At 35.8% G+C, this 144179-nt stretch overlaps 1 protein-coding gene, 1 non-coding gene and 2 pseudogenes across 2 annotated transcripts; 3 read left to right on the forward strand and 1 right to left on the reverse strand.

Moving 5' to 3' along the window:
- The first annotated feature begins 16837 nt into the window (after positions 1 to 16837).
- LOC144253055 (DNA polymerase alpha catalytic subunit-like) lies at positions 16838 to 82230 on the forward strand. The gene is given in 28 exon segments (XM_077794998.1): positions 16838 to 16853; positions 24617 to 24898; positions 30156 to 30271; positions 34397 to 34493; positions 35523 to 35603; positions 41606 to 41721; positions 42189 to 42251; positions 43079 to 43171; positions 43603 to 43690; positions 43947 to 44148; positions 44686 to 44861; positions 51008 to 51120; positions 51869 to 51989; positions 53595 to 53670; positions 54554 to 54684; positions 55554 to 55708; positions 58600 to 58684; positions 59604 to 59665; positions 60982 to 61071; positions 64098 to 64214; positions 65462 to 65637; positions 68446 to 68575; positions 69060 to 69179; positions 71249 to 71348; positions 73168 to 73292; positions 75623 to 75772; positions 76199 to 76321; positions 82189 to 82230. Coding segments are annotated over 28 exon segments (3246 nt in total).
- Positions 72296 to 72425, forward strand: LOC144253067 (small Cajal body-specific RNA 24). The gene has a single exon (XR_013343108.1).
- Positions 82231 to 121289: 39059 nt separating the features above from the next.
- On the forward strand, positions 121290 to 121792 carry LOC144253061 (profilin-1 pseudogene; annotated as a pseudogene).
- Positions 121793 to 133447: 11655 nt separating this feature from the next.
- Positions 133448 to 134942, reverse strand: LOC144253062 (BUB3-interacting and GLEBS motif-containing protein ZNF207-like; annotated as a pseudogene).
- Positions 134943 to 144179: the final 9237 nt, after the last annotated feature.

Below are 144179 nucleotides of genomic sequence, written 5' to 3' on the forward strand. Positions count from 1 at the left end.
ATCAGAGATCATTTTTCCTTTTTTTAAAATGAGTAGTCTAGTAGTTCAATACCTTATTTATGAGATACAGTAAAGAGTTAAATATCTGCTAAGTTGATCCAAAATAATATCCTGCAGTTATATATCCTTCTTTGTTAATTCTCTACAACTTGAGCAGAATTTAGAATTTATCACAAATCATATGATGTTTTGCAATAAAAACTCCAAAATGGTTGTATTACATATACACCTAAAACTAACTCAAAACCAAGGAAATAGATAAAAGTGGGATGTTATATATTACAACAAATCTTTGTACAAAGGAAATACATCCCAAATAAGAAAGACATATAAGGTCAAGACATTGCAAAACGGCAGTGGAGTATCAGAGTGTTCTTTATTTTTGTTTAGCTTTCATAACTAGCAAGTAACTCATTCTTTTTTTAACTCTGACAGTAACACTTATGCATAAAGGTCATTTTCATTAACCTTAAGTTTGTAATTTCCAGGCTCCTTGCCCAAAGGCATTGCTGTTATTTACAATTTTTCTTAGTCCTGTGCAAAACCAAACAACCATCAGTGTAAGGCTAATATATGTTAAGTGCCTCAGGCACATTTCAATTAAGTATTAACATAGATTGGAAAATTTCCAAAACATTTAGTGAATATTACTTTCAATCATTTTCATTAAAATTAATAGCAAGTGTTAAAAAGTAATATATCAGGGAACTGGGGGAATTGAATTCTTAACTTCTAAAGGACTACTTGTGCTAACGTAGAAAGAATTTTAGTACAATTCAGCCAGATATTACCTACTCCCATTAAATTCTGTATTTAATGTTGGTAAAGGATGGGAGTTATATGCAACCTAATTTTGTTTTAATACTTTTATATACTGACTTCAAATTATAGTATTTTCTTGATACCAAAAATAAAGAACTGGTATATAAGCAAACTTAAAACTTCAAATTATTTGCATCTATAATTCACCACAAATTCCAGAAATATTTAGACATTCTTTGAGAAACCAGTTTATAGATGTAAGAAAAACTGTTGTTGAAAGTAAAGATTATTATACCAAACATAGAAATAATAAGATTGCTTACAAGAAGAACTAATGACATAATTGTTTGATTTTTTTGCATATGTTGGTAAAATATCAAAATAATTAAGAAATCATAATGACAAAATCTACCTCTCAGAATAGTTTTATATGTAATATTATCTTTAAGATAAAGCAAAAACTTTCACTTAACATTTTTTTTGGGGGGTACCAGAGATTGAATCAAGGGGCACTAAACCTCTGAGTGACATCCCCAGCTTTTTTCTTACATTTTATTTGAAGACAGAATTTCACTAAGTTGCTTAGGGCCCCACTAAGTTGCTAAGTCTGACTTTGAAATTTTGATCCTCCTTCCTCAGCCTCATGTAATCCCTGCTGGGATTACAGGCATGTGCCACTGTAGTTTTCTGGACACTTAACAATTTTAGTTTCTTAATTAAAAAAAGGTTTTCAATAGAGTAGAAGAAGGGGATCAAGAAGGAGGGAGAAGAGAAGGACATAGTAAACTATGGGGGAACAAAATCTACCAAATTATTCTATGTCCTTGGAGAAATATACCACAATAAATCCTGGTTTTATATGTATATATACAAATATATAAAATCATAGTGTACTAATTAAAATAATAATAATGATAGAAGACTGTGGAGTCAGTGATAGTTTAAGAGTGAGATCATGGCTATGAAGAGCAACCTTGAGAAATCAGTAGAGATCAGTAGAGTAAAACAAGCAGATCAGAGAAGAAGGGAGGAAAAAAAGGAAGACTGGGGAATGAAATTTATCCAGTTATATGCATGTATAAACATAGCATAATGAATCCCAAAATTGTAATTATAATGCAGCAGTAAAAAAAAAAATGAACATCTGCATCACAGTTTACAGTATTATAGATATTTGTACATTTTAAGAAGGTGATATATCAGCTTCAGTGTGTTCTATGTATACATATGTGTGTATGCATATTGTACAATATATGTAATTTTCAATTTTAAGTAATGATTTTTCAAACTTTTAAAGATCTTATATATGAACACTTATTTCTCTGCATTTTAAGTCAGTGCCATCTATATAAGCTCTTCACAGTGGAACATGAACAAATTAAGTATTTTGTAGGGTTTTGCTTCTTGGACAGCAAGGACACTTAGGATGTTAACATTTTTAGAAAGGTTTGATTACTTTGTTCTGTGTTCCCTTCAAATGTAGGAGAAAGAAAAGGATGTTATACAAAGGACATAATAAAAGAGCATAAAGATAAAACTCTTTTCTTAGCAATGGAGATGGCCTTCTCATTGTGTTTTTAGATGCTCAACCTTTGCAAAAAAGAAGCCACTGAATATAATTAAACTGCCATTCCAAGAAGGCAGACTATTATGACCAGAATAATAAGCTCTGAAGAAAATGGAACAGATGACTGTAACCTGACTATTGAGTGAGGGGTGATGGGCAGAGTGAGGCACCATTAGCTGAGTCCCAAATGGCGAACATCACACCTGCTCTGTGAAATCAGAATGGTTAGCGAGACTAGATACTTGCTTCATAACCTGTGGATTCAGTGACAGTGTAAGAGTGAGATCATGGCTATGAAGAGCAACCTTGAGAAATCACTGAAAAATATGGCCTAAGAAGAGTATCCCGACTGATGTTTTCCACTGGTGAATATTGCAGGCCAGGTGGTGCACATAGGATGGATCAGACTGAATATGTCATTTCTCATGTCTGAAATAATTTCTTTCTGAACTCCCTTGTTTACTCTGGAAACTTTTTACATGCTTCAAATCTGGAGACACATGTTTTGCCTCTACTTTTCATTCCCCAAATTCTCATTTCCACTCATTTATCCCTTTAGTTTTATTAAGAACATGTGTGTGCACACACATCTCTGTCTCTCTCTCTCCTCTCCATTCCACAAATTAAGCATTCAACTTGTATCTTTGGCCCCTAGGACACTTACTAACATGTAACAGGTGCTCAAATATATTTAATGCATACATTAATAATGTAAGCCTGCAGACACAGTAAGATTAAAGGGTAACAAATTCAGAAGACTATCAAGAGTTTTTAAGGAAAAATGCCTTCCATATTTGAAAGTGATTCTAAGTAAACTCCAACAGAATTTGAAAAGCTTCTGGATTTACTATGCTTCAAGGTTTACTGCTACAAACAGAAAAAAGATGACTGATTCATATGCAGCTAAGTGGGGAACACCTACAATTGATACTTTCCCATACTTACCACTCTTTTACTAATCCTTAATAAGGAAGGGTTGGCAAAATTATTAGTATTATATTTACACTAAAAATGCATTTAGCAAGAAAGGCATGTAAGTTATAAGTTGGTAGATCATTTTAGTTGTCAATTATTCCCATAGTGCTAATTGAAAAAATCATATTATCAGAAAAAATTGTGTTTGATATCTTGATAAATTATATGGTAAATGAATCTTCTAGCATGACCCACATCCTCATAGATGACTGAATAGAGACAGTTTCAATTGGATTGTTTCCAAAGAATCACATCTTAGCTATATCATATTTTAAAAAATTATTTGAAGTCAATAAATAATTTAGCTTTGAAATATAAGATAGTTATTAATAAATTAAATTGTATGTATCATAAAAGTTAAAATATATTCTGCTATGATTGAGATATGTTTTGTTCTCCAAAAATTAATATGCTGGAGGCTTGGTCCTTAAGTACAATGGAATTGAGAGGTGGTAGAAATTTTAAGATCTGATGCGACCTATTGGGAGGTTATTAGGTCCTTTGGAGCTCCAACATTAGAAGGGATTGGTGCCTGGCTAGTGGAACTGGATTGGTTAACCGGAGTGCATATTATTTTAAAGTGAGTTTGACTTGCTCTCTTGCTTCTTATTTTCCATATGTGTCACTTGCCACTCTACATGGGCTCTAACCATGTGATACAATCTGCAATGTTATGATGCAGCAAGAGGCCTTGGCCTGATGTTGCCACTTGATCATAAAATTGCTGGCTTTCAGAACTGTGAGGTAAATAAACCTCTTTTCATCATAGTGTACCTAGCTTCAGGTATCTTGTTATAGCAGTTATAGCAACACCAGACTAAGATATCTTCCATCTAAGGTTGCATATTGAAGATACATTAAGTAAAATTAACTTTATATACAAATTTAGAGAAAGCTTGAATAGTTTTGTTGTTGATTGTTTCTCCTTTCATCTCTAATTTGATCTCTAGAGAGACTTTGGTCACTATTTCAATAAAAGCTTTTCCTGTGTTATGTTAGATATTATTTTTTTTCTGAAAATATAGTGACCGAACCCTCCCTTTCTTCTTTCCAGTAACCTTCAAAGTGCAATGTTATTACAAAATTACTAGTTTATGTTGAGGTTGAGCTTGTAAATTTTAGACAAAAAGTTTTATATAGGCAATCTGTTCTCATGATGCCTATATTTTATTAGGTGTTTACCTCTTGGGTCATCAGTGAACAGACATAGGGAATTTGCATGAACATAGTTTTAGAGTGTTAAGTCTTTAGGATGAAAAATGATAAGCAATTCAATTATTTTAAGACTGATGATGCCACAAGAAAATATGCCATATATAGTTTCTGGTAATTTTACTAAATAGTTATGATCTATGGCCCATGCAGTTAACTCTTATTCATATCACATTTTAATTTTAACTTTCATTCTTAGTAAGTTATATTAACTAGGTAAATATCCATGGTCCCTATGGAAAAGAATGAGCACTTAGAAATATATTTCTTTTAATCTTGACTTAAAGATTTCAAAATATTAAATGAATAGTATGATATTTACAATTAGGTTCCTTATGCCTTAATAAGTGAAACCTAGTTACTATATGCATATATGACTATTGAGGTATGTAGAACCTTCCTGTGATACTACATCTCTTACCCAGTTCATAACTGTTAACTGGTGGTTGTCCTAGGAAAACCTGAAAAGAACTTATGTAGGTTTAATAAGGTTTAATATGGATGAGATCTATCCTTCCATGAAAACTGACAACTTTTTTCTGAGTCAAAAACACTGGATCATTGAGCCTCTTAATTCCACTTTTATGTAGATGAGCAAGGAAAAACTCTTTCTTTCCCAAATTCTGTCATTGATACCGGGATGACTTGGCTAATTAACTCCATTTAAACAAAGGTTTATACCAAACATGACAGAAAGTCCTATCTAAACAAATTGTTCTCTCTCTCTCTCATTTCTAGGTGTAAAACATGCAAGAGCTCATTACAGTACTCTTGGTCAATATCTTCAGGAAAGATAACTTAAGAATGGATACTATTAATAATATAGTAATCACATTACTTGTCTAAACAGCCCATTTCTTTTTTTCATTTAGAAATCATATTTCTTTCTTTGGAAAAAAAGTAATTTTTCTTTCAATAATGTAATGGAAACCTCCCATTTTAGCATCCAATTCTCTTAATAAAAATCTGACCCACTGGGAATAGTGGTGCATACCTATGATCCCAGCAATTAGTGAGGCTGAGGCAGGAGAATCACAAGTTTAAAGCCAGACTCAGGAATCTATCAAGGCCCTAAGAAACTTATTGGGACCCTGTCTTAAAATAAAAAATAAAAAGGGCTGGGGATGTGACTCAGTGTTTAAGTGCTCCTGGAGTCAACCTCTGGTACCAAAGTAAAACACTACCCCCCCACCCCCCACCCACCCCCCCCCCAAAAAAAAAAAACAAATTACCACCATCCCTTGGCAAACAAACAAAAAATCCTACAAGTAAATAAAATAACAACAACAACAAAACTCAGTATAGCCATTCACAGATGTTTTCTAGAAGTTTTAAAAACTAGAAATAAGAAAATAATTTCAAAATTTGTAATCAGGAAAAAAAAAGTTTTCTTCTAACTCCAACCCCAATATCTGGAAAATAAAAGTTTAGAAAAAAAAATGGAGTTGAGAAATATTATACATATGGGAGAAAGAGTATTTGACTCCAGTTCTAGTGTTCATGTGTCTTATTAGGAATTTTTAAATAAAAATATTTCTGATAGTTTAAACTAGTTTTGGTTGGGTTTCAATTACTTCTTGCCAGTACAGTCCTAAAAATGTAAAGATGGTTAGTTGCTTACAGAAATATTTCTGTTAGGGACTTGGACTTTCTTTGAAATTAAATGGATCAGTGGGTAAGTTTCTGTCCTAGAAATCTTTATTTTATTTGAAGCAGAAATGTACTGTCCCAAATTGTTAATGACAAACCTATAAGGCTAACTTTAGCACCATTAGTGAACATAGAAATGCAGATTAGCAATCAAAAGATAAAGAAAATGATATATTACAATGTTCCACATTTGAAAAAGTATAGGGAATGAACATATCTTCATAATCTCCTTTACAATTATATATTTTTACATATTTTTGTGAATGTATGTTGATAGCCTATGTCAAAACACTTAAAAATGTATGTACCTTTTGACTCAATAATTCTATTCTCATGTATTTATCCTACACAGGAGAAGATGGATATATAAAGGGATCTTTTTTAAAGCCTGCCTGGCCTCCCAGGACCTCTCAAATTGGTTCATATCATTGCTTATAATAATGATGATATATAAAGAAAGTAAAAGTCAATATTAGGACAAGTGATGTACATTGTGGTATAACTATAAATGGAATAAGATACACTATTAATGTTCTAGAATTAAGGCTTATTTTAGGAGCAGGAAGTTCTCTGAATTGGGTTTTAAGCTCAAGTCAATTCATGAACTTTAGGACATTCATTAGAAATCTTATAGTAGTGTATTGATACAAGCCAACAAAAAATAATATAACTTCTCACTCTCAATTTGTATCTATTAATATTATTCATTTCCATTAGTTCTCACTCTCCATTTGTATCTACTCATACTATTCATCTCCGTTAGGAATTCTCCAGGGAACAGTGAATGTGGTTTTTGGAAGAATTAATTACTTTTAGGTTTCCTGGCAAAATTCATAAATAAAATCATCAACCTTACTTACCATAAAATTAGGAAGCTTAAGTCCCCCAATTGAAAAGAATAATAAAAATCAATTTTAATTCCCTTCCTCCCTAACCTCGCTACTGAAATGGCATTTATTGAGTAACAGGTACCTTGAATATGTCTAGACTTTAGTAAGCATTGCATAAATATTTGTGGAATAGTTTAAAAAATGAAAAAAAAATCCATAAATAACAGGCCATTAGTGACCATTACTGAAATTTTATTATGGAAGTAGAAAAGCTGGATTGCCATAGGAAAATGATTGTGTATGCAAAATGACGAATAAAAGGTTTTTCTGTATATTTTATGTTCCCATAATCTTTGACTATTTCTTATTCCTATACAAAATTGTTTTAGCAGTTTCTCCCTTAATCTGCTGTCTTACTACTCTGTTAAATTATAGAACCTCAGCAATACTTTCCAAGCATGCCCATCTCAGGTTCTCCAAAAAAGGAGGATATATCTATTCTGGAAATACCTACCAGGTTTTCATACTGTTTTATTTCCTTCTCCAGTCTTCATTCCTCTCTCCAACCTGAAGGATAATGGCTTCCTATTATAGTATTCAGCTCCTTTGAAGGAGGGTATTGCATGAGAAGTTTTAGTGACATGAGTAACATAGGTCTTTAGATTGTATCACATATTTCTCTTCTTCCCAGGGCATCTATCTAGGTTCCTGGGGACAGTGTGAAAGTGTTCTCAAGAATAGCTTCATACTTCATGTAGATCCAACTCCTCTTTAGAAACTAAGACTGAGCTGCTGAGATTGGCCCACTGCCTTAGACCATTTTGTGTTGCTCTAACAAAATACCTGAGACTGGGTAATTTATAAGGAAAGATGTCTATTTAGCTCAAAGATTTGGAGGCTACAATTCAAAATTGGGTCACCTCATCCAGTAAGGGTCTCAAGTGGTGATATAACATAGTGGATGGCATCACAATGGCAGGAGTGGTGGAAGTGAGAGGAGCACAACATGTGGAAGAGGCCTTGTGGAAGACAGAGACACAGGAAGTACCAGGATGGCTTTATAACACCCTGCTATTGGTAACAAACCCAGTTGGAACTTACTTCCTCAAGAAAAGGATAAATCCTGCTTAGAGGTCCCACTGTCTCTCACTACTATTACATTGGGGAACAAGCTTTCAGCTCATGAAACTTTAGGGGATAAATCAGATCCAAACCTACTCCAGGGAAGTCTCCATCTTCCTTGGAGACACAGAGCTCTTTCCTATGATCAGGCTTCTTCTAAGAGAAAATATATCAAATATGTATGTATCTAATCCTGTTTGTAATGCACCGTTTTTTCCCGCAGCATTCTTGGACATTAAATCAAGTAATTTTTTTCTGGTTAGGCATCCTTGATCATTCTGCAATCTCTCTACCTGGTGCACAGAGTCACTGCAACTGTCACATAACTTTCTTCAATCAATCATATGTGTCAGTTTTGATCCATACAAGACTCCTTTTGGGCTTTAAATATCAATATGTTTGCTTATAATTTGCCTCTTGTGCAAATAATTTAAGCTATCTTATAGTAAAAGGCATATTTAATAAGTTAATAAAATATATACTTCAAAATCGAAGAGATTTCAAAATAGGTCAACACAGGTAATATGATTCATATTTATAAGTATACAAGAAAAGCCAGAATCAAAAGGGAAACATACATAATTCAAGGTATTATAAAGTAGAATGAATAGCTACACTTAAGGAAAAAATATACATGAAAATTATAAATTCAATAGAAATAGTTTGTATTGAGTGACAGAAAATATCCCAAATAAAATGTTAACACAGTAATTAATTAAAATGCCTCAGAAGCATGTTGATTGTGTCAAAGTCTTTATCCCCCTAGAAACATTTAGCATTATGGTGAACTCACAATATACCATATTGCCAAAATTAACTAACCTACAAAGATTTTACTTCTCAATAACATGATGTGATGAATTGGCTTATTTACATGCAGCAAATATTTCTGGCATGTTTATTATTAGTTCAGTGCCCCATTATATGCCACGAAGCAAAGCAAAGGCTAAGTCAGGGATTCATCATATATGGAGCTTTCAATTTTACTTAATATTACATTCTTAGTAATAGAATGGAAGATTTATGTATTCTTTTGACTATAGATTAGTGGTATAGGGGATAAAAATGGTCAAGACTTCACTTTTTGTGTTTCAAAGGATTTGATCACTGCAGGATTGGAGGGAGAGGACCATGAGAAAAAGAATATAATCAAGTATGGTGCCTAAGATTTTGGCCTGACTCCCAAGATGAACAGCAGTGCCATCTACTGAGACTGTGAAAATGGCTGGAAAAATCCTGAAGTTCTCTTTTGATCATGTTAAATGAAAGATGCCTGTTAAACATCCCTATTTACTTTAACATAGTGTCTGGCATTCAATAACTTCAAAGCTTGGCTTTATTTGACTGCTTCTCCTTGCTCTTTAGTTCTTGTTTCTTAGCATTTTGGTCTCCCCACCGCTTAAATGCTGCCTTTCTCTGATTTTATTGTTATCCCAACCACATATGACTTTAACAATGCTAATGACTCACAAATCTACCTTTTCATCATAAATCTTCCTCCTGAACTCTAGAGACTTACTGAGCAACTGAACCTCATAGCATATGTGTCCAAACTCTACTCACAGATTTATCTCAAATTCCTGCTACACTTCTCCATTTATTGAAAGGTAACTTTGTATCAGTCATTCTGCAGAGCACTTTATATGTCTTTAATTACTGCTCACATCTTACTTAGGAAGATGTTACCCCACATTACTATGCACAAATTCAAGCACTTAGGTGAGTGGTAGATGTGGGATTCAGATTCAGGCTTTCTGCCCTCAGAACCTGTGACATATAACACATGTGCTCTTACCTTCTATTCAATTAAGTCAGAAATCCCTTTGTTCTGTCCTCACTGTTAATGTCTATCTTTGAATCTTCATTATTTCTAACCAAAACGGTTTCTATAGCCTCAAAATGGTTATTCCTTTTTCAATAACTTATAGCCTTCATGGTACTGTAAATAAGTGTTTTGTTTTTAAGTAAAAGGGAAATTTGATGATTTTTTTTTTTTTACTTAAACCTATGAGTGGCCTCCATTAGTAGGCTCCCTAAGCATAGTGGTTAAAGACTTGGGATGACTAATATTGGACTGAACCGTATTACTTACTCTTAGGTTATTTAACTTCTCTACCCTTTCTTAACATATTTTTAAAATGTGGATAAGGGCATACCGATGTCATTTAAAAGAATGCCTAGTGATAATTTTTAAATATATTATTATAATTATTATTATTATATTGAAGATAAAATTAAAATTCAGTCTGGCATACACAAATCCCCAAACCAATAATCCATCTCTATCTCAGTAGTTTTATCTCATGCTACTTAACTCCTACCAAACTATTACTGAACTATTTCAGGTTATATCTGTGCTTTTGTTCACCTGGCCTTTCCGGTGGGGATGCTATCTCCTGGCTTACGGACCTGGCAAAATGTTGCAAAGATTTTCAGACTTAATTTGAGAAGCACTTTTTACAAATTTTGTCCTGCTTCCTCCTCTCACTCTACTCAGGGTTGATCATTTCCTCTCTGGTATCCCTCCTGTATATCACAAACTTCTCTCCATAACTATGGAATATCTACTGTGCATGGTATTTGAATGTAATACTCATTTATATGATCTATTTACCTCTTTTGTGTCTAAACTCATCAAGGTCAAAGAACACTATTGATCTTTGGATTCCGGACAAGGAGCTCAATGCATGGAGTAGAGTATCACTAACATGTGAGAAACATATATAGAGTCATACTCTTGCAGGCAAGGCCATCCTGGACCACCATGCAGATTTTCAGCTCATAAGACACAGGAGCAAGCCCACTCTGCAACATCAACACTGTCAGGTTGGACTGAAGACTTAGGAGAAATAAGAGATGTCCACCTGTTGTTTTACATAGTAAATTTGGGAGGTTTGTTTCAAGACAATACCTAATTCATGCAACTGTATAAACAAGACACCAAGAAAAGAAAATTATGAATTTCAATTATTGATTTTCCATGAGTATAATGCAAAAGGAGACCCTGAAAGAAAAACTTTGTTTTTATATGTAGGGGAATAAAAATGTTTCATGACTGAAGAAAAAACCCATAAGATTAAGGGCCGTTTCATTCCAATTACAGAAGTTCTAGCTCCATATCATCACTCCCTCCTCCTCCGTTTTCTTAGCAGGCTATTGATGAGAGTCATCAGAGACTCCTAGGCATCCAGTTATTTTGTAATAGTAGAGAGCAACTGTGTGTGATGAGTGTCTCGGGCACAATGGAAGGCAGCAGAGCTACATGTACAATGTCAGGATTTTTCACAACGCTTCCCAATTAACTTCCAGAGAGCCTGACTACAATATCACCAGCTGCTCACTCAATCAATTTCTACACATTTTCCTGAGTTAAATGGGGCTTGCATGACTGGATTTGCATAGGAGTTTTCTCCAGTTGCAGTGTTATAACTAGCGGGTGAAGTATTTGGAAATGACTTTTTTCTGCTTTGTGGGACATTCTCTTTGATTTTATATCTTCTCTGTGTCATTCTCCAACATTGCTTTACATCTGTAAGATTTGAAAGTTTGAAATGAAAGTCAAAAGGTGATTCTGAGAGTAATAAGATAGAACACACTTTTTGCCATAATTAATTTATTATTAATTCATTTTTTTTTCTTCACCAGATACTGATCGGTTGCCTATTATCTATAAGGTAGTATGCTATATGCTGAGCATACAATGAAAGAAAAAAATCTTGAAACTATCAAATTAATATTTTAGGGAAGAATTTGGAAATACACAGGGAAATTACAGATAATGAAATGGAGTTTAATTTAAAGAGGGTAGTCAGAAGAATACTTTGTACGTAGGTACCATATAAGTTCAAAGTAAGACAATGATCCAAATAAATCTTCACTATTTCCAAGGAGATTATAAGACTTGAAGAATAAGTGAATAAATGGATGCTCAACAGAGATCATGGAACAATGCTGTGACTTTATCCAGCTTGATCTTCTTGACAAGTAATTTCAAAGTCTGAACAAACTACCAACTATCCACAAAAAAAGGCAACATAACGTTTGTGATACTTCATAAGTCAGAGGAGGTAGATTGACAGGAAAAACCTGGAGGATCACTCAAAGGACAGAAAAAAAGATCTATCTGGAAAATACATAGAATAAACTAATGGATTAAACTAATAGAATGGATTCATTCATTCATTCCTCACAGAGACTTTGCTGAGTAAATATGTTAAGTTTATTTTACAGGTAACAAAACTGATTTTAAGAGAATTTTTAAATGCTTCTAAAGGGCCACATGGTTATTAATTTGTGAATGAAGACATAATAAAGCCTCCTTCTTTCTATTCTAAAATTATTCTTTTTCTTAGGAATTTTATGTGAAATTCTAATATCCAAATGGTAGTGAACTCTTCCTTCCTTTTGTTTATAGAAATAATACATGAAGCAATAACCAAATGGGAAACAGCAATTTCCTTTGCTATCTGTATCCCCAACCCATCATCACTCAATGCATTTTTTTTCTGGTAAAAACATACACAGAACTTGGTTTCAAGCACAAAATCTAAGTGTGTAAGCCTTTCACACCCTCTCCTCTGGTTTCATACTGTCAAGAATTGCAGAGGAGTTTTAATCTAATTTATTTTTAGTGCAAGTAATGGAAAACTTGGAAGACAAATAGAAATAAATACATGGATCTACATCAATGATATAAAATATGGCCAGTGGATGGCATAGGCCAAGAACAATTTAATATGTATTTATGTATGTATGTACACACACACACACACACACACAAACACAATTGCTAGATATAAGTGTATGTGTCTAATAGTTTATTAATGTTATGCTTTAGATGTGAGGTGTCCCCCAAAAGCTCAGATGTGAAAAACTGCAAGAAAGTTTAGACATGAAATGATTATGTTGTAAGAGGTTTAAACTAATCAGTGTATTAATTCACTTGAATGGGTTAACTGGTTAGTAGCTCTAAGCAGGTAGGGTGTGGCTGGAGATGATAGATCACTGCTGGTGTGTCTTTGCCTTGGGTGAGCAGAGCTCTATCTCTGCTTCCTGGTGGTCATGTTCTGAGCTGCTTTCCTTCTCTACACCCTTCTGCTATGATGTCTTGCCTTACCATGGGCCCAAAGCAATGGAATAGGCCATCTATAGACTGAAACCTCTGAAACCCTGAGTGCCAAATAAACTTTTCCTACTGTAACATTGTTGTCTTCAGGTATTTTGGTCACAGTTAGAGAAAAACTAGAACAATAAATATAATATATACATATATATAATCGTTAGTGTGTCTCATATATATTTTAAAGAGGAATTTATGAACATACATAGAAATATTAAAATCTATGAAGCTTGTATAGCCTGGTTACCTATAAGTTTAATTATGCTTTTAGAATATTTTGCAATGGAGTCATGGCTTGGTCTCATGACAGTAATTTCAGCAGTAGCTTGAAATCTATAAAGAAGGAATTTCTAATGGAAAATTTCAGACAAATCCTTTATAGGTAACTTTATCCCCACTGCAACTATAGCTTCCACAGCCAACAGTGTGGAATAACTCTTTTCAAGACAATTACAAGATTTTCTATTTTCACTAGTTCTTTTTAATTTCAATATTCCTCAAAAAAAGAAGCTGAAGCTGCAAATGTACCTGCATATTTTTTTTAAGAAACAAGGAGGAAGAAAGGGGACGCTTCATCAACAGCTGCTAGCCCTGGTACTGCAGCTATCCCAAAGCCAGAGCAAGCATCTGATTAATAAAATTGAATCACTTTTAAATCAGTGGTGAAGTGTCAGGTCCTTGAATAGGTTGGAGGATTTATTCTAAAGAAAGAATGGTAATAAAGAGACATTTACAACTGAAATGGGGATGGAAGTAATTAAGAGCTCCTTTAAAAACAGAAGGATAAATGAAGAAGTTGGATAAGGCTAGAGTGTTAATAGGAGGGGAAAAAAACAGCTGCAGACCATTCATCTTCTTGATTGGCTAACTTTATGGATTTTTTTAAGAGAGTATTCTGTTGAAAACACTATGATAAACATAAGCATATCTCCAAATGGCATGATAATGATTTCTGGAATCAGACATCAAATATGAGAGTAAAGCCACATTTAAAAGTCAATGGTAAACAAAAATTATTTTTCATAGAACCAGATTTAATATAATCTTTGAAATTCTTTAATGCTAGTGTATAGAAACAAAGGATGTCAAGTTGTTTAGAATGAGAGAGCAAAGCTACAAAAATTGAAATTTTTGAGACAGACTTAAATTTATTTTGGCTCACATTTAAGTATTTATTTATTTTAGTTTAAATTTCATTACCCTTTCAGACCCAAATCAAATCCTTGCCTTAAGCACCATTGGCTCTATTGTCACAATTGGTTATTTGGGGATATAAATTGGATTGTGTACCTAGTTCACTTTTTATTTGTGTCTAGTTCCTATTCCAAAATGAATGTAAACTTCTTATGAGAAGGATACATGTTGAACTCTTCAGAGTTTTTTAAACATGGGAGATTATTGGTCAGAAATCTTCAAGTAACTCCCCAGAAAGACCTAACTTGCCTAAGCAGAAAAATTAAGGAAAAGTATAAAGAAGAAAAATGAGAAAAGAAATGTATTTGCTTCCATAAATCACTCAAAGGTATATTTTTTCATATAATATTGGATTTGGGACTTAAGATAATTATATGAAAACCCATTTTTTCCTCTCCATTTTGAACAGTTTATCTGGCCACGTTTAACCTTCTTCAGTGTTGTGCTGGAGTTGGCTTTCAACTCATTTTCAGGATAAGATTTCTTTTTCAGACCAGAAAGGAGAGCTAGAATATTTCCCATAAACACAATAGGACACATTTTCACTGCTTCTCATTGGTTTTTACTGTGATCTCTTTCCCAACTTTAAACTAATTATTTTGGTCATGGGTATATAATAAAATAATTACATAGACTTAGTTCATAGGTACTAATAATAATGAACTAATATTGCCTCCTGCAATCAAATATCCAATATAAGCATGCATGGGGATAATCCAACCTGAAACAAGTGCTGAGATTGGAGAGATGGGGTGGAATTACAGAGGAAGATGTTAGGCTTTTATGGCCAGAGAAAGAGTATATAGTTTTTATATGAAAAATAGATTCATTTTCTTTAATAAATATAACCTTTTTGTGTCTTGTTGTTTTAAAAAACTGTGACTTGTAAGAGTTGCCAATTATGCTTGACAATGTGCTCCATCGGGCAAATGAAAATTGAGATTATAGGATTGGGTCAGATTAGAGACTGTCTTGAATGTAGCCTGAAGTTCTTGGACTAATGCTCTTGCCAGTGGACAATTACAAGAATTTTGAGCATAAGAGTATTAGGCATGTGAGGTAATTTTCTTAATTCCTATGGAATTATATAGCAAAAAATGAGGATTAAATCTGTTGCCACAACTCTGTGCCTGGGGTATATGTTGTCTGTGATTCCCCTGACTCCACCCTTTATAACCTTGTGGATAAGTTAGAACTGTCACTCTAAAGGAAACTGAATCATAAGGAAATGACATAGTTTACTTAGTTTGAGTGAGTAGTGAGTGTAGCCACTCCTTACTTTGTGCTACAAAGCACTGTGAAGGGATTCCCAGTTGAGTGGCCATTGATTTTAAATCACACAAATTAGAATATATGTAAGGCATGAGGGACTGAGATTAATTGGAATATGTTTCATAGAGAAACAGAAATGTTTCTCTTGGAAATCTAAGAACATTCTAATCTTAGCATTAAGACAAAGTATTTCATACATACCTGGAGCCTTTGATAAGCCTAATTTCCAAAATAGGTCTTAGAGATAGCAGAAGCTCTTCACCTGAGCTGATCAGTCCCCTCATTATTGTACAGGATGCAGTCCCTAAGCATCCCAAGGCTAACTTACAAACGGTTTCTAGGCTTCCATGTACTTCATCATCCTTCTTATTGCTGTTGACTCAGTTTCTTCATTTTATAATCAATGATCCTATTGTGTCAGGGCATATTTTATTTTACTTATTTTAAATATCAGGTATTATGCTCTCTTTCTTACCTGATTATAATTTTTAGTGGTCAGTAAATATGTATTGCATGAATGTTCGATGGTTGGCTTTCAACTCATTTTCAGGATAAACTTAGGTTTTTAAGTACAGAAAAAAGTTGAGGTTGAAAGTATGCTAATCAAATGAGAGTATTAACATACATATGTTGAATAGGATTTAAGCCTTAGTTTCCAGAAATCTAAAATAAGGATAACAACACTCCTTTTGTCACAGGTTCGCACTGAACTTTAAGATAATGTATTTATACCACATAACATAAATTTGGCATAAGGTAGACACTCCCCAGATGGTACATATCAGTTTTATAGTACTCAAAGCAAAACAAACAAATGTTAAAGGATCATGGAAAGTATTTTAAAGGAGATTCCATTTCTATGTTTTATGTTTCCAAAGTAGTAGTAAAACACGGTTAGTATTTTTTATTTTTTTTATTTTTGCAAGGGAAATCAATTCTAACATGGGAATTACCAGTTTTGAATAAAGTACAAAGACCTCACATATTCCTTTAAAATGTTAATCTGCATTCTAATGTTTCCATGTAAAAGAAAAGGCAGTTTCTATTATAGTGGGCCTTACATCTAGGTGGGTGGCAACTATTAAATAAGAATACAAATAAATGAACAATGTGCTTCCAAATACTTATACGAAAATGGAAAAGAATACAGGTATATGCTTATTTGTAAAAAAAACAACAAAAACAAAAATCCCCTTGAGAACAGCAGAGCCAGCCATGGGAAAGTGTGTGTGTGTGTGTGTGTGTGTGTGTGTGTGTGTGTGTGTGTGTGTTTACTGGAGACGGTCCTGAATTTTACCAAACATACAGAGGTTCTAAGGGAGGTGAACCTGTAGTATGACAGGGAATAGAAAATAAAGTCAGAGGGGTGAGGTTCTACAGACATGGTTCAGAGTTTAACTTTTATTCTAAGTATCATCGGAAGGCATAGGAGAGATTTTAAGCAGAAGACTGCATGATGTGATTCATAAGATGTATCTGAAAGTTTTGAAGAAAAAGAAAAGTACAGAAGTGAGAGCAGATGCTTGGTGGACATTTAGGATACTCTTGCAGGGATCCAGAGGAAGAAGGTGCCACAGGCGGGGGTGGAGAAAGAGTGGCATGGACATATTTGGTCTGTTTGAGCAGAGCTGAGAGGACTGGTTGGTGGAATGAATATGAGGGATGAGGGAAAGAACAGAATCAAGCACAGTGATTCAAGAATTTGACTTTAGTAACCAGATGGACAGTTGTGTCATTTTCTGAGAGGAAGTAACTTAATAATATATACCTCATGTTTATATCAGTGGGTGAAATCAACAAATAAAAAATAGCTCACTTTTGATAAGCTTAAAGAAAGGAATTGGACACTATTTTTCTTTATTTCATGCCATAACAATTTATTAATTTCCTGTTCTGTATTTTTGAAATCACCAAAGACCACCTACCATGCATTATTTGCCCAGAGTCATTCATTTTTCACTAAAAATATTTAACTATTTTATTCTATTTCATTAGATTTGTATTTAAAAATCCCTTCTCAGTTAATTTATCTTTTGCATTTTACTATTTGTTCATTTGAATATTTATTGAGGACCTATTCTGTGACACACATTACATATCCTGAGGAAGTAAGCGTATGAGCAAAAATTATTACATACTGGGAGTTTCATTCTAATTTGTAGAGAGAAGAAAATCATAAAATTAATTCAATAGAAAAGTATACTATTGTTTGTTATATTAGAAAGTGATAACTAAAATGCAATGACATAGAGGAAGATAAGGCAAATGGACTGTGCTGTTTCAAGACTGCATGGCACAGGACCAGTCTATTCTTTTCTGGATTTGTACCCTTAGAATGCCATGGGGTGTATGAAGTATTGTTTCCTCTGTCCTCAGTGGGTACTCCTATTACTATAGCTTGCACTCTGACATGTGAACTCTGGGCCTCCTGTCAACAGGTCCAACTCTCCTCTGTTCTTGATAATGGTGTTGGCTTACACTAAAATGTTCTGGGAAAGGCAGAGAAAAATGTTCCACTGTCTGACTTTGCTGATGGCCAGACTTGGTCTTTAAGAAGGAGTTTCAAGACTCAGCTGTAGCATGTCCCTAGAACTATATCACGGTGAGGGCTGGTAAAACCATCTAGAATTCATCTAGCCATTTCTTTTATATCAATACTTTTCTATGTGATTTATAAATTCATTTAATTAAATATAAGATTATTGTACTTAGTGGCACAATTTAACAGAGGTGGAAAGTGAGATAAACTGAAATTTAGTAAGAAGCCCAGGATAATACACTTGACAAAAAGGTCCAGTAAGAATTGGACCTCAGGAATTCTAACCTGAAAATCCACTAAGGATAAAATAAGTTATTTCTTAGAACTTCCTAAAAGTATAGATTGCCTAAGCAAGGCAACCACAGCTCATCTCCACTCTCACAACATTTGGTCTACCTCAAACTGGGTGAGAGACAATCTTTCATGTATAGTATTTCTTTATACAAAATGGTCTTCAATCCTTAGGGACATTCCCCAAAGTTGTTTTACTTTTATGTGACTAAAGAGGACTTGGGGTAGCTTAGTCTGCAGTATTAGTGTTCAGAAATGGCCTTCCCAGTACATCTACAAGATCAGGCAATAGTGGTTTGCCTCTGTAGTTATTTCCTAAAATAATGGGATTCCCTGAGTCTCAGTAATAATAATAATTTTCCAAAAATAAGGCCTAAAAAGCAAACAAAAATAAAATATTTTCCTTACTGGTCAACTACCTACTCTCTCTCTCTCTCTCTCTCTCTCTCTCTCTCTCTCTCTCTCACACACACACACACACACACACACACACACACACTTGTAAGAAAATTAAAACTGTTTTCAACCTAGGTGAAATACTGTGTTTGTATCACACATTAGTATATTTTAAAATATAAAAACATCAACAGAACATATTTTTAGAAGTTAAAATGAAGCAAATAATGGGTTAGAATAATAAAAAATAAATTAGGCTACATTACAAATAAGGTGCAATGAAATAAATGGACTTAAAAGTAAATAAAGTAAAAGCTAAGAAAAAATCATTACACTGGTTGAAATATAATAAAATAGAGAAAACCCTAATCTAAAAGATTATAATGATAAAAGGTAAAGTGTTACATATGTTGACTTAAAACTTTAATATAAACCTAGTAAACATTGTTACACAAGAAAGCAATTTAAAAATTATTTCAAAAGAAATGTGGGTAACATATTAAAGTAAACTACTAAGAAACAAAAAGCATATTTTCAGAAGAAATTGGTTTTAAAGAAAGTTCAAAATATAGATAACAGTTATTCGAGGTCAAGCTCACATTCTTCATAGAGATGCAAGTTCCAGAAGACCCCAGCATTTTTTTTTTTTACATAAGACTTAGAGTTCCTTGTTCTCCCACTAGTGAACACATGTACTGAATGTCAAGATTCAATGACACAGAACAGGGTTCTTGTCCTCACCTCTTATTGTAACCCAGCTCCTCTGGCCTGTCTTGTTTTCATGGAGCACCTTGCATATGTCCTTGGAATGTCTACTCAGCTCACAGAAGACAAGGCCCTTTGGAAGTCTGCTTCCCTGCACCTTTTTATTCTCTCTTTGCCATCAAATGTGCTACCCCTGAGTTTCCACCCATTGTTGCATCTGTTTTTTTTTTTTTTCAAGATAAAATGTAACTTCCACAGCAATAGTGGTATTTTTGAAAACTAAAAGAAATGTAAAAGCCAGTTCTAAAATAACTTAATCTGACTTTGGGTAGAACATATAAAACATTGATGAAAGCACCACTTTTTCTGGTGAGAGACTAATATAGAGAAGCCAAATGTCTTGCCTAGTGGCCTTCTGTTTAAGAAGTAAAACCAGTATTAGCCCATTGTTTTCTAATTCAGTGTTTACTATTCCAACACAACTCTTAGAATAAGGCAACTCAGTTTTGAGATTTTTTTTTTCTGAAAACCATTTTTAATAGAAACTAACAAGTCTCCAATATGATGTAAAATTACACATTAAGATCAATTTTAGGGGCTGGGTTTGTGGCTCAGTGGTAGAGTGGGAGGCCCTGGGTTCAATCATCAGCACCACATAAAAATAAATAAATGAAATAAGGATATTGTGTTCAGTCACAACCAAAAAATAAATATTTTTTAAAAAGATAAATTTAAAGAACAAAAAACACCTTTGTCCTTTCATATCTATATATCTGAAGCAGAATCAAACAAATTTCTTTGGTGTCATCATGAAATTTTACTTTGAGAATTTTTGCCAAATGAAGCATCACTACATATTTAAATCCATGCCAAATAATTTCCCATTTTCAAGTTTTATTTTTTTAAGTGCATTGTTTTAAAATAAGTGTTTTCAAACAGAAGGGCTCTGGCACTGTTGACCTGGGCAAGCATTTTCTGTTGCTGGTAGAGTTTGTTGGCCATCCACCAGGGGAGTTTAGAAGTGGTGGGAGTACTTCACTCCACTCCTTGCAATTAACAATGGCACTGCAGAACTTTGTGGTGTTCACTCAGAAACCCTTCCCCAGCCACAAACCAATGCCAGGCCCTGAGGGAGAAGGGTAATGAAAGGTATAGAGAGTATCTTCACAGAGGAAGGGAAGGATAGAAACCAAGTTGTCAGTCATAATTGCCTATCTGAGCTTTAGTAAAAGAACTTGGTAAGACACAGGCAAGGCCCCAAGGTACAAAGGCAAGGCCCAGAAGAGCAAAGCCAAAAGCTGCTCTATCTGCCTGAGTCCCAGAGAAACCATTTGTTTCATTCCAATGGGATATTTAACTTGATATCTTCCTTTTGTGTTAAATAAGAAACCCCTGTAGATGATGTTTCCTATCTAAGTTTCGAAATGCAAACACTTCACATACTCAGTTAATACAATAAAACCTTAATACATCAATGACCTGCTTTGGGTTCCTTGACCTGATCTCAAAATCAATCTCAAAGTGCCAGGGTAAGTGCCTATTAAGATAAATTATACTCATGTTATTGATTTCTTATATGTCCTGTGTGTAGGGTGTCAATCAATACAGACCAGAATTAATAAAAAAAATTTCCCTGAGTTAAAAAATGACCTATATGTTTCTACGGAAATGTATATATAAAGAAAACATTATTGGTTTTCTTGGATTGACATCATCAATAAGTTATAATACATGATACATTTATCTTAAAATATTTTAGAAAATGACATGAATCTCAAACATTGACAAAATGTGAATTTCCAATGATTTTGAGTAGGACATCAGTTTAGTAATTCTGAAGGACTCACGGAAAATTTATAATTAACTATCATGGTCTGGGAAGTCCAATTTTCTCCTTAAACTTTAAAAATATAAGCTCTCTAGTACACATTTCCCACACTAGGGTCAATCTGCAAAAACAGTTAATGGACAGGCATTTTGCATTGTGCCAAAGTAACAACAGGTGAAATAATCAGAAAAAGGGAAAATAATCAGAAAAATTCAGGTAGTGAAAGTGAAAGGAAGTGTGAAGTGAACTATCAACACTATAACTGCTGTCACTCTTGACATTTCTAATTCTTAGACTCAAGGGGGCACCAATTAATACCTGAAAATAAAATCTAAAACCCACTTAAAGGATATTATATAGTAATGGAAAGACTTGTTACAGAGCCCAGAGAACCAGTAGCCTCATGACCCAAAACAAGATGACTGCCATTATACTGATATTACACCTCATGCAATTAGTGCAAGTGCCAATTAGTCTCTAGAAATGGCAGAGCAGGTATACTTTCAGCTGTTAAATAGCGAAAAGAATTGGAAAAGACAGAGAAAGAAGTGACACATTGCTGCACAGAGCTGCGTAAAGCAGATTTAGACATAAAACAGATTCTTATTATAATTTCATAAAAAGAGAAACAGCTTGAAAAGAACTGTTTTAACAAGTTTTTTCCCTTTTAAGTCTCTGGTAACTTATTCTATGATTTTACATTTCTATGACTTCCTTTTCCATGTAAATTTTGGCCTCATTTTACAAAATGGCATTTAATTTCTGCTAGGTGAGTCTAGCTTCAGTTTGTAAGTTCTAATACCGCACTCTATGGTGGAATAATTATATTCTGAGGTTTAAAGAATGCCAAGGCATAGTAAGATGCTAGCACACCAAAATGTAATCTGATTAGACTATAATTTTGTGACAGCATATACATTAAAGTAGGTCAAATACTCTAAAACAATCACTAATTTTAGTGGCTTATTAAAATAGGTGTTTATTGCTCTCACATCATAGTACAATGTAGGGAGATATCAGGAAAGAATTTAAACATAATTATAGGGACTGGATGATTCATTCACATAGAAGGTAAAGGAATAAATGACAGCTACAAATTTTGTATTAGCAACTTGGGTGTATGGTGGTATCAACTAGTAAAATGAGGAGAATTGATAAAGGGAAAGGAAAGGATTTCAGTCAGTTCACCTTGGGATCAGGATGATATCATTACAGAATTAACAATGGACTTCATCAGGAGGCATCAGATGGCTAGAATTATTCATATGCTTAATGATAGAGAAGTTTGTGGGGGAATTTTTCTTTCATTATGGGCTTAGTTTGGCAGTCAAAACAAAGAATGACTTATTAAAGAATGACTTAATAGAAAAATTACATGATCCTTCGTAGAGTAGGAAGTAAACTATATCTCTGCTAGAGGGAAATTCTACTTTATAGTGTAAGCTTGTAATCTCTTCATTTTATGGAGCATTCTGACTTAGCATGGGAGACTTATGTGTTATTAACAAACTCTGCACACAATGACAAAATTGAAGGTCATAAAGTAGAAGGAAATTGGAAGCTTATTACAAAAATGCCTTTTGACTTGAGCATTTAGTTGAAGTTCATTTGGTAGGAACAAAGTAGGCAATATTAATTAGTACTCTGATAAAACTTTTCTGCAAATAAGAATTACAGAAAATTGTCTCTAGCACCTCCTCCCCTTTATTGTGAATTAGCCATGCTTATTGTACTCACATTGCAATGTTATGTTCCAAAAGATTGTACCAATTTACACTGCCACCTTTAACACAGGAGCAGTGCACACTTCATGTTACCAGCAGTGGATAGTGTTTATATAAAGAGCTATAGAGAGTTAAAAAGGCAAAATTATATTGTTATGCATGTATGGATATGTAACAAAAAATCCCATTCCTATGTACAACTCTAATGCACAATAAAAAAAAGTAGAAAAATATCAAGACCAGGCACATAAGAATTTTGAATGGCATTCAAAAATATTTTGTAGGTTATGTTATGGACTGAATATGTGTCAGGAAGAGAAACAGGGAGTAAACATAGGTTTATTGGGTATTAAGTAATGTTACTAATCATTATTTAAACAAAATGGTCATCACACGAAGAAGGGGTCAACAAGCATGTGGGCAAAAGTGTAGAGAAAATATTACCAATGTACAGTAAGCATTATTCAATAAAATATACCTATTTGGAAAAAGAAAAAAAATGAGATGCTTACATTGCATGCATTGTACCATACACAAGAATCTAATGCCCTTTTGTCTTTCAAAACATTAACATTTTGGAGGAGTCCAGGCAAGATGCTTTGTAAGTCATCCTGCACTGTGCATCTATAAGTGGTCCTATACTTTGAAAAAGTCTGATTGTTTCTTCATGTTTAGATTCAGGCTAGTGTGTGTTGTATTTGCAAGAAGAGCATGTAGGCGATGTTGTTCTTTTCTCAAGTGCATCACATCAGGTCAAATGTGATGAGGTTAGACTGCTACTTATTAGTGATGCTTCTTTTGGTCATTTGGTTAAGATGATGATGCATATACTTTTTTTTTCTTTTGTACCAGGGATTGAACCCAAGGGTGCTTAACCACAGAGCCACATCAAAGCCCTTTCCATGTTTTTTTTTTTTTTAATTTATTATTAATTTTGAGATAGAGTCTCGCTAAGTTGTTCGGGGCCTTGCTAAGTTGCTGAGGGTCGCTTTGAACTCATGATTCTCCAGCCTCAGTTTCCCAAGTTGCTGGGATTACAGGCGTGAGCCACCGCTCTAAGCGGTGCATATACCTTTAAGTTAGGACACACACACACACACACACACACAGTGTTCACATTCCTTGAGGCAAAGGATCAGACAAAACTCAGAGTGTGCACCAGGAGGCAGTCGTTTTCTGGGTTTGGGGGAGGGGGACAAGGGGGCCAGCCCTACCACGCCCACCTTCCTGCCCGCCCGGGCCTCTTTGCTTAGAAAATCATTTCTCAGAACCAGAGAGCCCCTACTCCCACGCGCCCAAATATTTTCCCAGTAGCTTGCGTGCGCCTGCGCAGATCCTCTGCCAAGCTCCTTTACAGAGCCCGACCGCTTCTTTCTCCAGCTCTCTTCCGGTCTCTTCTCAGCTCGTTTTTCCCTGAGGGGTCATCACAGGGCGCCAAAAGCGCGCCCCGGGAAGGCCCGGGGCGGGGCGCAGCACGGTGCGGCACGTCAGTGGCCTTCCTGGCGGAAGTCCTTCACCTCCCAAGCCTCTGTTTGGCTTTCAGGCTGGCGCCTATCTCGGCCCCCCCGCCAGTTTCGGGCTGGTTGGCGCGGAATCGGGAGACTGCGGGACTATAGCGCCTGTGCACGACTGCAAACTGGGGGCAAGCGGTGAGGGACGACTCCGCACTCAGAGCACTGGTTGGGAGTGTGGGGACAGCAGCGTGATTGCGGGTGGTGGTGGTGGTGGTGGTGGTGGTGGTGGTGGTGGGGTCTTTGCTTTATTTCTTCCGAAGGAGGCCTGCGCCGGGTTCGCTGTGCGGGTCTGATTTGGCTCAGACCTTGTGGTTCAGGGCGGGGGCCTTTCTGGTGTCAGAACCAGCATTCTAGTAGGGCGGCTTGCAAATCCGAGCCACCCGTTGCAGGGTTTTCTGTTTGGGAGACTGTCACATCTCTGTCAGCAAGTGACCCCTTTTAAAAATTCCTTTGGTAAGTCATACCCACGTGTGGGAACAACTTCAGCGAGACTAGGGTCGGTGGGGCACTGGCCTGATTGAGGGTATTTCACTTCTCCCACCCGCTTGAGGACTACAACAGAAGATATTTGCCCCTCCCTTGCTAGAAACTCCCAGAAAATTGTTACACTTTCTAACTAGGCAGGAGAGAAAGCTGCAAGTGCTGACACCATATACAAATGCGTTTTGTCTTTTTAGTAATGGATTTCTATTTTATGCATTAACACTTTTTCTTTCAAATTATTCTATGGAAAGTTCTTCAAGTGCTGCTATTTTTTAGCGTTCAAATCTAATCATTTTGGCGAAGTTCCTAAAAAATACATCAATTCAGCATTTCGGGTACATTGTATATCACTCAGTTTGTCAGTGGTAATCTTTTACTTCCAAAAATAGAATACAGAAATGCAAATAGATTCGTCTGATTTCTGATTTTTGAACAGTGTTCAACTAAAATGTGACTTAACTTCCGGTGAACTTCTAACATAAAATCAGATGCTTCACTTTTTTAGCCCAAGCATCTCCTGTCACTCAAATACATCACCATTAATGAGAACTTGCTTCCTAATCAGCTTCCTTTGCATTCAGCTAGTTGTAAATCACAGATTTCAATTTGTTCTTTAGCCTTTCGTTTTTTAAGACAATTTATTTTGGAGAGTCGACTAGCCTGGATTACAAATGGGATATGGGATGTGAGTATCTGAACAGTCTTTGCAGCCTTCTATCAGTGATTTGCCACTAAGCCCTTTCTTCACCCTAAAAACTGTATGCCATCCATGAACATCAAGAAATCACTCTCTGGAGGATACTGTGCAATCTTGTGACCCCTCTTAAGTCATGATGTTGATTAAGTACTTGCTGAGAACTTGTGACTGGAATTTTTCCTTTAGAGCAGACTGAAAGATTGTTACCTGAAAGACTTCTTTTGCAAGCTAGTGTCTTGGCCTGCTTTTGGGGAGGATGCAGGTACTCCAGATAGTAATTTTAAAACAAATATTTAAGTCTTTGTAAATGGATTTTTTTCATGCTTATTCCTTTATTTACTAGTTACTTACATGAAGCATTAGAGACATGTTCCAAAAAGGGAAATCTGGATTTTGTTTCTTTTAAATGTTAGCAGGTGGAGCACCTTGACAATAGCAGTGGAAAGTTGAAATATCTATAACTATTTTTGTGGATGAAAAGAGATCAAGGGGAGTTTAGTGATCAAAAAAGTGGGTATAATGGTTCATTTGTAAATATTTATTATGTACATACCAGGCATAGGTATTCTGCCAGGCTCTGATGATGGGTAGACTAGGCATGGTTTTTGTCCTCATGAGTTGAGATGAATTTTCAGTTATATGCAGTGCTGTGTTGAATCTTCCCTGAGGAAACTGCTTTGCTTTATTTTTGCTCTCTGAAACTAGACTATGTATGTGGGAGTATATGTATGTGTATTTGACTGCCCTGCATCTACACAAAGAGAAACAAATATAAACATTAAATTAGTTTATGTTGCTAAGTACAAATGAAGATAGCCATCCTCATGTAATCCTTGCAGCTTTATGAAGTAGACAGATGTGGTTTATTTCCATTTCACAGGACCCTCAGGTTCTGCATTAGTCAGAGTGCTTTGGTATAAGCTGAAGGAACCAACTCTAGCTAATTTAAACTGAAAAGGAATTTATTAGAATTCCATAGCATTTGCACAAATCCTGAAGGACTGGAAATCTGGTCTGCAGGTTGCTTAGCCAGAAACAGTGATTAAAATTGTGCCACAAAACTGGGCCACTGAGGAGGTCATTACCAACCATGACTAAATACTTGGTGCTAGATCTTGTACCTTGGGACATTGCTGACACTGTTGCTTCACATTCTCAATCTTCCTGCAACTCTTGCTACTTCTAGAATCTTCCTTAAGTCCATATATCTCTTATTGGGACATTAGCCATTGGGCAGGTTTTTCTAATCATTAGAGCCTATTTTAATGCCCTAGCTCCAGCTGCAAGAGTGTTTGGGAAAGGGAATTTTCAGCTTGTATAGGCATAGGCTCTGTGAACCCATGGGACTTAAAGTGTGTGTGTTTGTGTGTGTGTGTGTGTGTGTGTGTGTGTGTGTGTGTGTGTGTGGCGTGGGGGGGGTTCCACAGATTGTTTCAGATGCTGGGCAGCTTCAAATAAAACAGCTGTCCACTGCTGAACTGGTTAACTTGTAGTCTCATATTACCTACTAAATGGCAGAGCTGGGATGTGCTACATCTTAATTTCTCAGTTGTACTGCTCACTTTACACTCATGTAAAACTTACCTTCTGCACTGATTTTCTCTTGATTCCTGAGTACACCTTGGATTTGAATTCCTTTGTAGCTTGTCTCACACCTCTTCCTCTGTTTGTTCCACTTTTTACCCTGTTCTGTGCTGGTGAAATTCTTTCTAGGCTTGTATTGGAGACCTCCCCTATGAAAACTGACCTGATTTCTCATGGAAAATTAATGGTTCTCTTCTCTACATTTCCTGTCTGCTGTTCTTACCTCTTCTATGGCACTATATTTATATTATGATGGTAGTCTCAGGGTCTTTTGCTTTACTTGACTGTGAACCTCTTGAGGCTACAGGCAGCTCTGTCTTATTTGTAATTGTACCACAAACCCTGTGTAGTGGAGCAGTGTTTCCTGTGGAGTAAGTCCATTTGAAGACCTTTAGATTTTGTCAGATGTCAAGGGAGTCTTAAAGGGAATATACTGCGGCTAGCTTTTCACTCTTATTGATTGTGTTTAATAATCTCTGAAACCTTTTCATGTAAGCCTACTCAAAAATTTTAAATCATTTGAATTATACCCAAGATTTTGTGACTGTCATCATTAAGTACCCACATTACTTAATTTTTACTTAATGCCTTTCCAAAAATGGATTTAAAAGTCAAATGTGAAAGTCAAACAATAGGCTAAGATGTTATAGAGATTCCATTTACAGGAAGCTAAAAAATAAGATTCTCTAATTATACTTGACCTTTAAGATATAATTTTCAACAGTTTATTGCCAGTATTTGGTACATGTTCTTTAGATTGTTTCTTATACTTCAAACAGTCAAACAACTTAGTGTTGTTATGAATATGCCATTGGGGTTGGAGCTTTTAAGATGCCTCTTTATCAATACATCTCCCTTTTTGTGCCTACTCATTTTAATAAATTAGCATGGAATATAGTAGATGGCTGCTGAGCCTAAACTTATGGCTGGCAGGCAGCACTGTCATCTTGATTTGATTATTCATCAGCTGTTATCTGTGGATGAATTCATTTCAGTATGTGTGTGGGGTGGTCAGTTTGTAATGACCAAAAGCATGAAGAGTTAAAAAGTTGAATGAGTGAATGCTGAGGCCCTCTGGTATTTCAATCAGTTTTGACAAAATATATTTTAACCTTGGTAATGTGTTATTATTAACCTATAATATCATGGTCCACTGAGGTCTTGAAGTCAGTGATAGAATTAATAAGATGGTTCCTTAGAACCATCTTTGTTTTTGTTGTTGTTTTGTTGTCCTCTAATCCTGTCATGATCTTTCAATACCACTATGAACTTTTTTTTAAAATATTTTTTTTTAGTTGTCAATGGCTCTTTATTTATATGTGGAGCTGAGAATCAACCCTGTACCTGACACATGCTAGGCAAGTGCTTTACCACTGAGCCATGACCTCAGCTCACCACTATGAACTTTAAAAAAAAAAAAATAATTCCACTTTTTTTTTTTTTGGTTTTAGATGGACACTTTATTTATTTTTTATGTGGTGCTGAGGATCAAACCCAGTGCTTCACACGTGCTAGGCAAGTGCTCTACCACTGAGCTACAGCCCCAGCCCAAGAATAATTCCACTTTTAATGTTTTTACTTTTGCATCTTTATATAGTATCATCTTGTATTAGAATTATGGTACCATCTTTGTTAAATACCCCCAGTCTCTAATGTATTTCTCTTTGAAATTCCAGGTACTTTATCTGAACTTCTATTAGGGCATGTGTTCTACATATTCTTTAAGATCCAATTGCTACTTATCTCCTACATTAGATTGTAGGTAGGGTAAACACAAAGACCATATTTTTTGATCTTTTAGTCTATCATAGCACCTAGTATTTTGCAAAGAACAGATCCTTCTTAAAGACTTTCAAATGTTGATTAATAGGAAGCAAAATGAATTGTTCTTTTATGACCTACTGGATTATTTGTGGCCTGTCATTTCCAATGGAAAGGCTGTAGACTAGCTAACAGCTAATATTTCTGTAGGGTATCAGTTGGCTTTGAGACTTTCCTTTTTCTGGAAAAAAATAACATTGGCTTCAGTTGTAACAGGATCTTAGAGAAGATTTTTGAAGAACTACAAGATCTGCATATTTGGCCATGAGCTTTGTGAATTGTTTTACATTATAATATTTAATTTAATATTACATATAATAAAATTGCATATTATTGTTGACTAGAAGTGTTCTTCATTTTTTTGGGGGGGTACTGGGGATTGAACTCAGGGGCACTTTACCACTGAGCTACATCCCCAAGCCCTTTTTATTTTGAGACAGAGTCTCATGAAGTTGCTTAGAGCCTTACTAAGTTGTAACAGGATCTTAGAGAAGATTTTTGAAGAACTACAAGATCTGCATATTTGGCCATGAGCTTTGTGAATTGTTTTACATTATAATATTTAATTTAATATTACATATAATAAAATTGCATATTATTGTTGACTAGAAGTGTTCTTCATTTTTTTGGGGGGGGTACTGGGGATTGAACTCAGGGGCACTTTACCACTGAGCTACATCCCCAAGCCCTTTTTATTTTGAGACAGAGTCTCATGAAGTTGCTTAGAGCTCTTACTAAGAGGCTGGCCTTGAGCTTGCATTTCTTCTGTCTCAGCCTCTCTAGTCACTGGGATTACAGGCATGCACCACCATGCCTGGCTGTGATTTTGTAACATCTCCTATACCTTTCTGTTTTTATCACCTGTGTCAGATTCAGGAAGTTTTGTAACTTCTCAGGCTTGTCGAGAAAAAAAGTCAAAGAAAGGTTGCCAAGAAGCTCTAGAAAGACTGAAAAAGGCTAAAGCCGGTGAGAAGTATAAATAAGAAGTAAGTAACCATTTTTCTTCCTGTACTTTATCTAATTTATAGCCTGCTGGTAGTGTGTGTCACCTCTGTAACTGTATTAGTCATCTTTTTGTCCCAGTGACCAAAAGACCTGACAGGAACAACATAGTGGAGGAAACGTTTGCTTTGGCTCACTGTTTCAGAGATTGAATTCATAGTTGGCCAATTCCATAGCTCTTGGGCTATGGAGAGAGGCAGAACATCGTGGCATAAAGGCATGGCAGAGAAAAAGCAGCTCAGAATATGGCAATGGGAGGAAGGAGGGAGAGAGAGAGAGAGAGAGAGAGAGAGAGAGAGAGAGAGAGAGAGATATTGATTGATTGATTTCTGCTCACCAAGGACAAAATATAAACCCCAAAGGCACACCCCAGTGACCTACCTCCTATAGCCACACCTTATCTGCCTATAGTTAATGCCCAGTCAATCGATCCACCGATCAGGTTAAGGCTTTTATAACCTAATCATTTCACCTCTGAACATTCTTGCATTGTCTCACACATGAGCTTTTGGGGCATACCGTATACCTAAACTGTAACCTGCTTGAAATAATACTTTCCCAGAATAGCTTCAGTTGAGGACTGAATACAAGTCATTAGTAACAAAGCAAAACTACAAAACACCCTTTGACTTTTATAAAGTTGTTTTAGGGTTTACAAAGTGATTTTACACACATTTGAGCACCAAAGAAGAAATCACATGGATTTAGAAATATTCGTGTATTTCTAAATACTAATTTAATTTAATAGTAATTATGAGGTAGATTTATAGATTATGGAGAGTACTCATTCCTTAAAAGTTCCTGTAAGGCACTTTACAGATGAGTTTAAAATTCCAAAATTAAAGTAGCTATATCTATACTTTCCTTATTTGGTGTGCTGTGTCTCTGCTAGGTCCCTTGGCTTCGCTGGGGGAACTGAGCGGTGCTTTAACTTTAAAGTCTTTAGCAGCCTAGTTAAGTACCTTCTCCTTGGACATTATTGTTTTAATTTGCAAGGGAATGGAGACTTGGACCTTACTTCTGCAATGTCCTGCTTGTAAGATTGAATGTAATACACTTTTGGTGGTTTTCCTCTGCTCATTATTTTTGCCCTGTAGGCGAAAAGTAAAATGATTACCATCTATATATCATTGTTTAGCTTTACCTTCAGCACTCTTTCTGAGTATCTTAACTGCCAAGGCTAGAAAGTGATTAATGCAAGAAAATAATAATACCTAACTTTATTTTTCAGCTGACACTATTATAAGTGATTTTACTAATATGTTTATTCATTTAATCCATCTAGTAACCATATATAAATTAGATACTATGACTAACAACAGTTTGAGGTGAGGGCACAGAAATTCAGTGAGATCACATGGCAGATCCTTTATTTAGACCCAGGCAGTCTGGTTTTGGAATATGCACATTTCACTATGGCATTTACTGTACTGGGCAATTAAACAAATAGAAGAGGATTTTTGCCATATGGCTGGCACCATTTGTTCAAGTTAAGGGAGGCAATCAGATAATAAAACGTTGCTAAAAGAATTAGAGTGAAGCAAAAGTAAAGCATTTTTAATGTAGGTCTTGTGGGGCATTTCTGATGTTGGCACAATTTGGCTGATTTCCCTTTAAACACTGTGATATTAATTGTATGGCTCTAAGAATTCATGCTGAACAGTAGCAATACTGTTTTTAAAGATAGAGTCGGCTGCGCTTGGAATGTTGCTCAGTGGTAGAGTGCTTTTATATATATAAAGAGTCAGGGCCTGGGATTGTGGCTCAGTGGTAGAGCGCTTGCTTAGTGCGTGTGGGGCCCTGGGTTTGACCCTTAGCACCACATATAAAATAAATAAATAATAAATAAAACAAATGTATTGTGTCCACTGCAACTAAAAAATATTGAAAAAATAAAGAGTCAAAAGAACTTTTTATTCAAAATGATTTTTTTAAATATTTATTTTTTAGTTGTAGGTGGACACAATATCTTTATTTTATTTTTATGTGGTGCTGAGGATCAAACCCAGTGCTCCACACATGCCAGGAGAGTGCTATACCTCTGAGCCACACCCCAGCCCCCAAAATGATTTTTAAAAATAGTTTTCTTAGCCAGGTGCAGTGGTGCATGCCTATAATCCCAGCAATTTGGGAGGTTGAGGCAGGAGGATCACAAGGTTGAGGCCAGCCTAAGCAACTTAGTGAGACACTATCTCAAAAAATAAAAAGGCTGGGGCTGGGGCTCAGTGGCAGAGCACTTGCCTAGCATGTGTGAGGCACTAGATTTGATCCTTAGCACTGCATACAAAAATAAAATAAAGTCATGCTGTCCATCTACAACTACAAAGAAGAACAAAAAGGACTGGGGATTTAGCTCAATGGTAAAGCACCCGTGAATTCAATCCTCAGTATCAAAAAGAGAAAGTTTTCTAGGATCTTCTTAATGTTATATAAATCAACTGGGCACAGTGGCACCTGCCTATGGTCTCAATGACTCAGGAGGCTGAGGTAGGAGGATCACAAATTCAAGGCCAACCTCAGAAACTTAGCAAGACTCTATCTCAATATAAAAAGTAAAAGGGTTTGGGGATGTAGCTCAGTGGTAAAGTGCCCCTGGGTTCAATCCCCAGTACCATCCCCTCAAAAATAGTATATAAATCAGTTGGACGTGATGGCACATGCCTATAATCCCAGTGGCTTGGGAGGCTGAGGCAGTAGGATCACGAGTTCAAAGCCAGCCTCAACAATGGCAAGGTGCAAATCAATCCAGTGAGACCCTGTCTCTAAATAAAATATAAAAAAGGGTTGGGGATATGGCTCAGTGGTCAAGTGCCCCTGAGTTCAATCCCCGGTACCCCCCCAAAATAGCATATAAATCAATTATTTAAATAAAAAACAACAGTATGCCTTCAACCAACAATAATAATTATGCCAGCCTCCCCTCCTGAAAAATAAAATTGGTTAATATGATAATATTAATTGGACTAGTTTACATTTGGCTTGTTAATAAGTTTGGTAGAGTAGGTCGTTTTTTATCAAATGGTAAAAGGCCAAATCAGTACCTGCCAGTGATCCCTAGAGAGTAAGTTAAAAAAGAGGTGAAACAAAGCCTAGTCCTGTAATCATTATATGCTTTATAGGTGTGGCAGAAATCAGTCAGCTCTGTTCATCAAGCTCTCAAATCTCTGTGTCCCAGGTTTTTCCTAGAGTCTTAGCTCTTCAGGTAGAGTTAGTCATCTCCCCTGATATCCTATTTGAAAAATGCAGAACTCTTGAGAGAAGGTGGATATTTTTCATGAGATATCTATGAAATCTTCCTAACCAGCTCACCAGATTCTCATTTGGGGTGTATGTGGCCCATTACCATGGGCAGTGGCAGCAATGGTGCACTTCTGTTATTTTGTGCAGAGGTATTCTGCTTTAGTTGTACCAGTAGCTCATGGTACTATGACCCTTTGACAGGCAGCTAGTGTGGCTACTTTCTCTGGAATTGCCTTTCAAACAGCTCAGCATATAAATCCCTGTGCAGTTTCAAAACCTGAGAGTGGTGGAGGATCAGTGGTGAAGCAAAGAACGAACACTCAAAAGCCTTTTCTTGTTGGCTTATAGAAGAATATGCTTGTTTTGCCAAATTTTTGTAGGGGGCTGGATGAGGGAGATTTTCCTTTTGTATTTTATTTAGTCAAACAGGCATTAAAATTGTTGTCTATTTGTAGAACATCCATCAGTAGTGGAGAAAGAGGTGGTATGCCTTACAGGTTTGCTAAGTATAGGAGCAACCAGTCTAGAAATTACAAGTGAATAATCCCCAAAGCAGCTAATGAAGAATTGGCTATAATTCAGTTTTTTTTTTATGAAGTAGATGAGTAATTGATGGTGTGACAAGTATATTATGCTAATGGAATCATTTAATATCTTATGTTAACACCCACCTAAAAGGAATACTAAGTTAATTGATGTCTATTTAAGGAAAACCCTGTAGTGATATTGAATGTCAGAACTCATGATTTGGTTGCAGCTTCTCCATCAGGCTGCCATTCCAGTTTCAATTTGACAATTTTTTTTTTCATAAGAATTGTTTAACACTTTCACTCCATTTGAAGCTTTTTCTCAAACTTGTATAATGGCAGATCGAGGACTTCACAAGTGTTTATGAAGAAGTTGATGAAGATCAGTATTCGAAGCTGGTTCAGGCACGGAAGGATGATGACTGGATTGTGGATGATGGTATGTAGGAGGAAATTACCTGCCAGGCACTGTGTTAGTTGCTTTTTGTAGGTTTTCATGTGGAGTTTCTACTTTGCCTGGGTGGAGGGAAGGCATTGTTAGAATCATACCTTTGGTTTGGATCATTTTTAGTTATTTGAGGATGAGGAAGCAGAACAATAAGAAGTTGATTTGGCAACATTTTGGAGAATCAAGGCACATACCTCAAGATATAGTAAAAATCATCCAGGAAACGACTCTGTGGGAATTGTGAAGATGCATGAGACCCTGCATTCAACCCCCAACACCAAAGTGGGAAAGGGTGAATTGGGAGGAGGGTGAATTGGAGTGAATTGTTTCTGTGGGGCCAAAACACAGCATCTGAATTAAGGGACAGAGGTTGAGGTTCTCTTTTCTCCTTTGCAACTGTGTGACTGTGGCCAAGTTACTTAATGCCATTGAGCCACAAGTTTTTATTCTATAAATGGAGATAAGAAAACTATCTCCCTGATTGCTGCAAGGAGCACATGAAGTTTTAGGTATGAGAGGTAATATGAGCAATGGAAAGTACTGTAAAAGCTGGTTCTTTTCTACTGTTCTTCTATCCCTTGTATAAAGCTTCCTGCTTATGTGATTGCTGACCACAGGAAGGAGATATAGACTGTGTCTGTGATTATGTTTCTATTTCTGTAATAGAGCTCAGCTATGTTCTAATTTTCCCATGTAGACTAGGGTTTTTAAAAAATTCTTCTGGTAGAGTAAAATACCTGTGAAGCAAGCTTTTGTAGCTAAGTTTTTGATCCTGTGGGACCAGATCATTTCCCTGTTTCACCTAGCTAGGTATAGTATATATTTGGTTTTGATGCCACATCTGCTGTGTGGATGACCTGCATTGTCTGAGACCTGTTTGAATAGGATTCTGCTGCACTTATAAATGGAACAGACTAGGAGAACATCTGAGTGGGTACAAAAGTATTCTTTTTGCCAAGGCTAAAATATTGTTGGTGACTTGTGAAAATTTGATCCCAATATTAAATTTTGTTCCTGCAGATGGTATTGGTTATGTGGAAGATGGCCGAGAGATTTTTGATGATGATCTTGAAGATAATGCTCTTGATACCAGTGAGAAAGGTACCTACAAGAGAATGTCATTTTGAGATTTGAAGAATTGTCTAAACTTTTAAGATGACTTGGTATTCTGAAACAGTCTCCTTTTGAGGGAGAAGAACCTACACAATTATTTTTAGATAGAGTATATGTTCTGACAGTGAGAGAATCACAGTTGTGTAGAAAATTAAATGTAAGAAACAAAAACAGTACCAGAAAGCATGAAATTTTTAGTCCTATGGTCAATTTAGAGTTGTTGATATTGAGGACTGCCATAGTAAGTGATGTGTTTTAATTCCTACTGAAATGATGAACTCATAATTTTAGCTCTTCAGTAATTGTACAGTACAATAATAAAGTTTAGAACTAGTGTAATCAGCTTGCTTTGTTTAATTGAAATTTAAAATGATATGAATGAATGTGTTAAATTTTCTTAACTGTACAATCTTGGCATTTTTTTTCAGGTAAACAAGCCAGATTTAGTTCTGTAAAATGAGAATGGGAAATACTCCTTGGTTTTTTTTTTTTTTGGTTTAGTTTGTTAATTGGTCTTCTACCACCAAGTGATAGATAAGGGGTCAGCAAACTATGGCTTAATTTTTTTGGGAAAAAAAACCACTTCATTGAGATATAACTCACATGCTGTGTAATTCACTCATTTAAAGTATAAAATTCATCACAGAATTGTGCAACTATCACCATAGGTTATTTTAGAACATTCTCCATTAACAGCCCCCCCCCATATCATCAAATCATATCGGTTTTTATACAGCCATTGAGCTAAGGAAAGGTTTTTATGTTTCCAAAGTGCGTGTGTGTGTTTGGTGCTGGAGATTGAACCCAGGGCCTTGTGCATGGGAGGCAAACACTCTACTAACTGAACTATATCCCCAGCTCCCAAAGTGTGTTTTTTGAAAAAACGATAAATATAAAGAATACATAATCATGTTACAGAATCCTATTTGGCCACAAAGCCTTACGTCTCTGCTATCATGCTCTTACAGAGGGAGTGGACTCTCATTTGCACATTAATGTTTTGCAACATTTGTTTCCTCTCCCTTTTCCAACCACTGACACAGACTAATTGTTGGTGTAATTTTTGAACTTCAGAAGTCCCTTTCTAAGAATAAAGGCTCTCATCTGCTTAACCACAGTAACATTATCATTTATCATTGTCTATAGTAATATGTGTCCAGTTTGCTGAGTAAGGTCTTTGCAGCTTTTTTTTTTTTTTTTTTTTTTTTTTTTTTTTGCAGTATTGGAAATTGACCCTGGGCTTGCTTCGCATACACAAGGCCCTGAATTCATGCCCTCTGTAAAGAGCATACCATTCCCTTAGTGTTGATAATAAATTTGATCTCCTGGTTAAGATGATATGTCAGATTCCTTCTAAAGCTACCTTTCCCCCTTTATGATTAATGCAAATAAGTGGTGATAATTTGAGACCATGTGTATATCCCATTTTCCCATGAATTTTCACCCAGTGCTTTCAGCATCTGTTGATGATTCTCTCCTTTTAAATTTTTTCTATTATTTTTGAGATAGAGTCTTGCTACGTTGCCCAGGCTGGCCTTGAACTTCTAGGGTCAGGTGATCTTCGTGCTTAAGCCTCCTTAGTGGCTGGGTCTACAGGTGCATGCCACTGCACTCAGCTTCTTTCCTTTTTAAAATTATCAATTCAAACTCATGGGTTTCTAGAAAATTTACTGTTATAATTCAGTGCTACCATTTCTCCTTTCGGTGTTCAAATTATCCCAGATTTAGCTGGTAGGAGTGAAACCCCTTTTAGTTGGTGCCTGCATCCTTTTGATGTGATCCAATCAGTCTGAGCATTTCCTAGCTATCAGGGCTGAGAAGATGTTCAAAGTTTACCTTGTACTCCTCCTGTACCAGACTTGGAATCAACTGTTTCTAGCCACTATCTGGTTCCTTTCATGGGGAGTATTATTCAGATCTGGGAGAAGGATGTGTTTATTGCTCTTGGGGTATGATGGTTTCTAGCTTCTAGGCCCTTTTGGTGAACAGAACTAGGAAATTATGTATGTTTTGAATTCATACTGATAAATTTTATCCCAGTCCAATACTACTGAATTCATCTTCTCAATTCATATTTTTACACTTTCAATGAAAATCCTTGTTTTCTGAAATATACACAGTTGATTTAGAATTACTAAACCAACAACCTTTCTGTTTATTTTAAGGTACATTTTTTTTAGTTATAGATGGACACAATATATTTTATTTTGAGGATCGAACCCAGTGCCTTATGCATGCTAGGCAAGCACTCTACCTCTGAGCCACAACCCCAGCCCTCTATTAACAACCTTTCTAAGTAAAGTTTATGATTTCTTTGCAATTTTACTTGTTCTTGGCATATATCCCTCTAAAGATTTATTGTGAGAGTTTATAGGTTCATTTGTTTTTGTATTCAAATTTTTAAAAGTCTTTAACTTTTTACAATATTATAAAATAACTATATAATGTCAAAATCAAAATGATATCAAGAGATATATGCAGAAAAGTCTTGCTCTTATTCCTATGCCTTCTGACTTATTTCTACCCATCTCTATAAATAACCATTTTAATTAATTTCTTGTTTATCTTTCCTTTATTCACAGTTATTAAAAAAAAAAAAAACATATGTTTGGTTTTCCCTCAGAGGGGATGTTATTTATTCATTCATCCATCCATTAGAGTATGAATGGACTAATTTCTGCCAAACTGTAGTGTAGAAACTCTATACACTGGGACCCTTTTGTAGAATTGTTGCGAATTGTGTATTTGTAGTTTATATGCATCCTGGAAGATAGAATGAACCCATTTACTGTATTATGTCCCAGAATCAAGGAGACCTGTGTTATGGCTATATTGTTAATTATATCAACTTGACATAGTCCCGAACACCTATGTAGATTTTAGTTTTGGTCAGCTGCAAATTAGGATGTTGGACTGGTTAAGGAGCTTCTCAAAGAAAGGACCCATGTCCCACTCACTCCAGGGCTGATCACAGCAGCAGACATGAAAGAAGTATGCAGTATTTGTTGAATAAATGAGCCACCACTGTTTCTTTTCATATTGTTATCTGTTTTGGCAATACATTAGTAAAAAGAATGAGTTGATATTCTGGAAGACAGCTAGTCTTAGAAATTTTTATTTCATGCTTTGCCACTGCCATTCACCCACAAATCCCCATTGTTTCAGTGAACCTCACTAAGAGCCCACGTAAGGTCACAAGATATTATGAAGGCAAACAGAATTCTGAAATCCATTTTAAAAATTTACAAGAAATTGTAGTTTTGAGTATAAAGTCAGCTCCTTATGGTGTGAATCCAGTCCCTGGCATGCTGTTTTCAAATAGAGAAAAATATTGGTCAAGTCCAAATGAAGAAAAATAACTGGAAAAGTACAATAAAACAAACACTAATTGTGGATTTCTGCATACTAAACTGTGTGTGTGGGGGCGGTTGCTGGGGATTGAACCCAGGGCCTTGTGCATGCAAGGCAAGCACTCTACCAACTGACCTATATCCCCATATCCCCAGCCCCCTTGCATACTAAACATTTTAACCATTAAGTATATTCTGTCTTCAAACTGCTCCAGTTGGTCTCAATAAAGATACAAGTTCCTTAATGCAATTCTCTGGTCTCACATATTTTACAAATGTCCTGTAAACCTTTTCATAGCCTTGCCATGTGAAAAATGCCTGTTTTTATTATGGTAGAATACATATCACAGAATTTACCATGACATTTAGTACATTTGCAGTGTTTGCAGCCATCACCATTATCTAATTTCAGAATATTTTCATTGCCCCAGATGGAAACCCCATACTCATTAAGCAGTCACTCTCTAGTCTTCCTTTCCTCAGCACCTGGCAACCATTAATCTGCTTTCTGTTTCTATGGTTTTGCCTGTTGTGGATGTTTTATATAACTGGGATCATACAATATGTAACCTTTTTTGTCTGGCATCTTTCACTTAGCATAATGTTTTAAAGTTCCTTCCATGCTATAGCATGTATTAGTGCTTTATTCTTTTTTGTGGCTGAATAATATTATCTGGATATGTGTTGCCCATTTTGTTTACCCATTCATCAGTTGATGGGCACTGAGTTATCTACCTTTTTTAATGCTGCTATGAACATGTATGTTGAAGCTTTTGTTTGAATACCTGTTTTCATTTCTTTTGGATATATACCTAGGAATGGAATTGTGTGTACGTATTTCTATTTTCTTTCTTAGACAAAAGATATCATCTATAGATAGTTTTGTAGTTTGCTTTTTTCATTTAAGATATTCTGAAAATCACTTCATATTAGTACTTAACAGATTTTTCTTATTTATGTCTTTATGGCTGCATAGTACTCCATTATATTGATATGCTATCATTTATTAAAATAATTATTTTGGGTAGACATTTATTTTCAATAATTTATTATTACAAATAGTGCCACACATCCAGTAACTCTTGTGCATATTATGTTTTCCTTGGAAAATTCCTAGAAGTGGAATTGTTGGCTCAGAGAGTAAATGCTCACAAAATTTTTATTAGGCGTTGACAAGATATTGCCAAGTTCTCAAGTTCTTCTAGGAGTTTTTCTTTTGTACCCTCCTATGAACAGTGTCTGAGTGTGTATTTCCCCAAAGCCCTGCTGATAGTATGTTGTTAAGCTGAATTTTTGTGAGTCTGATATGCGAGAAATGGCATCTCAGTGTGGTGTTCATTTGCATTTCTTTTATACATAAAGTTGTGGATCTTCTCATAAAACTTTGTATTTATTGCTCACATTCCTTTTGAGTTTCAATTGGTTGTTTTAGGTCTTTATATCAGGGAAATGTTTGTCAGGGTAATGGATACTTTATCTGTGATACATATTGTAAATATTTTCTCCAGGTTTTTCTTTAAATTCCTTTTCTGGTGTAATTGAATTTATCAATCTGTTTTTTCCTTGAAAGTGGATTTTGAATTAGTGTTAGATTTTTACTATACCCAGGTTACAAAGGAATTTGCTTTTCTAAAGTACTTGCATAGTTTTATTTTTAAAATTTCCTTTTGATGTTTATATGGATCTTACAAATGGCTAGCCGACACTATTTATTTATAAATCTATTTTTCCCCAAGTGATGTAAGTTGTCACCTTTATTATATGCTAAATTTCCATATGTGATGGGGTCTTTTTTCTAGATTGTATTTTTTACTCATCTGGTCTCTCTATGTATATGCCACTACCACACTATTTTAATTATTCATTTAGTTTTTTTGAGATTGAGACTATTTGGGGATGAATCAGAAAGTGAGATTAAAATCAACAGTATTAGGAAAGTTGATTTACACATGGTCAGAAGAGATTAAATGGCAAAAGTTTTCTTTTAATGAGCAAATGCCTCTGTGCTGTTTAGTGTTAATGTGACATAGTTGCATGTGTCTAGTTGCTGTTCTCATAAAAATGGAATTCAGGATGCTACAGTATCATAACTGGTAATTCCATTTCTTTACAGTTAAGTTGTTCTGTCAAATTACATATAAAATCAAAGATATGATCTCATGAAGGTTACTAGGATAATATCTTGATTCCAGCTTGGCTTTATCTTTCCTATATCACTTTTTTTTTACACAATACTTTTATTTATTTTTATGTGATGCTGAGAATTGAACCCAGTGCCTCACACGTGCCAGGCAAGTGCTCTACCATTGAGCTACAACCCCAGCCCTCCTGTCTCACTTAAAAAAAAGACTTTTTATTAACACTAACATTAGCAATTAAATAGTCACACTTAACTCATCCTGATATTTAACTTGTGTTTTATCAGTTTTTGTAATAACGTTTAGCCTGAGTTTTTGAATTTAGCTTATTTTAAAGTTTCTTCTTTATGTACCTTGTGTAAAATCTTATATATTTGTATTTTGAAGTTTTAATATTTTCTTCCCAAATTCCCATATATGGAGAACAAGTGACTACTAGGCTTTTTGTTTTCCAATTTGAACTGGGACCTTTTGTGTTTCTAAATAATATATGTTCCAATAGGAAAGGATGCTAAAGCACGCAACAGAGACAAGAAGAATGTAAAGAAACTTGCAGTGACAAAACCGAACAATATCAAGTCAATGTTCATTGCCAGTGCTGGAAAGAAAACCACAGATGTGAGTTTCATGGTTTCTGTATATTTTGTCTTTTCCTTTGTGAAATGAATTTAGAATATGATTATACAGATATTAGAAACTTAATACATATTTAAATAACATTTTCCTAGCTTCACTCACTAAGTTGACTTTAGTTTTCAAATGATTTAAGCACCTCAATGATTAGAATTTGGGACATAGAAAAGAAAGATTGAACAGGAAAACTGAATTGAAAGTGTGTTTAATTTCAGTGACTAGAAGGAATATCATGTAATGAGAATTAAAATAGAGGATGGGAGCTATAAATTTAGAATTTACGTATACACAGGTGGTAGTTAAAATCTGAATAGATTTGAGCACTTAGAGTGAATGAAATGAAGATGTAAGGACTGATTGGTTAGGTTCTTCCTTTCATAGTGATGTGTGTGGTCTGGGTGAAAATTTAATGTGCAGGGCTTTCTCATTTTGCCTTCCTTTATAATCTCTAGAAAGCTGTAGATTTGCCTAAGGATGAACTGCTAGGTGACATTCTACAAGATCTGAACACTGAGGTAAGTGATTCTTTGGGAGTTATAAAATGTGCAGGGAACATTGGTTCTAGAAATAATTCAGAAGTTGTATGGAATAGACTTTTGCTAGAATTTAAAAAATGCAAGGACAGTACCACCAAAAGAAATATCCCACAGAAATAAAAAGAAAAATAAAATCTTCCAGTTAGTTTCTTCTCACCATTTTAGGTGAGTAGTTTCTAGCTGTTACAGCTATGCGATTATGTAGATGGGGCTGTGTGGGTGTATGTTGGAAGTAGTAAGAATACACCCAGGAATCAGTTCTGTGAATGCTCACTGCTTGTGTTCAGTTTCTATAGCATATGTTCCCTAAATAGATTGAAGCCTGTCAGTCTTTAATTCTGAGTGGGAGTGAAGAAAGAGTTAGTGTCCTATTCCTGATAGAACTCAAATAGGCTCACCTACATTGTGAATTTGAAATTTGGGCATTTCTCATAAATTCTAAGTGCTTATTTAGAAGTGTATTTCTTTCTAAATGGCCATAGATCAAAATAATCTAGCATCAACACTATGCAGTCATATGTATCTTGATTGTTTTTAAATGTAATATTCTGGAAGGATAAGTGAAAGACTGTGTTAAATTTTAAAAAGAAAAGAATTGGTGAGGGGTGGATTCAGTATCTATTCAGGTTTTCTAGTGATTTCTGTAGTATTGTTGCTATAGTAACCACAGTGTATGAACATAGATCCTGCGGGGGGGGGGCAGGGAAGGAAAAATGCTTATTGGGTTTCAGTGAGCGAAATGCACTTTATCTGTTATGTGGTAAACCAAGCATGGCAGTGAATATCTGTCTTACCCTTCCTTTTAGAAACCTCAAATAACTCTTCCACCTATAATAATACCTAAGAAGAAAAGATCTACTGGAGCTTCTCTGAATCCTTTTGCTGTGTACACCCCCAAGGTAAAGTGTATAGAGATACCCTGTCTGGATTTATGATATTGTTTTAAATTTATGTATTTTTGCTTTTCTATGTGAAGGAAATGCCTTTGAATTTATTTTTGATTTTTTTTTAAATTAGGACTGCCATTCAATATATAGTTTTGTGTATTTCAAAAATAGCATGTGCCTGCTTTTTTCATAGTAAATTTTGTAGTAACTAATATGTGTTTATTATAGGTATCACAACTGTGCTAAATGCAATAATTTTCCTCCTGGAAACAAGTATTTTTTTCTGTAAATCTAGGTAACAGTAAAATAATTGAAGCTATTACATTAATAATACATAAAATCTTTTTATAAATGGGAACTGTCATTATCTTTGGTCAGGGTAGGACAGTTACATATTTTTAGTATGCAAGTCTAAGTGACTAAACATTTAAAAATGTTTACAGGCAATTCCTTCAGGAAAAACTGCTTCCCCTGTCGCCAGGAAGGAGCTTTCATTAACTCCTGCTCCTCTTAAACGAGCTGAATTTGCTGGTAAGTCTGATGTCAGGCAGAAGTGCAAGGGTGTTGAGCAGTTGTTTTTACAGCAGTAGAAGAAGTGGAGGTATTGTGATGGCAAGTCTAAGTGTGAAAGATTTGGATTTGTAGCACTAAAAGTTAAAAACATCCAATTTGGAGACTAAAGAGAAATACAAGTGTAGGAAAAGGGATGTGCTGATGTTTCAGTGTTGGGTAAACCATTGTGCCCCAGGTACTAGCATGTGACAGGAATATATGCTGATGTCTATAGGAGAGCTGGTGCAGCCAGAGTGTCCGGATGATGAGTATGAGTCAGGGGAAATGGAGTTTGAAGATGGTGACTTTGATGAGCCCATGGAAGCTGAGGAGGTGGATATGAAGCCTGTGGCTGCCAAGACTTGGGACCAAGAGAGTGAGCCAGCAGAGAGGATGAAACATAAGGCGGATCCTAGGAAAGAGACCACGTCTTGCTTGTAAGAGCATTTTCTGGTATTTTTTTTCCTGGCAGATAGCACTCTAATCAATCTGTTAGATTTTTTTTGAATTTTTTTAATATTTATTTTTTAGTTTTTGGTGGACATAACATCTTTGTATGTGGTGCTGAGGATCGAACCCAGGCCGCACGCATGCCAGGCGAGCACGCTACCGCTTAAGCCACATCCCCAGCCCCTCTGTTAGATTTAAAAAAATTTTTTTTTCATTGTAGATGGACACAATACCTTTATTTTATTTATTTATTTTTATGTGGTGCTGAGGATTGAACCCAGTGCCTCACATGTGCTAGGCAAGTGCTCTACCACTGAGCTACAGTCCCAGCCAAGATTTAAAAAAAAAAAAAAAAGTTTTCATAGTTATAGATGGACAGCATGCCTTTATTTGTTTAGGTCTTTATGCAGTGTTAAGGATTGAACCCAGTGCCTCACACGTTAGGCAAGTGCTCTGCCACTGAGCAGTAGCACCAGCCCTACTCTGTTAGATTTTGAAAAGGTTGGAAAATTTGATTTCTGCAGGGGAAGTTTTCTCCCAGATGACTCTTGTTGGGGCATTGATCAGGAAGATGATAGTTTCTCAGCACGAGAAATTCAAGTGGATTCCAGTCAACTCCCATTGGTAAAAGGGACAGATGAAGAACAAGTGTTCCAGTTTTATTGGTTGGATGCTTATGAAGATCAGTATAACCAACCAGGTAATCAAAGATAAAGTAACCATATGTCTTGATGGAGTAGCAAGTTTTCCCTTGAATATTTAGTGATGAACATTGGCACAGGCTCTGCCCTCATGTAAGTGTGTTATAGGAGAGCAGGACTTGTTCATTGTAAAGTGCGTGAGCCACTGTGTGGTGTGAATAGTCCTTAAAATGCTTATTCCAAAAATCAGTTATTTGTGATTTTTGAATGTGCTTGTACTTTGCCATCGATGTATCTGAAGTTGCAGGATTATTCTGCAAATGGAATCAGTCATTAATTTGTCTCTTTATTTAGCAAATTGGACACATGTTATGTTTAAGGCACTGAGAGGGGGTGAACAAACTGCACAAATTCCCTATGCTATAATGTTGCTTATATTTTAATGGGGTGGGAGTGGGTGGGGAGAAATTGGATATAAATAAAAGAAACTGATGTAAAAGGGAGTTAGTTGTAGGATGCTCAGTGAAGGCCTGTCTTAAGAGATGATCCCTGGGCTAAGATGTGAGGCACATACAGAGTCGAGGAAAGGACATTTCAGCTTAAGAATCCAGTAAGTGGGAAGGACTGACACGAAGAAGGTGGCCTGTGTGATAGTAGCATAGTTATCAAGTGATAAGATTGGTATGCAGTGAAGTTGGAGATAAAGGTAAAAGGCCATATAATGATGGATGGTCCCATAATTGACTTTGCCTTTAAACAGGAATTCTCTTGTCTGTGAAGAGAATAACAGACATGTTATTCTGTGTGTGCATGCTTGTATATATAGCTGTAGAAGGGTGAGCTAGAGTGGGGTGGTAGGAAATTATAGAAGCCCTGGAGATCAGTCATTCCAGGGCAGAGGTACTAGTTACTTGGACCCTGGAGGCTGGGAAGGAGAGAAATGAAGGCATTTAACAAGTATTTTGATACAAACTTGTTGATGGATTGAATCTGAGCATTGATGGAAAGGAGAAATCAAGACTGATTCCCAGGTCATCCTAATGAACTAGTATTGTGAATTCTTGATTCACAAAATGCTAGGGATAAATTGAAGAAGAGGGCCACACAACAAATGAAACAAAAAGTTTATTCTCTTTTAGAATTCATAGGCCTGACCTTCTGATGAGGGGGAGCCTTACTAACTCCCTCTTTGTAGAGGAAAAAAAAATCATCTTACAGGAGCCAAGAATGCCCTTAAGATGACAGAGGAGGGTCATTCCATTTTTAACAACAGTAACTGTTAGGAAAGACCCTCCTCAAATTGAACAAATATGTTTCTGGTGGTGCTTCTGGGCCTGTTTCTCTTTAACCAAATTGAATATGTATTATTTCAGTTCTTCAGGATAACTTTTTTTAAAATTTAAAAATCACCTCCAAATGAATGTTTTTTCATTAAACAGAAATAGTGGAGATTCTCTGTTTTTAATCTTTACCCTTTGCCTAAAAGATAGGAGGCAAAATAATTTTGACATATCTCATTTGTTTCTCATCTCTGAATTTGAGTAGCTGCCTGTTAATTCTGGGATTTTTTTTAAGTCCTGTTTTTTTGTTTTTTAACCTTCTTCCTGTTTTCTAAGACCTCTGAGAGAACTTCTCAACTTCATGGAACTGAGAGGTGTAATAGGTAGCATAATGACCCCTCTCCCTAAAGATGTCTATGTACTAACATTTGGAGCTTGTGATGTTTCCTTGCATGGTAAAAGGGACCTTATAGATTTGATTAATTATTAACCCATTGGTTAATGGTTCCATCAAAACCAGAAACCTGGAAGCCATCCTTGATTCCCTCCTTTTCCTCACTTGTTAGTTTACTTCTTCTAAAGTAGATAATCTATCTCCTCATAACTGGTGCCCTGAACCCTTCTTGCCTACTGAATTCATTGTACCAGCCTCCTAATTGATCTCTAAACTGTTGTCTTCCACATTACTGCCAGAGTGATTGATCAGAAGAGAAACATTGACTATATCATTTCCTCATTTAAAAAAAATCCTCAGTAGCTATTGCTTATAACACAGAGTCCAAGCTCCTTAGCAAGGTTTCTGATGCCTGCTGTCTATGAATTTTTGCCCTAGAAATTGCTGCAGTGTGTCCCTTTACTCATAGTATTTGTCTGACTGGGATGCCCTTATCTGACACATTCTTCAAGATTCAGCTCAGTTGTCATTTCCTGAAAGTTTTCCTAAACCTCTAGATGGACCTTAGAGTCCTATGACCCCATCATACCCTTTCTCATTGTAGTTTTGTCATCTGATTTTGAAATGATCTGAATCAGTTTTTTTCTCTATCTCAAAGCCTTTAAGCTGCTAGAAATCTTTCATTTCCAGTATTAAGTATAATGCCAGGTCCATAGTAGGCATTCAGTAAATGGTCTCTGAAATAAACTACACAGTGATTGACAGTCTGGTGGATGCACATGGAGAGTTACAGAGCACCAGAGTTGAATTTGCTGCCATTATTTAGTTTGCTTCCTAAATTCTTGTAGCAGTGTGAAATAAGAATGAGTAAAACAAAAGTGGATGGTGACCCCCTCCCAAGTAAGTGCCTATAAAGCATCATTGCCAGCATTGGTTGCCAAGGATCAGAACCTTAAACAACAGTTCTGGGTTGGGGTTTTAGCTCAGTGGAAAAGTGTTGGCCTATTATGTATGGGGCACCGAGTTTGATCCTCAGCACCACATAAAAATAAGATATTGTGTCCATCCACAACTAAACTCTTTGTGAAAGAGAGTTTGTTATTTTTATCGTTTGTTTTTTGGTTTATACTCTTATTAGTAAATACCATTGTTTCACAGGGCAGGGATCTACTAAGGTACCATAATGTCCAATATAATGGCCATTTGTAGTTCTTTTAATTTATACTGTTTAAAAGGAAGTAAAATTTAAAATTCAGTTTCTCAACCAGTAGCCACCTTTTAAGTGCTTAATGGCCACATGTGAAAAGTAGCTACTATACTGGATGGGTCAGATACCAAACAAATATATATCATCACAGACATTTTTCTTAATTAGTGATGGTTTGTAGTAAGGGATATTGGAGACTAAGATTGAAACATGGAGGCACAACTAAATTTTCAAAGTAATTAATTTCTAATATCAGGCCAGTGTCATAGATAGGTTTTTTTTTTGTACTGGGGATTGAACTGGGGGGCACTTGACCACTGAGCCACATCCCCACCCCTGTTTGATATTTTATTATAGACAGGGTCTCACTGAGTTTCTTGCACCCTGCTTTTTTGCTGAGGCTGGCTTTGAACTCGTGATCCTCTTGCCTTAGCCTCCCAAACCTCTGGGATTATAGGCATGCACCACCACGCCCGGCCATGGATAGGCTTTTAAAATCAATAGTGGGGAAAAATTTTTTGGTGGTGCTAAGAATTGAACCAGGGCATGTACTCTACCACTGAGTTGTACCTCTGGCCCAGGGAAACATTTCACAATTATCTTTCTTTGATGGGGGAATCTCACTATGTTGCCCCTGTTGGACTCAGACTTACGGGCTCAAGTGATGCTCCAGTTGGACTCAAGCAGTTTTCCTGTCTCAGCTGCCTGAGTAGCTGGGGCTACAGGCACATGTCATGATGGCCAGCTCAGTTAATATTTTTTTTGTCATACAAGTGCTGAAAAAAGCTTCAGAGATTATCTAGTCTAGTTATTCACTTAGCAGGAAACAAGCTTTGGGGAAAAAAAGTAGTTGACTCTTCAGTGGCAGAAGTCGGGCCTTCTCATTGTCAGTCCACTTTGCCATTCTGTGGTACTTTGCAAGTTGTGTTCTCTGAGGTGGCACATCTTTCTCTGTTTTTGATGCCAATGGGTTAAATAAAATAGCTTTTTTAAAAAGTCCTTTAATTTCAGAGGGTTGAACAGTTTCATCGTGATAGTAGGTAATGATCACTGAGCTTTGTGAAATCAATGATGCTAATAAAAACGAAGTACTCCCAAAGACCCTGTTATTGTTTCTCACTTTCTTACAGATTCTAAGTCAGTCAGTTGTTGCTGAATGCACCATAATTATGAAAAGAATCTTACTCTTTGCATATGGGAAGATATCCTGTCTTCATTATGACTTTTTCAAGGTTGAATAATCCTGACTGCACCTGGTTTCAGCTAGTAACTTTGGGGGGAATGTAATCTTTGTTTACCATGATCTTTTTGTGGCAAACGAGGCATAAACAGTGTCAAATGTGTTGCATGAAGTGTGATATTAGTTTGACTGTAAAATGAGCTATTTGAATCTTTGAATCCAATATTAGAGTCTTTATTTTTCTTTGCATGGAATTTTGTTTTCCCATCTTTAACTGTCGTGAGGATGACTTCTAAATTTCTGTGCTACTGTGATTTTTTCCTTTAAATCATCCCACGGTCCGCCCTTTCCTCTCCCTTATCTTCCCCACTTCCCCCACCCCAGCTGAAAATCACACAACTCTTGTAAGAATTTTAATCATCTGCAGAAATGAAAATCCTTAGATAGTCTTATTTCTACTAGAATAAATGACAAAAGGAAATACTGATGATGAGCTGTCTTGTGAAACTGGGGTAATTGGCTTTGTGATGTACCACAATTTTCTTAGTGTCTCAGATAAGTGGCTATGTTGATTACTGCTGTCTAGTTCATGGAGCCTGGGATTTTTTTTACAGTGACCATCTCTTGGGTTGACTATCAGATCTTAGGAGTCCTTTCTTTCTTTGTTTTTAAAAATATTTTTTAGTTGTAATTGGACAGAATACCTTTATTTTATTAATTTTTATGTGATGCTGAGGATTGAATCCAGGGCTTTGAACGTGCTAGGCAAGTGCTCTACTGCTGAGCCACAACTCCAGCCCAGCAGTCCTTTCTTAATGGCTAGTTTTCTGTTGAAGAGACGGGAGAACAATAACTTGATGTTTAGAAAGGCATGTTTTTACTTTGTTGTGTATATTTCTGAGGGTCACAAAAGAAGGATATCTACTGATTTTATTAGTAAACCATTTGTTAAATAGAAGCAGAAGAGAAAGGAACAGTATAAATACTACCTAGCTAGATATGTTAAGTAACTTGTGATATAGAAAGGGTGAAATAGATTATAATAGAACCCTGTTATGAGATATATATGTTTATATAGAATAAGAGATGTGTTAGGCAGCTTTTTATCACTATGATCAAATACCTGACAAGAACAACTTAGAGGAGGAAAAGTTCATTTGGGGCTTATGGTTTCAGAGGTTCAGTCCATGAACGACTGTCTGACTACTGCTCTGGGCCCAAGGTGTGGCAGAACATGGCAGAAGGGTACAGTGAGGAAAGCTGCTTAGCATATGGTGGGCAGGAAGCAGAGAGAGGAGTTGAGGTGCAAGGGACAAAATACAAACCTCAAAGGCATGCTCCTAGTGACCCAATTCCTCCAACCATGCTACACCTCCCTATAGTTACCATTTAGTTAGTCCATTCAAGCTAGAATGGACTGTTAGGTTAAGGTTACAGCTCTTATAATCAAATCATTTTACTCCTGAATATTTTGGCATCAACAGGAGCTTTTGAGGGGTACCTCATTTCCAAACCATAAGATACAAGATGAATTGTTTTTCCCAAATACAACTTTACATACAGAAAAATACTGATGTATGTATCCCAATACATGAAGATTGTTTTTTATCAGTAAGTGTAAATAAAAAATAAATTTAGAATGATATTCTCATATTTGCATGTTTTCATGAGAGGTTGTAATAGCAGACTTGTTGGACAATAGTTGTTTTGTTTTTCTTAATCTGGATAATACTGGTTATAGGGAAACTGTTTATACTAAATTGGAGAATTATTCTATCCCCTTTCTCCCAGGGGTTGTACCACTGTGATAGTGTACTATGGCATAAGTACTGAGTTAAGAACTGGTTTTGGGGCTGGAGTTGTGGCTCAGCAGTAGAGTGCTTGCCTTACACGTGTGCAGCCCTGGGTTGGATCCTCAGCACATAAAAGTAAATAAATAAAATGAAGGTATTGTGTACAACTACAACTAAAAATAAATATTTTAAAAACAAAGAACTGGTTTTATATATGTTTGCTGTCAGAATGTTATCACAAAGGTATAAATGTATGGACATGTTCAGTAAACATTTACGTTGTTCCCATGATTTGGTGTAATTGAAATGTTTTCTTTTCAATTTCAATTAAGTTTTCCCTTATTCTTTCAGGTGTGGTATTTCTGTTTGGAAAAGTTTTTATTGAATCAGCCAAGACCCATGTGAGCTGTTGTGTCATGGTGAAAAACATTGAGCGAATGCTGTACTTCCTTCCCCGTGAAATGGTAAGCATTTGTGATTAGCTTTGAGATTTCAGTAATTATATATGGCACCCATTCTCTATTCCAAGGTCAACCCTGTCCTTCAGTAGGGCAGCAGTTCTTCACAACCCCAATTCTTTCTTACTCCTTGCTTCATGACCACTGATTGTCAGCAATTCCAATAGAGGATGGGAAAATTAGAGAAATGAAGTTGAACTCAGTTTTTCAACTTGTTAGAGTAAAAGTGTCTGAGTTTTAATACAGAATGTTATATTTCCCTTACTCCTCATTTCCATAATAATTGGGCTTGGGACTCTAAGGCTCTAAAACGTGACATGGCATTTGGCCCAGTTTTCCTGCTCTTGTTGCATAGGCAGCTGTAATATTTCCCCCGTGGCCATTTAACAAGATCAGTTCCATTTGCTTCTTCTTTATTAGGACTTTTAATATCTCCAGCTCCCTCCCAGTATCAGCCCCTCCCCATTTCTGTTGAATTGTGGAGCATCTTGGTTAGGATTTATAATATTTGTTTTCCCATTGTTTCTTAGCATTGATCATCTTTGCCTTGCTTTATGGTGCTTTGGGAGGAATTGGCCATTGGGTTTAGTATTTTTTAGGGATTGTTTTGCCTTTGAACTCATTGTTGAGACTGTGCTATTAAGTGTTTAAATGGGGGAGGATGAAAACTGTTTTAAACTTGGGTTTCTGGTGGTTAAGAAGATCTTATGTACAGATACTTTTTCTCCCTTTTCTCCTTCCCACGGGAGAACAGAAAATTGATCTAAATACAGGGAAGGAAACAGAAATTCCAGTTACAATGAAGGATGTTTACAATGAATTTGATGAAAGAATAGCAGCAAAATATAAAATTATGAAGTTCAAGTCCAAGGTTTGTATTTGGTTGTAAATTTTTGACCAGCTTTCTTAATTTGTTTTTTGTTAATGTCTTGATTTTGTAAATAGGTATTGCATATCTACTTCATACAAAGTGCCTTCTGCATATCTCTAATTCATAGAATGGCAATCTCATAGGCATGAATATAAAAACTGTGTTAGATTTTTTAAAATAGTTTGCTTTCTTTTTAAACTGCTTGTAAAATAATGGTCATGAATTTGAATATATAGATAACTCAAAGCCAATTACTTTAAATGCTTACATTTCATGTTTTTATTCTGAAATGGCAAAGAAAACATTTTGATTTTATAATTAGTTATTGCCAATGCATTTTGATTAGAAGGTTAAGTAAGTTTTAGTTTTAAAAATCAGGGACTATGATGTTATTTCTGATAGAATGAAAGTCTTATATTCGTGATATGTATGACAAATTGTCCAAACTGGTGTTGGTGGCACATGCCTCTGATTCCAGTGACTTGGGAGGCTGAAGCAGAAGGGTTACAAGTTTGAGACCAACCATAGTAACTTAGTGAGACCCTGTCTCAAAAAATAAAAATAGCTGGGGATATAGCTCAGTGGAGAATGCCCCTAAAAAAAGAAACAATATTTTGATTTTAGTGAGATATTGATGCCTTTGGCCATAATTGTGGGGTCTGTAGCCCACTAAAAATATGGGAAGTTAGTAGTGATGGAAAGAAAGGGAGGATTGAGTTGCAAAAGATACAGCAAACAGTCTTAACTACTTAAGTTTTGGATTGTGGCTGAGTCACTTTTTTAAATCTCCACAAGTAATAATCACAAGGCCTTGGGTTTGATTCCTAGCACTGCAAACAAAAACTAAAAACATAAAATTCCAGAGACAATGTGTTGTAATGGTGAAGCATATGAATGTTAGAGTCAGGTTGCTTGTGATTTAAGTCTTAGCCCTGCTGCTTACTAGTATCTGATTGTGAACAAGTGCCAAGTGACTTCCCTGTGCCTGTTTCTTTATTTGACAAATGAGGCCCTATTGCAAGCATTGTCAAAAGGGTTAAATCTCTTGATTCATATTGAATGATTAGAATAGTACTTGACACATAGCCAATGCTTACTACATATGAACTATAATTATAATGTTGATTATTCTAGCAAGATGGAGTTGCTTAATGTCAATTAGTAACAAATAATTTTTATTTTTTGAGACAATGTTTTGCTATGTTTTATCAGTGAGGCATGTATAGCTCTGGACTTAAACTCACAATTCTCCTACCCAGATTTCTGAGAGTAGCTGGGATTATAGGCATGTGCCACAACCTGTCTCTTGACAAATGATTTAATGCATTAACATTGTAAAAATAAATCTCTTCTTGCTCCTATTTGAATGCAAATATTTTGATTTCTGTAGTGTCTAAGAGAAGTCTTTTTAACATTGTCACTATGAGTCTTAGTCCTAGTTGAAAGGTGAAAGGATACCTTTTTGGCTTTAATTACTCTTGTGTCCCACAAGGATGCTAGATTCCTGATGATTTAATATAGGAAAATGTATTATTTATGTAATGCTGGATAATTTGAGTTTTGAAAACTTTTTTGTCTTAATGATTTTTTAAAACATCTACTTATCCAGACAGTGGAAAAAGAATTATGCTTTTGAGATACCTGATGTTCCCGAAAAATCTCAGTACTTGGAAGTTAGATACTTGGTAAGTTAAACAAAGAAAATTACCTGGTTTTGGTGAATGGCATTTTTTTCTACTTTTGAACTTTCAACTAGCTTTCAATTAGTAGTACTGACAGAACTCCTCAAGCCCACAGTTCATTGAGGTGGACATATAGTAATGAATAACTGAAATGGATAAAATTAATTTTAAGTACATAGTCTACAGGTTATACTGTCTTTCTCTGCTTTCAAGTATGCATCTTTAAACAAATAACTTGAAACAGCACAATTGTTTGTCAAGTGGAATGAATGCCACATGATGGAGTTGGACATCATTAGTCTGTTAAGTGTCTCTTGTAAGCAGTGGAAAGGTGAGAGAGGAGTGTCAGTAGCATCATTATAGTGTTGCTCTTGCTCTTGCTCCTGTGACAGGCAAGGTCGTTGCTGTAGGGTGTTAATTAACTAGACCTTAACCTCTTTTTACCTTTGTTGTAGTGTTTTGATCCCACAATGTTGGAAAAGGGAAACTTTTAAAAAATGTTTTTGGCAGTGGTGATGAAAAGTACCATGGAAGCTTTTTCAATGAGTCCCACTCTGTTGCTTTCATTCTTCTAATGGAGTGGTACTTACTTGGCTATTCTTTATCAGTGAGGCATGTACAGCTTTGGACACAAATTCTCTCTTGGGGGAGCTTCTTGGCCTATTTTCTTCTAATGGGTGTCATGAAGATGCATTATTTTGTCATTGTGAATTGTTTTTGTTTCCTACTGTGAATTGTTTTGGATTTCATTTGTAGCAAATTACATTTCACATGTATCAAAGGGGTTTCTTCTGCTGCTTCATAGAGAGGCTTTTGTTTATTTCAAATATAGACTTGGAAAATGTGAAGTAATAGTTTTAAACAAAAAAGATTTTTTTCCTTTTAGGCAGAAGCTTCCTCAGTATTTAAAAGGAGAAACGTTTTCTCATGTATTTGGAACCAACACATCCAGCTTGGAACTGTTCTTGATGAACAGAAAGATCAAAGTACCTTGTTGGCTTGAAGTAAAAAATCCACGTAAGGAAAAATTTAGTCATAATGCTAAGTAGGTTGCTGATAAATGTGCTTTTTTTCCCCTAAAGAGAAGTTAAGGAATTGGTTTATATATTTTAGTGTGTTTATTTCCTTTTGTGTTTTTTCATCAAGATTTTCCTTGGATGATTGTAGGTATATTTGGAATCACTTTATCTCTGTAATGCCTTGCAGTTTAGTTTAGAAGGAGGCCTTAGCACAGGCAGCCGTTCAGGGTGTGTCCCATTATGCTGTTGTTTACATGTACTTTCCACCTGGCAGATAATGCCCAGCTGTTCTTCATAGTAAACTGCTGACCTTTGGAGGGGAGAAGAATCACATCCTAATGTGGATAGTACTTGTTTTGCCTGTTACTTGATATTTTCTAGCACTTGTATCTGAGATACTCTTTTATCTTCATGAATCTCTTAAAAATGTTTTATGATTCCTCCATGGTAGTGCTTTGGGTTTTTTAAACCTATCTTGGGTTCTGGATTCTTTAGATCATTTTACAAAAAGCTTTGTTTGGATTTAAAAAAAAAATTGTAACTGTAGATGGACAGCATACCTTTATTTTATTTGCTTATTTTTTGTATGTGGTGCTAAGGATCAAATGCTGTGCCTCACACATGCTAGGCAAGTGCTCTGCCACTGAGCCATAGCCTCAGCCACTGTTTGGACTTTTTTTTCTCAAGAAAGTGAACATAGGTACACACACATCCAGTAATGTGGCTTATTTTTAGTTAGATATTATGTCATTTTTAATAGAAGATAGGACTGAAGAATATCTCAGTTAATCACAGTTGTCATAATTATGGTACTTTTTCTTTTTAAGTTAACAAAAGCGATTGATGTGTTATTTCTATTTTTTGCAGAGCTCTTGAACCAGCCAATCAGTTGGTGTAAATTTGAGGCCATGGCTTTGAAACCTGACCTGGTGAATGTAATTAAGGATATTGGTCCTCCTCCACTTGTGGTGATGTCTTTCAGCATGAAAACATTGCAGAATGCAAAGAACCATCAACATGAGGTAAAAAAAAAGGACATATTTTGTATTTGTTCCTTAGGTGTAATACTTGGCCTGAACTTGTATAGCTTTACTGCAACAAAGTTGTTCTTGGAGGGGAAAGCATACTAATTTAGTACAAAACTTCATTTTGGAGAAGGAATTGAATTTGTTTCTTTGTCTGGTGTCGTGGATTTTTTCAAGGAGTTAAATTGCTGAAAATATTTTTTTAATGTACACAGAGAATAATACAATGAACTCTCTATATCAATCACATATTCAGCAGTTAGCAAATTTTGTGACACCTGTTTTTCTCCCTTCTCTTTTTTCTCTTGAAGTATTTTAAAGTCAGTTTCAAACAGCATGTCATTTTAACCCTGTGTGCCTTTGTATACATCTCTTAAAATATGCACATTTTCTTATATACCATCATTAGCAAGCCCAATAACAGTAACAGTGATTCCTTGATTTAGTCTGAAATCCCCAGCACATACTTAAATGACTTTGTTTCTCACAATGTCTTTTAACAGATGGTTTGAATCAGGATTTACACAAGATTCACAGATGGTGTTTAATTTTTGTGCCACTTTCATCTCTTTTTAAATGGTATAACTCCCACCCATTCCCCCCACTTTCTTTTCAATGACATTGAATGATTACAAGAATCACTGATAGTTGTCTCATATAATGTCCCATTTTCTGTCTGTATTTGTTTGCTCTGTTGTGGTATCATTGGACTTCTTCCTCTCTACCAGTGGTTGGCAAACAGTGGTCTGTGAGCCAAATTCATCCCACTACCTGTTTTTGTAAATAAAGTTTCCTTGAAACACAGCATATCTTCAACTGTTTTTGCTCTACAACAGCAGAGTCAGTTAGTCATGACAGAGACCATGAGGCCTGCAAAGACTAAAATACTTATTTTTTGGTCCTTTATAGAAACAGAGTGCCTACTCTTCCTCCATCCTTCATACATCCATATGCTATAAGTTATCTCTAAAGGATGAATTAGATTCAAGTTCAACTTTCTTAGCCAAAATACTTTATAGGTAGTAGAGTGTACTTCATATTGGAAGACACATAATGTCAGGTTAAGCTGCTATTATTGAAGCTAAGATTGGTCAGTGGGCTCAAATGGTGATAACCACTGTATATTTCTGCATCAGCTTTTCATCTAACCTTGCCACTACATGTGTTTTGGGCTGTTGTGGAGTGCTGTTGTGGTCTATTGCATTGTGAGATGTTGAGCAGTGTCCGTGGCCTCTACCTGCTAGATGTGTGTACCCCCTCTCCCTGCTAGGTGTAACAGTCTAAAAATGCCTCCAGCAATTGCCAAATATTCCTTAGAGGAAAATGTGAGGGTACAGTTATCCCCAGTTGAGAACTACTGTTCTAATGCCTCCATGAATTAGTCATTTTACCTCAATTAGTTATTTCATTAAGAGTTTTAAAATGGTGGTTTTTACACACACACACACACACACACACACACACACATATGTGTATTCCCTATCTGTTGAATTCATTATTATTTTATTTTTGACATTATTATTTTGAAATGGGGTCTCACTATGTTGCCCAGGCTGGCCTTGAACTTCTGGGCTCAAGTGAGCCCCCTGCCTCAGTCTCTCAAGTAGCTGGAACCATAGGCGAGCACCAGTGTGGTCAGCTTGTTACATTTGATCCTTATGGTTTTCTTACTCTGATCAATGGGAGTTTCTTTATGTTTGCTTCATTTTGACATAAATGGGGGTATTTTTAAAAGAGGATTTTGGACAATATTTGCATTCTTTTAGTATGTGATTTCATCTTTATTTTTGGTAGTGCTGGAGACTGAATGAATGCAAGCGCTTGTGCATGCTGAGTGCATGCTCTACCACTGAGCTACAACCCAAGCCCTGATCTTTAAATAATCATTTCTGTAGATGATTGGAGTTAATAGTTAAGTGTTTGGGAAAGGTTCAATAAGTCCTTAGTTAAAATTAAAAAAGAAGTGCCCGTTCTCTTGTGCCCAGAGTTAGGTTTTCACAGACTGTTTCCTAAAAAAGTAAATAGGGCTCTGTGGAGAAATGGCTTAATGAAGGCAGGGAATGTTTAAGATAAATCTGGAACATCGTGTTATATCAGAAAGTAAGGATGATATTAAAATCTACTGAAGATATGTCAGAAGGACCTAGGAAACAACTTGCAGAGTATCCTACTGACCAAAGGTGGGACAATGTGAGCACGATAAGAATAATTGCAATAGATGGAAACACTCAGTTCATGATGATACTAACAACAATACCACTGCCACATTGCTCATTTATGAAGGATACTCGGGAACTAACTCATTCTTAAAACTGATAAATGAGGGAATCAAATCAAGCATTATCCTGACTTTTCTGGAAAACATACTGTACCTCAGGCAACCAAATAATTGATGAAGTGAAGTTTCTGTTCTTAGAAGGTTTTCAGCTAATAAATAATGAAGGAAAAATGGAATAATACCACTTTCTAATCTCCAGTGAAATAATGGCTCTAGGCAATAATTGACAGTGGCTGCTAATTTCACTGAAATATAGAAAAACAGACATTATGTGTCTGTGCTTTCTGATAGAAGTAATCAGTAGCACCTCTAAAGTATTTTTGCCAAATAGTTGAACCTGGTTTTGATAAAGTCATTTGATCTAACTGTGAACTTATAGGCAGTACAGAAACAGAATGTGTTAAATGAAAGTGACCCTATTAGGATATAAGCAACAGAATCCATACTACAGAACATTCTATAGGATAAACAACTCAGTTTCTTCAACTAATGTAAATTGCAGGGAGATGATAAGTGGGGTAGGGTTGTACCTGTAGTTTTACATATCAGTAAGAATGCAGAATATATATTAGGTGTCTGATAAGTGATTTCCTCCTTCCTTTCTTTGCAGGTTATTGCTATAGCAGCTTTGGTTCATCACAATTTTGCATTAGATAAAGCACCCCCACAACCTCCCTTTCAGTCACACTTCTGTGGTATGTATTTTTTAAAGATACTTTGTTAAAGACTTGATTTGAGTTTTTTCTTAGACTTTCAAAAATTATTTTCAAGAATAAATAGTGCATACTGTTAAGGTTGTTTTTAGCTATGGAAACTAAGTTTTATTGTCCAGAGTTTTCTGTGCAATGAGGCAGGTGCCAAGGAATAAATTAATGTTCGCCTATTCGGGAGAGGTTATAGTAATATCAAATTGAAATTGAGTTGTACTACAATTCAATGTGTGAAACATCCACAGAATTCTGTGTGTTTAATGAGTCAGTCTCCAAGGAGGATACTCATATAGTCCATGTTGAAAGCCAGTTAAATAAATTTTGTTTTAGCAAATTTATTTTGTTTTAGCAACACATTAGTTTTGCTAAACATAAAACAAAATTTATGATTACTGTGAAGTTTATTACTTAAGTAGGGGGAATACATAGAAGAAAACCCTGGTAATAGCTTGGTGAAAATGTGGATGAAACTAGTCATTAGCTCATTTCAACAAGCCTTTGTTCACCTCCTCTCTATGTTACTGTGAGAACAGCTATTTTTATGTTGTAGAGGAGAAACTCTTTTCCAAGTTTGAGAAGTTTGAACTGAGTTACTTCATTGTAAACTGGTTGAGGCTTTGGTGGTGGTGGGATTTCCTCTGGGAGAGAATGTTATAATCATTCATTTTGACTTTGATGGATAGCAAAATTTGATCAAAGTTTTAACAATTGTAGGGATAGAGTTCTGTGCTTGGTGATTCATTTGAATCCCAACATGATCAATGAAAATACTTGAACCTTTTAACATTTTAGGGATGGGGGAATATTTATATCTAATTTCCAAATTTCTATTTGGAAACATGCATTGATGTCTACCTGAAATTAAAATAAAATGGGTTTTGGAATTTTTTCCCCCTTCTTATAGTTGTGTCTAAACCGAAGGACTGTATTTTTCCATGTGCTTTCCTTGAAGTCATTAAGGAAAAGGTAAATAGCTAATTATTCCTTTTAAATATGAAGTATGTATTTGGAAAGAAAATAGGAGGATAGTATGCTCCATGAATTTTTTTCTGGGCCCTTAATAAAATGGCAGGGGAATAATAAAATGTAGTGAGCTTTTCACAAAGCTAAATGTATTCAATATAAATAATTTTTTTGGAGTGTACATTTTTTATTTTTTTTCTTTCATCTCCTTTTTTAAAATTTGTTCTAATTAGTTATACATGACAGAATGTGTTTTTTAAAGAATTTTTTTTAGTTGTCAATGGACCTTTATTTATTGATACGTGGTGCTGAGAATCAAACCCAGTGCCTCATACATGCTAGGCAAGTGTTCTGCCACTGAGCCACAACCTCAGCCTGACAGAATGCATTTTGACACATCATACATAAATGGAGTATAACTTCTCATTCTTCTGGTTGTACATGATGTAGAATCACACTAGTTGTGTAATCATATATACACATAGGGTAATAATGTTTGATTAAAAGTTCACTTGTTAATGTCTTCACGTGACAAAATCAAATGCTGCAACCTTGTCAGGTTTCATGTATATTATTTTAAATTGACTTGAGAAGTCCAAAAATTTGGGGGTACTTTTAGGTTAGGCTATCATTTGTGACATGCCCTGAATTACCTATCCAAGTACAGTGACCTAGGAATTCTTGTAGAGTCAAACTGACATTTTTGTGACGTAGTTGTGGAATACATATAGTTTTCAATTTCTATTTTAAGAGATTTTTAATAAGAGCAGATTGAATACTTGATTTATATTCAGCAATCCAAGTGGAAGGCTTTTGTGTAAAGATAGATTTTATTTATATTTAAAATACTCACAATTTTTATATTTGTTTTTAGTCTAGTTTCTTATTTATCTGTTCTTATACCATTATTTGAGAATAGTTTATACAACCCTTGGAATTTCTTTTCCTGATAAATACATCAACAGTGAAGTCTACCAGGGATTATATAGGAAATTAAGTAATGCTTTTGAAAGGTACTCTGATTTATATGCTTTCAAATGTGTCCAATGTACAAACATGTCTCTATGGAAGGACATTTCTGCTCTTGCTGTTGCTTAGCACTTAAAATTTTGCTTTATTCTCATGCATATTACTAGAATGAGCTCCTCAGAGACTTTGTGCAATTATTATTGCAAAACCTAGAATCTAAAATTTCATTTCTGCATTTAGTTTTGAAATGGGGAGTTTCTTTTAACCCTAAGAAATCTTAATCCTGGTTAAACAAGAAGCCAAGGTATAATACTTTAAAGAGTTGGTGACTGGTATGTTTTTATTAACAGAATGTGAAGGTTGAGGTTGCTACAACAGAAAGAACACTGCTAGGTTTTTTCCTTGCAAAAGTTCACAAAATTGATCCTGATATCATTGTGGTAAGTAGCTTTTTGATCATGTTGCGGGGAAACTCTTCATTTCTTAGTTCTTTTCAGTGTGACTTTATTGGTTATTTTTATTGTTTATTTACTTTTGAGCTCCAAAGAATCTTTTCAGAGTGAAATGAATTGCTATACTAATTACAAATAGAAAGGGGAAAAACCCTAGCCTACTATAAGATAGGCTGTGTGTGTGTGTGTGTGTGTGTGTGTGTGTGTGTGTGTGGTGTGTGTGTTGCTTGGGATTGAATCCAGGGCTTTGTGCATGCAAGGCAAGCACTTTACCAACTGAGCTATATCCCCAGCCCCCTAGGCTTTTTTTTCTAATATTAAAGCAACCCTTGAATTATTATTGAAGTTTAAAATACTCTAGTTATTTACAGTTGACGAGACCAGCATATCAGTTAATAAATGTATATAAGTTATTAGTATCTTTAAAATTTTTGCTTAGTGACCCAGATGTATAGTGTCAACAGGAGTTAATTAATTCCCTTGATTGGGTGCAAATCAGAAAACTAAGTATTTTAGTTTTATGAGCCTAGTGGATCTCTATGACATTCCTTTGAGAGCTCATACTAGCAATTTTTTTTTCTCTTGACAACTTCCCATGTTCCGACTAGATAGTGAGAGCTAATAATTCATTGTTTTGCCCCAGTTCGTAGAAGTTATAAAGCAAGATATTTACTTTTGTGTGTTTTTTGGCCTTCCTTTATATGCTTCTTGATAGGAATTTTTCCTTTTGTCTTTTTTTCTGGGTCAATTGATCAGTCAAACTCTATTGTTTTATTTTGACAGAAATTATAATAAACGCCTATATTTTAAATATGATATTAGTAATATGGTTATAATATATATTAGTGGTAGATGGACACAATACCTTTATTTTGTTTATTTATATGTGGTGCTGAGGATCAAACCCAGTGCCTCACACATGCCAGGCAAGTGCTCTACCAATGAGCCACACCCCCGCCCCTATATATATATATTTTTTAGTGTTAGAAAAATTAATAAAAAACTGTTCTTATATTACAGCTTCTTTTTAAAAGATCTTTTAAAAATGTGTTCTTTTTAGATATACATGAGTAGGGTATTTTTGTTTGTTTGTTTTTTAAGATAGGGTCTTGCTAAGTTGCTTAGGGCCTCACAAAGTTGTTGAGGCTGGCTTTGAACTCACAATCCTCCTGCCTCAGCCTTTTGAGCTGCTGAGATTACAGGCATATGCCACTGCATCTGGCAGTAGAGTGTATTTTGACATATTATACGTACATGTAGTATAACTTACTCTAATTGGGATCCCATTCTTGTGGTTGTACGTGATGTGGAGTTTCACTGGTGATGTATTCATATATGAACATAAGAAAGTTATGTCCTATTTGTTCTACGATCTATTCCTAGTCTTCTCCCTTCCCTTCATCCCCTTTGTCTAATACACTTAATTTCTATTCTTTCCTCCCCTTGTTGTGTGTTAGTATCCACATATCAGAAAGAACATTCAACATGTTTTTTTGGGATTGGCTTATTTAACTTAGTATGATAGTCTCTAGATCCATCTATTTACTGCCAAAAGTCATAAAGTAATCTGGTTATATTGAAGCCTTGCAAAAATGTTTGCCATATCCTTCAGGTTCATTTTTATTCTCAGATATCTTATCTTGTAGTGGCATAGCTACTGTCCTGAAAGCCTGCGGATTGTTAAAAATGTCTCTGCACCCACATCCCTTTGTTATTTCAGGACCCATATTTAAAGTGTGAAAAAAATCTGTCCATAGTCCTCTGATGCTCTGGCTTAGCACTGGGCCCTCACCTAGTCTCGACTAACAGTAATTTGGTCCCCAGAGTGATGTCTTGGAGCACTATGATACCTGGCCTGACTTAGGATGTTAGAGCCAAGTCTGAGTGAGAAATTTGAATGTAAGATAGAGTCCTGACATGAGTTTGGGTCCCTGATCCCAGGCATGATAATTTGAAAATGATACATTCTTATAATCCTTTGGGACTTTAATTTAATAGACAAAACTGCCATAAATATATAATGGGGTATATTGTTTTTATGTGGTGGTAAAGTACACATAACATAAAATTAACCATTTTGACTGCTTTTAAGTGTACAATTCAGGGATATTAGCTACATACATAATGTGCAGCCATTAACACCATCCATCTCTGTAATTCTTCATCTTCTGAAACTGAAATGGTACTAATTACCTCCTCGTTCCCCTAGCCCCTGGCAACCATCATTCTGCCTTCTGTCTCAATGATTTTGTATACTCCAAGTGGTAGTATATGTTTTTAATTAAAATTAGTATCAAGTAAATCTATTTATTGATAACAATTATTTTGAACCTCGTCTAATTTTTAATTAAGTGAGTAATGTTATTCACGTGACAGAAATTGGGAATTATAGAAATGAAAAAATCTAGTTGCATTTTGAGTTATTTTCTATTCTATACAATTTTGTTTACTTCTTTTTAAGTTTTTTACTTGAACTATTCATTGGTATTATATATTTATTTTGTTGCATATTTATTAAGTATCTAAATCAGTAGGGGTTGAACTCAGGTTTTAAAGAAGCCAAATGCAGTTCCTGAATTTTCTAAGAAGTTTTTTGCAAACTCCTACAACACAAGCAGGTTTCCTGTTTTTAAGGAAGCAAAATTGAATTGTTTGAATAAGCTTTTAGTGATCATGTAAAAGTATGGGATGTTAAAATTTACATTTGCTTTTGAGATTGTGAGGCATGCGCTGCAAATTAAAAGAGATCATATGAACCTTGCATCAATTAGTATGAAATAAAGTTTAATTCAAACAATCTGCTTAGCAGCCTTGTTAATGTCAAGGCTAATGAATGCTGCTGATGAATAAATTCCTGAAGAAGAAAGGACCCCCAATCGGAGGTAAGCTCACGATGTGATGTCTTCAATTAGAGACCAGAAAAAGAAAGGGCAAAGAAATTCTGTGTGTTTGAAGGTAAATCATCTAATTTGCATTTGTTATAATGTTATTGGCTGCCTCCTTTTTCTGCCTAGGGTCATAATATTTATGGGTTTGAACTGGAAGTGCTACTGCAGCGAATTAATGTGTGCAAAGTTCCTCACTGGTCCAAGATAGGTCGTCTGAAGCGATCCACCATGCCGAAGCTTGGGGTAATGGTAGTTTTGAAAATCTTATTTCTTTTATTTGCCATTTTTTTATTGGGTACTTACCAAGAAAGCACTATACTTTTTTGAATAGGAATTGATTGTCTTATAGGAACTTCAGTACATTTTAACTTTGATACCAAATGTCTTTTCCTTGGAATCCAGCATTTTACTTGAAAAAGCCACTGGTCATTTTTTAAATCAATGATTGGAATCTAGAAATAGTAAAGAAAGACAGCACATACATATTACTTTTACTTCAGCATTCCTAAAGTGATAAGCCTTAGGGTAGGGTTGCAGGGTTCAGAATTCATTGAGTATTATCATTCAGGAAGATGGGAAGAATGAATGGAAGGGAGCTAATGTGAAATATAAGAAAGCAGTGAGCTATGTGCTTTCTCATGTAGTTAGCCTCTCATAGCAACTTCAATTTCATTTTGTAGACATTCACACAGGTCTAGTAGGGGAAGAACTGAGATTTGAACCCAGATCAGTCTGAATCTTTTAAAGCCTATGTACTTTTTATTCTGCTTGCTTGCTTCAAATGTGGAGAGGTTTTGGTCGTCTTTGTATGAAGCACCTTCTTCCTAACCCTGATACTGTTCAGAGATTGAAGTCTTATTTTACCTAAAGCTTACAAATAAAATCAGCATGCTATCTCATCAGAGAACTTAGGAATCTGTCCCTTTTTTAATGATCTCTTGAGGATTCTGCTGCTGCTCTCTGCTATCAGAGTTGGGACTCTTACTCTTCTTTTTCTGTTCATATCTTTAAGGTGAAGAGGTTATTATTACTTATTGTAAACATTTGCTTATCTCACCCCTTTTTCCCTTCATACTCCCTTCAGACTTTCCTGAATATGGAATCTTCTCAGTGAGGTATACCCCAACCAGTCTATACCTGTAGGTATAGTCCCCCCAAATTCCTTGTCCCTCCTACCCAACTCTACTTTTCCCCTTTGCCAGAAACTTATTAACTCCTAAAACTATATACTTTCTTATTTATGTTATTCATTTAATATATACAATAAAAATAAAGTCAGGATTCTTAGTTTTTTGTTTTTTTTTTTTTTTTTTACTTTGTTCACTGCCATATCCTTAGAATAGTGTCAATCAGATACATGGTAAATGTTCAAAAATTTTCATTGATAAATGGAAGAATGAGAATTTTATTTTTGTAAATTTTGAGGTCAACCTCAAAGTAGGATAGCATGGAATATTCATGGGACTTGCTTTTTGTCCTCATCTTTGTAGGGCCGGAGTGGATTTGCTGAAAGAAATGCTACCTGTGGCCGAATGATCTGTGATGTGGAAATTTCAGCAAAGGAATTGATTCATTTCAAAAGCTACCATTTGTCTGAACTTGTTCAACAGATTCTGAAAATGGAAAGGGTTGCAATTCCAATGGAAAATGTACAAAATACGTACAGGTATGATCCCAGATTCTTTAGAATCTGTCTATCTTGAAATTAGCAATAGAAGGATGCCACTACTATCCTTAAGCTATAGGGACCTGTGCCATGGTACCATGGAGCAGAACATTGTCTTTATGTCAGCACCACCATGTCCATTACTTCATAATTTGAACTAGTTTACTTCTTGAATTATTCTAATTTAATCTGTTTATGTCCATCTCCTTCACATTTTTTAACACTACCTTGATGTTTCCTATTGGTAATTTGGAAATTGATATGAATTTAGAGTTTGACACTTCTTTCACTTAATTTTTAAATATTTTTTAGTTGCTGATGTACCTTTATTATTTATTTATTTATTTACATGTGGTGCTGAGGATCGAACCCAGTGCCTCACACATGCTAGGCAAGTGCTCTGCCACTGAGCCACAACCCCAGCCCCATTCTTTCACATAATTAATGAGATATTTTGGAAATACAAAAAACTGAGCAATCACTAAGCCATTTAGAGATATTACTTGCTTGTTTTTAAAGTAAGGTTTCTGCTACTTCTCTAGCTATTTTTTCATGTTTTCCTACCTGTTTCTCAAGAGTTCTTGGACTACTGCTCTCTTTTGACTTTGTATCCTCTCCAAGTAATCTCATTGTCTTGAAAATTTAAATACCATATGGGGGCTGATGCTCCTCACTGTGTTTATTCAGTTTTGACTTTTCCCCTACATTTCAGATTCATGTATTCACTTGATGTTTAACATGAACCTTTAGTTTGTTCAGAACTGAGCTCTGATCTTCTCCCATTGTCTTTCTGTAGTCTTCCCTTACTAAATTAATGATACCTCTATTTTTTCATTACCATTGTAAGCCTTCAGTCATCTTCTCCCCTAAACCTCTGAGGCTTCCTTGGTTCCTCTCTCTGATATCCTACAGTAGATCCATTAGGTAATTCTATCAGCTCTTCTAAATATATCTAGATCTGACAACATCTTTTCACCTCCATTGACCCTACCCTGGTTTAGGCCACCATCCCCTTCCCCCTGAATTGAAGCTGTCTTAGTCTGTTTTCTGTTGTTTATAATGCAGTACCACAGACTGGGAAAATTATAAAGAAAGGAGATTTATTTTGACTTATGGTTCTGAAGGTCTAAGCTTGAGGAGCTGCATCTAATGATGATCCTCTTATTGTCAGAGTCCTGAGGTGGTACAGTGTATCACCTGGTGAGAGGCAGAGAGTGAATGTGTGTATCCTTAGCTTTCTTTTTTCTCTTCTTATAAAGCTACCTGCATTCAATCATGGGGGCTCAAAGCCCCCACTTTAAATACTTTAGTATTTAAGTTTCTACCCTCATAATATTTCACAGTGGGGATTAAATTCCAACATGAGTTTCAGAGCGATAAACCATATTCAAACTGTAGCACTGGGTTTATATTGCCAGTCTCCTTGGTTTTGCTCTTGCTCCTTCGTGGTTTATTTTTAATCCAGGACCAAGGTTATCCTGCTGAAATTAAAGTCAGCTCAAAATCTCCCATTGACTGTTCATTTGGAGTAAAACTGGATTTTATTTTGGCTTATGAGGTCCTATGCACTGTATCTCTATGCTGTTGACTGTCTTCTGCTCTCGCTATCATTCTCTCTCATTCAGCCATATTTATGTACTTCCAGGTCCTGAAACTACCATATATGAAGTAAGCATATATTGCATGTTTACTGTGCACTAGGCACTGTCTATAACCAGCTCAGAGCATTGGAATGCTCTTCTGACTACCTGGATTGCTCTTCCCTCAGATACCTTTCCATAAGGCTTGCTCCTGTGTTAGTCAGCTTTCTATGCTGTAACAAAATTTCCTGAGAAGAGCAACTCAAGGGAAGATTTATTTTGGCTCACAATTTTAGAGGTTTCATCTGTAGTTGGTTGACTCTGTTGTTGCATTTAGGCTTGTGCGTTTAAGCACTGTTGGATTCAGTGCTTGCTTGGGGTAGTTGTTATATGATAATGAGTCTAAATGCAGAACATGGTGGGGAACACATGGGGAGGAGAGAGTGAAAGAGAAAGAGAAGTATACCCTCAAGGGCATCCCCCCACTAGGACCACTTCTTAAAATGTTTCTGCCACCTCCCAAACCCATCATGGATGAATCATGCTATAATCGTTATAATCCAGCTACCTCCCAAAGGCCCCACCTCTGAACAGTACTGTACTGGGGACTAAGCTTTCAACACATGAGCTTTTGGGGGTCATTTCAGGTCTAAATCATAACACTTGTTCACCACTTCCAGGTCTTTATTTTCAATGAAGTTTTCTCTGGTTCTCTAACTAAAAGTTCCATCTCTGTTCTTGATATTTTATACTGTCTTTGGGGCTTAACTTTTTCTCTTTAACACTTTGCATTATATAATATACTACATATTTAATTTATTTTTATTTTTTAAACTCTTGTCTTCCCCATGAGGATTTAAACTCCACGAGGATAGGACTTCCTGTCCATTTTGGGTATAGCCAGTGCCTAGTGCATAGTAAACATGCAATATATGCTTGTTTCATAGAATGAATGAAAGGATTCAGTGATTTTCAGGTATGCAGTTATTAACACATATGAATTTTTTTGTGGAATTTTTTTGTGCTTAGAGAAGGGCACTGGGATCAGTGGTATAAATGAATTCCTAATTACATACCGACCTTCTTTTAAATTGTTTCCAAAGGCAAGGTGCTGTTGCTCTGAAGTTACTTACACCAAAAATTCCTTGGAAGATTTTATGAAGTTCTGATTATAGTTATTGTTTCTTTTAATTACTTGATTCTGTTTCATTCTTACTTTTCTGTACAGTGAATCTTCTCATCTGTTGTACCTGTTGGAACACACCTGGAAAGATGCCAGGTTCATTTTGCAGATCATGTGTGAGCTAAATGTTCTTCCATTAGCATTGCAGATCACTAACATCGCTGGAAACATTATGGTAAACCTAACTTAGAAAGGGGGAAAAAGCATTTCCTGTTGGATTCAGTGCTTGCTTGGGGTAGTTGTTATATGATAATGAGTCTAAATGCATGCTTATAAAATGAGTAACTTGGATTCTGAAAGCTGGGCATCTTTTGTAAAAGGAAAAACTGGTTGGGAGAAGGGGAGGAATGCCAGGTGCAGTGTGCTGAAATTTGTGTGAACATAAGGATCATCTCTCTAACATCTGGATGTGTCTGGTGGAGTGGTCCTTTTGGGAGTAAGGAAATAGCCAAGTTGTTAATAATTTAAGCTGTCTCTTTTATAATACTTAAAGAAAATGTTAGAAAAAATTTACTACTTTCCCCCCAAAAAAAGCAGCCTTTATTTTAGTAGTAGTTTTGAAGGAGGTATCTTGATAAAATTAAAATTAACTAACTCAAAGTTGTTTTTGTTTGTTGTGATTTGGAGCTCAAATTGTAAAAAGAATTTCTATTTAATAGTCCAGGACACTGATGGGTGGACGATCTGAGCGTAATGAGTTCTTGTTGCTTCATGCATTTTACGAAAACAACTATATCGTGCCTGACAAGCATATTTTCAGAAAGCCTCAGCAAAAAATGGTGGGTCCAAAATTACGTAGTATTTTGCTTTTCTTATTCCTCCTTTTTAATTACCTAGATAGCTTTTTTTAAAAAATTGCTGCAATAACATCTGCCTCTAGAATAATCCCCTGTGTGCTAGAAATCATGTCAAGTTTGTTCCAGTGGGTTTGTGTGGTTTCCTTCTCTACTTTTTTCTGTACAGACAAAATTATTTGTGAAATATGAAATTCTTAAAGGTGGAATTAGACCTTTTTGGTAGATAGCTACACATGGAAAATGTTTTGTCACTTAACCACTATCCAAAGCTTAATGTCAATTAAACCTTTAATTTCCTTAAACCAGTGAGCTTTTATTTTTATGTTGCATTTTTTCTGTACAGGTTTAATATCCGTAATCTAAAATGTTTGAAACTGGAAGCGTTTCAGATTTTGATTTTTTTCCAGATTTTGGAATATTTGCATTTTTGTAATGAGGTATCTTGGGGATGTGATTGAAGTCTAAACACAAAATTGTTTTATGCCTTATATAACATCCTGTAGTAATTTTATACCATATTTTTAGTGTACCTGTGTTTTGACTGTACCCTGTTACATGAAGTGGGGATTTTGTACTTGAATAAGGCATCATGTTGGTACTCAAAATGCTTCATATTTTTTTAAATATATTTTTTAGTTATACATTGACACAATATCTTTATTTTGTTTATTTTTATATGGTGCTGATGATCGAACCCAGGATCTCTCACGTGCGAGGCAAGTGCTCCACCACTGAGCCACAACCCCAGCCCCTGTTTCATATTTTTGAGCACTTCAGATTTTAGATTTTCAGATTGGGGATACTCGGTTTGAACTAGTATGATTATGAACACTACAATCAGGTTTCTGAAGTGGCCTCCATCATATTGGGGCTAAAACTTTAGCTACTGTTCTATCTATTGATGGTAAATGATACAGAATGGAAATTTAATGTTGAAAGTGTGATTAAGGTGGATGGGGATGTGGCTCAAGTGATAGCATGCTTGCCTGGCATGCATGCAGCCCGGGTTCGATCCTCAGTACCACATACAAACAGAAATGTTGTGTCCGCCGAAAACTAAAAAATAAATATTAAAATCCTCTCTCACTCTCACTCTCTCTTTAAAAAAAGTGTGATTAAAGTTCTTGTATTTGCTTGTTTTATGAACCTTACCAAAATTAATAGTGAATATTAATTTAGAACTATTTAATTTATCCAGAAGCATTAAATGTGAGCCATTAGTAAACTACACAGGAATGGATTTTCATTATGTGGACATAGTTATTTTAAAGTGTCCATATTAACAATGAGAGTGAGCCAGGCATCGTGGCATGTGCCTATAGTCCCTGTGCTACTTGGGAGGACACAGGAGAATTCACTTGAACTTAGGCATTTGAAGTCACCCTAGGCAGCGTAGCAAAATCCCATCTAAAAAAAAAGCTGGGGTGTATTGGTGCATGCCTATAATCCCAGTGGCTCAGGAGGCTGAGACAGGAGAATCATGAATTCAAAGACAGCCTTTGACAGCATTGGCAAGGCACTAAGCAACTCAGTGAGACCCTGTCTCTAAATAAAATACAAAATAGGGCTGGGGGTGTGGCTCAGTGGTTGAGTGCTCCTGAGTTCAATCCCTGGTACCACCTACCCCCCAAAAAAAGAGAGAGAGAGAACAATAATACCTATGTGAAATACTGTAGTTTTTTTTACATCATGAATATTAGAGTGATGAATTTAATAGGACCCGTTTACAATTACAAATTCTGTATACTATGAAAAGTTGTATTTTTAATAATCATGAATTAAAAATATGAACTTTCTATGAGTTCAGAAATATTTAAAATAGAACTTGCATAGTTTCTGAGATATAGCATTGCTTAGGAAACTACCATGCTTGTCATTCATTTTGATTCATGAACATATTACAATAATTGTATTTTCCCATAGGTAGGACCACTAACTAAAAATAATGTTGGTTAAAACTAAGTACTGTTATTGAAAAAGAGAGAATGGTAAGACTTCCTAATTAATTAATTAATTGCTGGCTGATTAAGTTATCTTTCATTTGACATTAGAGAGATGAAGATGAAGAAATTGATGGAGATACCAATAAATACAAGAAAGGGCGGAAGAAAGCAGCTTATGCTGGAGGCTTGGTTTTGGACCCCAAAGTTGGTAAGATGAGACCTTGGATTGGTTTACTCTGGGCGTTAAGGGTTTTTTTTCAGGTATAGCTAGACCTGTATTGGATCTTGGAAGTCAGCAAGTAGATAAAAATAAGATCATAATGATCTTATTTTTATCTTGTATGTTGTGCAAATCTTGTTTGCCAGTCAGCTAATATGGAATTAATGTGGATTTTTCTGCTATTCTAATATAATTTTTATTTATATAATTTTTACATATCTTGAAATACTGTTTTTTTTTTTTTTTTTTACTTTTTCTAACCACTTAAAAATGTTTCTTAGCTTATGAATGATACAGAAATAGGCAGTTAGCTGTGTTTGGTTTGTGCATGCTTTGCCAACCCCTGGTCCGGTGTAGAAGCTATGTGTCCTGCAATGGGAGTACCTCTCCCTTCTTCCCTCCATTCTGTGAGGGTAGGTTCTGCCTCTGCCAGTATGCTAGGACCAATTCATTTGGCCAACAGAGTTAAATACAGATAATAGCCACAAAATCGAATTTTAACAAGAGAATAACTTTTCCTTGTCAAGAGTGGCAAAGATAGTGTTTTGTGGTAGAGCTAGAAAGGATCTTATTTTTAAGCCGTTTTGGCCATTTTTAAGTGTACAGTTCAATAGCAGTGTTACACATATTCACATTGTTGGACATAATGTGAATTTTATCAAGTAATTCACTCTTGAGTAGGAGACATTTTTGACAAAAGTGGATGTATTATTGGTTGGAGTCACATGGAACAGTAATACTTTGGTGTTACATTTGGACTTGAATGCTGACTATGTGATCTTGTGTTGCCTGTTGAACATCTATAAGACTCATTTTCTTCTTCTGTAAAATGGATATAAGAATAATCTACTATAGAGGGATTTAAGGAATAAATAGAATTGTTTGACACAGGGTAAGCTGTCAATAATATATGTTTATGGTTATTGTCTTAATACTGGACATTTATTTTTATTCAGTTTCTTCTCAAAGTGAAGGAAACTCTTTGTAAATGTCCTAGAGAAATATAGTAGCTTTCTGTTCACCTTTTGTAAGCAAAAAGGGTGGATCGTTCCACTACTGACATTCATATAAATATTTCTTATCTGGTTTTCAGCACAGTTCATGTACAGGTAAATGGGCTACCCATTTTATTGTTTGAAGGTGTGTTTGTAAATATATATATATATATATATATATATATATATATATATATATATATATATATATAATGATGGTGAAGCTGGGAGTGGATATCCACACACTTACTGGTGTTTTTTTTTTTTTTTTTAAGAGAGAGAATTTTTTAATATTTATTTTTTAGTTTTCGGTGGACACAACATCTTTTATTTTATTTTTATGTGGTGCTGAGGATCCAACCCAGCACCCCGTGCATGCCAGGCGAGCGCACTACCGCTTGAGCCACATCTCCAGCCCCTGGTGTTTTATTTGGTGTTGGGTGGGAAGGAATGCTTGCTTGAGGGAGAATTTAGCAACATTCTTTTGGAAGTAGATATGATCTCTCTCCAAAATAATTGGCCCTGAGTGGTGTTTTCCCATAATAATGGTATATTTGGGGACTGTTGGGGAAGGACTGGTTCAAGCTTGTTTCATGGGGAGACAGAATGTTTTCATCAATCTTTTGTGATCTGGGCTTTCACTCTAATCCAATCATTTTATGGTGTGATAGTCCACTTCTGTCTCTTTTGTCTGCTTTATAGTGCTGGAGAGTAAATGGTTTCTATTACACTTTTTAATAGAGTACTTCTAATATGTTTTGACAGTGTTTTTCTTTAGACTTTTTTGACATTATGTGACCTTTTTATTTCAGGTTTTTATGATAAGTTTATTTTGCTGCTGGACTTCAACAGTTTATACCCTTCCATCATTCAGGAATTTAACATTTGTTTTACAACAGTGCAAAGAGTTGCTTCAGAGACACAGAAAGTTACAGAGGTTTGTATTTAACTGGGGTCTCTTGAAATTAGTATTAAAAGTATTGCTTAAAGGAGGAGGAGAACCAAAGGAGTTAGTGTTGTAGTTTTTCTTTTTCTTCTTTATGCCTTTATTTTTATGTGGTGCCAGGGATCAAACCCAGTGCCTCACGCATGCTAGGCAAGCACTCTACCACTGAGCCACAACCCCAGTCCCTGTAGTATTTCTTCTTAAAGGATATATTAATTATGTCCTTAGTTATCAAAAAGAGAGGTTGTCCAGAAAGAGATAAACTGGTTCAGTATCTTTTTAAAAGTAGTGTTATTGAGGTATAATTCACACACATTACAATCCACATAGCAGTCCTGGCGTTTAGATTATTCAGTTTGTAATCATTACTATGTTCATCTTTAGGACATTTTTATTATTTCCCAAGGAAACATTTTACTATCATATCCCTCCCCCCATTCCTCCCAGCTCTAGGGAATCACTAATCTTCTTGCCTATATAGATTTGTGTATTCTGGACATTTCATATAAATGGAATCATACAACATGTGGTCTTTTGTATCTTACTTTGCACATTATTTTCAAGGTCCATCTGTGTTGTAACATGTATTGATACTTCTATTTTTTCTTTTATACCTCCTGTTTGCTTTCCTTCCTTCTTTCCTTTGTCCTCCTTTCCTTCCTTCCTTCTCTTTTTTCATAGCAGAAGATGCCTATTTGCCCTCTAGCTTCTTAATTTACATGTTTTTTAGTTCCAGCCACCTGCCCAGGAGCTGTTTTTCATTTCCAATTCCATATTCCCAAAAAAGAGAATCTAATAGGCTTGCCTAGGTCAGTGAGCACCTCTGGTCCTATCACTTGTGACCGCAGGAGTGGGTTCACAGAGTACAAATCTGGCTGTTAAAGATGAATCTTTCTATGGAACTAGAGGATAATCTTACAGAGGTGGTATTGGGTAGACAACCTCCCAAATAGTGACTGACTTTGATTAATGTTCTTTGGGCTTTGTCCTACTACTGTACCAGCACGTGGTAATTATCATTATCCAGCCCTTTTCCCCAACTGCTGACCAGCAGTGTTTTGTTTATTTGAGCTTTTCAATTTGGATTTTGGATATATAACAGAATCCTTTCAGAGTAGAAGGATTTTAGAAGTCACCTAAGAAGTATACATGTAGCTATTAATGGATTCTGTATCATTTTCATGTACTATATTTTATCTTCAGATCAGTTAGTGTCACATAGGTAGTGATGGTGAAGCTGGGAGTGGATTGCAAATTTTTTGACTCCAGATTGTTTCAAGTTTACTTTTCATTTGACTTTCATAGTTGCTGTAAATAAATTGGAATGTGTAGCAAGATCTTTTTAATAGGTCTGCTATCATCATGTGCTATATTGGAAAACAATAGGTCCCTGTTACTTTTCTAAGAGTGTTCATTTACAGATATTGATCTTTATAAAGTTAGATACTTTGTAATGGCTGGATTATCAAATGGCATTGACTTGACATACTTTAAGCTAAGAGGTTTATTTTTAATTTTGTACCTTTGAAAGGGCAAATGCATCTGGCTTTTCTTTGTAGCCTGTTAATAGAATTAATGGAGACTTGAGAAAAATGGTCTAATTCTTTCCCTGCTTTTTCCTGCTGTAAATTTTAATATAAGAAGACTGCTGGTTGCTTTTTGAAAATGTTGCTATTCTTCTGCCAATTGTAAAGCAATTTATAGGTAAAAAGTATAACATCAGTGCTATTAATTGTATTAATTTTTAGAAATGTCATGGCCTATTTAAATGTGCTTCAAATTCTTAAAAGAAATTTGCTAGTTTAGTATTTAGCTTTTTATTTTTAGTCTAAAACATTTACAATAATTGCTATGATTCTCCATAGTTTTAAATTTCTATAGCATTTTGTTTGTTCGTACAAATGCTTTAAAATGGTAGTTTAGCTGCTGGTTATTTTTTTTAAATCCTAGAAGTCTGTCTGAGCGTTTGTATTTTAAAAGCAATTTCCCCAAACATGTTGCTCCTCAATCTTGTTGAAGAGGATGGTAGCATGTGTAAAAACCCATCCCTTTAAATGAAATCAAAATTTGTGAGTAACTACAGGGGTGGGAGATATTGGGAATGACAGGCTGATAGAACACGGGTGGGAGGAAGGTGGTAGTGGGAAGGGCCATGGTCTGCAATCTGTTCAACTCTTTCTTAGGGAACGTTAATCTTTACTCATATAAGAAAGAAGCTTTTAAAGATGTGATCATGGGGTAAAGTGCCTACCAAATATTATTTTGGAATTTTATTTTACTGAAGTTTTACTCTCTGAAAATTTCTGTTGTGTGTTTATCAGGATGGAGAACAAGAACAGATCCCTGAGTTGCCAGATCCAAGCTTAGAAATGGGCATTTTGCCCAGAGAAATCCGGAAACTGGTAGAACGGAGAAAACAAGTCAAACAGCTAATGAAACAGCAAGATTTAAACCCAGATCTTGTTCTTCAGGTATATTTTTTCACTAAGAGACGTCTGAATGAAAATTTCAGCTTTTACAATTTGATTATTTAGGAATAGTATATAATAGTACAAACACTCAAGATGCTATGGGCAAGCACATGTGCTTATTTTATTTGTTGGTAAGTTGCCATTCAAAAACACTAGACTGCCTCAGAATAGGAGGTTCTTCTATCTGCAATGGATGTATCTGTGCAAGATCTTTCTGAATTCTGGAAACTTTGGAGTCTATATATGCTTGCTTCCAGGAGGTTAGGGCATCATAGACCTTGGAAGACAGAGTATTTTAAGGGCTCTTTTTATTTCAGGGATATTGAGGGGTTCTTTTTCTCATTGGTGATCTAGAAAGATACCTAATGTAATTCTTAAGCATCTGCAAATATTGTTGTTTGTCTTTCGTCCTTGTGTGGCCTGCAGTATGACATTCAACAGAAGGCTTTGAAGCTCACAGCGAACAGTATGTACGGTTGCCTGGCATTTTCCTACAGCAGATTTTACGCCAAACCACTGGCTGCCTTGGTGACATACAAAGGAAGAGAGGTAAATCATGTAATCATATTCACATCTCTAAATATTAGAGTATTTTTAACTATATATTTTGTAGTGTGGGAGAGACAAGTTTGCTCCCTAGTTATCTAGATTTAAATACCCACTTTTTAGAAAAAGTTTAAGACATAGGCATTTAAATAAAAATTTATTCATTCATGGGTGGGGGGTAATTATTGAACATCTATGTGCCAAACTTTGTTCTAGTCACTGGGGATAGAGAATTAAGCAAGAATATAGGTCTCTGTTATTGCAAAGCTTGTATTCTTCCTAGGATGATGGGGGCAGGGAGACATGTTTTTGAGGCCTGGGCTATTATGAAGAAGATACTTTGGTTAAACAAACAGTAATTAAATGAATACACAAAAATTAAAAAACTAAGATATTAGGACAGAAGCAAATGCTCTGCAGATAACTAAAACAGGGCAGTGGCCTAGAGAATGTTTATATGACTAGTTTAGATTGGTCAGGTTAGGCCTTTTTAGAAGAGGAAACATAAGGGAGCTAGTTTTTGGTACCGAGTTTAACTATCGGTATTTGTGAGGGAAAGGTGGGAGTCAGGAGGAAAGCCAATGTAGCCTTTTACTAAAGGATTAAGAGTTCCATCTTGTATGTGTTGCCTTTGAGATGAGTAATAGATCTCCAGGCATATTAAGTAGGCAGTTAATTGGGTGTGTAAATTCAGAATTCCAGGAGTATGTCAGGCTGGCTTTATGTGGATGGAGAGTATCTGCTTTACAATGATAGACCAGATACCAAACACATTTTAGGTACTATGACTTTATGAACACTATAAACTTCATCTGTTTAGTACTATGTACATGATTATTTTTGATTTGTAAAAGAATAGTTATGGTAAATATTAAATTCATTTGACTCCATTAAACTGCTATTTCCTGTCAGTGAATGTAAGACTACTCATTCTTTTTTTTTTTAAAGAGAGAGTGAGAGAGGAGAGAGAGAGAGAGAGAGAGAGAGAGAGAGAGAGAGAGAGAATTTTTAATATTTATTTTTTTTATTTTTTTAGTTCTCGGCAGACACAACATCTTTGTTGGTATGTGGTGCTGAGGATCGAACCCGGGCCGCACGCATGCCAGACGAGCGCGCTACCGCTTGAGCCACGTCCCCAGCCAAGACCACTCATTCTTAAAGGTGGTAGATAGTGTTCTGGGTAGAATGCTTGTATTGGGGTCTGGGCATGGAATACTCTAGAGCAGGGTTTGGCAAACTATGCCCTGCTGGGCCAAATCTAGCCTGCCGTCTATTTTTGTAAATGAGATTTTATTGAAACAGAGCCAAGATCATTCATTTATGTATCATCTGTGACTGCTTTTATGTGGTAATAGCAGAGTTGAGTAGTTAAGATAGAATCTTGAGGCTTAGCATAGACAGCTTTTACAATGTTGAGGTAAGTTCCTGTTATCCCTAGTTTTTCTAATGTTTTGAACATAAAGAGATGCTGTACTTTGTCAAATGCTTTTTCTGCATACACCATGGAGTATTACGCAGCACTAAAAAATGACAAAATCATGGAATTTGCAGGGAAATGGATGGCACTAGAGCAGATTATGCTATGTGAAGCTAGCCAATCCCTAAAAAACAAATGCCAAATGTCTTCTTTGATATAATGAGAGCAACTAAGAACAGAGTAGGGAGGAAGAGCAGGAGGAAAAGATTAACATTAAACAGAGACATGAGGTGGGAGGGAAAGAGAGAGAAAAGGGATATTGCATGGAAATGGAAGGAGACCCTCATTGTTATACAAAATTACATATAAGAGGTTGTGAGGGGAATGGAAAAATAAACAAGGAGAGAAATGAATTACAGTAGATGGCGTAGAGAGAGAAGATGGGAGGGGAGGGGAGGGGGGGTAGTTGAGGATAGGAAAGGTAGCAGAATACAACAGTCACTAATATGGCATTATGTAAAAATGTGGATGTGTAACCGATGTGATTCTGCAATCTGTATTTGGGGTAAAAATGGGAGTTCATAACCCACTTGAATCTAATGTATGAAATATGATACATCAAGAGCTTTGTAATGTTTTGAACAACCAATAAAAAAAAAGATAGAATCTTGCATGGTCAGCAAAGCCTAAATAATTTGCTGTTTGGCACTTTCAGAAAAAAAAAAAAAGTTTTCTGACCCCTGCTTTAGAGTCTATATCAGCTCTATCCAGTAGGATTTGAAGGTAATGAAATGTTGTCTATCTGTACTATCCAATACAATTGTCTCTAGCCATGAAACCTGTAGCACTAACTGACTGAAGAACTGGAATTTTTAGATTTATTTAATTATAATTAAAATGAACTTAAATAGCTGCATGTGACTAGTGCTACTTTATTGGATAGTGCATATCTAATTATTATGAAACAAACATCAGGATGTTTAGAGTCATTCTTTTGTTGGCAGCACTGTCTTGGCTTAGGGCACAGCAAGGAAGGGCAAAGCTTTTATTGAATGCCAGTGATATGTTAGAACCTATTTGCATTGTTTTATAAAAACCACTAAGAGTCTTTTGACATGGGTATTAATGTCCCCTTTTGCAGAGGAAGCTAAAACCCCAAAGAGGTAAAGGATAACAAGTAGCTATTTTGAATTTGAATCATGTCTTTCTGATTATCTTTTATGGAATTAGGTCTATCTCCTCCATATCAGAACATCTTTCATGACTGTGGTTCTGCTTTATATTCTGCCTCTTAGTTCTAGAAGGTCATCGTTTTTGATATTCATCATAAGACATAGACCTTTTTTTACATTAGAAAGATATAGATGTTTTAGGGACTAGTTGAAGTGAGAGAAGGATGTTTTCAGTTTCTTAGGCTAAGTTTACTTCAAAATTATTTAAATTTTATTTCTGTATATGTATCCAGTGGCTTCTGATAGAATACCATCTTATTTTTGTATTTGGAAATGCACTCACTATGCCCCAACTGGGTGATAATACATGGGTTGACTATTGAGATTGGATCAAGGTTACTCTTAAGTTTCTCATGAGAGGCAATAGTTGACAATTTACTCCCTTGGAGAGTGCCTCTTGCTGTTGGGAAATCCCTGTTGTTACATTTTCTGCATTGGCTCAGAAATCCACAAGCTTAAAAGGGCACTGTTGATAATGATAAGCCCCAAATTTGTCCAATAATCTCCCCCACTCCCCTAATCCATTGTATTTTAAGGGCAATATTTTGGTTTAGCTAGATTTTTAATAGGGAGCTTAAGCTCAATTTTTGTTTTTCTGTTATACAAAAATATAACAACAAATTTTTTTTAAAATTTTATTTATTTTTTAGTTTTTTTCGGCGGACACAACATCTTTGTTTGTATGTGGTGCTGAGGATCGAACCCGGGCCGCACGCATGCCTGGCGAGCGCGCTACCGCTTGAGCCATATCTCCAGCCCCAACAACAAATTTTTACTAAATAAATCATTTAAAAACCCCTACTCGACTCACTAAAAAACAAAGAATTTCAGACAAATGTATAAATAATCATGTGATTTGAATTCTTTGTTTCTGTCCCTTCCCCCCTTATTCCTTTCAGTAAATCATGATGAATATTGCACCTATGGGAAGTAGGTCTTTAATATGAGGTTAATGAGAAATAATAATTATACAACTCCTCCCTGGAAATATTCTAGAAGATTCAAAGTCCTCTACACAAATTATTTGCTAAGATAAAAATGATTGTTAAAGTATTGGTGGTAATTATTAGCAATAGCAGATGGAAATAGTCTATGTGATAATCTCTCTTTGTGTTTGCTAGAATTTTTCATATGTACTGTTAAGGCTGTGATTTTCAAGAATCTCTTAGTTATTAAAGGGATAACAATAGGTAGGATAAAGTGTAAAATGAGAGTCCTTTTAAGGAGATTTTGGAATACTTTCATAACTTATTAAATGTTTTTTTTGGTGATAAGATGAAATGGACAAAAAATAATAACTTGAAGAACTTATTAGTAGTTTGCTTTTAAATTCCTTATATTAAGGTTAGAGCAGAAATTAATTAGAAGGAAACCTGATGGCATACCTTTGCAAAAATAAAAATTTGCATTTGGAGATGGATTAATGCATAGTCTGGGAGTCCTTGAAGTTCCCCCTTCCTTTAATTTTTTAAGCCTATTTTTTGTGTGTTCAGTTTTGTTGGAATCATGCATGTTTGGCTCTGGTGAACTAATAATTTCTGTAATCAAATATATTATGGCTACTTGAGTACTCAGTAATTGCAAATTGTACTTTAAAAATAGGTTTATAATAAAAGTGCTAATAGTTGTGTCAAATGGGCATCAATATTGTCTTTTCACAGGTGTGATCTTTCATCCTGAAACTCTCCCATGATTTTTAATTGCTCAGCGGTAGAGGATTAATGATTAAGAAATTGTATGGGAGACCTTACAGTGTGAAAACTTATTTAAGAATAACGGAAGTTAGTGTTTCCAGAGAATATGGAAACATTGTTTATAGACACTCAAAAGTGAATCACTACAAATACCATCTGTATCTGTATTTGTTCTCAGTGTATTGAGTAGAACATAAAAAAGAAATTGGGTCAGCCTACAGCACTAAGTGGGCATGTATATTTAAACTATAATGAAAACTTATCAGTTGTCAAGTGTCTGGTGTGGTAATTGAAGTGATTGTTCACTAGATGGCTATAGACACCCTAAGATCATTAATCAATTAAGTATTTTATTCTGTGAACAATAGCGAAGGCCATTTAGTGACTTAAATCTGTCCACATTTTAGACTTTTATTATTCATGAAACTATTAATAAAAGGTTAAAATTGTCCAAAAGATTATAATCGTCTAGTCTATTTAGTGTTTAAAATAATGATGATATTTGAATTGCAAGTTTTATTCATGAGACTAATTATTTAACTTATTATAGTAAGCTAATGCTTCTACCAAGTAACTAATATGTCTCTGACCATGGAGGCACAATATACTATTCCCTCAGTCACAGTACTAGAAGCTGATCTAGAGAAAATAAGAAATGATTTTGATATATAATTTTGCTTCTTTGAATTTGTTTTTTTTTTATTAAGGGATTTAAAACTTACTATATATTTATAAGCATACTCATTGCATAATCCTTAGCATAATGGTTGTATTTGTCTTTATGGAATAATTAGTACTTACTGACATTGGTATTGTTTTATTTCTGCATTCTGTTATTTCTGCACTCTTGAGAAAATTATTTTTGATTTGGATTTCTCATTGCATTTTCAAGTGAGTGTGTGCTCTAATATTTGGGTGTAGAGTCCATGCATTTTCATTTTCCCACCCAGTAGGCTGAAATGAGTCCTTGCCAGCCTGTTTGCCAACTGACTATAGCTTACAGTTGTGCTCAGAAATGAAATTTGTTCATCTAGAAAATGTGTCCAAATCCTTACATGCAAACATTACAATCTTGACTAAGGCTTTCTGGGATCCTCTTGGTGATATGGGAGCACTTATCAGGAGCCTTGGGAATGGAACTGGGACAGAAGGCTCTAGCCTTTGTTGATGTCAGTGGTAAAATAGAATCTTATAATTGTTAAGGGAGTCCTCCATTTTAACCTAGAATGTAGGTGGAGATTTTACTTTTCCAATCTTTTTTTCTTAAAATTAACCTTTTTCCTTTAAAATTAAAAGTAGTAAAATATTATAGAGACAACTAAAGACCATTTTCTCCGTACCTTCTATCATTTATTTTTTTGTCTTCCTCTAAGGAACAAATTCTCAGGGTTGATTTTGTTGTTCTTCCCTATGTTTTTCTTTTCTTATTTTTTTCCTTTTTGTAAGGTAGGAGTATGTGTGCAGTTTAGTTGCCACAGAGATTGAGTGACCTGAAAGGCCTGAAACACATATTGTATACCCTTTCAGAAAAAGTTTGCTGGTCCTGGTCTAAAAGATAATCATGTGTAACAGAAGAATAACTCTGGTTTTGAATATTGCCAGGCATAGTTGGTGAAATTGAGGAAATTAAAGGTAGGAAGAAGGAATGAAAACATCTTTTGGACATAAAAAATACAAATTTTGAAATTTACTCATTCTTTGATTGTTGTATGTGAACATCTTATCAATCAAGTACAGCACTAAGGGGAGATCTGTGAATACTGAAAATTTTATGTAACATTTTGTATGTCGTGCCTATGTGTGCATTTTTGGGGAAGAAAGTGCAAAGCATTTAAGAGATTCTCACATACTTGATGTGAAACTGGTAAAGAACTGTTGCTTTATATATATATAAGCCTTAAAAATGTATGCTTTTGTCACCTAAAATAAAGAATTCACAGACCAGACCCATGGAAACCACATGAGTGGTAGGAAAGCAAGTTCTCATTCTGTTTCTAGAATTGTAATAGTCACCATTAAGACCATTTTTTTTATTTCAACTGGCCTATTAACATTTTGATTTTTTAAATACAAGATTAATGTGAGATTTTTTTTAAAGAATAAAATGAGGGCTTAATATATTTTAGCAGACATATTTTATAAAAGAAAAAGTAATATCCTTTTTCAGTGGTCATAGATTACTTATCATTTTTTTTTTAATTTACCACTTTTGAAGTTGTTTATAGTATAAAATTCAAGACCAAGGAAACTTCTATTCCCTTTAATTTTTTTTTTTACTTGTCAATGGACCTTTATTTATTTATATGCGGTGCTGAGAACTGAACCTAGTGCCCCACACATGCTAGGCAAATGCTCTACCACTAAGCTACAACCCCAGCTCTATTCCCTTTTTATTGTCATATTTCAGGAACATTTAGATTCTCAATTCTTTGCATTTCTTCAGATCTGATAATGCAGTAGTATTCAGTTTTATTAATTTGTATTCTAATAGCTCAGAATTTGTGGTGATTCAGATGGAATAAGTTGAAGTACTTAGTACAAATTAATAGTTATTTTAGAGGCTTGGTTCTTGTCATATGTCATTAAATTCTATAGAAACAACTTCTGCAGTCAAGTAAGTGGCATTTTAACTGCAGATCATTTATATTGATGAACTTGTACTAAGGAACATCTCCATTTTCTTGTCCATTTGTCTCTATCCTCTCTAAAAATTGATGAGAGTGATGTTGCTAAATATCAAGATGAGAAGAAGAAGCTCCACTTGGGAAACACCCCATGGAAGTCCAGTCCAGGTTATGATAACTTAGACTATAAATAATTTGAGAGAAATGCAGTGACCAAAAATTAAATAATGATGCATACATATTTATTTTTATATATACTTATTGTCATAATGCATAATCATATAATATATATATATATATATATATATAATAGTCTATTATATAAACATATAGTCTTTTATTATAACACTGTATTACATTTATAGAAGTAAATGAATTACACTTAGACCTGATTTGAAGTACTCTTTATACTTGAAACTATTTCTTTCAAAATAGCCAAAACTTTAGACTTGAGACAAATTTAGCATGACCTTATCCTCGTGTCTTAATAGTTGGAAACTAGCACCTCCAAGATATCTGTAACATTGACCTCTGTGTGTCCTTTAGGGTTTTGGACTTTGAAAGGTCTAAGTTTAGGTGGACATAAAACAGTTGATGTTAGAGACAGCTGGGAAGAGAAAGATAGGCTCAATTCTTATCTTAGATCTCTGTGAAATGGGCTGGGATCTGTGTGCATAAGAGAAGAAAGCTTCATCAAAGACCATTTAGACTTATTTCCCTTGTATTTACTGAAGTTTTTGAATATATTTATCTCATCTGAGCTTGGGGAAATTCAGGCATGGGCCCATTTGCAATGGTGATACATGTCTCTGTCAGAAAAGGAGTAACCCTCCCTCCCACATTATACCACTAGATGTCAGAGGTAGTAGGAGATGGTCCTGGGGTTATGGGTTGTCTTCTCCAATCTTTCAGAATCTTTTGTCAGTACTAACCTTCAAAGTTCTAGGGCCTCCTTTCATTAAGGAAGATGGGATTTCCTCACTCTCAATCTAAATTCTCTCGTGCTCTTCCTCATAGTCACACCACCCTCCCTTCACAGTCACATCTGAGACTTGCTTCCTCTTGCATGGTTAAGGAAAGCAGATGAAGGGGAAGGTCAGAAGTTCTTTTTATAGGCTACTCTCCCTTTGGGTTAGATTACAGTCAGGACTGGAATGGACTCTACAGATGCTAATTTTCCTTTAGGTTGAACAAGGGAGAGAGTGAGTGCCTGTCTGCTTCAGACGTTCTGCTTAATATTGCTGCATCTCTTTGTCCAGAGGACCCTAGTGAAATGTACCATATTAGTATTTTATGTAATTACAGATGTGCCTCAGTCTTTTGTATTTATTAAGTATTGGACTAAAATGACCTCCCCCCAAAAAAAATTCTACATAGAGGCTCATAGTTAAAACTGTATTAAATTACATGCTGACCTACATCTTGAACAGATATATCACTGATTTTCTAGTATTACAGGACACAGTAAAGTAGATTTGGCATAATTGGGTGCTTTATACGTGTTTAGTACTTAATGTGTAAAGTCATCTTATAAGTTGCTCAGTTCAGAAACCTTACCATTTTTCTTTGACTTTTCTATTTGTCTCAAATTCATAGCCATCTGCCTCTCTAGATGAATGTGTCTGTATATCAGAATCTAACTTCACCTGGACAGCTCTACTACTGTCTCTCTAGTTCAAGGTACCATCAACTCTTGCCTCAATTATGTCAGTAAAATCCTTAGTGACCTTTGTTTTTGCTCTTTTCCCTTCAGTCTACTCTCAATTCGCTGTTTAGAGTGATCTCATTAAAATGAAAAGTCCCATCTCCTTCTGCAAAATGTCTTTACTACCAAGACCTTATAAGATTTGGCTTCCTGTTACTTGTCTGACTTTGTCTCTTTCTTGTCTTCTCCATCTTCACTCTGGTCTTTCTGGGCATGCTTCCACCTGGGCCTTTGTGATATCCACTACTTATTTTCACTTCCATATATCTCATACCTCACTTCCTCACCTATTTTCTTGTTTTATTCAGATGTCATCTTTTCAAATGAGGCCTAGCCTGAACACTAGTCTTAAAATTGTAAGTTCTTAACATCTCCTAATTTCCTCACTCTCCTTATTTTCCTTAAATACTTATCTTCTTCTACCACACTATATTTTTCTTTCTAATATTGCGTATTTTCTCCACCATATTCCCTCTGGAGGTATACTTCCTATGCTCAGGGATTTTTGTCTTTCTCTCTAATGCCTAGAAAAACACCTGGTCGTAATACATGGCTTAATAAATACTAAATATTAACTGAATCATAATATGTGCTTATTAAATATTTACTGAGATTAAGTGTTTACTGAAATATTTATTAAATATTTACTGAATGAATAAATGAACAAGTGAATGATTGAAAGAAGTGCTAATGCTGGACCTTTTACTGGGCTTTATTTTACTCATCTATGCAGAAGTGCTATATGTTAAAGGAATTGAGATTACTTCTGTGAAATCTTTTTTAAAATTTTTAAACATTATATAATAATTTTATTGAGATATGATTCACATAAAGTATGCCATACAATTCTCATAAAGTATGACATTCACCACTTTTGAGTATATTTAATTTTACAATCTTTACCAAAGTCCATTTTAGAACATTTTCAAAAGAAGCACTATAATTAATAGCAGTCACTTTCCATTTCTTACTCCGAGCCTCACCAATCCTAGATAATGACCAAACTACCTTTTTTCTCTGCAGATATGTTTATTCTGGATTTTTGTTGTTGTTGTTGTTCTGGATTTTTATATTGAATAAGAGTGTGTGATCTTTTGTGACTGGCTTCTTTGACTTTACAAGTTTTCAGAGTTCATTCATATTGTAGCATGTATCAATATTTCATTCCGTTTTTTTGGCCAAATAACATTCCATCGCATGGATATATGTTGTTATGATGTCACTTCTCAATATTCAAGTATTCTGGATTATAGACTCTTATCAGATATGATTTGCAAATATTTTCACTGTTTCTTTAAGCTGTCTTTCTCTATCTTGATAGTGTCCTTTGAAGCACAAAAGTTTTTATTTTGATGAACTTAAGTTTATCTATTTTTATTTTGGTGCCTTTTCTTTTCATTATATCTAAGGAACCATTTCTTAATCTAAGGTCAAGATGTACTGCTGTGTTTTCTTTTTCATCACAAATTTTAGTAATTTGAGTTTTCTTTCTTTCTCTTTGTTAGCTTGGCTAAGGGTTTATCAATTTATTTTTTCAAAAAACCAACTATTTTGTCAATTTTTTTGGATTTTTTGTGGTTGTTTTAGTTTCATTGATTTCAGATCTGATTTTAATTATTTTTCTGTCTTTCCTGCTTTTGGTGTTGATTTGTTCTTCTTTTTCTAGGGCTTTGAGGTATAATATTAGGTTATTTATTTGTTGACTTTCTGTTCTTTTAATGAATGAGCTCAGTGCATTGAACTTTCCTCCTAGCGCTACCTTATATTGTCCGAGAGGTTTTGATATGTTGCATCAGTTTTCTCATTTACCTCTAAGTATTTTTTTAATTACATCCCTGATTTCTACTCCTGTATTTTCTTATAAAAGTCTTTAGTTTTAGTTCTTAAATTTAGATCCTCTTTGAATAATTCTTACATAGGGCATGAGGTACACATCCAATTTCATTCTTGATATCAAATTGTTCCAGCATCCTTGGTTTAAAAGACTGTCTCTCTAATCCCCCCAACCCCCTTTGTCTGAGCACCTGTTTTAGTGTTTGTTTGTTTTTTTAATCACTTTAACCAAAATACCCGAAAAGAGTAACTGAAGAAAAGCTTATTTGGTGCTGATGGTTTTAGAGGTCTCAACCCACAGATATCCAACTCCTTTGTTCTGGGCCCAAGATGAGGCAGCACATCGCAAGGGAAGGGCCTAGCAGAGGAAAGCTGCTCAGTTTATGGTGGTATCAGGAAGCAGGGAAGGATGATAACAGGGAAGATGCAGCCTTGTGGAACATCTTCAGTGACTCACCTTCTCCAGTCATGCCCCATGTGCCTGCAATTAGCATCTAGCCAATCCCTTCAAAGTAGGATGGACTGATTAGGTTAGAACTTTCTCAATCCAGTCATTTCAGCTCTGAATATCCTTGCATTAACAGCAACTTTCGGGTGACACCTCATATCTAAACTATAGCAGTACCCATGTCAAAATTTAATTTTAAATTTGAGGATTTTGTTCCAGACTCTGTAGAGGGTTTAGTTCTCTTCATTTAAACATTTCAATCAGAAGTGTTGGAGACAGATTGTTTATTTCCCAGGCTGTGTTTTCATTAATGGGGACCCTTGTAGTAGCAACAATTTTCTGAAAGTCTGTTTACTTGGGGAAAGCTTTCAAGAAAGACACATAATCTAATTCCCTGCTTAATGTTTTACTTGCTTTTGTGAAGTTGTAAATGTCAGAGTCTGTACTTGTGGCTTGCTTTCCCTTTCTTCAGTCTTCTTGTCCCTCCTTGAACTATTTTTAATTCTTATTTTCCTCCAAAGGAGCTTTTTTGAGCCTTAATGGAATTTTAGAGCCAGGGCAATTACTTGCACATTTGCATGGCATAATGTGGAGGGTAAGCACTGCACAAATTTACAACCAAAGCCCTGTTCCGATCAAATATATCCATTGTCAACCAGCTTTCTGGCATGTGCTGTGAAGGTAACCAGGCCAGCTGGCAGTCGTCTTGTGGATTGAATGCCATGTTGGACCACACAGGTACTTTTTCATCACAGGCTATTAATCTTAGAAGCTGAATTTTTAATCTTAGAAGTTGGAAATTTTTTTGGTGGAGCAGGAAAGTGGAAAATTGATTTTCATTGATGCTGTTCAAAGACTGACAAGCGTTAACTATAGAGTGTACATAATTCAGTTTGTCTGCTTTTTGAAGTCAGTCAACTAAGTAGTAGTGCACCCCTGTGGAGGCTTGTTACCCCTAAAACACAGATGTAAGTTAATCATTCCAATGCCTATAATGTGTGCATATGATCCATACAATTGCTCTCATAATGCCACTTTCCAATTAGCATAATGTACTTTTTATGCTCTTTTTTAAGACGTATTTCAGTTGGATAATAAATATAAAATTTCTTTAGAATTGTAAAATAGAGTGATCAGTTATCCTGGGTTTGCTTTGGAGGACATAATGTATCAGCTTTATGTACCTTCTGAGTGCTAGGAAGTATGCTGCTCCATCAATGTAGTAACCTTCTTGACAGTTCTTAACCAAACATTTATATGTAAAATATCTTACTTTTGTGATTGTCTTTGGGTCTTTTTCCTGATTTCCTTCCCTTCAGGTTAGTAAATGATTGAACTTAGCCAAACACTAATTATCAGAAACTTCATTCTTCCATGGATTCAGTAATCTTCAAGGAAAGTCTCCAGCATGTCCTCCATGCTGTAATTGCTGCTGGCAGTGCAAAGATGAAGACAGTCCCAGTTTTGTCCAGCGACTAGACATTACAAAGTCATATTGTTTATAATTAGTAATTCCATCAACAAAAGCAATCTCACATAGCATAGGGTATACTGAGAACATGTAATAGTCAACTGTTCACTAAAACAAACAAAACTTAGTACCTACTATGTGCTAATGGAGTTTGGCTTCTTTTTTCACCTATACGTTGAATTTTTTATTATTATATTTAAAATGGATCTGCACAAAATTAGTATCAGTACTTAAATTGCTTTTTTAAATTAACAAACATAAAAATAAAAGGAAAGCCTATACTTCAAATTATTTCTATATTTTCTAATCTCCACTTCTGTTTAATGGTTCAGGGATCATGCTTTAAATGTTTGTATTTGATCTTGGCCTGCGCACCATGCAATAGATGTTTATTTGCCTTACCTCTGGGATGATACTCACCTACATGTTTTTGCAGTTATAGATGGGTGTATGTGAGGTGATGAATATTTTTAACAGAATCTTGGTATGGAAACCTATTTTTAGTTTATAAGAATGGACAGGATACTCAGAATAAGGAAAAGGATAGTTAAACATTTGACTTAGGCATTCTTATTTGAGAAGGCAGAGGCATTTTGTCCTTTTAATTACTGAAACAATTGGAAATGTGGCTAAGGCTGAGAATATAACTACTATTAGACTTTGTGTTGATGCCACTGATCACTGCTGAGGTAGATTTTCATTATATTAACTCCAGTCATATACATTCTTTGGAAATCTCTTCCTTTCTTCCCCCAAAGCTTGTCAGAATGAGTGACTTTTTGTTAACCCAAATTCATTCCATTCTCTACATACGTGAAAATTTTATATGATCCTATTTTGGTATATGTTTCTTTTCCACAAGCTGCGTGTTATTTGACAGGTGTTCTGAAGCTCCTTGCTTTGGCAATGAACCAAGATGACAGAGCAGTAATGATTTTGAAAGTGCCATTCCCTTCTTGTTAAGAGACAAAAAGTGTGAAGTTATTAATTACTATTCACCAGTGGCATAGAAACTGGTGTACACTTTAATTGTCTGGTTATACAGTCAGTCTGCATAGGTTATTTCCAGGATAAAACTACTCTAAGAGGAAAATACCATATAACTTCACTTTTTCTCCCCCTGTATCCATTTTTCTCTTTTCATAAATTGTAAGTAAATGGATTGAAGAGAAAGAATTGCTAAAAATTAAAATACTGACCTTTTCTCCCCCGTAGGTTTTCTCCTTTCTCATCTGCTCAGATAATATATTTATGAGTGGCATGGCAGCTTTTGACAACCTTGCATATTTCCTCCTCCCCAACCCCAAATTAATCAGATGCCCAAGTGTTTGCATCTGCAGTGTATAACATTTTACTACACTATTTCCCTACTTTAGCCATGCTGGGTATATTTATTGCTAATTGGAAGAATTTACTTTTGTCAGTGCTGTATGGTGGCTCGAAGCGTATAGTCAGGCACATTAAAGGTATATCCATGTCAAATTTAAAAAAAAAACAAACTTGCCGGGCTTATGGCTTAGGACTGATTAACTGAGGGAAAACTAATAGAATTAGCTCTTTCTGTTTGTGTTTCATCATGTTAGTGAGCAGAGTAAGCCTGTGTCATTTCACCAGATCATAAATACTGTGTAAAATTGCAGTGACCTGAGTTTGGTAAGTTGTAGGAGTTTTGGAAGTTGGGGAGAATAGTTTTTTTGCATATGTATATATTTGTGAAGAAGCTGTTTGATTTTAATCCAGAGATTCCTGAGCCCTGTAGTCATTGTTTTAGAGATGTTGTCCCTCCTTTGAAATTGAGTGCTACTGTTGGATTTTCAGCTTTTTCCTTTTTATTATTATTTTTTTTGGTTGAATTAGTTTATATCCCAATATTAAACTTCAATGTGTCAGTCTCAAAAATCTAAACTTTTTCTTTGAAAATTCCCTCTCTTTTGAAAAGCAGTCTGAAATGGAATGTAAATGAAAAGTGAATCACTAATCACATTTAAAAAAGGACAGCAAAGCATGAGTGATTTCCAGAAACAGTTTATATGTAATCTTTGGAATTCTTCTAGTTACTAATTCTTCCTTACAGATTGGGGCTTATTTTTCTGTTACCTATTTTTATTGGCTTTTTTACATTTAACAAAAGCTTTGATGGTTTGAAACTAGTGATGAGGCTGAGTTGAGTAAGGATGGGAGTAGAACAAAAGCTATTAGGTTTCTTTCATAATTTGGATTGTCAGACATTTGTCTATATTTGTTTCAGTATTTTTTCCCATGCTGATGTAGTGGCAGGCAACATTTTCAGCCCTGTGTAGGAGGGTGGTAGGGAGAACAGTTGGGGGTGGGTGGGGAAAGGCATAAGCTCATAGGCTATTAATAATGTACATTGTTCTTGAGACCACATGTAATATTTCTGAGCACTGGCCAACAGGGAAGGGTACGTGTTCTATTTACGTTGGACTGCATGGCATGATGCAATGGACAGCTGATAATTTAACCACAGAAAAAATCTGGATATTTCTTCTTTAATTGTGTCCTGATAGGGCAGAGAAAATAATTTGTTTTCAGCAGACTGACTTACAGACAGTGAAAATATTTAATTCAATTACTGGTTCTTGCCTCATAGCCAGAAATTCTTCAAGTAATATTTGCTGAGTGTGTACCATGGAGGGAAATGGAGACAAATGACATTGCTAGTGACCTGCCAGCTTGAGATGAAAACCTTAGCTAATGATTCCAATAAAACTAGAGCAAGAGCTTGGAAGACAAAACTCATGATTACTTACTAGTAAACAAGGGAAAGGATCTTCTGTAGGTACAAAACCACATGGAAATGCCAGCATTTGCACTGGAGAAGGCCCTAGAATAGACACCAAGGGTGCCATGTTCACCCACTCATTTGCTTTGAGCATGTCATTCTTCCTTGTCAGAAGATGATAGTGTCAGAGGTAACAGTGGGCTTCAGTTACAAAGTCCTTAGCATAGTGTAGTCCTTCTACTATTGTTTCTTAGAACTACCCAGAGGAAGCGTTTGTGCAAGGTATTGAGCACCTACTAGGTATCAGGCATGGTTCTGGTATTGGAGAATTGATGTTAAGAGTAAGTATTCAAGGATTTTGTCTTCATGGAGTTTTCATTTTGGAAAGTGAGAGCAATTAATCAAATGGCCAAGTGAATATTTATGCCATTCTGAAGAAAATAAGTGCTAAGAAAAGAAACATAAATTTCTGAGTGCTGATAGCAGTGGAAGGCCCTTGACCTAGAATGAAACAGGATTCCAGAACCCATAGCCCTTGAGTCTGCAGAGTATGGGCTGGAGTTAATTAGAAAAAGTGTTGTAGGACAAGTATTCCAGGATGAAAGATAGCATGTGCAGAGGCCCTTTGGTGGGTAGAAGCATTATGTGGCCAAGGAATAGAGAGAAGGCTGATTTAACAGGATTGTACTAAAGAAGTAGGGAGTGATGTGAGATGAGGCTGGGAAGTGGCCACAGTCAGGCCATACAGGCCTTGCAGGCCATTTTTGAGTAAGGGGCAAATGTTAATGGGTTTTATGTGGAGATGAGAGCAATTGGCTTACACTGACATTTTGAGAACATCATTCTGAGTGAATTGTATGGGTCACAGTGGATGAGGGGAAACTGATTAGTAGGTTGTTATTAGAATATTTCAGGCAAGATATGGTGGTAGCTTCGCTGATGATAGCAATTGGGGTAGGATTAAGAGAGAAATATCATCAAAACTTGGTAATAAACTTGATGTGGAGTTTTGCATGTGAACAGTATGAAGGTCAGCCCCTGAATGCCTGATTTGTGCAGATAGATGGATGAGGTGCCTTTTACTGAGGTAGAGAAGACTGGAATATGACCAAGTTTGGGGCAGGGAGAGGGAATAATGAATAGTTTGATCTTGGATGTGTTAATTTTAAAAAATGTTATTAAATTTTTAATTGTTGCATAGTAATTGTACATATTTATGGGGCACAATGTGACATTTCATTACATGTATACAATATTTAATGCTTAGACTGTGGCAATTGGCATATCCACCCCTGCAAGTATTTGTTTGTTTGTGGTAGGGTTCCTCAAAATCCTCTCCACTAGCTATTTTGAAATATTCAATTAAAGGTTTTCACTCATTATTAACCTACTGTGTTATAGAACATTAGAATTTATTTCTCCCATCCAACAGCACCCTGTTAAGGATATGTTAAGTTTGAAGTGGCAGGATATAAACTTGTGAGTCATTGATATATAAGTGGTAAATTAAGCCATGGAGATGAATGAGATTTTTTGGGGAGAGAGGAGAGAGTGGAAAAAGAATGGGTGTAAGGATCCTCAGCTTGCTGAAGGAGAATGAACCTAAAAAGTAGGTTATAAAAAGTAGCCAGAAAAGTAGAAAAGATAGCAACAAGTGGTGTCATGGAAGCCAGGAAAGAGTGTTTCAGGGAGGTGTAGTAGGCAGCTTTCAGGAAGAGACAATAATGATAGTTTTGAAAATTTTGCACTGAATTTTGCAACAGGGAAGTGATCAATGCCTTCAGTTGGTGCTATTTGAGTGCAACCATGGTGGAAAGGTTGAATTGTTATGGGAAGATATAATTCACAGTTTATAGATGAGAAATTTGAGGCACAGGGAGGTGACTTGCAGAACAACTTTATTAAGTGGCCCAGGAACCTCAGACTCCCTGCTCTAACTGTTCTGCCTACCACCTCTAGGCTCCTGGCTTACCAGCTAAGCATGTAGACTGAGGCAGCAAACATAACTCTGTTCTGCCTCTGTTGTTTCCCCAGTGGTAATCCATGTCTATTTAACCTCTCTTGAGCCTTAGCTTCCCTCTTTTTAATAATGGTATCTACCCAATGGGATCGTTGAGAAAATTAAATGAATAATGGGTGCTAATGCCTTGTTGCATGTGTGATACATAGAAAGTACTCAGTAAATGTTATCTAGAAAATAAACACATTTTGCTGTTATTTCTGGCCTGAGAGCCTCTCTTACCTCCAATTATGTTTTTCTTTTGTTCGAGGGCTGTATAGTCTGCTTTTTTGTATGCTGTTTACCAAATTATTTTCAAGTTTGTGTTTTTACTTTGCCATTTCTTCTGCCTTTGTCCACCCACACTGCAAATTTCTGTGCACAACTCACTTTTCACAACTCACTTTCCATGAGTGATTTAACCTGATCTTCCTCACTCTCCAGTTTAATGACATCAGGTTACGTTTACATTCATTCACTCTTACAGGTTAGATTTTCATGAGTTTGATATGCTTGTTCATTCCATTTTCTTAAAACAGTTTCAGGGGCTGGGAATTTTTTTTTAATCTTTCAGCAACATCTAATAGAATGCTTGAAAGTAGTGGGCACAAAAGGGCAAACACCAAATATTTTTATATTAAGAAGAAGTTCTTTCCATTACTTTCTTCTCATCCCAGTTCTAATATCCTGTTTTCAGTTAAGTCCTGCCAACCTATCTTTGAAATATTTTGATTATCCATTTCTCTTCATTGATACTGCCACCCCCATGATAAGGTCAGGCCACCATCCTCTGTGACTAGGATCACCATAGCAGCCTTCCTCTGGTGTTTCCCTTCTTCTCTTATCCCTTCTAATATAGTCCCAATAGCAGATGGAACTCTGTTATAAAAGTATAATAGCATCTGCAAGCCCTTCAGTGGATCCCATCTCAGTTTACCTTGGACTCCAAGGTGTTAATTTGTATCACCTCACCTTTGTGCTACCTACCTGCTGACCCCTTCACCCACATCCCTGCTTTAGTTCAGCCACATGGGTCACCATTTTTATTGTATTCTGCACACATATTTAATTCTTTTCCTCCATAGAGCCCTTATGCATGTGGTTCCTTTTGTCTGGAAAACTCCCCCCCCCCCCGAACTTTGTGCAGGGTTTGCATTTTTCAACTCAGGTTTCAGCTTATATGTCACCTTCTTTTTTTAATATATATTTTTTAGTTGGAGATGGACACAGAATATCTTTAATGTGGTGCTGAGGATCGAACCCAGTGCCTTACACATGCCAGCAAGTGCACTACTGATGAGCTACAGTCCCAGCCCTTCTATGTCACCTTCTTGGTGAAGATCTCCCTGACTACTCTTCCTAAATAGGTCCATCCAGCTCAACACCATTTCTTATTTTCAAATTGACTTTTTTTTCATTTTCCCACAATTTTTATAAGATAAAATGCATAAAATAGCAAATACCTGCGTACACATCTCCCAGAATTAATATGTTGAGAGTTTGTCATAATTGCTTCAGATTTTCCTTTAAATAAAAGAACATCATGGGCTTGGGCTATAGCTCAGTGTGCCTATCATGTGTGAGTCATTTGTTTTGATCCTTAGCACCACATAAAAATAAATAACATAGGGGCTGGGGTTGTGACTCAGTGGTAGCACACTTGCCTAGCATGCAAGAGACACTGGGTTCAGTTCTCAGCACCACATACAAATAAATAAAATAAATGTCCATCAACAACTAAAAAATATTTTAAAAAGCAAACAAACAAATAAATAACATAAAGGTATTGTGTCCATCTACAACTAAAAACATTTTTAAAAAAGAAAACATCATGGATTGTTAGTCTCTTGTGTGTAAATTCTCTAGTTTCCTCCTTCCCTCTAAGCAGGCACCTATTATGATGTTGGTATATATCTTTCCTTTTTATATGCTTTTGTTACCTGTTAATGTGCCTACTTTATGTAAATGGCATCATATCATATTTGAGCTTACAGCTTTCTTTTTTTCATTCAACATTATATTTTTGAATGATATTCATGTTGATATCAGATCTGATCACTGATTTGAACTGCTCTATAGTATTCCTGTGTGGATATTTTACAGTTTATTTATATTCGTTTTTACTAGAGTTCCTACACATGGTAAGTACCCCCACAAAACTGGCAGAATTTACTAAAATAAATGACTTATTTTATAAACACTTAAAAATTAGATATTAAACCAAAGAAAGATGACTGTTTTTGCATTTCTCTGTCCATGTTCTCTTATGCATTAGCTTATTAATCTTTATTACATCCCTGTAAGATAAGCCTTTTTATCATAAACATGGCACAAATAAAGGAAGTGAAGTACAGAGAAGTGAAGTCATGTGCCTAAAAGGTTTAGGAGGTGTAACAATACACCTTCCCCTGAAGCTTTAAACTACAGACCTCCTAAAAAAGGAACCAATGCTTACTCTAAATTTGCTGAAGTCAGAGAGTACATATGTCTTTAGCAATGAAGGACAGACTTGATATTTTCATGTGAATATAAAATTGTATCATAAAGAATTTGTAAATTGGGAAATGAGATTATTTTCTTCTTCCTATTAAATAATGATTGAAGAATGTTTTAAAAACTAAAATTCATCTTTATAAAGAGGCTTCATATGAATTAATATGAGGAAAAAAATGAAAAACAAGATTTATAATCAACCATGGGAGGGGACCAATTTGTAAAGAACAAAAAAGAAAAGTGTTTTCTACAAAAAGAACTTTAAAATATTGCTATCAGTAACAGCAATTCAACAATGTATTTGAAAATAAATTTTAGGCAACTGTGTATGTATGATATCTAACAATTTCTCATTATATAAATGTTTTTCCATCTGACCATATAATGTATGTGCTTTGGGGAAATAAAATTCAAAAACTATTTAAATAGTAATTTAACAAATAGATTTTTCTTGTCACTGAAGTAGATAGCCACTTTAAATTAAAACAGTGGCTTAAATATGGTCTGATATTGTGTTTTATATTCCTAAAGAAAGTGATAACCTTAAGTCACACTAGTCCAGCCTTATTTCTTATGATTCTCATTCCAAAGTAACAGGAAATTGAACTTATTTTGAGTGAGTACTAATTAGTACTAAAATACTAAATAGTATCATGAAAATCATGTCTCCAATACATGTCCTGAATGTATAAAGAATTTCTATTTATAAATTATTTTAAAATTCTGGTTAGAGAATGGGCAAAGGACTTACCTAGATATTTTTCCAAAAAAAGGGCCAAAAAGGTACTCAACACCACTAATCCTTACAGAATGAGATGTGCATGGTAGCCAAAAGGTGGAAGGAATCCCAAGAATTCATCAATAGATGAGCAGATAAACAAAATGTGGTACATATATACAAAAGAATATTGTCATCTCTTATATGTAAGCATCACTGATAATGGTGTTGTACTAAATTTTCTTCCAGTTTTCTTCATAAGATGTAATTTATTCTTTTATGGTTGATAATTTTTTTTTTTTTGTGTCAGGTACATTTATTTAAAAAGATAAAGGCAAAAACACTGACAATCAATGAAATGCATAAATGGAGAGTTGTATTTTTTTTTTTATTGGTCGTTCATAACATTACATAGTTCTTAATACATCATATTACACGGTTTGATTCAAGTGGATTATGAACTCCTGCTTTTACCCCGTATACAAATTGCTGTATCACATCAGTTACCCTTCCATTGATTGACATATTGCCTTTCTAGTGTCTGATGTATTCTGCTGTCTGTCCTATTGTCTACTATCCCCCCTCCCCTCCCCTCCCCTCCCCTCCCCTCCCCTTTTCTCTCTCTACCCCTTCTACTGTAAATCATGTCTTCCATTTGTATTCTCTTGACTTACCCCTCCTTACCTCTTATATGACATTTTGTATAACCCTGAGGATCGCCTTCCATTTCCATGCAATTTCCCTTCTCACTCCCATTCCCTTGAGAGCTTGAGAAGAATATTTACAGTAAACAGGGATGAGAGGTGGGAGGGAATGGGAATGGTTGATAATTTTTATGCTTTTATTATATTTTATTTTTCTGTGGTGCTGAGGATCAAACCCAGCGCCACACACTTGCTAGGTGAGAACTCTACAAGTGAGCCACAAGCCCAGCCCAACAATGTTTTTCTATTACTGATAAAACTTGCTATTATGAACATTCTTTTGTGTAAATTACTTTAACAATATTTATTGAACATCTACTATGTGCCAGGTACTGTGATTTTTTTGTCCTAAGCAGAATTCATTTTGACACAATGTACACAAATGGAGCATAAATTCTCATTCCTTTGGGTGTACATGGTGCTGAGTCACACCAGTACTGTAATTATACATATATACATAAGCTAATAGTGTCTGTTTAATTGTAATGTCCTTCCCATCCCCAATGCTTCACCCCTCCCTTCACTCTCCTTTGCGCTATCCAAAGGTCCTTCATTCTTCCCTACCCCCACTCCCACTGTGGATCAGCATCCATTTATCAGAGAATATATTCAGCCTTTGGTTTCTTGGAATTGGCTTATATCATTTAGCATGATGTTTTCTAGTTCCACCATTACACCTGCAAATGACATAATTTTATTCTTGTGCATGTCTCTTGGTAGACTTATGCAGTTAATTACTGTGTAGTACATATTCAGGGATAGAAATGTTTTGTCATCAAGTATGTATATCTTCAAGTTTAAGAAATAATACTAAGCAGTTTTCCAAACTAGTACAGATTTTACTGCTATTAGAATACATAAAAGATCATGTTGCTCTTTATACATATTTTCAATTATTAAGTTCTGTCATATATATGTATGTAATGGTATCTTGTGGTTTTAATTTGTATTTCCTTGAGTAGTAATAATGAGATTGAATATATTTTCACTGGCCATTTGGATAAACTTTTGTGGAGTTATTAAAATTTTTCCCCATTTTAAGTATCTTCTCTTGGCTTATCTTTCCATTCTACACTTCTTCTTGTTTTTCAAATCTGCCACGCTTGAATTAAAACTAATAATATTCCATATTTATGCCAAGGATTATAGTTTTGTTGATTACACATGGGTGGTTTCCTTGTAAAAATTATTTAAAACTTTAAAGTACCTAGTAAGAGAGAGTAACTGCTATCCTTAAATAAGAATCAAAACTAATCAATGAGTTTCTTTTCTCACTTCAAGTGCCCACGCACTTTCCTTTAATCTTTTAAAAGCAGGAGGGACTACCAAAGAGTCATGTGGGAGAAGGAGATTTTCTGGAACCATCCAATCTCATTTCCCTCCACAAGTGCTACTAATTTCCATTGATTTCAGCTATTATCAGAGCACTTTCGTCTACTTTCAGATTGCTTTTGATTTTTCAGGTGTGATTCCAACAAATATTGTTCACTGAAATTTTCTTCTCAAACATTTTTAAAAAGCAAATGAATTTTCTGCTTAACTATTTTGTACTTGCTTTCTTTTGGGGGAGTTCTGGGGATTAAACTCAGTGGCAATCAATTAATGAGCCACATCTCCAACCCTATTTTGACTTTTCCTTCCAAAAGAGTCTCGCTAATTTGCTTGGTGCCTCACCATTGTGGAGGAATCTGGGTTTGAACTTGTAATCATCCTGCCTCAGCCTTTTGAGCTGCTAGGATTACAGGCAGACCTGGCCTAATTTACTTCTTTCGATTATGTTGCTTCAGAGAGCCTGTTTACACTTTTTCCATCTAGTTGTTTTAGTAAAAATATTAAATAAATGTCAGAATAATTATTGTACATACATTTTAGGCACATAGTCAAGAAATTGATTTGGTGATTTCTTTCTTTTTTGTATAGTTTGATTTTGCTGTCAGCACTGAAAACTGAACCCAAGAGTGCTCTACCTCTGACCTGCATTCCCAGTTTTTTGTTGTTGTTGTTTAATATTGAGATAGTTACCCATTCTGGCTTCCAACTTTCAATCCTTATGCCACAAGCCTCCTGTGTTTCTGGAATTAAAAGGATATATTTGTTGTTGTTGTTGTTGTTGTTGTTGTACATGCTCTAAATTCCTCACTCTCTGTGGCATCATGATGCTCTTTTTAAATTAATTTTGATTGCTGCCTTTTTTCAGGGGAAGGAGATGCTGTTGGAAAATATGTTTTTTCATTACTTGTAATTTTTCCTTTATGAAACAGGTTACATAAAAGCATCTTGTAGTCCTTGATTCTTGCCAGTTTATCTACAAAATTTAGAAGATGTAATGTCACACAATAAATGTTCAATGAAAGTTTTGAACAGGTGACTGTAAAAGGCAAGGAAAGTGTGTCCATAGATTTCATGGAAAGGGTTTTTACTCTAATATTAAAAAAAAAAAAAAACTGTCCCTAATGGTTCTAGAAAAATCACATACTCATAATTTCCTCCTAACGTCTTAGATGCTGTTTTCACTCTAATTTATGTAGGCAAATAAATCTGGAACCATGGTGAAGAATCTGTATACTGATTTTACAAACAGCTCTTACTGTTGTTTCCTTTACATAGTACTTCCCTACATTCTCATTGTATTTCAGTTTAAAAAGGTTTTAGGGGAAGTGTGATATGGGCCATGAATAATTCACATGATGATTGAAGTCTGCATATTCCTTTCCTCATTTGGAAATTTTTAGGAGACTTAAAACTTCTTCAAAATCTCATTCTGGTTGAATAAATTATATGGTAAATTTACTGGTATCTGATTTCCATAGTGAGATAGTCAGGATTATTTACAGAAATAGAAAAAAAAAACATTGTATCCACACACCACACATTCATTCTTGTACAGACATAAATATGACTTATGTTAAGAAATTGGCTTATGCAATTATAAAAGCTGAGGAGTTGTAGAATCTGCAGTAGGAAAGCTGGGGATATAGAAGAGGAAGAGGGAAGATATGTTCCAGTCTAAACATCAGACAATTCAAGATCAAAGAAGAACTGATGTTTCAGTTTTTGTCCAATGGCAGAAACAAAGCAGAAAAAGATGTTTCTGTTCAGGTAATCAGGTGTGAGAAGCTCCATATTACTTACTCAGTTAATCATAATATTTTGTTCTATTCAAACATTCAAATTGGGTAAGAGCTACCACAGTAAAAATGGTAATCTGCTTTCACACTCTACTGATTCAAATCAGTCTCATTAAAAAATCACCTTCATGTGCATCATCTGAATAATATTTGACCAAACATATGGGGACAAGTGGCTCAGAGGAATCCATGCATAAACTTAATCACTAGAAATGCACGTGCATGCTTATTCATAAAAAAATTTATTATATTTTCATTTCCTGAATGCCACTGATTGAAAGAAAAGTGAGATCATTTTAAAATTATGTTAGCCACTGATTTAAAGACAAATGAGATCATTTTACAATTATGTTAGCCATAATATACTTAGATATTTTTTATTTATATATACACACAAGTCTCACTCTGATTATTGTATCTTCATCTCTTAGATATAGCAAAAAAAATTACCAAATTTCAAGGCTTTAAACATAAAACTGTGTAACCAAAATCTGGTATTTTCTCTGCAAGTAAGAAATTTAGATATTTTAATGATCAAATCTCATCATTCTGTGTACAGCTTATATTAATTTCTTCATTATTTTCTTTATTTTATGTTGTTTATCATTTGATTTTGAGTCATTAGTATTTTTCATCCTGTCTAATTAGAAAATGATAGACTAAAATCTTATTAGAAATGAGACAATTTAGTAACATGTTGTGCTAATTTTAAAACAAAATTAATCTTTTAATTTGCCTTAGGATCCATGTTTCTTATTTAGAGATATGAAGCATAATATTTTATGGAATATTATACATTATATTATGAATTGTGTACATTGTTGTATCTTTTTATTGCACTCTTTTATATAAAAAAGACATTCACACTACAGTTGATTTCCTAATATAAGAAAGATATTTTGATTTCACTGTGAAGCTATGCATTTCATCATTGCACCCTCTGTATACAATCTTGTTTACATTCTATATAAAAACACAATTTTATATACAAAAGTCACAGTGCAATTAGGCTCCTATGTGGAAACAACCAGAGTCACCAAACCAGTGAGCTATATCCCCATTTCTTTTAATTTTATTTTTTTTTAATTTTTAGACAAGTTCTAAGTTGCTGAGACTGTCCTTGAACTTGTAATCCTCCTGCCTCAGGCTTCTGAGTTATTGGGATTGCAGGCATGCATCACTATGCCTAGCTGAATTTACATTTTACAAATAAATTGGCATGAATATTTACATGTACCTATATTTTTGTATTGAAGGATTTTGGTAAAATTACTGAATGATAGAAGATGTGCATTTAAAATATTACGTGTTTCACAGTTGTTAGCAGGTATTTACATTGTGTTTCTGATTTCAAAGAAATTCTTCTGAAGATTGAACATAATGAACAATCTCACTTTAGATTAATTTGTTTTTAAACAAAGGTACCAATATTTTATATCTGAGGAAAACTTTCCAACTTTTTGTTAGTAATATTTTTAGACATGAGTAGGTTTTGAACTACATCAAAATTTTGTATAAAATTGTTTTTTACATGATTCTGACAGACCCTATTTAATGTTCTTCCAAAACTTTCCTGATTCTATTAAATTAAATTTGGAGCAAGTACAGATATAAGATGTCCAAATTTTGAGTAAAATCAAGATTTTGTCAGAAAAAAAGAAAGAATAAAGTCAGTAGGAGGAATGTGCAGAAGATGCCATATTGAGCAGAACTTTTATTCAAAATGTGATGAAATAAATACAGACATGCAATGAGTCCTCTGAAGGCTATATAAGCAACTTGTAACTGGAGGATCAAAATGTATCCAGGAAAAGACTATCAGAAAATTGACAAAAGTGACAGCTTTGGCAATGGATCAATAGGAGACATCATTCTCTTGAGGCTAATTCTAAAATGATCAAAAAGTTGCAATACCAGATTTGGAAATAAAGATGTGGTTAATAATAGAAGCCAAAAACAGCAGACCCAGAAAAAAATTTTGCAGAATTTCTCAGTGAAGATGGAAGTGGGGAGCAAGATGATGGATATGGAGCCTTTAAATTATGTTCTATTCAATTTTTAATAAAGTTATCAATGTAACAACAATAACAACAAAAAAACACAGGTTTTCCAAATAACTCTCATTGGATTAGAACTGAATTTATTAATTTAACATAATTAGCATGTTAAACATTAACTGACGGATAAAACATCAAACTTAGTATGTTGATCTTATAGCCAGCTACTTTTCAAGCTGTCTTAATAATTATAAAAGTTAAATGTCCATTTTCTCAAAGAGTGTATTGAGTTTTACTTTTTTGCTCAAATTCTTCTAAATATTCTTATTTTAAGTATACTTTTGCCTTGAGAGACAAGGCTAAAATATACTTAAAATAAGAAAATCTATTCTAGCAGATATTTATGTATGGTCTCTTATACAAGCACACCAAATCAAGATGATGTTTTGCTTCATATTTGTTGTCCTTTTGAAAAATGGAAACTAATTTTAATAGGTTAATTGATTTATACTTCTGATTTTTAAAAATAATTTCCTAGTCACTAATAGACATTGAATATTATTAAATATGTTTCATCTGCCTATTAATACTCATCAGTTTCTGTTCATTATGTGACAAATTACATTGGTAGATACAACAAAATCTGGTCATCATTGAAAAAGCCCTTGTCTGTGATATATATAGTTAAATATACAACTGAAACAGTTGAGAAGCTCCTTACTACTTACTCATGGGAGAGTTTGCTATTTTGTTCTATTCAAGCATTCAATTTAGGTAAGAGCTACCACAATAAAGATGTTGATCTTATACCCACCTACTTTACAGTTAACATTTTTTTCTATTTTTTTCTTTTTTATTATTTTAATTGACAGATAAAATTGTATTTCTTTCTTTCTTTCTTTATTATGTACAACAAGTTTTGAAGTATGTATGCATTATGGAATAATAAAATCTTATTTATTAACATATGTATTACGTCTCATATTTATTATTTTTGTTGTGAAAACACATACTATCCACTGTCCCAGAATTTTTCAAGTTAAGCTATATGATTATTGACTATAACTAACATGAAGTACAACAGAACTTTTAAAATTGTTACTCTTAACTGAGATTTTTGTCTCCTTTGACCAAAATCTCTCTATCAACCCTCCCACATCCACCTCAGACCCAGGTAAGCACCATTCTGCAGTTCAATGGGAAATAATTTTAGATTGTACTTACAAGTAAAATCATGGGGTTTATCTTTCTGTGCATGGTTTTAATTTAATAATGGCATGCCTTCCATGTTTATGTATCTTCTCACAAAGACCAGGATTCTCTTTAGTTTAATGATTGAATATTATTCTATTGTGTGTATGTACCATTTCTTTATCCATTCATCTATTAATAGATCCTAAGGTTGATTCTTTACCTTGGATATTTTCAATAGTGCTGCAATGAAAATTAGAGTACAAATGTCTCTTAGACATACTTATTTCATTCCTTTGGGACATATATAGCCAATAGGGATTGCTGGATATGTGGTAGTTCTTGAAGTCTAATGAAGACAATTCTATAATCAAAAGGAGGGGGATAAATAGGTTTTAAATTATTCCTTTGTCTCTGTCAGTTCTGTTGCTGTGGTGTTTCTGCCAGAACTGGCCCTGCAGTCTGGTAATGAACAGCTTTTATTATAACATGATCCCAAACTCTGAGTCTTCATGGTAACACACACTTAGACTCAATAGTTACAACACTCTTTTTAGTTCTTATGCACTCATGATTTTTTATTTAACAATTGTTTCCAAGCAGCAGCACTCTGCTTTGGCAACTTAGCCTCTAGCTTTGGCCAACAAATGTTAAACACTCTGACCTTGTCCCCATTGTAGGAACCTGATTCCTATTAGCCTTGCCCTTTCTGGTGAATTATCCTTTGAGGACTTTTTTTTCTGTCATAAAATTAAAATCATTCAAAGCTATTAGAGAGCTTCAAGTAATTTCACTGGAAGATACCAAGAGTTTTTTGTCAATGTGGCTAATAGATCTGTTCCCTGAATCCTTCCATCCCTTGAAATAGATTTTCTTTAACTGCAGGGAGCCCCATATCTATGTTTTCCAGGGTGGGTGCCAACTTTTGAATGGCACTTCTAATGGTTTTCCGGAGCAATGAAAAATTTACAAGCTGTTGGAATCACTGCCTAAAGTTTTGAGCATTTATTAAGTTCTATCTCAAAAGGAAGAGATTAAGTAGATTCATTGAATGCAAGAGAGCTAAGCCCCATCATGACTCCTCAGCATCCATTGTGTTAAAGAGGAGTTTGTGTTCCATGTCAGTTGGAGATCAACATGGAAACGTAGCTACTCTTACAAAGATCTGCTGGTTCTGTTCAACTAGGTAGGGAAGAAATGGTAGTCGACCAAGCCAGTACTTGGCATTTGTTAATTTCTTGCCTTTGATGCTATTGATTAGTCTCACAGAAGGGGATGATTATATTCTTTATTAAAGGAGATGTTTATAAATAGATTTATAAATTAATTGCTGATTTGCTCTGAGTTATAAAGCACAAAGAAGAGCCCAATTAATAATGAAAGTTAGGACACAAGCATTTTTTAAAATAATTTTAACTTTTGAATATTAGAATCTGTGAAAAATACACATTAGTTCTAGGTCAGTTTTAAGTAGTGAAGTATGTCATTATTTTACTATTTTGCTTAAAATGTTTCAATATTATCTTGGTAAATCTCAATAACAACCAGGTGAACTAAAGTTATACAACCCTAATTTTTTAGAAGGCTTTTAAGCCTAAGGGAAAGTACTTGTGCAAGAACAAAAAGCTATTTTTTACAGACAGAGAATTTTCTGAGTTCAAGACACACTAGTTAATATATGTACCTGTCTTTCTCTCAATTCATGATCATTTCATCTTACTTTTTCTTTTTAATTACAAGTTATGAGTACAGAGACACATGCATTTACCCCAGCCACTTGGGAACCTGAGGCAGGACAGTTGCTTGAGCCCAGGAATTTAAGATCAGCCTGACCATCATCATGAAAAACCATCTCAAAAACAGAACAACACTGTACAAATAATTTTCAAGTTAATAAAATGTTTATACAGCATACAGATTTGGAGAGCATATTAAAAAGTTCTGATACTAGATCTAAAACATTAATAAGTATTGAAATGTATTTGGTCAATGTTTTCATCTGAATATTAAAATACCAATTTTATTACTTTTCAAAACATAGCAACAGGAATCTAATTCTTTGTTATATGAAAGCATAATCTAGAACATCAGTAAATTTCAATCCAGGTAAGACTCACAAAAGTGAGTTACTCTTGGTGTTCATGCCCTGTGTAAATAAGAGTAAGAAAGTTTGATCACAAAAGAACAGTGGAAAAAAATAAATGTTCAAATTCCATTCATATTTTTCTTAATATCTTTCTTGATCATATAGAATTCAGGAGTTAGTAATTAATTATAGGAAATTTATCATCTAAATGATATTGTGAAGAAATTCTACATTAATTTTGATTCTGAAATTTTATGTCTTTGCAGAAGTAAGAATAATATTTTTAAATTAGTACATTGTGTTTTGTATATGGTCACATGATAACAAATTGTCCTTGTTATAAAAAAAGGTGTTCTTGTCAACTATTAATATCAACTCCTATTGAATGACCAAATTAGTGAATTTCACAGTGATATTTCTATACACTCATATACAATACTTGAATCCTGACCACTCTCCTTAATTCCAATTTTCCCTACTCTCTCTTTTTCATCCCCAGTTACCATCCCTATTCTTTAATATTCCCTCCATAATTTCTCTTTCCAGATACCATATGTTAGGAAGAGAATATGATAATTGGATTTTTTTCTGATTTTTTCACCTTAACATGATGACCACCCTTTTCATCCATTTTACAGTTTTTTCTTCGTTTCTTTTATTAACCTTTTCATGTGAGGTTTGAATTATACCATTTCCTACTATCCTGGGCCTTTAAATTTCTACTCATAAATCTAATATTTTTCTGATGTGTTTATAATTGCTTTGGCCCTTATTATAGATTTCAGTTTACCTTTGGTAATTTTATAGACTATGATTTGGAGAGGTTCTCATATGGCCATGTCCACTTGGTATTCTAAAATCTTATACCTGGATGTCCATAACTTTCACAATATAAAAGAAATAGTTACTTTTGTTCACTGAGAAAATTTGCATTGCCTGCAGCCTGTACCTCTTCTCCATTGTGTGTACCAGTGATTCATAAAAGTAGTCTATGAATTGTGTCTAGTGGGTTTGTAAGTTGTTTACAATTGTTTTAATTGTTATTGATATTGTGTGAATGTGATATTTCATCACCTTCAAGCTATGATATTTTTCTTTCACTTGATCTAGTTTGTGGGTCTGACTTCAACTGGATATTTTTAATTTGAGGCATTGGGCTCTTCATTTTTAAGATTTCTAATTGTTTCTTTTCCAGAATCTGTATTGAATTTTTTTTCCATGTCCTGCATTGTTTTCCTTCATTTACTCAGTTTTTCTTTGCTTCATCTTTGAATTAATTCACAATTTTAAACCCCTTTTCCAAACTTTTTTTCTGGCACTTTTGTCTATTGCATTATCTTTGGAAAGAGTTTCTAGAGTTATGAACTATGAAGCAGTCATGCTACCTTGCATTTTACCTTTCGTATATTTCTGTATTGAAATTTGAACATTTTCAGGGATATATATCTTTTCCACATTTATGTGAGTGTCTGCTAAGGAAATAGATTTCCCTGGATGATGTGTCCTGTGCTATTGGTTAAACGTGTAATGTTGAATTCTTTTCCAAATGGTGTCTGTATTGTAGTTTCCTATGTCTTATCTATGACTCCTGAGTTGTGATAGTTTGCACTGTCAAGTAACAACTTTTTGTGTTGGTGTTGTGAGAGTGGAGTCACGTTATTGGACTAGTAATATAGGCAGTAGAGTATCTGAAATGCATTTTCTGTTGTGGTTCTTCCAAACTTGTCAATAATGTGCTGTCTGCAAATACATTGGAGAGACCTAGGCTGAGGACCTGAATAAATGAAGATCTCATACCTGCATAATTCCATAAGAGTTGCTTCATTTATTTTTAGTTTTGCTTTAGGATGTTCACACCATTTAATTTTAGTCATCTCTATTCATTACTAAATGGGTGTGTTAGGTGAAAACTTTTTATCTCTGTTCTTATTTTTAATTTCTTTCAGCACCAGGTTTTATTTTTATTTTTGAAGATATATATGACAGTATAGTGTATTTTGTACATACATGGGATATAACTTATTCTATTTACAATCAGAGAGAACATTTGACATTTGGTTTTTTGGTATTGGCATATTTTACTTGGTATAATAATCTCAGATTCCATCCATTTACCAGCAAATGCCATAAATTTCATTATTCTTTAAGGATGAGAAATACTCCATTGTGTATATATACCACATTGTCTTTAAATTTCATCTTTTGAAGGCCACCTAGGTTGTTTCCATAGCTTAACTATTGCTGGGCTGCTGTAGATATTGATATGGCTGTGTCACTGTAGTATGTTGATTTTAACATACTACAGTGTGTTTTGGTTATATATGTAGGCCCAACTCTCCATCATGTCAGTTTAGGAACTGACTTCCTCAACAAGACTTCTAAATTGCAACAAATAAAATCAAGAATCAACTGGGTTGATAACTGGTTGAATGGGGTTTCCATTCCAAATTTTCTGAGGAATCTCTGTACTGTTTTCCAGAATGCTTGCACAAATTTGCAGTCTCACTAGCAATGTATGAGTGTAACATTTTTTTCACATACTCTCCAGCATTTATTGTGACTTGCATTCTTGATAATTACCATTCTGACTGAACCAAGAGTGGAATCTCAATGTAGTTTTAATTTGCATTTTTCTAATTGTTGGGACTTTGAGCATTTTAAAAATATATTTGTTGACCAGTTGTATTTCTTGTTCTATTAACTACCAGTTCAGATTCTTTGCATATTTATAGACATCCTGTGCCCACTAGAAGAGAATATAGGCCCAACTGTATTGGGTTATTTGTATGTTTGGGTTAAGTTTTTTGATTTTTGTCCATGGGGGCAAGTACTAGGGATTCAACTCAAGGGCATTCAACCACTGAGCCACATCCCCTGCCCTATGTTTTGCATTTTATTTTTATTATTTTTAGTTATAGATGAACACAATTTATTTACTTATCTATTTATTTGTTTTTTATTTATTTATTTTTATGTAGTGCTGAGGATCAAACTCAGGGTCTCACACCGGCAAGGCAAGTTTCTAACACTGAGCCCCAGCCCCAGCCCTGTTTTGAATTTTATTTAGCCACAGAGTTGTTTAGTACCTCTTGATGCTCCTGTTTCAGCCTCCTGAGCTGGTTTTTTGAGTTTTTTACATATCCACAAGACTAATGTTCTGAGGTGCAGGTGGTAAAGATTTTCTCTCATTTTGTAGGCTCTCTGTTCATGTTCCTGATAATTTTCTTTGCTGTGAGAAATCTTTTTACTTTGTTACCTTTCCATTTATTGATTATTGATTTTATTTGTTGCAGTTTAGAAGCCTTATTGAGGAAGCCAACATGATGGAGAGTTGGGCCTATATTTTCTTCCATGGGTACAGGATATCTGGTCTAATGCCTAAGTTCTTGATGTACTTTGTGTTGAGTTTTGTGCAGGAATAGGGATATGGGTTCAATTTGATTCTGCCATATACATATTTCCAATTTTCTCAGTACAACTTGTTTAAGAGGCTGTCTTTTCTTTCAATGTATGTTGTTGGTGCCTTTGTCTAGTTTGAGATAATAATATTTATGTGATTTCTGTAATGTTTTCTGTGTTCCATTGGACTTTTTGCCTGTTTTGGTGTCAAAACCATGCCATTTTTAGCACTATATTATAATTTGAGATTGGATATTGTGATGCCTGCTGCCTCCTTCACTTTTTTCACTAAGGATTGTTTTGAATATTCTGGGCCTCTTGTTTTTTCAAGTGAATTTCATAACTGCTTTTTCTATTTCATTGTAAAATATCATTGACATTTTAATAGGAATTGCATTAAATCTATAGAATTTTGGTAGTATGGCAATTTTGATAACATAAATTCTGCCAATCCAAGACCATTGAAAATCTTCCATCTTCTAAGGGCTTCTTCAATTTCTTCCTTTAGTGTTTGGTAATTGTCATAAAAGAGGTCTTTCACTTCTTAGATTGTTTCCCAATTATTTTGTTTTTCTAATTTTTTGAGCCTATTGTGATTCATCAGCTGATACATAATTTGTGTACAAGATCATAATTGATTTATGGGTGTTAATTCTATAACCTGCTACTAAGCTGAGTTTGTTTATGAGTTCTAGAAGTTTTGTGGTGTAGTTTTAGAATCTTGTTGTTGGCAAATAGGGACACTTTGAGCTCTTCTTTTTCTATTTATATCCCTTTAATTTATTTAACCAAACTGCTCTGGTTAGAATTTCAATATTCATATGTTGAATAGAAGTGGTAAAAGAGGGCACCCTTGTCTTGTTCTAGTTTTTAGAAATAATTCTTCATTTTTTTTCCATTTGAAATGATGTTAGTCTTGGGTTTTGGGGAATAGAGCTTTTAAAATGTTCAGTTATGTTCCTATTATCCCTCGTTTTACTACCATTTTGAACATGAATGGGTGCTGTATTCTGTCAAATGCTCTTTATTCAATTATTGAGATAATTATGTGATATTTTTAAGTCTATTTATGAGTTATGTTTTGATTTTCATAGGTTGAACCAACCTTGCATCTCTGTGATGAACTCCACTTGGTCATGGTGCACTATGTTTTTAATATGTTTTTGTATGTAATTTTTCAGTATTTTGTCAAGAGTTTATGCATATATGTTCATCAGAGATATTTATCTAAAGATTTATTTCATTGAGGTATCTTTGTCTGGTTTTGTTATCAGGGTGATTCTTCCTTCATAGAATGAGTTTGGAAGTGTTCTATCCTTTTCTATTTAATGGAATAATTTGAGGAGTTTTGGGTGTAATTTCTTCTTTACAGATTTGGTAGGAATTGACATAGAATTTATCTACTCATGGAATTTTCTTTATTGGTAGCTCCAAATATTGATCCATGAAAAATAAGTGGCTTCAAAAATGCTAGTAGTCTCTGGGCTCAGTAGTACATGCCTATAATCCCAGCAGCTTGAGAGGCTGAGACAGGAGAGGCTGAGTTCAAAGCCAGCCTCAGCAATGGCTAGGTGCTAAGCAACACAGTGAGATCCTTTCTCTAAATAAAATAATGAATCAAGGATGAGATGTGGCTCAGTGGTCGGGTACTCCTGAGTTCAATCCCCAGTAACAAAAAAAAATGCTAGAAATGAGAAAAAATATGAATTTGTATAAATGCCCATAAATCATTCAGGTCACAATTAAACAGAAAAAGAAAACAATACATTTGAACATATATATATATATATATATATATATATATATATATATATATTTATATATATTTATATTTATATTAGTGCTTTTGTGGTGCCAGCATAGCATCATGAAATTGAGGTACATTCTCTGTGAGTTGGGTACATTTAAAGCTGTTGTCTTCCATTTTTAGTGCTTTTGTTCATCAGAATAGGACATGAGGACATATAAAATGCATACTGAAGCATGCTGAAGAAGTGTGGAGTCTATAAAAGACTTCCACTTATGAGGAGGATTGGGAAAATTGACATCATATTGTATAACACAGTGCTAAATGGACCATCCTGCTCTCCTGGGACCAGATAAACTCTTCTTAATGGAATTTTACAGTCTCAAGAAATTGTAGTTTGGGCTGGGTTTTTTTGGCTCAGCAGTAGAGCACTCACCTAGTACATGCAAGATGCTGGGTTCAATCCTTAGTACCACATAAAAATAAATAAAATAAAGGTATTATGTCCAACTACAACTAAAAACATATTTTTAAAGAAGTCATAGTTTATAAAATTCTCATCAAAAAGTCTTCTACATTTACCTTGCCATGGGAAATAAGACTCAAATTTGAATAGAATGCATGAATTGAAATAATTCTCTTCTTTTGAGTGGTGAATATAAATTCAGCCTGTATCATTTTAACAGTACAATTTTTTTTAAAAAATCATCATTCATCATCATAGTCATCATCATCTCCATTATAGTTATCATCATCATTATTTATTTCGCTGTTGGGGATTGAAGCCAGAGCTCATACATTCTATGCTATACAGTACCACTTATCTCTTTCCTCTGTCCTACCAGTAAATTCTCTCAGAGGAAATGCCACAAGATTCACATTGTTTTTTTTCTTTGATTGTTGTTGTTATATTATTTTGTTTTGTTCTATAATGTAAATGAAGTGGGAAAGATTTTCTTCTCCTATGTGGATAGACAATGTTTGGCTCCTTCTGAAAGCATGAGTGAGTTAATAGTCTATGTAAATATTTTATTGTATCAGCTACTACATAACAACTTACTGATACCTTTCTAGTGCTTCTTTCTACATTTACCCATGACAATGTGGTGTGGATAAGAGTATATAAACTCTGAAGGTTGCCATCTTTGAACACTTTTACCCTTAAGGGAGGTAAAGTTTTGTTTGTACCACACATAAAATAGAAAAAGTAGCTGGAAGTAAGATATTAGCATATTTGCTCTCTCCTACACTGGAATGTCTTTGTAAGCCATCTTTCCCTGGTCTGTTTACTGCTTTTCTTTAACTTCTGTAAACATTTTTATATATTTGTTGATCATCTGTATTTCTTCTGTGAAGTTCCTGTTGAATTTCTTTGGTCATTTATTAAATGGGTGGTAGTGTTATTATTAGTTTTAAGTTATTATTATTATCATCATCATCATCATCATCATCAAAATCATCATCATTATTTAGTTCTTTTTTTAAAGAGAGAGTGAGAGAGGGGAGAGAGAGAGAGAGAATTTTTAATATTTATTTTTTAGTTCTTGGCAGACACAGCATCTTTGTTGGTATGTGGTGCTGAGGATCAAACCCGGGCCGCACGAATGCCAGGCGAGCGTGCTACTGCTTGAGCCACATCCCCAGCCCCATTATTTAGTTTTTTATTCTGAAGTTAATGCTTTTTCTGAGGTGCAGGTGGCAAAAGTATTTTTCCTATTCTGTTGGTTCCCTTTTCATGTTCTTGGTGTTTTTCTTTGCAATGAAGAAGCTTCTTAGTTTGATGCAGTACTATTTATTGATAATTGATTTTACTTTTTGCAGAAGAGTCTTGCCCTTCCAGCATCTACTATTGGGAGCATGAAGGCACAAAGAAACTGCTCCAAAGACATTTTCAGAGAATTGTTTCTGCTCTATTATGCAGCAAAAATAGCTTCTATAGTGGGTATGTGCCAATATTACAGGATTCTTGAAACCAAGAGTCTAGGAACTGCCTTGTACCAACAGGGGAATAATTTATTGTCAAAGGAGCAGGGAAATGGTGCTTGCCAGTGTTCTGACAACACTCTGTTCCAAAACATAGTGTTGTATGTTAGGACTTCTCTGTTGCACAATGAGCAAGATAGGCATTCTTCTTTGTCGATCCATGGTCAGGCCCACCAATAACTTCTTGTACTTTAGAGATTATATTAAGAAGTCTGTTCCTGAGCTGATATGTTGGAGTTTTTGGCCTACATTTTCTTCCATCAGGAGCAGGGATTCTAGTCTAATACATAAGTCATTGATCCACTTTGAGTTGTGTTTTTTGTGTGGTGAGAGGATTAGGTTTCCATTTAATTCTACTACATATGGATTTCCAATTCTCTCAGCACCATTTGTTGAAGAGGCTATCTTTTCTCCAGCATATTATATTGGTGATTTTGTCTAGTATGAGGTAACTGTATTTATTTGGTTTTGTTTCTGTCTTCTGTTTCATTGGTGGTCTTGCCTGTTTTGTTGCCAAAAGCATACTGTTTTTGTCTTTAGACCTCTGTAGTGTAATTGAAGTCTGATATTGTGATGCCTCATGCTTCATTTTTCTTGCTAGGAATTGTTTAGGGTATTCTAGGTCTCTTGTTTATCTAAGTTATTTCATGATTCCATGTTTTCTGTTTCTGTGAAGAACATCTTTGGGCTCTGGAAGGGAATTGCATTGAAATTTTATAGCACTTTTGGTAGTATGGTCATTGTGACAGTATTAATTCTGACTAAGAACATGGGAAGTCTTTCCATCCCCCAAGGTCTTCCTCAATTTTTTTCTTGAGTGTTATGTAATTTTCATTGTAGAGGTCTTTTACCTCTTTTGTTAGATTTTTTTCCCAAGTGTTTTTATACTATTTTGAATAGGATAATTTTCCTAATTTCTTTTTTAGCTCATTCTTTATTGGAGAATAGAAACAAAATTGATTGATGAGTGTTACGTTTGTATCCTGCAATTTGATGAATTCAATTATGTTCTAAAAGTTTTCTAGTGAGTTTTTTTTGTGGGGGGTGTTCTAAGTATAGAATCATGTCCTCTTTAAATGGAGCTAGTTTTAGCCCTTTCTTTCATTTTGATATCCCTTTAATTACATTCCTTTGCCACATTGCTCTAGCTAGAGATTAAAGGACCTGATTTGTTCAGCTCTCTGTTTATCATTCAATAGTGAATTTGGTTATTCGGTGTTTTATTCCATTATGATCTGATAGATTGCAGGGTATTATATCTACATTTTGTATTTGCTAGGAGTTTCTTTATGTACTAATAGAAGTTGTGAAAGTGGGAATCCCTGTCTCATTCTAGTTTTTAGAAGAAATTCTGTAGTTGTTCTCCATTTAGAATTATGTTGGCATTGGGTTTGTCATGTATAGCTTTTACAATGTTGAGGTTTGATTCCTTAATTCCTGTATTTTCTAGAGTTTAAAGCATGAATGGATGTGGTATTTTGTCAAAAGTAGATGGTGCATCTATTTGGATAATCATGTGTTCTCATCTCTGTGTCTATTTGTGTGATGAATTACATTTATTGATTTCCATTTGTTGAATCAATTTTGTATTCCTGGGATGAAACTCACTTGGTCATGGTGCACTATTTTTTAAAATATATTTTTGTATGGGATTTAGCAGTATTTTATTGAGGATTTTTGCATCTATGTTCATCAAGGATATTAGTCTGAATTTTTCTTTTTTTGATGAGTCTTTGGATTTGGTAGCAATGTGAGATAGGCTTCATTGAATTAACTTGAATAGTTCCCTCTTTTTTACTTTCATGAAATGATTGAGGAGGATTGGTATTGGTTCTTCTTCAGAGATTTGGTAGAAATAGGTTGAGCATCCATCTGGTCCTAGGCTTTTCTTTGTTGGTAGAGTCTTGACGACTTCTTTATTCTCATTATTTGCAATAGATCTGTTTAAATTTTCTATATCCTCTGGTTCAATTTGGGTACTTCATGTTTCCAGGAATTTACTGATGTCTTTAAGATTTTCTAGCTTATTTGGATATAGATATTGAAAAATAGACTCTATTTATGCTCTGTTACAGTAGTGTCTATGATGATATTTCCATTTTCACCATAGATTTTAGTACTTTGCATGTTTATCTCTGTGTTAGCTTGGCTAAAATTTACCAATTTTGTTTATTAAAAAATTGATTAATTTCTTTTTCAATATTTGATTTTATCAGTTTCATCTTTGATTTTTATTATTTGCTTTCTTTTGCTGATTTTAGTGTTTTTCTCTAGGTCCTTAAAATGTAATGTTAGATTATTTGCTTAGTAGTAAAAGAAATAAAGAGTAAAGAGAGAACAATGGAATTTGATTATTTGTAAGAGAAACGAGAGATATAGAAACAAAGGGAAATAAAAGATTTGAAACAGAATAAAAAGCCAATGCAAAATATGCTAATTGAAATCTTTAACCCTCAGAAACAGATAATGGAAAAAATAACTATGTTTAACAATGGCACAAATGAAGAACCAGAAACATATGTAGATGTGCAAATGTATAAATATTCATCATGCATCCATCTGTACACAGAGAAAAACTAAAACAACAATAACAACAACAAAAATAAAAACCTAGTTTGTTACTGAGATTATGTGCTTGTTGTCTGTTCCAAAGTATCTTTCCATATCTCAGTTTCCCTTCTCCATGGAATGGCATAGGGAGCTGTGAGAAGTGCTGTCAGCTGCATCTCCATGATAAGGGTTATGCTGCATTGTACAAGATATACTCAGGGAAGGCAGTGAGGTCCAGTATTTTCCCCAATTGTTTTATTCCATGGGAAGTTACTAGGCATAAATAAATAAATGCACACCTCGTACTATACCTCACTCTTCTCCTCAGGGCTACATTCATGGGACAGTGAAGCCAATCCTTTACCATTCTGTATTTCCAGGGCACTGTTCTTTCTGACATCCTGAGGTCTGTTACCAAGCACCAAGAACCATCAATACTGCTCAATGAGATTTTGAAGCCACTGCCACTGGTTTTGGGCACTGTTGTGTCAAGGGAAGAGAGGAGGATAGGCTCTTTTTGGCTTATCTGACTTGCATTACCTCCAGGAAAAATACTGTCCATGCCAGGAATTTTACTGATTTGCTAGGCTCAGTTTAGGCCTTGTGGCTGGTGTCTGGCAGATTTATGTATCGGACTGAGCCTCAACACATGGATCTAAGTTCTCAGTCTGAGTTGGAGCCACTGCAGTAACAGATGTTTAAATATATCTCCAGCTTCTGCTACCTGTACATAGCAGGCAGACTGGTGGTGACTTTCATTCCACAGTTTAATGAGTAGAAAAACTTGAGTCTGCCCAGGGCAGGCTTGACCCCTGGTCCCAGATTCTGCATTCCAAGACTGTCTGCAGCACTTTTGTTCTTATTATTATTATCTTTTTTAATTTTAGGTGGACACAGTATCTTTATTTTATTTTTACATGATGCTGAGAATTGAACCCAGTGCCTCATGCATGCTAGGCAAACACTCTACCTCTGAGGCATAACACTAGCCCCTTGTCTGCAGCACTTTTCAGTCTTTTCCGTCCTCATGTACTGATTTCCCCCACTCACATCAGAACCTAAGCTTCAGTTCTGTTTCTCATCTTCATCTGATGCACCCCAAATTCCCCAGTTTTCAAGGCTCTCTGTCCAATATTGAGTATCAGGGGCATGCTTTAATCCCCACCTCACAGAGAAGTAATTTTCTCACTCTCTGAATCCCATGTCATGGAGCTGTGAGAAAAGCCACTTCCTGCTTGTCTCCCCTTGTTTGACACTGATATCTTTATCCTATTTTATGTGACAAAGATAAGGTTTTCTTTCATTTTTACAGCTTTTAGTAAAGATTAAGGTTATGGGACCAATAATTTACTTTTAAGTATCAAACTTTTATAATCCCCATGTTTCTTCCTTGCATTTGATAAGTACAAAGTGGGAGACATAGGAATTTTTAATGCATTCATTAATTACCTGTCAGAAATACAATTAATATTAATTCTAAAAATTTCTCCAATATGGGTCTGGAGGAATATTTTATAACAAAACATCAGTGTCATAAGCTTTTAATATTTTTATTTCTATTTTGATTAGATATATATTTAGACAGGCCACTGATTGAGATTCCTTTTAGTTTAACCTTATGTCAGGAATCTGTATATTTAAGGAATGTAGACTTCAAGTTTGGAGACTGCCACTGATTTTTGCAGATGAGAAACTGGGAAATGGATTCCCAGAGGAAGGAGGACATTTACATAATAGTTAGGGAAACAGAGGTACAAATACCAAGACTCTGCTTTTCTGGCAGTCTTTCCCCTTGAGAGTCTGTAAAGGTTTTAAAATGCTTCCTAGTTTATGAGGACTTGAATAAAGTGGGAATGACACAGGAAAAAAATCAATTTTATAATTTATTTCAATGTGTCTGAAAGATGTATTCTAATAACATTTAGAATACATCTTTCAGACAAATTTTATAGCTTTCAAAATTTTTTTAAAGTTCCAGAGAACTCTTCGCACTTTTTATGTATAAAGGGATTGGATAGTGTATTATTACTGGTGATTTCCATGCTGAATAACAAAGACCGACATTTTCAAGCCACCTTGCTTAGTATTTGACTCCTGGAATTCCAAGATAGGGAACTGTGCATCTTGCTACCTTGTCTTGAGTTATCAGAGGTTTGTTTCAGTTCAGGTGGAAGAAAAATGCCAGCTATTACATGGATTTTAAGTTCAGTCTTCAAGACAGGCAATTTGCAAAAATAAATTATTATCAGGTTCTGCTGATTTATTGGCTTTTTCTCTGAATTGGAACTAAGAGTGCCTTCATTGAATATTTTATAGATTCACAGCAGTAGAGACAGAAAGAGGTAAATACGAGCTATTTTTTTAAATGGAGGTCATATTTTAATTATGGCAATCAAGAAACACCATTTATTTAATAAATTATACCTTAACTTTAAACAGAGTTTACTTTAAAAAGAAAACTACTCACCTGTTTTTTTATACATTTTTGCTCTAAAAATCTACTAAAAAATCACATCCAGGTGATTGCTGCTTTGCAAGGGTTGAGAGCAAGTATAAAGCTCATAATAAGGTAAAGTGATGTTTTGTAAAGCTCATGTTCTTGCTCTGAATTTTGTGTTTTAAGATGTTAATGCTGAAAATGTAGCTATATTTTTCTTACATTTTATATGAAAATTTACTAATAATCCATTTTAAAGAATTATGTTGAATTTTTTAAAAATGTTTTTTTGTATCAATGTTCTCTTAAGTACTTGGGGGTCCCGGGGGTAGGAAGGAATGATAGCCTGGGAAATAAATAGTAACAGAAAAATTGCAGCTTTCTAACTGCAGAAAAAAATAATATTTTAGTCAAGGATTTTTGGGTCAGTTTATATTACTGTGGTTTTAAATCATTCTTACATGACTTACAATATCCATTCCTAAATTAATTTTTATAGAATTGTGGAATTTCCCTGGTGCCATTAGTTTGGAATGCATAATATACATTGCATATAACTTTTCTTTTTTCACTTGGACCCTTGATGTTTTGGTATCATAACATTTAAGGAGACTTGTATTCTCTATTTCACTCCTTGGCTCTGTATTTATACTAATGTAATATTGCGAATTGTGGCAACCCAGTAATCTAGAATCTATATCTTAATACTTGCATTAAGAAGGGCTTACATATCCATACATTGAGTCTTTCCACTAAAACTTTCAGTAATTTTAAAAACTATAAGTAAATAGCAGATAGATTAGAAGAACATAAGGAAGTACTAGGTCCTGAATTAGAACAAATTAAATTCTATGCTTTTATAATTATATCCTAGTATATAAATTCTATTTTGATGTATAACTGAAAAGAACCAATAAAAATTCTCAAAAAAATATCAGGTAATGAAATTTTCTAAAAATTTACTCTTCATCTAATCGAAGATTAGATGGCATGTGCAAAGTAATAACCAGTTTAGAAGCAGAAACTCCAATAATTGAAATACTTTAGTTTCAGAATTGTTGTTTTTTCATTATACTTTCTTAAAATATCCAAATTCTATGTCACACTCTGAAATTTCAAATTTTAGATGTTTCTATATTTACTTAAATGTTCATTGCAAAACACTACTATTTTATAAACTATTCTAGGTTAGGAAATATATTTGCAAATATCCTGGAGCAGCTAAAATAAGGTTAAATGTAAACAACATCTTTTGTTTTTGAATAACTTTAATTTTATTTCAGTTATGAAGATCCAAATATTATGTGAGTAAGAAGGGTGTAATTTTTATTTGGGGGATAAAAGTATAGAGTTATCATATTGTATTCCATTTAGAATGCTATTATGATATTATTCATAACTTAACTGAGCTCATTTGGCTTGGAAAAATGCACTATTTCTAGCAATTGGTGTTATATACTTTGTTGAACATGAGTAAATGTGGATAAAATAAATGTCTACTTGCTGAAACGTCATATGTAATATAATATGCATGAGATAACTAGTAATTAAGTATATTGAATTCAAAAATATGCTTTAATTTTTCATTCTCTATTAATATGTTGGATGTGAAAGTTTTGAGCAAGTTATCTCAAATTGGTGCTATAAAGGAAGAATAAACAAGTTAGAGTAATGTCATAAATGTGTTAGTAGGAACAACAATATCCTCCAAGCCTTCTCCAAATTTGAGTTTAAATTTGGACTTCAGATGAAAATTTGTAGTTTCTTCCTTCTTGCTTATCCTTTAAAAAACAACATATTCCACTGTCTTTTGTTACCTATGTCAAGCAAACCTGGTGATGTGGTTAGCAGCACCACCTGGTTTATTAAGAGATATTGTATTGTTTTATATCTTATTGTTTTGTTAATTTAATTATATGAAGGTACTGGAATAAAAAGAATATATATATATCCCTTTCTAAAACAATAACCTACTCTAATGCCTAATTTTCCCTGCAGAAAACATTCTTCAGTGTCTTTTCATTGTGCCATTTCTGTCACTTTGGTTTGGTTATTGAGTTAGTGTTTCTGTTTAGTAACTCTGTGTGGTTTTTATTCATTGATATCACCCCAGAAGATGGTTTTTGTCATTTCTCTTTCTTTTGAAAGCAGCAAAATTTGTATAATCATTTATCTTTAGCTATTTAACACATAAGATGGACAAAACTTATACTGTTTATGAATACAGTCAATCATCTTTGATACTCTAAAAGCTCATGTCTTATGAGCTTTCCCCTCAAGAGGTAATTCATGCCAATATTAAGTCATAAAAACACATTAAAATATTACCTATAATTTCTCATATTTTTAGTCTTTTTCACAAGTATTCTAAATAAATATGGATATGATTTTTATTCTATAACATTCAACTTAAAAATAGTATAATGTATTTCAGTATTTGTGTAAAAATCAATTGGAGATAAGGGGAGTGACATTTTGGAGATATCTCTGTCATGGCTCATAATCCTTACCCCATTAGTGAGAGAATTTTAGTTTGAGTATACATCAGAATGCTTATTCTGTTGTACCCTGCAGTAGTGGAGAACATTAATTATTTTGTCAACTTTGGTTCTTATTATATTTTAATTTTTTTTCTTCCTAGAACATCCCAGAAGAAGGAAAAGAATTAATTGAAGCTTCCAGACAATCCATGAAGAATGGTAAGATATTTGAAGACTGCCTGAAATTCTGATGCTTATTGACTTTAAATTACAGAATTTTGGCCGTTCCTTCCCTCCGGCGGAGGTGGGGGAAAGAGGAGTCGTTCTGTTTAACCCTGGGTTCGCCGAACTCGCTTTAATTTGCTCAATTTGCATTTTGCTAATTATTCCTCCTTTCTCTTTTACATTCTCTGGCTCACCCCTTTCCCCTATACCAAAGTCTAGTTTGTAGTCAATGCCGACTGGGGCAAGACCTAATCTTATCCTTTCCCCCGCCAGCCCCCACCCCCAGCCATTTTCATAGCTTTCCATCGAACTCTGCAAATTTTGCAATAGGGGGAGGGATTTTTAAATTTGCATTTGCAAAGTTAGGTATCTGGGCAGACGGGGGGAGGGAGAGAATGGGGAGCAGGCCCCGCCCCTACCGCCTTTGCAAATAAAAATCCAGGGGGGGGGGGATTTTTAAAATTGCATTTGCAAAGTTTGGTATCTGGGCAGACGCGGGGAGGGAGAGAATGGGGAGCAGGCCCCGCCCCTACCGCCTTTGCAAATAAAAATCCAGAGGGGGGGAAGAGCAGGAAGTGGCGGTGCGAGGGCTGCTGCACAGCTAGCAGAGCTGCGGTCCGGATGGTAGCGCGTGCCCCGAGCTCTCCGCCTTCCCCGGCCCGCCAGTCCGAGTTAGCCCGAGCCCAGCCCGCGGCCCCAGCAGCAGCTCCGAGAGCAGTCCCAGCAGCAGCGCCATGGCCGGGTGGAACGCCTACATCGACAACCTCATGGCAGACGGGACCTGTCAGGTCGCAGCCATCGTGGGCTACAAGGACTCGCCCTCCGTCTGGGCCGGCGTCCCCGGGAAAACCTTCGTCAACATTACGCCAGCTGAGGTTGGTGTCCTGGTTGGCAAAGACCGGTCAAGTTTTTTCGTGAATGGGCTGACACTTGGGGGCCAGAAATGTTCTGTGATCCGGGACTCACTGCTGCAGGATGGGGAATTTACCGTGGATCTTCGTACCAAGAGCACCGGTGGAGCCCCCACCTTCAATGTCACTGTCACCATGACTGCCAAGACGCTAGTCCTGCTGATGGGCAAAGAAGGTGTCCACGGTGGTTTGATCAACAAGAAATGTTATGAAATGGCTTCCCACCTGCGGCATGCCCAGTACTGACCTCTTCTGTCCCTTCCCTCACCACTGCCCACAGCTTTTGCACCCCCTCCTTCCCATACACAGACACCATTTTTATTTTTTGGGCCATTACCCCACATCCCTTATTGCTGCCAAAACCACGGGCTGGGGCTGGGGCAGGGCCGGGGCTGGATGGAAAGATACCTCCCCCTTACCCATACTCCTCCTGTGTGTGGTTGGAAAAAAATTTTTCTCATTTTTTTTTTTTGTGTTTTGGATTTTTTGTTCTTTTTTTTTTGGTTTTGTTTTTTTCTGAATAAAAAAGATTCTACTAAAAAAAATTACAGAATTTTATATACTGTTTATTATGTTTTTACCGTCAGAAGTAAAATATGACATTGGGAACCAAAAGAGTGGAAACTTACCTGTCAACAGTAAACCTACCAATCAAAGAAGGAAGTAGTTGAAACCACACTTGTGCAGGCAATCAGAATAAAGAATGATTGTCCTTCCATTCCGTCACCTGATTCAAAGGTAATGTATTTTTAAAAAAAAAATTCTTTGCATTTTTTTTTACATATCATCTTCCATGATGACAAACATGCTAGAAAGAAATAAGGCTACCAGGTTATAGTAGAAAACAAGGATAGCAACAGATGAGATATATTTATAGAATTAACATTGAAAGAATATGGTGGGAATAAACAGTTTTTCAGTGTGCCCTTATGGAATGAAAGAAATAGAAAAGAAGCCAAAAGAACAGCTTTATGAATATGAACCTGAGAAAAGGGGATGCATACAAAGAATTCATTTATGAAGGGAAAGTTGTGTCCAGATTGAATAAGAGTCAAGATGGCTGATACTTAAATAATAAATATTAAAATTAATAAGAGTAGCAACTTAATATTAGGCCAAACTTTGGAATGTTATGGGAAGTACATGCTGGACATATAGAACAATGTGTCATATTTGTCTATCATTTACTCTTGACGTCCTTCAATGACTAGGAGGCAGGGTTTGGGATTACAATCACAATCATTTGTGATTATAATGAATAGAAAACTAAGCAAATAAATGTGGCATATTTTATATGCTTAAGAAATCAATGTGACATATAACTAAAAAGAAATCAATTAAAAATATATACATATATATAATACAGATAGTACTGCTATTCAAAAAAATAAAAATCTAAACAGAAAAAGTATTAGTGTTAATGAATATAATAAATAAAAAAATGAACTTCTAAAAATTAAAAAAGATGGTAAATTTTTAAAAATTGATACACATTAATTATACAGAATTTTCACGGTGGCATATTTGTACATACATATAGATCAAGTATATTCCCATAATTCTGTTTTCAACATTCTTTCCTCCATACTCCCAATTTTATGTATGCTAATGGTTAAAAATTTTTATTCATTTATTTTTATGTTGAACATTTCCACCTCTAGTTATTCATATGAGAACAATATATGATACTTTTTTACTGAGTCTGGCTTATATTACTTAACATTATGCTTCCCTGTTTCATTCGTTTTGCTAAAATTAACTTATTTTTGTTGTTCTCTATGCATAGAAATCTTCCTTGTGTATATATACCACATTTCCTTTATCCATTCTTTTATTAACAAGCATCTAGCCTGATTCTATAACTTGCCTATCATTAATAGTGTCATGGTAAAGATGGGCATATGTATATCTCTAAAGTAAGCAGATTTTAATATTTTCCATTAAGTACTGAGTAGTATAGTTGGATAATAAAGTAGTTCTATGTTCAGTTTTTGAGTAGCCTTCATATGAATTTCCATAGGGATATAGTAATTATGTTCCTACCATTCACATATAAGAGATTTTTCTCCTCATCTTCCCAGTATTATTTGCTTTCTTGATGATTACTTTTTTGAATTGTGGAAAATGGGAGCTTGTTGTTTTGATCTGCATTTTCCTGATTGATAAAGATGTTATGGTTTTTTTTTTCACTGAAGTGTTGGCCTTTGTATCTCTTATTTTGAGGACTCACTGTGCATTTGCTCATTGATTGAAAAGGTTTTTGTGTTTCTGGTGTTAAGATATTTGCATTAATATTTTCAGGTTATTAACCCTCTGTCAGAAGAGTAGCTAGTAAAGCTACTCTTTTCTCCAATTCTGGAGGCTACCACTTCTTACTGTTATGCAGGAATTTTTTCAGTTTGATGCACCCCCTCTTATCCATTGTTGCTCTTTTTTTCTGAGCTGTAGGGGGCTCTATTCAGGAAGTCATTGCCTACATACTGAAGTGTTTTCCATATATTTTTTCTTCTAGCATTTGTAAACCTTCTAGTCTGGTACATATGTCTTTAGTCCTTTTTGAATAAACTCTTGTATAGTGTTATAAAATAGGCATCTAATTTCCTTCTTTTACATATGGATATCTAGTTTTTCCAACACTATTTCTAAAATGTCTTTTGTCTTTCCGCCAAAATATGTTTTTGGTGTCTTTGCCTAGTATCACATGACTGTATCTGTGTGACTTTGCTCTCTGAATTTTCTTCTATCCATTGGTCTATGAGTCTTTCTTTACACCAGGGCCATGGTTTTTATTACCATGGCTGTGTTTTATATTTTGAAATTGGGCATTGTTGTTTATCCATTGTTTGTCTTATAATCAGCATCACTTTGTCTAAGTCTTTTTTTGTTTGTTTTCCTCCCATACAAATTTAGGAGTAGTTCTTTTTTTCCCAATTTTTGTGAAAAATGTCATTAGAATTTGAATGGGAATACATGGAATATATAATTCATTTATGGTACTATGTCCATTTTCACAATATTAATTCTGCCTCTCCATGAACATAGGAGGTCTTTTTAATTCCTATTTTCTTCTTTAGTTTCCTTTTTCATCAAATGTAATTTTTCTTGAAGAGGTCATTCACTGTCTTCTTGAGGGTTATTCCTAGCTATTTTTAAAGCTATTTGAATGAGCTATTACTCTTTCTTTGTTCTCACTAGGTATGCTATGGTGTATAGACACTTTATTCTTATATATTTATTTTGTTTCCTGTTACTCTGATGAATTCGTTCATCAAAAGTAGAATTTTCATGATACATCATTTATGTTCCTCTAAGAATAGGACTATATCATTTGCATATAGAAATGATTTAACATTTTAACTTCCCTATTTGAATCTCTTTTATTTCTTTCTCTTGTCTAAACTTTTAAGTACTGTGATTAGTGAGATTGGTAGCAATGAACATTTTTGTCTTTTCCGATTTTAGTGAAAATGTTCCTTGCCGCACTCCAGCTGCAGCAAAATAGCGGGGGTGGGGGGGGTGACGAGGAACTTGTGTAGATTGATACAGCAGGAGTAGAAGCCCTTTATTGTAGGACAACAAAGGTATTTATACATTCCACCCAGCTTATCTTAATTAGCATAAACTAGATACATCAGTCAACCAATAAGGAATCTCCACATTTAATGGTTCGCTGGCCTTACTTCACAAACCACTCCCTCTGGCATTTTTCCAGGCGCCATCCAGACTTGTTTACAGACTCTAACATTTCTCTGGCAAAATGCCAGGTGCCATCCTGACTTGTTTACAGACTCCAACAGTTCCTCTTCATTATACTATTGGCTTTGGGCTTGATATACTTGGTCCTTATTATCTTATAATAAATTTCTCATATTTCTAGTTTCTCGGGGCTTTGTTATTAAGGGCGATTGAATTTATCAAAGGCTTTTCCTGCAGCTGCTTAAGTGATCATAAAATTTTGCCCTTGATTTTATATGTGGTGCATTAGTTTTATTGATTGGCATGTATTGAATCATCCTGGAGCAAAACCAGCTTTTATGTTTTTTGTTTTTGTTTTTATGTGACTAGAGTCTCAAACCAGGATGTGGCACAGTACCACTGAGCCACATCTCCAGCACCTTTTATTGTTTACTTTGATACAGGTCTCATTAAATTTCCCAGGCTGGCTTTGAAATTACAGTGTTCCTCAACAACCTGCTGCCTTTCTGAGAATGTAGACATATACCACCATGCCTGACACTGTATGTAATTTTGTAATGTGTTGTCAAATGTGATTTGTAAAGATTTTATGATTTTTATACTATGTTCCTCAAAGATATTGGTATCAATTTTTTTCCTTGTTCTGTTCATATTCTCTTTTCCAGTAAGGGTAATACTTTGCAGAATTGCTTTGGAAGAATCTTTCCTTTGCTCTTACATGTAATAGGAGGACTAATATCAGTTCTTCTTTAAATATCTGATAAAATTTAGCCATGCATTCACCTTTGGTCTTGGAGGCCTGTTATTATTGCTTCAACCTAATTGCTTGTTATTGAGCTGTTTGGTTTTTTTTTCTATCCCTTTGATTCAAAAATTTTAGGCCATATTTTACAAATATCTTCTAGATATTTTTGTTGCAATTTTAGTTTTTAAAATAATCTAGATTTTCCCATTCATTGACAAATAAGTTTTCCTATAGTCTCTAGAGATCTTCTGGATTTCAGTGGTGTCTGTTTTAATATTTCTGTTTTTGTTTTTACCTTTATTCACTTGAATCTTCTTTCTCTTTCTTTTAGTTCCCTTGGCAAAGGGTTTATCAATTTTATTCACAATTTCAATAAACAATTATTTGTTTTATTATTGATATGTTTTTTTAATTATTTTATAATTTTGACTCTGACATTAATTATTTCCTTTCATGTATTGGTTTTAGAATTCATTTACTGAAGTTTTTCTTAGACTTTGGATGCTTCATGAGGTATTTAATTTGAAATATCTCAGATTTTTAATGGAGGTAGCCATTGCTATAAACTACCCTCATACAATTGCTTTTGGTAGATTAGTGAAGGGACATCAGAGGGAAAGAAAAGTTCCTGTGCAGTAAGATTTATCAAAATATGACATGTGCATTTCTGTATATAGTATAATGAACCCCACTATTATATTTACATACAATGTCTCAGTAAAATAAAATAAAAAACAAGCAATAAAAATAACTGCTTTTACTTTGTCCCATAAATATAGAGATGTTGTGTTTTGACTCTCTTGTGGTTCTTGGGTCTATTTAAAACTTTTCCACCCCTGATTTCATCAGTGACCCTTTGATTGTGCAACTGTATTATTGATTCTTCAAGTATTCATGCAGTTTCTGTAGTTCTACTCACTATTTGCTTCTTTTATAATTAGATAATTATTTCACATATAATATTGGGGTTCATTTTGCAATAATCATACAAGCATGGTATATATTTTTCCAGTTTGAATTCCCAGTATTCTCCCTTCCCTACCTCTGTTATCTCTTATCTACTCCACTGTTCTTTCTTGTATTTATTTGTAGTTGTTTTAATTAGTACATCATTGATATACATCAAAGTGAAATTCAGTGTGATATGTTCCTAAGTGTACAAAGGAAAATTTCTTCAGATTCATTTCACCACACTTCCTTTGACAGTCCCTCCATCCCTTTAAATCTCCTTCCTCTACTCCTCTGACCTCTCTATTTTTATGGAATCCCCCATTTTTTCTTTATTTTTATCTACCTTCTTAATATAAGGGAAAATATTCAACCCTTGACTTTCTTGAGTCTGAGTTATTTCACTTAGCAGGACATTTTCCAGTTTCATTCATTTACAATCAAATGCCATTATTTCTTTTTATTGAAGACTTACTAAGTAGAGCTGCATTACATGTATGTGCCACATTTTCTTTATACATTAATCTGTTGATTGGCACCTAGGCTTCTTTTTGATAGCCTTTCTATTTTGAATTGTGCTGCCATAAAATTTGATGGGGCTGCATTCCTAAAATGTGCTGATTTTAAATCTTTTCAATATATACCAAGGACTGGGAGAGTTGAGTAATACATTACTGGTGTTTTGAGGAATCTCTTCATTGCTTTCCAAGGTGTTTGTGCTAATTTGCAGTCCCACCAACAATGTACAAGTGTACTTTTCTTCTGCATCTTCATCAACAGTTACTATTACTTGAGTTTTTGATAATTGCCATCCTATAGAGAGTGAGGTAAAATCTCAATGTAGTTTTTATTTGTATTTCCCAAACTGCTGGAGATGTTGAACTTTTTAAATATATTTATTGTTCATTTGTAGTTATTTTAAGAACGATCTCTTTAGTTTTTTTTCAATTTATTCTGTGAGTTATTAATTGCTTTATAATAAGTTTTTTGAGTTCTTTATATATTCTGGATATTAACACACATTTGTGGATCAGGTGGCAAAGATCTCCCATTCTGCAGGTTCTGTCTTTATGCTTTTATTTGTTTCCTTTAGTGTTCAGAAGTTTTTAATTTGATGCCATCCTACTTATTGATTCTTGGTTTTATTTCTTATGCTTTACGAGTTTTGTTAGGGCAATTGATGCTTGTGTTAATGTGTTGAAAAGTTCACCTTACAATTTTATCTAGCCGTTGTAGAGTTTCTTGTGTAATTCCTAAATCTTTGATCCACTCTTAAGTTGACTTTTTCTCTTCATGTGTGTATCTATTTTTTCCCAGACCCACTTGTTAAAAAGGCTGTATGTGTTGTTTTCTGATAGCAATCCATTGTGATGTGGTAAGGGCTAGAGGGAATTATTTCAGTTTTGTATTTACTAAGACATGCTTTGTATCCTAATATATGATCTATTAGAAAGGAAGTTTTTTGTATGCTAAAAAATTATGAGTTCTGTTCTTCTCTGATGAAATAGTGTGTAGATAACTATTAAGTTGATATGAAATAAAGTAAAAGTGATATATAGGACAGTTATTGATGTTTTGTCCACCTAACCAGTCACTTTTGATAGTAGTATTAACTTCACCAACACTTATGTTTTTTATTGGGGCCTATTTGTCCCTTTAGACTGAATAGTAATTATTTTTATAAAATTGGTTGCAATGCCATTCACGTGTAAATATTTTACAGATGTTTTTATTTTTGTTGGATTTTTCCCTTTAGCAGTATGTAGTGACCTTCTTTGCTACATTTGAGTAATTGTTGCTTGAAGTCACCTTTATCACATTTACAAATAGCTACTACTTTTTTGGCTTTCATTTACATGGAATATCTCTCTATTTTTTCACTTTTATTATGTGAACAACTTTGCAAGTCAGGTGTGTTTCTTATAAACCACATACATTTGGGTCTTGTTTGTTAATTTAATATTTCAGTCTATATCTTTTAAGTTGATAATTAACATGATGTGAATCCAATGTTAATGAGGTGTGTTTCTTTATAATAGAGGGTTCACTCTTAATTCGCATTTGCTTATCCACTCTTCTGGTTACATTCATTCTTTGTATTCTCCAATGATTTATTTTAATCTTCTTCTTGTGTATATAAAATTCCATTGTGAATCTCCTACACTGGTAGCCTAGTTGTCATAGTTTATTTTAGTTTATTCTTGTTTTGAAAAGTCTTTATTTCTGAAGAATAACTTTGATGCAGATCACAGTGTAGACTGGCAGTACTGAAGTAAGACAGATGAGACTGGACACCAGAGGAATTAGCAGGAAGCAGGTTTATTGTCTGCAGCATCTCCAGAGGGAGCTTTCACTTAAAACAAATTCTCTCACTGAATACTGAGTCCAGACATTTGTTGAGCTTTATACCCAGTGGTGTGGACAGGGGAGCTTGAAGGTATACATTTTTGCAGGGGTCTACATGAAAGTTATTTTTTTCTGTGAGTTCTCATAAGTTACCTGGTGTCTCATTTCTTAGAACTGTCAGGGATTTTACAGATTATAAATCCACAGAAGCAGAGTGCATTCATTAAGTCCAGGGGTAATTTTTTTTCCCCAAATTTGAATTGCTTTTAATGATTTTTAAGTTTCCAAGAATAAAAACACAATACAGGTCTATATCATACTATATGTTAATTGCTCTCATCCAGAGGAATTGCTATCTGGCTAGGATGGTGTCTTAATACAGAAGAAGGAACAAACATAACCCAGGTTTGTTTTGGCCCCTCTTCCAATTTTCTCTTTATCCCCTATAACACACACACACACATAGACATACAACTTTTCTCACCAAATAAAACTAATCTTGCTTGGAAACAAATGTGGATACTATTCATCTCTGCATACTGCATAAAACACTGCTCACTAAGAGTGAGTATGAACTATGAAGTAATCATTTTCAAAACCAGTTTAATATAGTTGTAACTTTGCCACACGATCCAATTTTAGTTTGGTTTCCTAAAAATTAGTAAACTATCGAGGTTGACAGGTCTGTAACACTCAAACCCTTTTCTTCTATCACACATGTACTCTACACCTGTACATACCACACAAGCACACAAACACATACAACCTTCCCACTCTTCACAGGGCACTACATTAACATTTGCTCTAATGTGGTGACATCTGAAAATATTAAAAATCACAAACATCTCCAGATGTCCTTTCAAACCTTGATGTCAATGTATAAGCTTAAGATTAATAACATATATCAGTACCCTGTGGCAGTTCCAATAATTAACTTATCCTTGAGGTTAAATTTAATAGTTTGGGGAGAGTATAACCAGTAAGATTTTCCTAGAAATGAAAGTGAAAATTTTGAAAGAAACATTTCATGGCTCCAAATTAAGAATGTCAAATTGTCAATTTACTGAGGTTCTATACAATAATATAAACTTTACTGAGGCTGTTAATTATGTAATATAAAATACTTTGTTTTTGTTTGTTTACACCATAGTCAAATGTGAATATTAATATAAAGCCTTCTCTGCCCAAAGATTATAAAAATCCTAAGTTTAATTAAATTTAGGGGCCTTCACCAAACTTGCTGCAAGTTTGGGGACATAAATATCCAACAGCCATAAAGCTGTGAAAGCCCCTATAAGGAATAAAATAAATCCTACTTGCCTCAGACTGAACAGGGCAACACTGAGACTCAGCCTCAGCCTGTCCTATGGCAGGGCTATAGGAAGAAGAAAATTTTAATTTTAGAAAAACATTACCCAATTAATTTAAAATACATGCATTATTTTTTAAAAAAAATCCAATGATCAAGCAAGAATAGGAGAAAAGAGCAGCTCTTTTATCTACTACAATTCCATTTTGAGCCCATATTTGTTTTTTTCCTAGGGAAAGGGAATTTTCCCCTATATAAGTTTAATTAAACTGAGTTCAACACATAACTTGATCAATGGAATAGGTATTCTCCCATATCTAATGGCAAACATTGTGAGAGATTTCTAAAACACAAATTCAAATGAAATAATTCCAGCAGTCTCTCAAAAATTGATCCTCATTTGCCAGCCTTGTTACTATCATCAATTGTAAATCTTATAAAATAGAAACTAGTGCCAGACAAAATGTTGTTTTTGCTTTTCTACAAAGGGTGATAAGAGGAGTAGATGAAAGAGCCAAAACTGCAGTTCTATTAATCTTATAACTTCCTCAATAATGGCAATTACAGTGCCTGCCTGAATTTATCAAATCCCCAAAGTAGGACAGTTAAAATTCAATTTGACTCAACTTTATCTACTACTTAAAGAAGCACAAGTCAAAAGAGTTATTTCAACATAATTTGTCCCACTCATGATTCAACCACATTAAGGACCCCAGAAGCAGTTAGGTAAAAGGTATTTTCTAGAAGCTTAATCATCTTTAGGTGCATGAAAATTACAGATTACATACACTAAATGGGCATCACCTATGAGCCACATAACTTACAAGGTACAGGAAAGATCATGTACTTAGTTCTTAAATGCCATGCATAACACCATCAATTAATTGTTCATTAGAATTTTATCACTTGTTTAATTTTTTTTATCCCTTTGGACCCCAGAGAACAATAAACTTTGCTATAAAATATTGGTCTTCTCATAAAATGCACATAAAGCTTTACACAATTTTTATAAAGGTCTACCAACTCTTATAAAGTTTGTGGATAAATCTGTACATGAAATCCTTTATTGACACTGATTTGGGAGAACATTTCCTATTTAATCATTATAAATGATTAATCATTCTTAATCAGGCCACTTTTACCTTAAATACTTTTCAACAAAGTTTTTTTCTTTGGAAGTATGAAAAACAAGTGACCAAATCTAAAAAAAACTTATGCATATTACAAAACAATTTAGCTATGCAAACAGTGGAAAGGATTGTGGGACTGGCAAAAGCTTTCATGGTGATAAATGGATTCTGTCTTTTCAAAGTATGGAATTTTTTGCACCTCAATGGTACCAGAGTACAGAAGCTATATCAGAAGAGCACAGCACCAGATTTTAAAAACCATTCAGCTTTAAAATACTTGAAATTATTCACTTAAATACAAACTCTTCTGTAATGAGTAAACATTTAAATATATTTTCCTACAAAGTTAAAGCCTTTTTGCCTTAAAACTTTATTTTTTAACATTTTTCCCATAACCTCAAAGTTATTTTAAGAAATACTCACTTTTTAGAAGCCTTACAATTAGAGAAACTCCACTTGTATTCATTGATAATTACTTTGTGGATTATTTGATACTTAAAGATATCAGGAAAAACAAAAAGTCCAACAAGGGCTATTATTATAAAAGATTTGTAACACAAAATACTGAATAATGGCAGTTATCTCTACAGAAAAGTTCTCTATTAGAACACAATAATATTCAAATTTGCCAAGGATAAAAACAGCAAAGCCAAGTAGGCTTAATAACAGAAGGTATCCATCTAATCAAATAAATAATGTTACCTTCCAGGAACCTAATATATTTAAAAATTGTCAGTCCACCAATTACCATCAAAGTACCCCAAGAGGCACAGTAGTACACTTAGAATAACATATAACAACCCATTAACAACATAAGTAGCTATTACTACATGCACCTAAGCTTCTAGAAGTTTGTACCTGAAAAGCTTCTGAGGTCCATGCAGTACTGAAATCTCAAAAATAATCAGCATGAAATTAATCGGTCTGGCAGTAGGCTCTAAATAGCTCATGGAAGAACTATTAAGGCTTATATATTTTAAATATCTATGAGATCTGATGACACCCAAGGGTGTGGAAAGGTGACAATATGAAGATTTCAAACCTATTGCATAATAATTAATATGTATATTTAATGGAAATATCAACATACAATTCTATATAAACTGTTCAGTTTAAAACATGCAGCTAAGAAACAATCTACTATTCAAAGGACAGAATTCAATAATGTATCAAAACTGCATTGATAACTATGAATTTTATTATGTGGACATCTACTGTGGCATGCATCTGTACAAACCTTTCAGGCAGTGGTCCACAGCTGGGTTATAAATAAAAAGGCATACTTTTTTCTCTCTTTATTACAATGAAGTTTAACAGTACAGAAAAGTCACATGACCTTCATTAAGTATTGTTACACATTCAGACTTCCAATGTACAGGTACTTGGAAACAGCCCTCACCAAACTAGGTTGGGGACATGAAGTCCAACAGCATCTGAAATGCTGTGAATGCATAACTTTACAAATAGCAATGTAAGCTTACAGAACTTGCCTTTATTAAGGTGGTATGTTCATGTAATTCCAGCGCCTTCACAATTTAACAATCCAAATTTACTATACTTCACTTCTAAAAACCTAGACGAAACATGAAAAAGAAGCCATACAGTATAAATTGCAACCTCAGGAAAAGTTCCTGCTTTATTATTCCAAATAATTTTTCCTATGTGAAATAAATTTACAATACTTCCTGGTATGTGAGAAGATAATGTTTGTTAAAGTCACAATGAAGCCTTATTGACGGAAGCTCGGCTATATAAACAGCACACCTTGCAACATTACAGGAGGTCTCATTCCCATTGGAGGTTGAGGAGGCCCACCTTGGTTAGTGGGTACCATTGGTGGTCCCTGCCCATATGGTGGCATAGCACCAGGAAGGTAACCTGGCATGCCTTGATGATGACCACCATACTGACCATGAGGTGGCATTGGGGGTCTCATTCCTTGCTGCTGTGGGATGCCTGGCTGTGGTGGCATCATACCTCCAATTGGTCCAACTGGTGGATTACTGATTGGGGCCTGTCCTAATCGAGGAAGATTATGCTGATAATTATGTAACTGTGCCCTTCTCTCTTCCAGTGATAAATCCTCATCTGGATGGATCAACTTACTGGTTGCACTGGTGGTTGTAGGTGTAGCAAGCTTACTTGTTATTGAAGCTGCTGGTTTTGCTGCAGTACTATTTGTTGTCCTAGTGGTTGAAGCTGTAGACTGTGTATAACCAGGGAATGTAGACTTTGGGGGTTCTGTAGTTTTTGCAGGGGTGCTATTTAAGGGCTTGATATCTGTACCAACAGGTCCTTGCACAGATGCCTGAGCTTGTGCTGTGCTAGGAAACAGAGTTTAGAAGATGCAGAAAGACTTTATGAATTGGATGAAGCTATACTTGAGCTTGTTACAGGTGTCCCCATCTGTCCAGCACTGGGGAAAAGAGGCTTAGTTACTGGAGGCTGTGAAGCAGGTACTGTTGCTGTTGGTGCAGGTGGCCTATTAAGAATACCTGGTGCTGACACAGCCTGTGCTTGAGTCATTGGAGGAATTCCGGGACAGGGAACGGGGGGGGGCATACCTGGTGGCATACCAGGCATAAGAGGTGGTATTCCTGGTTCAGGTGGCATCATTCCACCCATTGGCATCATTATGTTTTCACCACAAAATGACTGGGTGTATTTTCTCTGATGATGCAATCCAGGTGGCATGCCTGGCATAACTGGTGGCATACCTGGCATCAGAGGAGGAACACCTGGCATCAGTGGAGGCTTGCCTGGAGGCATTCCTGGTGATTCTGGAACTGGTGGCAGTCCTGGCTGAGCCATTGGAGGGATATAACCTTGCTGAGGTTGAACAGACTGTGGTTGAAATGAAGTCGAGGCTGCAGAGTCATCATCATCATACTCATCAGAATCATCCTGTTGCCTCTTTTTTTTTTACTCTCTTGTGTTTTCTGTTCAAGAAGTTGTCATCTTTCATCCATATCTTTTTCTAGAATACCTTCAATACCGTATATTTCCAACTCTATGTATGTTCTCCCAGGTATTGCATTCCTTACAGCATCTATTGTCTCTTTATGAACCTGCATGCAATGAATAGCTAAGCCAGGTCCTGTATACAATTTCTTATGACATATATGGCATTTAAAATGCTTTGCCTTTTTGTGCTGTATAAGGATCTTCTCATCATCAAATCTCTATTACAATACCAGCACCACGGCTTCAGCTAATTCTTCTTCTTGCGACCCATAGCTGTGTCCTTTTGGAAAATTAAAGGGAGGAGAAAAAAGCAGGAAAAGGAGGAAATAAATTGCTCACTTTTCTGACCCAATGGCCACCACCTCGTCCCACAAGAAACCCAGGGGGTAGATTTAGTTTCTGCAAGTCAGAGCAGATCAAAAAGAAATAGGGAGTGTAACCACATTTGAGCCATTTTGTAGAGATCTTTGCTGATACATTGTAAACAAGAACAATTATGGTGAGGGTCTGTGGAGAAGCTTAATGAAGATGCATTTGTGTATGAGGAGGTGCCACTATAGTATTTCTGTTTTAATGCTTGAAATATATTATTGCGTGTCCTTCTGGCCCTTTGAGTTATCCAGATGTGTTACCTTTTACCAATGACTTGGTGCTTCTCTCTTGAATCTGTAAAAATCTTTCTTTGGTCTGAATTTTGGCATTTTAAACAAAGAGCAGCTTCATTTGTGACTGTCATAAACTGGAAGCAATCAAGATTCCCCTAGACAGGTAAACAGAGAAACAAAGTGCTCTCGTCACAGAGTGGACATGACTTGGGATTTAAAAGGGACAAACCAAGGTACCAATAGCGTGGCTGAGTGAGCCACGCTGGGAGTTTGTGTCATTCCATTCACATGACATTCTGGAAGGGCACATTGGCTGAGGCTGGTGTGGGGTCGAGCAGGAGACGTTCTAGGTTATTCTGTGATGCTGTGGTGGTGGATATATGCACCACTCCTTGTGAAAACCCAGAGACCCACCAAGAGTGGAACTGGATGTAACCAAGTAAAATCCAAAGTGAAGATAGGGACCTGTGACGGAATGCAGATTGCAAACAAGAATGTACCTGCATTACGAGCACTGAGGATTGAGCCCAGCACTGAGGATTGAGCCCAGGACCTCCTGGAGGCTAGGCAAGTGCTCTGCCACACCTACAGCCCAACCCTACTGCAAATGCATGCCACAACCCCGCTGAGCAGGGTGAGGGGAAGTGACCACCTGGAAACTCTGGAGGTCAGAAGAGACTGGAAGACAAAGACAGAGGAACTGTGCAGAACAGGGTGTGCTGGTGGTGACCAGCCCTGGGAGGCAGTGGTGATGGTAGGAGCAGGGTCTCTCACTGGTGGAGATGAGTGACAGATAGGCAAGGGGGAGATAAGGAGAGAAACACAGAAGGGTCTCTCACTGGTGGAGATGAGTGACAGATAGACAAGGGGGAGATAAGGAGAGAAACACTCAGTGACAGAGAACTCCCAAACCCGGGATTGAGGGGGCAGGCCAAAGGGATACAGGAGCCAACTGAAAGTTCCCAGTGGCCAAAGCTGGAACAGAGCGCTGGATTGTAACCAAAGCGCAGTGTAGGTATTCATAAGCACAGACTGAAAAATAAATGACTGCACTCACCCCGCCGAAAACATAAAATCAAATACATAAATGGTTGCATGAATAAATAAACGGGGACACCCCCAGGCAGAATGACAATGTCCATGTTCTTGACTTTTATAGGTACTCCCTCCAGAAGGCAGGGCTCAACTCCCACTCCTTCAGTGTGGGTGGCCCAGTGACTTCCTTCCAAATAGGACACAAGGTGGAGCAGGGAAAGCCTGACCCCTCACAAGGTGGTCAATACGGGCAGAGGTGAGTCATGCCCAGGACCTGTACCCCGGCAGGATATGGGAAGAGAGTGACACTCGCCATGGTCTTCCTGCCTGAAACCACAACCCGAGGCTAACCAGGAGTGGAGAAGGCAGCCCCCTACACTGAAGGCCAAGGGACCCCCTGACCAGAATTCCCCCAAACTGCCCAGTCATCAAAACAGGGGGCCCGTCAGTCTAGCAGGGCCTTGGGAGACAGATGACTAAGCAACATGGTGTCCTGGATGGATGGGTTCCTGGGACACAGCAAGGGCAGGGGCAGTGAGGAATCTGACAGAGGATGGGCTTTCGTTAACACTGTACCAACAGCGGCCCCAGAGAATCATGAGCAAGAAGGTCACTGGCACAGGGTCCCGGGGACTGCCTGCCCCTGCAACCCTTCGGTAAATATAAGCTATTCTAAAATAAAAGTTCATTTCAAAACACTAGCATGATTTACTTGTTAATCACAAAATTAAATCTGCCTTAAATTTAGGTCTCCAAACTACCCATGACAATTCCACACAAAATTCCAATTTTAAAATACCTTCTAGTGCCGAGGTAGAGGGACATACTCCCTTGTTATTTTAATGCCCTCCTCAGTAGACACGTCGTGGCTCCCATCCAAGAATTCAGTCTCTCTCACATCTGCTCTCCTTCCTGCTGTCCGCCTCATCTCAGCCTCCTCTCTCGGCCCTACCCACCTTTCAGTCTCATCCATTCTTTAAGAATACACAGTGGCCAGAGTTATAGCTCAGCAGTAGAGCGCTTGCCTAGCACATGGGAGGCCCTGGGTTCGATCCTCAGCACCACATAAAAACAAATAAAGGTATTGTGTCCATCTACAACTAAAAAATTATATATATATATATATATATATATATATATATATATATATATATGAATATACATACTGAGCTCCTAATTTGGATATACCAAATTTGCATCCACTGGGAACCTCAGAATATGGCTGTATTTGGAAACTAGGCCTTTGCAGGTGTTATCAAGGTAGGGAGCCAGATGAAACCATTGGATTGAGTGGTCCCTAAACACAGTGAGAGTTCCCTCGCAAGAAGGCCATGTGTGGACGCCCAGGGGAAGGCTGTGTGAAGAGGCAGGGACCAGCATGATGTGTCTCCAGCTGAGGAGCGCTGAAGACTTCAGGAGCCACCAGAAGCTAGTGGAGCCGTGGAGCAGTGCTCCCTTGGAGTACAGAAGGAACTACCTGCTGACACCTTGATTTAGGCCCAGAGAATAAGTGGGCTTTGGTGGCACAGTTCTTTTTGTCCCCACTGTTGCTCTCTCTGAGTCTCCCCTCTCAGCCTTCCAGCACCAGCACATCTCCCGCCATCTGCTTCTGTCCAATCCAGTCTCCTTACAGCTCTGGTCAGAACACCCCAGCAACACTCCTGTCTGCCAGGCAACCAGCGCGAGCTTCATAAAAGAAGGTTCGATGCATAAAAAATTGCTAGTGAGTTTTAAATTAAAGAGGCAGACTCTCGTTTACTTTTATTCCCAGCTCCGGGACGGCTTCTCCTAGCTCCCGCCTCCAGCCACCTAATGCGGTGGAGAGGTTTACAGAAGAGACTAGCGAGAGAGGGAGTGCATGCCAGGGAGTGAGCTTTTATTGGGGAACAAAAAAATTCCAGGGAAAATCCCATCCAATGAAGGTTAAGGGGGGCAGCATCCCAAGGTCAGGGCCAGCTATTGGGTCTTCAGGGCAGTGGCCAGGCACGCCTCTGCACGGACAAGCCCTCGTACCTGGGACAGGGTGGGAAAGGCTCTGACACGGCTGTGTCTAAGCGCCTCTCTCCCAGCCAGGGAGGTAACTCAAATCACATGCGAGGATGGCCTCCCACACTCCTGGGCCCTGGGGAGCCTGCTGCTACACCTGCTACAGGTGGTCAGTCCAGGCAAAATGCAACCGCTGGAACGACAGCAGTCCCCAAGCGCCTGGAGCTGGGCAGGGTCTGCAGTGTGGAGCACACCGCGTCTCCTGACCAGCACTGAGGCCTGGCCTGACTCCCACTTTACAACCAGGTCTCAGGAGAAGGAAGGCTGGCCTGCCCTCCCCCCCGCCCCCCGAGGGCTGGGCTTGCAGGCGTGCTCCTCCACACCTGGCTGCTCGTTCCTTCTTGAATTATAGTTCAAATTCAGCCTCATAATAACCTAGCATTGCCCTTCTCCCTAAAGCAGAAATAGGATTTTAAAAGCCTGTGTAATGAAAACTAAGTGCACGCTGCACGGCGTATAAGAAATTTTACCTTAAAATCTACCAGAGTAGCATCAGAAGTAGACAGAACTACTGGAGCTGGGCTGAGAAATCAGGGAAGGATAGAGGGAGAAGGGAGGGAGGGCCAGGGAGCACCCTTGGGATGAGGCTGGGAAGCTCCCGCACTGGCAAGATCACTTCCAGCCACACTCCCCACGTGTGACACCACTGGCCTCTCCCACACCAGCATCACCCCAGCTCCAACAGTGCACTGAACCCCGATTCTGCACGTGATGTCTCTCCAGGCTCCTTTTCTGTCACCAAATCACAAAAGCCTCAGGCTCTGAAGCCCTTCGCATTCTCCCTTAGGGGAAGGAAGGGCAGCTGCCCTCCAGACAGCACGGACTTAGGAGCCCACTGCTGAGGGCCTGGTCACAGCCTGTGGTGCTGAGGGAGGTGGGACCTTTGGAAGGTGGGGTCCAGCAGCAGAAGGAAGCAGGTCACTGGGGGCATCCCCTTACAAGGACATTGTGACCTGACCTCTTTTTGCTCTCTCTTTGCCTGCCGACCACCTTGGGCCACCTTGAGGTGAGCAGCTCCCTGCAGCACGTGCTCACTCTGTGATGCTCTGCCTCACCACAGCCCAAGGCAATGGGCCAAGTGACCGTGGACTGAAACCTCTGAAACCAGGAGCAAAGTAAACCTTTCCTCCTGTAAGCAGGTCACCAGTAGCATTTGGCACAGCAGTGCAAAGCTGGTTGATGGAGCTTCCACTGAACAGGTTCCGCCTGGACCACGAGGACAGCAGGGAAGTGGAGCAGCCGTGGCCAATCACTTTCAGAGAAGTGCTCCCTTTGATGCCAGGCAAAGGGAGGCAGGTGGCAGAGCAGGGAGGGGACTCAGGTGTAAGGTCAGCAACCAGGGCGCTGGTGCCTGCTATGTCCCCCACTGGCAGTGTGACCACAGGTGAGGCCCCCTGGGCCCTGCTTTCCTTGCCTACAGGGGAAAGGCTTCCATCTAAATGTTGCTTAGGGAATTTTCTGCTCTGCAGTCCATGCCCCTTCACAGGTGAGAAGAGCCTCTGTCAAGTGACATCTGAGGCTTGCAGTTGAGCATGCTGCATCCCTTCCCGCTGGCAGACTGTCAGGTCTGAGAGGCCTGAGGGACAGCAGCCAGAGCAAGAGGCAGAGCATGTGTGGCCGGTGGTTTCCTGATGCGCCCCACGCTGACCGACAGTGTCACCAACCACCCGGGGTCAAATTCCCTGCAGTCGCACTCGAGTTAGGAGACTGAAAGATCTCTGGCTCTAACTAAAGCATGTCCAGGATGGCAGCAACGGAAACACTCCCCGAGCCGGGAGTGACATTTCTCCTCTCATCTTTCTTAATGGGAGTTTTGGGATATCTAGATTTCAAGAGGTACTAATCATGATGATATATTTTCAAAATCGCAGTTGCTGTAAATACAGAATTTCCAGTATAAGCTAGTCAAACCTACTAAAGCATATTATTATGGGATTAAGTATCAATCTAAAGATCAACCAATCCCTTTACCTTACATGATATTCATAACTCTGTGTATAATATCTGGTACCTACAACTTCCCATTAGATTGAGAAATAAATGTAATTATACAAAATGTTATTTTTCTATGATTATATGTGGAAATCTGAAGTTTAATTTAGTACATTTGACCATTAAGCATCAGGAATCCCTAATTTTCACTAGGCCAGGTGGGCCACATCTGTAATCCCCAGTACTTGGGAGGCTGAGGCAGAGGATATAAATAAAATAAAAAGAGCTGGGAAGGAAGTTCAATGGTAGAGCACTTGCCTAGCATGCATAAGGCCCTTGGTTCCATCTCTAGTACTGCCAAAAAAGAAAAGAAAAGAAAGGAAGAATTCCTAAATATCTATTTCAAAATCTAAAAGATGTCCATGTTTGGAATAGGAGAAGGCAACCTGGTTTTGCTAAATTGCACAACAAAATAGATGATTGCTGAGTGCTAGGGAAGATTCCTGTCGTCACCTCCACCAGGACCTAGCAAAATCACAGAAGCATTTGTCCTCCCGCCCAGCAACACCACTTCTAGGAATCTATCCTAAAGCCGTCCTGGCCAAAATATAAAACACCCTCTGCACAAGGCCAAGCACGGCAGAGCTATTTGTAAGTAAGACCGCACGACACTGGCTGAGTAAGCCATGTCCCAACCCCATGTGGAGCTCTACGCAGCTCTAGAAACTCCCAGCACTGCCCTGCAGGCCTCTGGACACGCCCTTGTGAACAGGGCAAAGCACAGAGGACGGTACCTGGTGCTCACTGCCCCACAAACCTGAAGATGTAAAGCAGGCTTGAACCCCTAACTCTTATTTATTTATTGGTACCAGGGATTGAACCCAGAGGCACTTTACCACTCAGTCACAGCCCAGCCCTAATTATTTTTTATTTTGAGTCAGGGTCTCCATAAGTTGCTTAGAGCCTCAACCTGGTGATTGTCCTGCCTCAGCTTCCTGAGCTGCTGGAATTACAGTTATGTGCCACCATGCCTGGCTTCTTACATCATTAAAAATATATATATTTTTAAATGAGCTTTGCATGGTGATCCCAACAGCTCAGGAGGCTGAGGAAGGAGAATTGCAAGTTCAAAGCCAGACTCAGCAACTTAGTGAAGCCCTAAGCAATTCTGTGAGACCCCGTAAAATACTAAAGTAAAATACTAAAAAGATCTGGGGATGTGGCTCAGTGATTGAAGGCCCCTAGGTTCAATTCCTGGTACCTCCTTCCCCCAAAATTTAAATGATCTAAATGCATAAGTTGAGTTTTAATATATTGATCAACAGGTGGATGAGGCTCTCCATTGTACCATTTTTTAATCTGAATTCTGAGGGGTGAGTATAGTTGTGCAAGAATGCTGTAACATTAAAAATTCAATATAATAAAATATGTGGAAAATAGACACTAATGAATTGAATTCATGTCATTTGTTAACAACCTAAATGTCCATCAACTGATGCAAGGATAAACAAAATGTTGCATTTAGTAGAAATATTATTCAGCAATAAAAAGGAACGATGGGGGCTGGGGATATAGCTCAGTGGTAGAGTGCTAGCCTAGTAAGCACTGAAAAAAATAAAAGTGAATAAATACGTAATAGATATGTTACAACATGGATGCACCTTGGAAGGGTTATGTTAAGTGAGGGAAGACAGTGGTGACAGCCCTCGCACTGTAGGATCCTGTTTACAGAAGACCCCTGGAGAATGGGAGGACCCACAGGGACAAGGGTGTGGCTGCAAGCTACGAGAGGAGCCACTGGAAATGACTGTGGAGGAGGGCGGGTTCCTACCTGGGTGATATCAAGATTTCTGTGAATATTAAAAACCAATACGATAAGTGAAATGCATCTCATATTAAACAAAATTTAAAAATCTGCTGTTAAAGGAATGGATCAGGTAATTAGGGGACATGAAGGCTGACTTGATATTAGAGGATGTAAAGGAACTGTCAGTGTTTAACGGTTACTAGGATCAGTAATTTACAGACTTAGGGAAGAGTCCTTGTAGCCTGGAGAGACATACTGACGTGCTGTGAATCAAGTGACACTGGTCTTGGGTTTGCTTTTAGGTGACCCACCACGGAGAGCAGTGGAGGGAGTCCCTGAGGAGGCGGGCAGAGGTGCTGTCCCGCTTCTGTGTACATTTGAACATTTTCGTGTTACAAAGTTTAAGAACAATCTTGACCTCTGAAGAGTTAGGAACATACTCAATATTTTCTATAAACAGTGCAAAAAACCTACTAAGCCTGGCAGGGCAACTATTGAGAAAGTGAAAGTGTGGTGAGCCATTTCTGTGAACTGTGGCCGCCATTACAAGATGGCGCTGGTTTCCCCTGTAGTCTGTGACAAACAACTCCTTATCAGAATGAGTTGGCACGCTGTGACTTGGCACCCTATGAGAAAAGTCCACGTGGCAGTTGTGCATTGGGGCTTTATCTGCTTTATTAAGGCTGGGGCACACGGGAGTAGTAGTAGTGGCAGTAGTAGTAGCAGTAGTAGTAGTGGCAGTAGGAGTAGCAGTAGAAGTAGTAGTAGGAGTAGCAGTAGAAGCTAAAAGACATGTCAATACAAAGGCCTGAATAAACAGCTGAAAGAAGAAAAAGTATCAAGGACCTGAATAAACTGCTGAAAGAAGATTCCTGAGTTGCGTCTTCCTTGCGGGCAAGGGGTCGCGACAAGTGGCGCCGAGACCCGGGAACCAGAACTTTCAGTCAGTCAGGGGTGGTGCACCGGTTAGTCCTAGGTAAGTGGGATCTGCGATCAAAGCAGGGATAGTCCCAGTAAGTGGGATCCGCGTCCAAAGCGGGGTCAGCTCCTCTACAAAGAAAGAGAGAGCCTCATATGTATTGCAGCTGCACTGTGTACTTTCACTTTTGTTTTCTGTGTTTCTTTTGTTGTGTCATTTCGCTTTTGTTTTTTGTGTTTCTTTTGTTGTTGTGTCCTCTGTAGATAAAGAGAGAGCGGGGAAAAAATAAATAAATAAATAAGACGCTCCTCTGTAGATAAAGAGAGAGCGGGGTTTTGTATTTTCACTTTCTTTATACTGCTTGGAACAGTATGGGTGCTACTCCCTCAAGTCCAATTTTGCTGGCCTTGGACAGGTTACTGCGTTCTAAGGGACTTAAAGTGAAGCAGTGCACATTACAGAGGTTTTTAGAAGAGACTGACTCTGTAGCTCCTTGGTTTGCTTTTTCAGGGAGTCTCACGATTTCCAGTTGGGACAAATTAGGGAAAGATCTGGATTTCGCTTACAAACAAGGAACTTTAAGGGGCGGTACCATTCCGCTTTGGAAATTAGTGAGGGGGTGTATAATGGATGGTAAATGCTAGAAAGCTGTGAGCGAGGGTCAGGCCGTTCTTGAGCAATTGCATGAAGAAAAATCGGAAGGGTCACATAGCGAGGTAGCAGAAAGTATTAGGAGTAAGAGTGGTGAAAAGATAAGGGAGTCTGAAGTTAAACAGAGGAGAAGGCTCTATCCGGAATTGACTGAGTTAAAAACTCCCAAGGACACAAGTAGCTCGGATAGTTCTGAGGAATTAGATCCACCCTAGCCGCTCTCAACCCCGCCTTCTCATCTTCCCCCTCCCTATCAGGCCCACAGAAAAGTCTTAATTGACCTTCTCCAGAATATTCACCATGGCTTATTTTAGGACTTTCAGCAAAAAAAATCTCTACAAAAAGGTTTAATGTAGATAAACTTCCTATTTTCATGTTGCCCTGTTTTATTTGGCTACTGTCTGAAAAAATCAGCATTCCAGGCACTGGACACTCCCTTACTAGTTTTTCACAAAAATATGTAACAAGGCCTCTGGCCTTGAGCTGGGCTTCACAGTGCTGATTACATTTCTA

This window comes from Urocitellus parryii, unplaced genomic scaffold, assembly GCF_045843805.1.
Source record: "Urocitellus parryii isolate mUroPar1 unplaced genomic scaffold, mUroPar1.hap1 Scaffold_88, whole genome shotgun sequence".
Lineage (NCBI taxonomy): Eukaryota > Metazoa > Chordata > Mammalia > Rodentia > Sciuridae > Urocitellus > Urocitellus parryii.